Source organism: Lactuca virosa, chromosome 4, assembly GCF_052849685.1.
Source record: "Lactuca virosa cultivar CGN04683 chromosome 4, Lactuca_virosa_CGN04683_v6, whole genome shotgun sequence".
NCBI lineage: Eukaryota > Viridiplantae > Streptophyta > Magnoliopsida > Asterales > Asteraceae > Lactuca > Lactuca virosa.
Window position 1 is genome coordinate 52104415 of NC_136429.1, and position 144179 is coordinate 52248593.

General features: G+C 36.7%; 9 protein-coding genes, 2 long non-coding RNA genes and 1 pseudogene across 16 annotated transcripts; 3 read left to right on the plus strand and 9 right to left on the minus strand.

Annotated features, from left to right (window-relative positions):
• Positions 1-23945: 23945 nt before the first annotated feature.
• On the minus strand, positions 23946-24693 carry LOC145104443 (uncharacterized). The gene is made up of 2 exons (XM_079041691.1): positions 24526-24693; positions 23946-24254 (listed from the first exon to the last, which is right to left on the minus strand). The coding sequence occupies exons 1-2, from the start codon at positions 24691-24693 to the stop codon at positions 23946-23948; spliced, it is 477 nt and encodes a 158-aa protein (XP_078897817.1).
• A 2048-nt stretch (positions 24694-26741) lies between these two features.
• On the minus strand, positions 26742-28659 carry LOC145104444 (uncharacterized). Its single transcript, XM_079041692.1, has 6 exons — positions 28654-28659; positions 27596-27685; positions 27369-27534; positions 27155-27268; positions 26934-27069; positions 26742-26895 (listed from the first exon to the last, which is right to left on the minus strand). The coding sequence occupies exons 1-6, from the start codon at positions 28657-28659 to the stop codon at positions 26796-26798; spliced, it is 612 nt and encodes a 203-aa protein (XP_078897818.1). The 3' UTR covers positions 26742-26795.
• A 3210-nt stretch (positions 28660-31869) lies between these two features.
• Positions 31870-33257, minus strand: LOC145168595 (uncharacterized). The gene is made up of 5 exons (XR_013741952.1): positions 32990-33257; positions 32833-32885; positions 32660-32725; positions 32244-32367; positions 31870-31943 (listed from the first exon to the last, which is right to left on the minus strand). It is a non-coding gene; the product is annotated as an uncharacterized LOC145168595 (long non-coding RNA).
• Positions 33258-34269: 1012 nt separating this feature from the next.
• Positions 34270-38526, plus strand: LOC145104119 (protein MEI2-like 5). 4 transcript variants are annotated; one of them, XM_079041400.1, is made up of 10 exons: positions 34278-34448; positions 34655-34694; positions 35234-35781; positions 35863-36021; positions 36097-36213; positions 36343-36494; positions 36572-37640; positions 37713-37781; positions 37855-38031; positions 38134-38526. In XM_079041400.1, the coding sequence occupies exons 3-10, from the start codon at positions 35242-35244 to the stop codon at positions 38167-38169; spliced, it is 2319 nt and encodes a 772-aa protein (XP_078897526.1). In that variant the 5' UTR covers positions 34278-34448; positions 34655-34694; positions 35234-35241; the 3' UTR covers positions 38170-38526. The 4 variants fall into 4 exon arrangements, 3 of the variants coding, with proteins under 3 accessions (XP_078897526.1, XP_078897527.1, XP_078897528.1); XR_013707004.1 differs by lacking the exon at positions 38134-38526 and having other exon boundaries at positions 34270-34448; positions 36572-37602; positions 37855-37934; XM_079041401.1 differs by lacking the exon at positions 34278-34448 and having other exon boundaries at positions 34459-34694.
• A 79-nt stretch (positions 38527-38605) lies between these two features.
• Positions 38606-41244, minus strand: LOC145104120 (uncharacterized). The gene is made up of 5 exons (XM_079041403.1): positions 41166-41244; positions 40187-40522; positions 39580-40084; positions 39133-39470; positions 38606-39056 (listed from the first exon to the last, which is right to left on the minus strand). The coding sequence occupies exons 2-5, from the start codon at positions 40460-40462 to the stop codon at positions 38892-38894; spliced, it is 1284 nt and encodes a 427-aa protein (XP_078897529.1). The 5' UTR covers positions 40463-40522; positions 41166-41244; the 3' UTR covers positions 38606-38891.
• A 12140-nt stretch (positions 41245-53384) lies between these two features.
• Positions 53385-55140, minus strand: LOC145109848 (uncharacterized). The gene is made up of 6 exons (XM_079046980.1): positions 55058-55140; positions 54760-54837; positions 54127-54680; positions 53952-54034; positions 53766-53856; positions 53385-53580 (listed from the first exon to the last, which is right to left on the minus strand). The coding sequence occupies exons 3-6, from the start codon at positions 54250-54252 to the stop codon at positions 53500-53502; spliced, it is 381 nt and encodes a 126-aa protein (XP_078903106.1). The 5' UTR covers positions 54253-54680; positions 54760-54837; positions 55058-55140; the 3' UTR covers positions 53385-53499.
• Positions 55141-61611: 6471 nt separating this feature from the next.
• On the plus strand, positions 61612-69065 carry LOC145109744 (uncharacterized). The gene is made up of 4 exons (XR_013709186.1): positions 61612-63494; positions 63808-63886; positions 68473-68645; positions 68749-69065. It is a non-coding gene; the product is annotated as an uncharacterized LOC145109744 (long non-coding RNA).
• Positions 69066-91703: 22638 nt separating this feature from the next.
• On the minus strand, positions 91704-94078 carry LOC145104445 (uncharacterized). Its single transcript, XM_079041693.1, has 3 exons — positions 93397-94078; positions 92747-93254; positions 91704-92016 (listed from the first exon to the last, which is right to left on the minus strand). Exons 1-3 carry the CDS (start codon positions 94076-94078, stop codon positions 91704-91706), a joined length of 1503 nt encoding a protein of 500 aa, XP_078897819.1.
• Positions 94079-109898: 15820 nt separating this feature from the next.
• On the plus strand, positions 109899-111560 carry LOC145104447 (uncharacterized). The gene is made up of 5 exons (XM_079041694.1): positions 109899-110363; positions 110433-110682; positions 110767-110991; positions 111099-111313; positions 111384-111560. The coding sequence occupies exons 1-5, from the start codon at positions 109899-109901 to the stop codon at positions 111558-111560; spliced, it is 1332 nt and encodes a 443-aa protein (XP_078897820.1).
• Positions 111561-113031: 1471 nt separating this feature from the next.
• Positions 113032-118448, minus strand: LOC145104126 (uncharacterized). The gene is made up of 13 exons (XM_079041407.1): positions 118059-118448; positions 117404-117565; positions 117099-117308; positions 116901-117014; positions 116709-116810; positions 116414-116599; positions 116256-116345; positions 116041-116175; positions 115820-115942; positions 115647-115732; positions 114566-115178; positions 114398-114475; positions 113032-114319 (listed from the first exon to the last, which is right to left on the minus strand). Exons 1-13 carry the CDS (start codon positions 118320-118322, stop codon positions 113294-113296), a joined length of 3189 nt encoding a protein of 1062 aa, XP_078897533.1. The 5' UTR covers positions 118323-118448; the 3' UTR covers positions 113032-113293.
• A 14078-nt stretch (positions 118449-132526) lies between these two features.
• On the minus strand, positions 132527-132982 carry LOC145104448 (kirola pseudogene; annotated as a pseudogene).
• A 104-nt stretch (positions 132983-133086) lies between these two features.
• LOC145104127 (Peptidase S41 family protein) lies at positions 133087-135641 on the minus strand. Of its 3 annotated transcripts, none has more exons than XM_079041408.1 (10): positions 135213-135641; positions 135006-135125; positions 134601-134843; positions 134361-134529; positions 134192-134268; positions 133986-134114; positions 133876-133914; positions 133728-133790; positions 133499-133628; positions 133087-133426 (listed from the first exon to the last, which is right to left on the minus strand). In XM_079041408.1, the coding sequence occupies exons 1-10, from the start codon at positions 135597-135599 to the stop codon at positions 133365-133367; spliced, it is 1419 nt and encodes a 472-aa protein (XP_078897534.1). In that variant the 5' UTR covers positions 135600-135641; the 3' UTR covers positions 133087-133364. The 3 variants fall into 3 exon arrangements, with proteins under 3 accessions (XP_078897534.1, XP_078897535.1, XP_078897536.1); XM_079041409.1 differs by having other exon boundaries at positions 133087-133443; XM_079041410.1 differs by having other exon boundaries at positions 134601-134886; positions 135213-135604.
• Between the last annotated feature and the right edge of the window lie 8538 nt (positions 135642-144179).

A 144179-nucleotide genomic window follows, 5' to 3' on the forward strand; every position in this document is an offset into this window, starting at 1 on the left:
GCACATCGATTGAGTGATAAACCTTGAGGGTACCAAGTGATTTGCAGGGTTACTTCACACCTCGTTTTGTGATCCTCGGTATCCCAGTCATAAAACTTGGAGGGCACACTCGAGATTGAAACATGCCTTTGAAAAGTTCATTGAATCTCAAAAGAATCTAGGAATTTCTAAGAACCAATTAAAAACCTAATATTTATATTTCGTTTTTCATGGTGGAAATTGGTGAATCGTCATTCACCTACCTTTCAAATATGTTATAGCTTGGATTACGGCTTACCTCTTCTAAGTTATAATATATTGTGATTGGATCCTAGCCTTAATATTACATTTGGGTGTTTTATTAAGGACTCTCTTAATATCTAAACTAATATTGTTCTCTTCTTTCAGATGTCTTCAAACAATGCTGCTTCTGGCTCTAATCCTAATGGCTCCTTTACCCTTATGAACTTGTGTGGGAGAGTCACTTTTGATGGATCCAACTTCAATGAATGGATCAGAAACATCAGGATGATTACCCGCTACGAGGACAAAGAATATGTCCTTGACAAGGAGCTTAAGGAGATTGATGAGACCACTGCAACTCCCCAGGAGATCGCTGACTTCCGGGCACATGAAAGGGATGCTACAAAAGTGGCATGCATCATGTTGGCCACCATGACAGCGGAACTCCAAAAGTCCTATGAGGACTTCTACCCTTTTGAAATGCACCAAGATCTGATGGAAAGATACCATCAAAGTGCACGACAAGAGAGGTATGAAATCATATGCTCTATCATAACAACCATGATGAAGGACGGGGAATCCGTCACGAGCCACATGCAGAAAATGCAAAGGTATGTGGATCGGTTGCTGAAGCTTAATGTGAACTTCCCTGAGAAGCTTGCAATAGATATCATTTTGCACTCCTTACCATCGTGCTATGATCAATTCCGCATGACATATCACATGAATAAGGAAGAGGTCGCACTCAGCAAACTTCAGGGACTCCTCAAGACCGCAGAAACAGGTCTTAAGGGTAAGTCGGTTGTTAACACTCCTACTCCAAACTCCGCCCCGGTTTTGGCAATCGGGAAAGGTCGAGGGAAGAAGAGGAAGAGCTCTTCGAAGGGTACCAAGGCTAGGAACCTTGATGGCTCTTCTTCAAGTGGAACCAAGAAAGGTTTCGTCACTCCTTCTTCTGACCCAAAAGAGGCTGAATGCTTCTATTGCCATGAAAAGTCACATTGGAAGCGGAACTGCCCAAAGTACCAGCAAGATGTGAAGGATGGGAAAGTTAAACCCAACCATGCAGGTATTTACACTATCTTATCTAATAACTCACCCCATTCTAACTCTTGGGTCCTTGATACTGTTGGGTTTTGAGCATTCTAACACTTCCTAAATGTACATGCAACCCTATTAAACCTTGGATCTATGTTTGTCTAAGATACATGCAAAATATTATTTTCCAAGGTTTATAACCTATCTAGCATGGCATGGGGTACTTTTAAACATAAAAGAACTAGATGAGTTACATACCTTTTGTTGATTGTTGATTCCTTGGAGTTTGAGAGCCAAGCACCAATAATGTGAATGCCTCAAATGGAAATCACAAATCACCACAAACTTGGAAAATGTATGAGAGAGTATACTAACTCTTGATTTTGGCCACCACACTTACACACACACTTTAGTGTCTTTTTCATGCAACATAAGCTTATTTATATAGTGTACATGGTTAGGGTGAAACCCTAATAACCCATGTCTTTTCCTCTTCCAAGGATCCATGGGTTAAAAGCTCCATGGATCATCCATGGACTTCCATATAAGCTTAGCCCATTAACAAATGAGCATTAGCCCACACCATATAAATACAATAGCCCATGACTTAATTAGTCTTCCTTTTAATCACTAAATCAATTCATAATTAATTCAAGATTAAAACTAATTAAATAACATGACTTTATATTAATATATTATAACTTATAATATATTAATAAATCGTAAGTATACAATTCTCATAAAATTATCCATAAACAGGTTGGGTGAAGTGCAACCCAAATGGACCATGCCGGGTCGGGTCAAGTATATACCAAATAAGTTATGGACTTAGACACCTTATCCAACAGTCTCCCACTTGGATAAGTCTAATAACTGTATTTGCGTATGTTACTTCAGGAACCAACCAGCAATCGTAGCTCTCGAAAACTCTGTTGAACTATGAAGCGCCATTTTAGATAAGTGATCATATAATCCTCTGTTCTCATGATATCAGCCGGACAAATACATGGAACAACGTCGTACTTATTGCCCAGCTGTTTGTTTCTCGATTTTCGATTTGTTTGACAAAGAACTAAATTGAACACATCAATTAGGTTCTGACCGGGCCCGGTACATAGGTCAAAACAAAATCATCGAGGGGCCCAGATATCGCTTCTAATCCTCCAAGGACTAGAAGGAACAGATAAACTTCGACTCATATACTTGTTTCTACTACTCTTTGAATTATACACAAAGGCACGTTTTATAACATCAAGTTACTGATGCGTTTACGTGCAATCAATGCACAACCAACTCATAGGTAACAACTCATATCTCTAGGTTTGAAGACTTATATGATATTACCGTCTCACGATCACTCGAGATAAATTCCATGAAGTGATACAAGTGAGCGTGGGTTGAATCCAATACTCATAACTTATGAGCACTCATAAGTGTTGTAGCCATGTCCAACATCTTAGACCTCTACAACCAACTCATGACAGTCTTGATTCATATATACTTCCAACATATGACCGACTGTGGATGGTTTGAATAACTTAATCATTCGGAAAGAATAACCTAGTTATTATGGAAGTCAAAACATGCAAAGTGAAACACAATAATAATCGAATCTAATATGGTCTCAGAACCCTTTTGAATATAAATAAAACCACCTTTTATTTATCACCATATTGATTACACATTATTCATTGTATAATGTTTCAAATAATCAACTTAATACTTGAACAAAAAACAACAGTCGTCCCATGCTCCTAGCACGTACACTTTGTTTTTCTAAACAATAGTTATGCCATACTCCAAGTATGCACACTATGTTTGTCTATGATCTTTACTTTGTGAAATAGATCAATTGAACATGATTCCAATGATGCTCATTTCACAATCCCAAATCCTTATTGTAAATGTATGAATTCCTAATTCCTACCATTTACCAAAAAACTGTTAGATTTTAAACTTATATGCACTGATCCTCTCGTAATGATTATGCACAACGTCACCAAAACCTTGTCATCAGTCATTACAGAGGATTCCAAAGGAGATCAACTCTATGGAAACGAACTCTCATATTCAAAGTACATTGCTTTGAACATTCTTCTTGCATAAAAGTTTCTAACTTTCTCATAGATTCTTAATATCCAACTCCCAATATGGAAAATTTCCATTTTCCCATTTTGATTATCATATCTGAACAAGAGCTACCTCTTTTCAGAATATATCCATATGGTCCTTCCAAAATTTAACACTATACTTCCAACTGTCCCTGAGCAACCAATCTTTGGAGAACCTTAGATTGTCCTCGACAATTGCTTAATCACTTTAGTCATATCCAATTCTAGACTTTTCCCTTCTTAATGCCCTAAGCATTTGGAAAATTTAGAAAGGATAAATATTATAGCACATGTGACCGATCCTATATCCGAAGCATATGGGACACGATTCATGATGTCTCACATAAAGACCTGATACTAGATCAGTCTTTTGCTACAATATTTTTTATTTGCCATGTTATCAAAAATCGACTATGAAGAGGGATGTCGTGATCATAATCGAATTTTGAGAACGCAATATATATAGAATTTCCTTATGTTGAACCATTCCAACATAAAATTCATATATATATCCTTGACTAAAGATGATTAAAACTCAATCTAAGCTTTTAGAATTGAAATGAAGTATAATTTCCTCTCCCTTAATTATAGCAAAACAACTTTTTCAACCCCTACAACTTTACGAATTGAAACTTTTGTTTTAACATTGCTAACTTGCAACACTAAACATAATAATCATGCTCCCACTAACATGATGATTATCAGCATAACACTTATGCTCCCACTAGCTCTGACATATTTCCAGAAATCAGCTGGACTTCTGAAATTTAGATTCGTACACCCTTTCTTAGATAGCTCACATGTGTGTCTAAATAATTTCCAGAACTATGAAAAGGGATGCCGTAATCATAGTCTTAATTGTTTAGACCTTTGCCATTTCTCACAAGTCCATGTTAGTGTGCCGGTTAACCACACACGCTCCACTAACGACTTTGAGAATGCAAACATCACAATTGCTATCTACTTAAAATCTTCTTAGTGAAAGCATTTCCTCACCATCATTTTCATGAATCGGAGAGAAACCTTATGACACTTAGATTTTATGGTGTATGAGTTCCTATCCATGTGAATTTGTCAAAACCATAATCACAAGACAAGGTTAGTAACAAATTCAGCCTTACATGGATTGAACTTGTTCAATCTTAATTTCTTGTCATCTGGTAGCACAAGGCCCACCAATGCTTCCAAGCTGTTATGCACACAGCTTAGAACTAACAGAACTCATATGCATAGTCAACTTAATAGGAACAGACACAGAAACAAGAATTATGTCAACTTAATAGGTTTCAAACCTTAAGTCGTGTGCTAGTGATAAAACTCAGGTTTTACTCTTGATTAAATCTTGAAATCCTTTCAGGATCTTTAAGACTCCCACTGTCGTCTTGACATATAAGTTTCCCTAATCAAGAACCATTCCTTGACAAAAACAAATATTCAAGGGATAGTGCAGATTCTTATCAAGATAAACACTTCACACAATTGGTCTTAGTTGGTCTTTGTCTTATCCAAGACATCACAACTTACCAATTTCAAATGTACAGGAGTAGAAAACATTTTACACTACATTTGATAAGTGTTTTAAACCTTACTTTATGTCACTCAATGTTACAATCTTGGATTATGACTCTAAGAGTTGTTTTGGAACGAAGTATGATCCATCTTCTTGATTTTAACCATTCCAACAATTCATGACCCCTCATCTTAGTCATAACAATGCACTAAGATGTCCTTAAAGTATGAATTTGTGATATGGTTTCATAATCATTAAGATGATCATAAAAATATGTATGATCCATCTTTTTGATTTTAACCATTCCAACAATTCATGACCCCTCATCTTAGTCATAACAATGCACTAAGATGTCCTTAGAGTATGAATTTGTGATATGGTTTCATAATCATTAAGATGATCATAAAAACATGATACTAAAGTACTCTCCCATCTTTTCAGATTTGAGAAACTTTTATCTTTCTGCCAAATTTGATTCTTCTCATCCGTTCTGCCATTCATTGAAACTTTTCCAATGTTACAGAATTATACTTAACCTTATAAGTATAACCATATTTACTAACCTTTAGTAAATCATGACGAATTGATCTTTGTGGTGGACCTTGACCAGCATACACCCAGTGTACCTAATTCCTTAGTCCTTCAATTGACTCACATATGGATGTGATCAATGAATTACTCTCAATTTTACAAAGATGAAAAATTCTCATTCATCATACAATACAACTTGTATGATTCCAAGTTTCTGTCTAACTGAAGCTTGGGTGATGAGAACCTTTCCTCATTTGGTAAATTCAGACACTACCACATATGAGATAATCAAACTCATATTTCCAATATTGCTAGAACCATACAAACATCAATTTTCCATAAATGCCATTGTAAGGGGATATAATATAAAATAAACTAAACAAAACTTTTATTTCTTTATTAAAATGTGGAAAAATATTCCTTACAATGCATCTTCAAATGAAAACTATGATATTACATATTTCCTAGCAATCTATCATAACTTTTAAGTAGTAGCTCAAAAATCCGATCCTCGAACCATGCGATAGAAATCCATCTTCGTGATCAGATTCAACACACTCTTCTTTTAACCTTCCTTTTGCTCGATCCTGCTAAACATCAAGATGCAACCTAGTCACATCATGTAATAAGAATCAACAATTAGGAATTTTAACAAAGTTAGATAGTGGACTTACCTGAAGCCGAGTCAAACATTTTGTCTCTACTTGCTTTCAAACATTTCAGGTATTCAGGGCAGCTTCGCTTCTAATGTCCCTTCTCATGACAATAAAAACATATAGACTCATTAGGAATGGTACACGAGACAATCACAGACTTAGCCTTTCCCTTTACCTTTTGGTCAACCGGGTTGACCAAGGCCGATCCCCTTCCATTGGGACGAGAAAGCTTTTCTGGACTTCCAATGTTACCATTGTCCATGTCCATGGAAGTTTGAGAATTAGACCTTCCATCAATATTTGCTTGACCATTGTGCCAAATCATTGCTGATTCAGCAGCAACAAGCAAATAAGAAAGATCTATTAGGGTTATGTCAGGATCTGTCATATGGTAGTCTTTAATAAACTCACCATACGACTCAGGAAGTGACTGAAGAACCCAGTCAACAGCGAACTTCCTTGAAATAACAGCACCCAACATTCTCAACCTGTCAATGTGTGACTTCATTCCTAAGACATGAGTGCACACAGGTCTTCCATCTTTATGTTTCATTTCTAGTAGAGCTTGAGTGACTTTGAACCTTTCTAGTCTTCGGGCTTGTGGGTCAGGGAGAATAAATGGAGGAGGTGGAGGGAGTGAAGCATGATATTGAGGGACATCATCTTCAGGAGGAAAGCTTGTTTCAAGCGATTTGGGAAGATCATAGTTGTCTGAACCAGACATCTACAATGGGAGAAAATCAAGTTAGTTGATTCAAGTCCTTAATATAACACCCAATATGAAATATTAAGGCTAGGACCCAACACAATATTTTATAACTTGGAAGAGGGATGCCGTAATCCAAGCTATAAAATATTTGAAGGTAGGCGAATGACGATTCACCAATTTCCACCATGAAAAACGAAATAATTTATTAGGTTTTAATTGGATTTGAAACTCCTAGATCTTTTGAGATTCATTGAACTTTTCAATGGCATGTTTCAATCTCGATTGTGCCCTTCAGGTTTTGTGACTGGGATGCCGAGGATCACAAAACAAGGTGTGAATAACCATGCAAACTCACTTGGTACCCTTAATATTATCACCTAATCGATGTGCCGGTTAACCACACACGCTCCACCGATCTATGATAAACATTAAGTCACCCTTCGTGATCCTTACTAGTCCAAGTTAGTGTGCCGGTTAACCACACACGCTCCACCAACGACTTGGTAAGGTACAAAGTGTGAATTTCATGGGTTAGCACCATATTCACATTTTCCTAAAGTAACTAAGATTGGGAATTTATAAAAGGTTTAGTTACTTTATAATATTCATTATACTTTTAATGAGAATTTATAAGTCCTTGTCCTACCCGTTCGGCTAACGACCCTCCACCGATCAAGGAAGCGGTGGGTGAGAATGGACACCCATTAAGTTGCCATTTTATAGGCAACAACCTTATACCCCCCTTATAGACCGACTTCGTGAATGAGGCCTACTAACGGTAAAACGACTTGATCTTATACATATATATAATAATTAACCATTAATGTTATAAATAGTATAAGGGTTGAATTTTAACTTTTAAAACTCTAAGGGTTTGGAATTAAAGTTTATTAAAGTGTGTGAAACTTTACAAATTCCAAAACTTGAGGGCAAGTTTTGTAACTATCCAAAACTTTTCATTTCATAACTTATGAATTAAAGGTTCATAAAAATGAAGACTCTTCATTTTATGTAACTTATGTGTTTTAAGTGTGTGTTTAAAAGAAGTGACCTTTGGATATCCATAACTTGAGGACAAATTATGGACTCCATTAAAACACATAAATGATCAAGAATTAATCCTAAACAATTCAGCAAATAATTCCTATCATCTTCTAAATTCATAAGAACATGAACATGATCATCAAAGTTTCAAGAATTACATGAACACATACAAAGCATGAAATTTTGATATAAGCTATTGTAAATGGATTAGAACAACCATTACACCAACTAAAACAAGTTTTAAAACACCAAAACAGTTTAGGGTAATGTTTCTAGTCCATTTCCAGCAGCAAAAGTCGAAAAACTGCATTCTGAGGCTCCTACTCGCCGAGTGCACGAACCTACTCGGCGAGTAGGATGAGTTTACACATGAACTCGGCGAGTCCCCCCATGGACTCGGCGAGTTCATCAGTCAGACAGCAAAAAATCGACTTTTTATCACTATTTTGTATCAAGTATCAAACAAACAAGCCTAGGCTCTGATACCACTGTTGGGTTTTGAGCATTCTAACACTTCCTAAGTGTACATGCAACCCTATTAAACCTTGGATCTATGTTTGTCTAAGATACATGCAAAATATTATTTTCCAAGGTTTATAACCTATCTAGCATGGCATGGGGTACTTTTAAACATAAAAGAACTAGATGAGTTACATACCTTTTGTTGATTGTTGATTTCTTGGAGTTTGAGAGCCAAGCACCAATAATGTGAATGCCTCAAATGGAAATCACAAATCACCACAAACTTGGAAAATGTATGAGAGAGTATACTAACTCTTGATTTTGACCACCACACTTACACACACACTTTAGTGTCTTTTTCATGCAACATAAGCTTGTTTATATAGTGTACATGGTTAGGGTGAAACCCTAATAACCCATGTCTTTTCCTCTTCCAAGGATCCATGGGTTAAAAGCTCCATGGATCATCCATGGACTTCCATATAAGCTTAGCCCATTAACAAATGAGCATTAGCCCACACCATATAAATACAATAGCCCATGACTTAATTAGTCTTCCTTTTAATCACTAAATCAATTCATAATTAATTCAAGATTAAAACTAATTAAATAACATGACTTTATATTAATATATTATAACTTATAATATATTAATAAATCGTAAGTATACAATTCTCATAAAATTATCCATAAACAGTTTGGGTGAAGTGCAACCCAAATGGACCATGCCGGGTCGGGTCAAGTATATACCAAATAAGTTATGGACTTAGACACCTTATCCAACAGATACCGGTTGTGGTATTCATATCTGTTCTGATTTGCAGGGACTAAGAAGAAGTGAGAATGTGGAGCATGGAAGAATAAACTTAATCATGGGGAATAGGAAAGCTTTACCTGTCACCAAGATTGGAGTTTATACTTTATCGCTAAGTAGTGGGTTTAGTTTAGATTTGAATAAATGTTGTTATTCGCCAGAAATGGCAAGAAATATTATTTCCTTTCATGCATTGTATAAACAAGGTTTAACCTTTTCATTTGATAATGAAGTTGGTTCGATTAATGCTTTCTTTAATAATGTTATTTATTTTAAAGCATTACCTTGTGATGGTGTGTATGAAACTGTATCTGTGGTTGATAACTTAGTAAATAATGTATTGTGTATTGATTCTGTTAATGATAATAACTTGGATAAAGCATCATTATGGCATTGTCGTCTTGGACATATAAGCAAGAAACGCATAGGCCAACTCCAAAAGGATGGAGTATTAGAGTCATTTGACCTAAAGTCAGATGATAGTTGCGAATCATGCTTACTTGGAAAAATGACAAAGTCACCCTTCACAGGTTCTTGTGAGAGGGGTGAAGGTTTGTTGGATCTTATACACACGGATGTGTGTGGGCCCTTCAAACATGCCACAAGGGATGCTAATCGTTATTATTTGACTTTTACTGATGATTACAGTAGATATGGATATGTCTACTTAATCAAGCATAAGTCAGAGACTTTTGAGAGGTTTAAAGAGTTTAAACAGGAAGTCGAGAATCAATTGGGCTGGAACATTAAGATGCTTCGATCCGATCGAGGTGGTGAGTATCTTAGTTCAGAGTTCCTCGACTATCTTAGGGAATGTGGGATTGTCTCACAATTGACACCTCCCAGGACACCGCAGTTGAATGGTGTAGCTGAGAGGCGTAATCGAACCTTGTTGGATATGGTTCGTTTCATGATGAGTCGAGCTTCACTACCAATCTCATTTTGGGGGTATGCCTTAGAGACTGCCGCCCATATCCTTAATCTAGTTCCCACAAAGAAAGTTGCCAAAACTCCTCATGAGATGTGGACTGGTAAAGTACCCAAACTAGACCACATTAAGATTTGGGGTTGCGAGGCTTTCGTGAGACGCGAGACTCATGATAAGCTCGAACCTCGAAGTGAGAGGTGTATTTTCATCGGCCACCCACAGAAATCCTTTGGTTACTTCTTCTACAGACCTAGTGAGAATGTGGTCTTTGTAGCTAGGAGGGCTTTCTTTCGAGAGAGAGAGTTCATAAGCCAAGGAGACAGTGGGAGGCAAGTTGACCTTGAAGAAATTCAAGAGTCAAGTGGTGAAGGAACTTCAAACCCTAGCACTTAACTTGAGGAGGAAACTCCTGTTGAGCCAATTGACAAGTCTGTACCTCTGAGGCGTTCCACAAGGGTTAGGAATGCACCTGAGCATTACTATGGATTCCATATTACTGCGGAAGGTGATACACTTATCAGTGATGAGACACTGATAGGTCTGGATGAACCTAACAGTTACGCGGAAGCCATGGCAGGCCCTGAGTCAGCCAAGTGGAAAGAGGCAATGGACAGCGAGATACAGTCCATGTATGACAATCAAGTTTGGAACTTGGTTGAGAATGTACCAGGTCGTAAGACTATAGGGTGCAAATGGATCTTCAAGAAGAAGACCGACATGGATGGTAATGTACACACTTATAAGGCACGACTGGTTGCAAAGGGTTTCTCACAAACTCCGGGAGTTGATTATGATGAGACCTTTTCTCCAGTGGCCAAGATTAAGTCTATTAGGGTTCTGTTAGCCATAGCCGCATTTCATGACTATGAAATACGGCAAATGGATGTCAAAACCGCTTTCCTTAATGGAAAGTTGGCTGAGGATGTTTACATGAGTCAGCCAGAGGGTTTTGTCAACACAGAGTACCCTAATAGAGTGTGTAAGCTTGAGAAATCCATTTATGGGTTAAAGCAAGCACCTCGTAGATGGAATCTTTGCTTTGATGAGAAAATCAAGGAATTTGGCTTTTCTAGGAGTGAAGATGAATCTTGTGTATATGTCAAGGCTAGTGGGAGTATAGTTAGCTTTTTGGTATTGTATGTGGATGACATACTACTCATAGGAAATGACATCCCAACTCTGCAGGAAGTTAAGTCCTGGCTTGGGAAGTGTTTCTCTATGAAGGACCTAGGAGAAGCTGCCTATATTCTAGGGATAAGGATCTTGAGAGACCGGAGTAAAAGACTAATTGGACTTAGTCAGAGTACCTACTTGGATAAGGTGCTGAAGAGATTCGGCATGCAGGACTCCAAGAAAGGAGAGTTACCCATCCAGAGTAAGGCCAGATTGAGTAAGACACAAAGCCCTAGTACTGAGGCTGAGATAGCAGAAATGAGTCGAATACCTTATGCTTCGGCTGTAGGATCGATCATATATGCTATGACGTGTACTCGACCTGATGTAGCCTTTGCTTTGAGCATGGTTAGCAGGTATCAGGGGAACCCTGGCAAGGCACATTGGACTGCGGTAAAGAATATCCTCAAGTACCTACAGAGGACTAAGGACTGGGTCCTTACCTTCGGTGGGAGTGAAGACTTGAGAGTTGTAGGGTATAGTGATGCTAGCTTTCAGACTGATAGGGATAATTTCCGCTCTCAGTCAGGCTGGGTCTTTACCTTAAATGGAGGAGCAATTTCTTGGAAGAGTTCCAAGCAAGAGACAGTGGCTGATTCAACTTGCGAATCAGAGTATATAGCAGCTAGCGAGGCAGCAAAGGAGGCGATATGGCTGAAGAACTTCATTGGAGACCTTGGAGTTGTACCAGCTATTAAAGAGCCAATGGAAATTTTCTGTGATAGTGAAAGTGCAGTTGCCTTAGCCAAGGAACCAAGGGATCACGGGAGATCCAGACACATCGATAGAAAATACCATTTCATCAGACATCGAATAGAAGAAGGACTCCTCGTGGCAAAGAGGGTATCATCGGATGAGAATCCAGCAGATCCCCTCACGAAGGGACTGACTCGGGTTAAGCATCTCCAGCATGCTCGGAGCATAGGGCTGAAGGATGATATTAGATTTAGTAGTTAGATAACCATGAAATTTGTAAAGTGTAATTGACATTAGATTATGAATAAAAGGTGTTTTATTTATGAGTAAAGTGTTGCTATCTCTTGTCGATCGTTTACTATATTTCTTTTGCATGTTTTGACTTCCAGAATAATTATGTTTGGTATATCATATTATTCGAACCTCCACAGTCGGTCATATGTCGGAAGTAGGTATGAATCAAGACTGTCATGATTGGTTGCAGAGGTCTAAGTTGTTGGACATGGCTACAACACTCATGAGTGCTCATAAGTTCTGAGCATTGGACTCAACCCACGCTCACTGGAATCACTTCATGGAATTTATCTCGAGTGATCGTGAGACGGTAATATCATATAAGTCTTCAAACCTAGAGATATGATTTGTTACTTATGAGTTGGTTATGCATTGATTGTACGTTAACACATTGGTAACTCGATGTTATAAAATGTGCTTTTGTGTATAATTCAATGAGTGGTAGAACAAACATATGAGTCGAAGTTTATCTGTTCCTTCTTGGATTAGAAGCTGATATCTGGGCCCCTCGATGATTTTGTTTTGACCTATGTACCGGGCCCGGTCAGAACTAAGTTGATGTGTTCAATTGAGTTCTATGTCAAACAAATCGGAAATCGGGAAACAAACTGCTGGACACAAAGTAAGACATTGTTCCATGTATTTGTCCGGCTGATATCTAGAACAGAGGATTATATGATCACTTATCTTAAATGGCGTATCATCATATTCTCAGTTCCGAGAGACCTTGAAAGAGCTACGATTGCCGATCGGTTCCTGAAGTATTGCAGTTATAGTTATTAAACTTATCCAAGTGGGAGACTGTTGGATAAGGTGTATAAGTCCATAACTATTTCTGGTATGTACTTGACCCTACCCGGCATGGTCCATTTGGGTTGCATGGCACAATGCAATTGGATAAACTAAAATGAGAGAAATAACACTTATGGTTTATTAATATATTATAAGTTCTAATATATTAATAATATTATTTAATTAGTTTGATCAAGAATTAATTTAGAATTAATTAAGTGATCAAAAGATAACTAATTAAATATATGGGTAGATTATGTAAATCTTCCATATCTTATATAGTGGGCTAAGAGGCTCCATGGATTATCAAGTTGGGTTCCACCCATAGGATGCTCCATGGAGGCTCCATGGGAGTTACAAACCCATGGGTCATGGAAATGAAGAGTCATGCCACATTAGGGTTTACATGGTGTAACCCTAGATGTGACACACTATATAAGCAACATGTTCTCCACCAAAATTGGCGACACTAAGAAACAAGAGGGCTAGAGCCGATTTTGCAAGTGTAAGATTCTCTCAAAGTTTACTCCTTTGCATTTGGTGTTGTGTGAAGCATTTGAGGCATCACACTTGGGGTGCTAGGCTCACAAGGTTTCAAGGATCATAAGCAACAACAAGGTAAGTTATTCTATCTTTCATGCAAGTTAAAATTTGTTCCCCATGTATGCTAGATAGGAATATAACCTTGGAATTCAACTTTGCATGATAATTAGACAAACATAGATCCAAGGTTATTAGGGTTGCATGTACACTTAGGAAGTGTTAGAATGCTCAAAACCCATCAATTTTGGGGGTAGCTCACTAAGCCCTCGGGCTTACAGTTTTCAGTTTATTGTTTCAGGTACTTCAGGAGATCGTGGCAAGGCGAAGGCGTGACCGTACCGCTCCTCATCCTTATGTTATGATTTTGGGACACTCTGATGGATATTGATTTGAAAACATTTTGTAAACAATACTATTTGACTTTTATTTATGGTTGAAAAAGTTTGAATTTGGCGTAAAATTTATGGACGTTACAAGAACGCCGAAATCCGAGTTATAATGAAGAAGTTATGGCATGTCGAAGTTTTACGGCAAAACCGACACGACACCGGGAGACGTAAATAGTGAATTTACGATAGATGACTTTTTGGCCTTAGTGATCTAAACAAAATTTGTAGTATACGTTAAATCGAGAGCGTGCATAAAAAGAACGCCCAAATCTAACTTCGTATGAGGAAGTTATGAATTTTCTAAGATTTGGCATAGCAGTGCACGGCCCGAAACTCGAATTTTAGATCGAGCGGTTTTTGGCCTACGCGACCTAAATTAGACTTGAAGATCTCATTAATAGGAACTCAACGATAAAAATACAGACGAAAACGAAGTCCGTATGAAGGAGTTACGAATTTTTCGCGGTCATTTAACAGTATAATCTCCTCCTACTGTTAAATTTAAGATCGGTCGACAATTAGCCGACGGAGTCAAAATGAAAGTTGTAGATCTTATTTTTACCTACGCGTGGATGTAAAAAACATCAAAAACGGAGCTCGTATGCGAAAGTTACGGATTTTAGAAGTCGGAAGTGTGTTGTGCGAAAATGGGTGACGTGACACAATCTTGGCCATTGCTTTCTCCCCAAGTCTTGCCACCATATGGTGACATGTGGCACCAAGTTCAGCCATATTTCACCCTATAAATAGAACCTCTCTCACCCTCATTTTCTTCACACCTTTGCCATTCTTTCTTCTCTCTACGCTCTCTCTAAACCTCCCAAAACTCCCCTAGCGCTAGAAGAAAGCCCCGGAGCGCTCGACGGCTCCGAGAAGAAGAGCTTTCGCCTCGGAAGTTCTGCCCCTGCAGAGCCCGGCTTCTAGCCAAACCCCCTCTTAGGTAAGATACGCCTACGCTATTTTAAATATAGTTTTTATTTAAATGTTATTAGGACCTTATAATAAATATTTGGGCTATTATTATGAGTTATATAAGTGTAGTTATAATATCTTTTTAACCATTCGCGGTACGGGGAATCTGGTTTGGAGGGCCGCTTGGGTTGTTGGATTTCAGAAGCGTTTTATGCCAAAATGATCATGCCCTCCGGTGTTCCATGTATGGCCCCTGTCTGTACATAGTGGGTGAAGAGTATTGTTTAACGCTTATATAATAGTAATAATAGCTAGACTATTAATTAGTCTCGTCGAACCTTATACTAAACACTAGTGGTAATGATACTAGGTTTTTTCAAGGGAAAATTGTTTTAAGGGTAACGAAGCGCTGTCCGAGTACCGAGTCACCTCCTTATCAGGTGAGTGCATAGTTACTTTCATCTTACACATAGATATGAAGTATTTTATATAAATTATGTGCTATGTGTGCATATAACTTGTATACTTGCTATCTATCTGGATGAACGATTTTATACATGTTTTAAATGATTTAAACTGTATACATATTTTATATCTACAAATATGTTGGGTATAACATGGGTAGATGAAGGATGAGAGATAAAAGATGATATGAGTGACCATTGGCAGCTATGGACTTAGTGCCTATTGAATAAACGTTGGTAGCTATGGACTTAGTACCTGATGGATAAACGTTGGTAGCTATGGACTTAGTACCTGATAGATAAACGTTGGTAGCTATGGACTTAGTACCTATTATATAAACACTGGTAGCTATGGATTTAGTACCCGATGAATGGACTTTAGCAGCTATGGATTTAGTGCTTTACAAATGAGCATTGGCAGCTATGGACTTAGTGTCTGTCTTATAAACCCTGGAAGCAAGGGACTTTGGAATGAACGAATGCAGGATAGATGACTCTTAGGGTAGACCCTTAAGAGTGATGAAGATAATGGGGATGGGTAATTGGGTTGATTGTTTGTTGTTTAAACATAATAATTATATTATTGTGGGTTGAAAACCCTACGTACTCACCAGCTTTCCCAACCTGACCCACTCAAGCTTATTTGTATCACAGGTGTCGATACGAAGCTACTTTACACTGAGAGATTTAAAAGAGATGTAGATCACTAGTGTAAATAAATGTAAGTTCTGTTTATGCTTATGTTTCTGTATTGACGATGACATCCCAATGTGTTGAAAATGAATAAAAATACATTTATTTTGAAATGCTTTGATAACCTATTTATTATGTTTTCTGGGAACAAATTCCGCAACATTTTTATTAAAAGAGGTACTCTGATTTTATAAAGCATAAACAAAATTGGTCTTTTCTGGCCTTGAAAATGGGTATGTCACAATGATTCTCCCACAAAGATTCATGAGAGAGAAGGAGCCGGTAGGGTTTGAGCCAGAAGCAGCATTGTTGGAAGACATCTGAAAAGAAAGAAGGACAAGTTTAGATTAGATATAAAGATAGTCCTTAATAAGACACCCAAATGTAATATTAATGCTAGGACCCAACACAATATTTTATAACTTAGAAGAGGGATGCCATAATCCAAGCTATAAAATATTTAAATGTAGGTGAATGACGATTCACCAATTTCCACCATGAAAAACGAAATAAATTATTAGGTTTTTAATTGTTTTTAAACTCCTAGATTCTTTTGAGATTCATTGAACTTTTCAATGGCATGTTTCAATCTCGAATGTGTCCTTCAGGTTTTGTGACTGGGATGCTGAGGATCATAAAACAAGGTGTGAATTAACCATGCAAATTACTTGGTACTCTTAATGTTTATCACCTAATCGATGTGCCGGTTAACCACACGCGCTCCACCGATCTATGATAAACCTTAAGCCACCCTCTGCCTACCTTGTTTAGTCCAGGTTAGTGTGCCGGTTAACCACACACGCTCCACTAACGACTTAAGCAAAGTGCAAAGTGTAATTTCATGGGTTAGCACCATATTCACATTTTTCCTAAAGTAACTAAGATTAGGAATTTATAAAATACATTTAGTTACTTTATAACCATCATACTTTTAATGAGGATTTAAATTCATTGTCCTACCCGTTCGGCTAACGACCCTCCACCAGTCAAGGAAGCGGTGGGTGAGAGTGGACACCCATTAAGCTGTCATTTTATAGGCAACAACCTTATACCCCCCTTGTAGACCGACTTCGTGAATGAGGCCTACTAACGGTAAAACGACTTGTTCTTATACACACACACACACACACATATATATATATATATATATATATATATATATATATATATATATATATATATATATATATATATATATATATATATATATATTATTAACTTATAATATTATAAAGTATAAGGGTTGAATTTTAACTTTTAAAATTCTAGGGGTTGGAACTAAAGTTTTCTAAAGTGACTTTACATGTTCCAAAACTTGAGGGCAAGTTTTGTAACTATTCAAAACTTTTCAACTTTCATAACTTATGAGTTAATGATTTATTAAAATGAAGACTCTTCATTTTATGTAACTTATGTGTTTAATTAATGGACTTTAAAAGAATGACTTTTGGTAATCCATAACTTGAGGACAAATTATGGATTCCATTAAAACACATCAAGATCAAGAATTAAACTAACAAACTATTTGCAAATAATTCCTATGATCTTCTAAACTCATAAGTGTATGAACATTCATATCAACAATTTGAAGAATCATAAATTGTGACATCCCCTAATTTCTCGGTCAGAAAAGACCGATTTAATTTATGCTTTTTAAAATAAAATCAGAGAATCTTTTTTAAAGATGTTGCGGAATTGGTCCCCAAAACAACATATGATAAAAGTTTATCAAAACCTTTCTTTAAGAAATATATAATTTCCTTTTTATATTAAAACCTCGGGATGTCATGTTCTGATACAGATCAAAAGCATAAACAAGACATTATAAGCCTTACAACAGTTATTTATAACTACTGTCCTATAATCCATAAATCACTCATCATCATCATCTGACTATGCTCGGGGTCCACTACCTGTAATTATAAAAAGCTGAGTGGGTCAGGCTTGGAAGCCTGGTGAGCATATAGGGTTTTCAACCCACAATAAATAAATTTATTGTACTTAAACATCAAACAATCAACCAAATTACCCCAACCCCATTATCTTATTTATTTCTTAAGGGTTTACCCTAAGATTCAACTATCACTCCTTCCTAAGGATTCATCCTAAGGAATAGGCACAAGGTCACACCATCACCAGGGTTTATACAACAGGCACTAAGTCCATAGCTGCCAAGGTTTATTCAACATATGCTAAGTTCATAACTCTCATTTATCGACAGTATTATTTACAGGTATTCCCCCCTGCAATACATGTCAATGGGTTTTTAGAGTACATCAAATGAACATATAGTTCATTACACCTACAGGTTGCGGGCCTGCTAGTGTTCCACAGACTGTCTAGAATAGTCCATGGTTGTCATCCCTACTCTGCTGAATGACGGGGGCCAACATTTTGGGTAAGTGATTCTCTCAAATTTCACCACTCACCCTCAACTTATGATCTCCTTTCACCACTTACCCTCAACTTATGATCAATATTACTGATCATCTCCTTTATCCAACTCACCTTTCATCACACACCCATTATTTCATCTACCCATGTTTTACCCAACATTTTTGTAGATAAAAATACATATACAGTTTAAATTATTTAAAAACATGTATAAATCACACCTTCAGCATCCAACTCAAATAATCAAACAATAAATATTCACGCAGCACGTATTTTATGTAAAATACTTCATATCTATGTGTAAGGTGAAAGTAACTACACACTCACTTGATTTAATGAAAATCGGGCAGCAATTCGTTTCCTAAAACGATCGTTTCTAATAAAACCGGGAGTTTTATTAAGAAACCGGGCTCTACGAAGGGTCAGGCTTCAAAACCGAAAAGATAAATTTTCCGGGCTTCACGGGCACTCCGTGGTGTATTCCGGGGTTTAGAATCGATACCGGGGCTTCGGGGAAGGTTAAGGTGAAGAAAAGATGAAGAAAGGGGCTAAAAATGGCAAAAAATCCAAATCTAACCGGGAAGGCTCGCAGGTCCCCTTCTATATATAGGGTCCGAAGTCTTGATCCAACGGCTGAGAAGTGGCCACGCTCCGCGGATCCGACGGCTCGCAGAGGAGGCTCGCACGAGGGCTGCACGTGGGTCGCACCTGCGAAGGCTCGCTGGTAGTCTCCTATTGGACCGAGGTCTACTGGTCCGAAGCCTAGGCACCGTGGTAGTCAGCGAGGGTTCGGTCTCGTGCTAAGAGGGTACGTGTCGCATGGCTACTGGACCGCTTCGGATAAGGCCATGTGCTCGGATGACTCAGCAGCTTCGCCACGTGGCTTCGCATGAGTCACTGATTTCGGACACGTGTCACATTCTAAGCGAGGGTGACGTGGCAATTGTGACTATGCGAATTTTCTCGGTTTTTGTGCAAAAACTTCTAAAATCCATAACTTTCGCATACGAGCTCCGTTTTTGACGTTCTTTATATGCACGCGTAGCTAAAATTACGCTCTACAACTTTCGTTTAGACTTCGTCGGCTAATTTTGACTTTAAATTTTATATTATTATTTTTAACAGACCGGGAGTGGAAATCCGTTAAAAATTCATAACTTCTTCATCCGACGTCCGTTTTCGTCAGACTTTTTACCGTTGTGCTCCTAATGATGAGACCTTCGATTCTCGTTTAGGTCATGTCGGCAAAAAATCACTCGATCTAAAATTCGAGTTTTTAGCTGTCTACCGCTAAGCTAAAACTTCGAAAAATCATAACTTCCTCATACGAAGTCAGATTTGGGCGTTCTTTTTATCGAACTTCTCGGTTTAACGAACACTACGAGTTTCGTTTAGATCACTAAGGCCAAAAAGTAGTTTATCGAAAACTCACTTTTTACAACATTCGGCCCCGTGCCGGTTTATCGTGAAACTTCGACAGGTCATAACTTCTTCGTTATAACTCGGATTTCGGCATTCTTTATATATCCGTAATCCTTGTCACGCCCACTACAAGTTTCTTAATAGATATCGGCTTTATCTAAAATTTAATTTTTGACGCTCATTTTTATTCTTAATTATTTAAACCCTAATAATTAAGCATAAAACACATAATTCACATAAAATTCACATAATTCCTTTTCATTTCTTCTAAATGAGTTTCAAAGGTTAACCTAGACCATTATGTCAATATTAATGCCTAGCCTAGAGACACGGGCGTTACATAAATGACACATACAAAACTTGAAATTTTGATAATAGCCATTGTAAATGGATTAGCATAACCATTACACCATCTAAAACAAGTTTTATAAGACCAAAACAGTTTAGGGTAATGTTTCTAGTCCATTTCCAGCATCAAAACTCGAAAATCTGCATTCAGGGCCTCCTACTCGTCGAGTGCAAGAACCTACTCGACGAGTAGGATGAAATAACACATGGACTCGGCGAGTTCACTCAGCAGAATGCAAAAATCTTGAGTTTTTTCAACAATTTGCATCAAGTATCAAGAAAACAAGCCTAGGCTCTGATACCACTGAAGGGTTTTGAGCATTCTAACACTCCTAGGTGTACATGCAACCCTAGAAACCTTGGATCTATGTTTTACTAAGATACATGCAGATTTGATTTTCCAAGGTTCTTAACCTAACTAGCATGGCATGGGGAACTTTGAAACATAAAGCTAGTAGGAGAACATACATTTCTTGTTGCTTGGATTCCTTGAGAACCTTGTGAGCCTAGCACCTCAAGTGTGATGCCTCAAATGTTTCACACAACACCACAACACTTGGAATAACTTTGAGAGAAGTCCACACTTACTCAAAATCGGCTAGCCCTCTTGTTCTACACATAGTCCCGATTTTGGTAGCCCATGGGGTCCTTTTATAGTTGTGTCACAAGTAGGGTTACACCATGTGAACCCTAATTGACATGACTTTTCATATTCCATGATCCATGGGTTTATAACCTCCATGGACTATCCATGGAGCACCTTATGGGTTTTAGCCCAACTTAATAAACCATGGATCATTAGCCCACTATATAAGAATGGATGATTTACACAATCAACCCCATATATTTAATTAGTCTCCTTTTGGATCACCAAATTAATTCTAAATTAATTCTTGATCAATACTAATTAAATAATATTATTAATATATTAGAACTTATAATATATTAATAAACCATAAGTGTCCTTTCTCTCATTTAGTCTATCCAAGTGTTGCCCTGCCATGCAACCCAAATGGACCATGTCAATCGGGTCAAGTACATTCCAGAAATAGTTATGAACTTAGACACCTAATCCAACAATATGCTCATGCCAGGCAAGCAATTTAAAATTCTCAATCAAAAGCTGAATTCGTTATTACAGATTCGGTCAAATACAGGGGGTCAACATTTAGTTTCTGGGATTGATGTGGATGTTATGCTTAAGTCACAAGAGAATCATTTAAAGATGGCTATGGAACAGATTGAGCAGATATATGAAGAGCGTTTAAAGCTTCATGTTGAAAATTTCCAATATGAGGTGACTAAGCTTCAAGAGGTTGCTAAAGAACGTCATGATCTTTTTGTTGATCAAGTTAAGAAGGTGGAAGAGTATGTCATTCTCAAAGTGGAGGAAGTCAAATCTAAGATGTCGAAGGAGGTGGCCAAGATCGAAAAGAACTATTTTGGTCTTCATGCCAAGGTGGATGGTATTGCTAATGAAATAAAGAAGCTTGTGGAATAGCATACTTTGTTTTCAACCAAGTTCGATGCTAAGTCGATGCTAAGTCAGATCAAGATTCTAAAGTCATCGAAAAGCTGGAAAAATTTTTGGGGAGCTTAAAAGATCCTGTGTCGAAGATTGATCTTTCTCATTAATCATCTGTTTCTCAAGCGTCCATTTCGAAGATGATTTCGTCTCTTGAAACGAATGTCAAAGCATAACTTGCTCCTCTTCTCAAGTTAGTACTTCTAATGCCAATGAATCCCCCACTTGTGAAGTAAGTGGTGCAAGGGGGAGAAAAGGGGGGTTGGATCTTCGAAGGATTGTGATCAAGGTAAAGTTGTAGGGAAGGTGATGTCAACTCAACTTCCAACATCACTTCCTGTTTCTCTAACAACAACTTCTACTACAACAACTTCGAGGCTAATAACGAAAGGCATAGTTATTGAAGAAGGTGTTGGGGGTTCAAGTTTTAGTTTGAAACCACCACCTGCAAAAGATGATATAGGTGATAGAGGAAAGGGTATTGAGAAAGTGATTTCCGAAGAAGATAAAAAGAAAAATGTGGAGAAGGAAATAGAGAGGCAAAGACAGATAAGCAACATTCTGAGACAAAGACAACAAGATCCACCTGGTGTAAACAAGGGCAATCCAAGTAAGCATTGGTGTTACGAGACAATCGAACAAGTAGTTTCATCTGAGAAGATGCATGATTTTGGAAATTTCCTAAGAAAAGTTATGAGATCGAAAATACTGATTTTAATCAGTTGGATTTTCCGATTAATCATATGATGTTCGTCTCTGCTCAATATCAGATGATTGATAAGTTTGAAGATAAAAATGAGTATAAGAGGTTGAAGATAAGGTTCCATGCTGTTTTGGGAAAGAAGGAAGAAGAAGTTTGGTCTTCTGTCAAAATTGTCAAAGTATTGAACATTTTGAGAGAAAGTTTGTTCGAAGGATTGTTGCAAAATTTTCGCTTCTACATAGCCATAGTGAACAATGTTGCGTGTGACTTCTCGATTGCAGACTTCCCTCTTATGAACCTAAATGATCTCATCAATGTGGCAAAGATATTAAGCACTGTCGATGTGTCAAAGCTTCAATTTAACAACAAAGATGATTTCTTCATTGGTTTTGCTCATCTCAAAGTTTTCATAGATAACTACTTTTATTTCTTGGTTGTGAAGGATATCGAGCTTGCTATGGTTGTGAATAGAACTTCGAAGGTGCCTCAGTCAATGTTGAAAATGCAAGGTAGTATCAAGGACTATGAGGATGGGGAGATTATTCACAAACCTTTGGGTGTTGCCTTTGTTGGAAAGAACAAGAATAATAAGATAACAAAATTTTTGTTCCAAGTTTGTGATGTGGAGAGGTATATGAATTCTCAGTATATGATTCTTCTGGTTCGTCTTAAGAATTGCAAGAGGAATACAACAGAAGATAAAGTTGAAATCTGAAAGACGATCATCTGGTATATGGTGGTTCGCAAAGTACTTCACTAGGCTGTGAAGATGACGATGACATAGATTCGACACTTCTCACAAAGGGGGAGATTGTAAGGGTCGAAGTATGTAGTGAGGTGTCGAAGTACATGTAGGCCTGGTTAGTGTAGATGTCGAAGTCTTTACTTCGAATGTATGTATTACATACGACATCTTTAGAGGCCGAAGCTTAAATATTTAGTCCTTATGTATTTTTTGTAATGCGTTTGTATGACCCTATAAATAGGGTAAGTGTAGGAGTCGAGAGTACTTTTTGAGAGCTTGAGCACTTGTACTCTTTGTGTTCTTGTACGCTTTCAAACATAATCAAAGCGCCAAATAGATTCTATTTACATCTTTGTTCTCAATTCATTATGTTATTGATTTTGTTCAATATACTCGATTCAAACGCACTACAATCTACGCAAGTATAATCCAACATCTGATAATAAATGTCCTTGACTTTTGCTAATGGTCATAGCGAAACAAACAACTATGGGGAATTGCCTCCGCTGAAAACGGAATGTGATTTTTTTATCATACGGGGTTAACTTCATGCGAGCTATATAAGTAGTCTCATTGAAAAATCTGCCATACATGATTCAGGCTTCAATGACGTGTCTTCCAAGCCTTACGATCTGTAATCTAGTACCATTACATAGTCATTTGGTTTAGTCGATATTACAAAGTAACATGACCGAAACACCTTTTGTTAGTATAAGTTTATGGTTGGGAATTCCAGAAGCCTTAAAACCACTCAACACATCTGGAGAATATACTGATTCCTCAAAAGAATCTTGTGCCTCAGTCTCACATACAAAATTTGAACTCAGTTACGTTTTACCTTCATCTTTCATCAATTCTAACATGTAGTCATTGATAGCATCGACTTCTTCATTTGTAGGGACCAAAATAGCTTTATCTTGAAAATACGATGGATCATCAAGATGGTTCTGAAATGATGAATAAATGGTGGATACAATTGAATGAATATGGTCACCCGTAGAGGGAACGATAACATCATCTAGAAATTCAACTTCAACTTCACAATCATTAGGGTCACCAATAGTACATTCACCAATTTTAAGAATCCATTCAACAAATGATTTTGTCTCTTCGAAATCATTGTTTGGACAACCGACCTGAAACCTCATGTTAACATTCAAATGTAAAACTGTAGAAATTTATCTTATGCCTATGACCAACCAACGTGTAATCTCCTTCGTTCCTAGCCATACCAAATTTAGTGATTTTCCTGACAGCTCCTTCATTGAACAAGGCTTGAAATACATTGATGAGATTTTTTTTTGATTGTTGCTTGTATTTTAGTGCCCTGTAGGTCATAACCCATGTTGGATTATTGAACATAATATATTAAAATATTAGTTTATTTTAATTTAGTAAAATTATTACCTGTTGGTCCATTAAAATCATTTCCAAGCTGCTCAACATGTTTGAGTTGTTTTTGTAAGTCTGCTTCCAAAGCATGACTACCTGAACACGAATATTCCATGTTTCCTTCGACGCATCGATGTCAGCAAGACTATCAAAGACGATTTCATCGCCACTATTATTTGCCATTTCACCTTCTGCAATAACAGAATATAATTGTATATATGATTCACAAGTACACTGCTATAAGGGCATAATGTTAAAATCAATTTGAAGAACAATTGAAAGTAGGATGTTATCTTGTCAAATGCCATCAGGGTTTGAAATGGTCCCTTTAAAATATTATATAACCATTACAAAAATGCTCCATGTAAACTGAATTGTTTAAAAATGGTAATCTGAAATTTTTAAAAAATTGTCATGTAAACTGAAATTTTTTAAAAATGGTCCTTAGTTCTGTTAATAGCTTTGTAATCATAATAATTACATAAATGATCCCTGTAAAATAGAAATAGAAATGCACAAATTCAAAACATTACAAATTAAAGTCAAAGTATATTGCTATTAACTAAATACGTTAAAAACAAAATAGAAACTACAATCCACTTTGTATCCACTGAACACAGTTATAAAAACTTTAAAAAAAATGAAACATATAAGATCACAATGGTCAAATAAATTTGAAGGACAATCAAAAGTAGTTTTTACAATTAATAGAAATTAAGAACATCATATTAAAGAAGGAACCTGGATGACGAATGTGATGATGCAAAGGGTGATGTTGTTCGAAAGTGATGCTGCAAATGGTCTGAATAAAACATAATTGACGAACAGCAGCACATGATTTATACAACACTTTCAACAATGATTATGGAAATGATATCAAATTTCGAATTATTTGATTCTTTAAATTTCAGCGACGATATCTCTTAATCTTGTAGATACGTTTCATATAATAGATATGAATTATTAAAAAAGAATATAAGAAAGGTAAAGGAAGAAACGAAATTTACTTTAAAAAATTATTATGAGGTTTAAATGAGTTGAATACATTCCTTTTATAAATGACGTTAACATTAAATCAGTTAGACAAGCTTTCAAATTTAATGAATATTAATTTAATTTAATTTAATTTAATTATATATTAACAGAAAAATGAAAAAAATGATGATTTGCCAAGTATAATAAAATTAAATATGAAAAAAAATACAGTTTACCCTTTTCTGGATTAAATTCGTTTATAAAATCCATCAATTTCATATTGAATAAAAGATCGATAAAAAAAGTAGGATGCTAACTGTGTATATATGAAAGTAGGATGCTAACATGGTCCCTTTGAAATATATAATTCAAGAAATGATCCATGTTTTTACAAACAGCACGTGAAATAAACATAGAGGCAATAAACTTCTTTTGACTCCCAAAAACCATTTCAATATGCATTAATAGAAATATAAAATCATTCACATGACATGAGGGTTATATTATTCTAAGAGATGATTGTCGAAATGGTTTTGAGTGTACATTATAGAAAGAAATCAAATATGATTATGATATGAGTTATAAAATACAAAAAGATGTTATACACAAGACATTACCTTTAAATAATCATGTCAAGCATAAACATTTTTTAGTTATAATTTAACATAATGATACAAATGTAACAAAACATGCTTAATAATATAACAAAAGTAAAATACAAAACCAGAATATAAGGTTTTTTTTTTTTGTCAAATTTGTAATTTTTCTTGAAAACAAAATACTGAAAAGGTAAAATACAATATATCACGATAAACTTCAGTTGTAATACCTGCCTTGCTAATTTTGTAGAGATTCTTGATCCAACAAAATGGTTATAAGTTGAGTTTTTTAGACCACCATCTCCCTCTTCCTTGTTCTTCTTGACAACAACTCATTTTACTAGTAAAACTTTCCCAATATAAAAATCTTGGTAATACCTTTTTAGCTAACTCTTGTGATATAAATACAAATTAAAAAAAACAAAGTATGTTGGAATCACTTTTAGATTATGACCTATCTGTTCTAAAATTAAAATATATATATATATATATATATATATATATATATATATATATATATATATATATATATATTTAAGTATGTATTCCGAAACAAAGATTTTCCCCACAAAAAAATAAAAAAGTATTTTGAAAGGAAGCTATGATTTTCTTGTATAAAATTAAAACCTTTTATAGTCTTAAAGTCGCACCACCTTAAAAAATACAAATTAAATAAAATAAAAGTTATAAAATTTTATAATATTACAACCATTAACACACAGTCGAAGCACAACCTTTAAGAGATTCTATAAAAATATCTTCATTTAGTGACCTCCCTACAAAAATCAAACAAAAAAAAATCAAGGGCAACCTCTATGAAAGTATATTGCAATTTCTTGGATTTTAAACGAAACGTTTGTACGAAAGATTACATGTACTATGTGAAGTTCATCAAAGTTTACAACATTCAAAACACCTTTGCATTGATAAACATCCATGTCATATTTCTTTTCCCAAAGAATCTCCTCAAGCCATAAACGCACCTACATAATACAAAATCTATAAAAATAATAATAATAAACAATAAACTATAAACAATTACATATTTTGAGGTTATAAAGTGATACATATATCAAGATTAAGCTGATGTGAATCACAAATACACATAGTCCTCACGCCACTATGATGAAGATCTTTTGTAGTTAGTGATTTATTTTCTTCTAGTAATTGTTTCAGATGTGCAACTTGTTGTGATGTAATAGATTTTGGGAGTAAAAATGTCAAATTGGTATGATATTATTGAGAATAAAAATGTTTATTTAATAAAAAGGAAGGATAAATTACTAACCAAAGCATCATACACTTTGCAATCTAATACTATGGACATATCTACTTGACAACTCACAGAATAAATTATATTAGCAAGTGAACTAATGCTATGAATCTCTTTTTCCAGTTCTTGTAGTGCATTTGGAGAAACCAGATCAACCTTGTTAAGAATTACAACATCCTACAAGAAATGATAATTGAAAACTGAGCATATGAAATTATAAAATAATAATATCACATACTGCAAATGCTATTTGTAAGAAGGCTTCAGGAAATGTTGAAGAATCTTGATGCTTTTTGAGCTGAAAACAGAGATTTTTGGCATCTACAACCTATCCATGAATAAAGTTTAGTAATTTAAAGATTTTAGTTTCATCATTCGATATAATGTAAAACCCCTTTCTTAGCCTATCTCACAAAAAAAAAATCAAAGAAACTAAGGTAAAAAATGATATAGCCAATGCATCAAGCACAACAAATACAATCTAGTTCAAGCAACACAACATGATTTAGGGCTAAAGATCGAAACCCAAATAAAAAAATAAATCAAACCTGGCTTTAAAAGCTTCAATTTAGGGCATCGTTCATTTTTATATACATTAAAAGAATCGATAGAGATAATTACTACCAGATAAATCCAATGAAGACCACCATTGGTAGTTGCTGATTAGTTGTTGATCAGGAAAGATGCTCCTGTTCATAATTTCTTACGTTTTGAATGGAAATCCATAGATCGGTACTGTTGATTTCGAGGGATGGTGATGATCGCAATTGTTTTTATATGAGGAAGCGTTCGATTATAGGCATATCAGCAGAACGTGAGGTGGAGGCGTCGCTAGAAGGGGCGTAATGAAATCCATTTAACTGCTGAAATCTTGGGATCATATATAATCCGAGTTTGGAAACTATGGACAGGTTACAGAGGCGCGTATGTATTGTTCAAAAGAAAGAACGTTTGAAATTTCACGATGTCAACATTTTGACCTAATTTGATCTAAGGGTGGAAAAGTTATAAGTGAAACACAATCAATAGTCTTGATTGTTGAATGTGATGTCATAAGGTTTCTCTTAGATCGAATGATGATGATTTTTTTCATCATACTTATCTTTTTCAAACAACATTGTTTTTACAAAGATATCACTATGATTTACATACTAATTTCATATTATGTAATTTTAAGTTTCTATTTTTTTAACAATCATTTTTATAACTATAAAAATTCATTATCTTACATTATATAAAAAACATATTGCTTTTTGTATTTCTAAATTTTATTTTTTATAGTTTACTTTCATAAACCATCATCGTTATGTGTCAATACTGGAATATATTCAAATTAATTTTGTAGTTAAAAGGTGTTAGAGTTCGACATTGGAACTCAAATGAAGTGGTTTTTATTGGAACACTCCAGAGGTTCATATTATAGAGTTGATTTTTAGGAAAAACTTACACATAAAAACACATAAATATTCATCTAGAGGAGTGATTTTATTAAAGAAAGGAAAAACTGAAGAAGGATACTGGTGACCAATTAAATGTAAATGAACATGTACTATTTGAATTGGAAATGACATCTTATCATCATGAAGACGAATAAACATATTTCAGATCGAATAACGAAATGGAGAGAGATTGGTTTACCCAATTTCTTTGGTGCTACCGCTTATCTACTTTAATGCTTATGTCATGCAGTTCTTACTATTGGGGCTCAAAGAAGGGATCTCTTTAACCCCTCTCAATATAGTGAGAATCCAGTACCTTAATCGAAGAATAATGGAGCTAAAATTAGTGAAAGAAGGAAGTTAGTTAATCAATCAGAGAAGAAGATGCAAATAGCCATAGGAGAAGCGTGCGTTTGAAACCTAAAGAGTGAAATGTTTTTCCATTTCTTCGTTCTTTTTTTTTTTTTTTTTAAATTCTCCGCCTAAGACAACTTTTCATTTCCCATCGTTTCTCTATAATTAATAGAGAATTAAAAACATGGTAAAGAATCTGTTTTGTTTCCCAATTCTTCATTCTGTGCATTAATCGAACAAAAGACATTCCATTTCTCTCTACCAAACATGCCATAAGGGTTTGAAGCTAGATGCAACTTTTATTTGTTGTTCACTTAGTTACAAGACTTCTTCAATGGGTAAGTTCATAATAACATCATTTAGGAGATTTATTAATGTCGAGACCTAGTTGAGGATGATATATGCTACTAGATGGATGATGTTAAATATTTCGCCAACCAACTTAGAAGCATCTTGTCTGATCTAATCGTATTAAGACGCTCCCGCCTTCCGACGGAGAGGCCAATCCATCTTTACCCACCCACTCAAGCTATCCATCGGCAAAGCATTGATCATCGATGTTATTTAAGAGATTATGGGTAACAATGAGAGGCTGAAATTACGTACTTCGAGTGAAGCCAGGAAAAAACTTGGTCAACACGTTTTTAAAACCTATAAATACCCCCTAGGTTATTATCACAAATAGATCTAAGTTTTTTTTAGGCAGAGCAACGACTTTTGGAGTAAGGAAACATTGGAGAACACTACCAATAATAGCCTTTTAATTTGTAAAAACAATTGTCAGTTACATCTTTGAATTCATGTTTTTAGCTATGAACAGCTAAAAACCCTTCTTTTTCGGTTTCTAGCTCGACTTTTTGACTAAATGTACCTTAAAATATAAATGTACATACTAAGAAACATATAAATTTGAGTCGAAATGTACCTTAAAATATAAATATTGTTGCATTCAATTTTGCACCAAAGCAATAAAAGCCTTGTAGTATACAAAAGCTTTCTATTTTGTATTTATTACATTGACTAAATGGTCGAACTTGTTGATTTAAACATTGTATTTTCTGTTCTATAATAATAACTAGAAAGGTTTCCCCCGCGTTGCGGGGGTTGGAAGGTAGCTTTTAGTTTTTCTGGAGTTTTTCCATTGCAAGTGTTTTTCCCCTTTCATAATTATATTGGAAACAATTCAACGCAAACTGATAAATTAAGAAACGGCATGTGCTATTTGTGTACATATCGATTAGGCTGTCATGTTCAGGCGACATATCGATGTGCATTTTTTCTTCACCAAGAGTGCACTTCATAATGAGAATTACTATCGTCGAATCCACTTGTGACGGGGATTTCGGCTAATTTGATGCACCTAATGGACAATAAACAAAACAGGTTGTGAAAACAAAAAAATACAAAAAAACTTAATGCACAGATATACAAAAATATATTGCTATTTTGGAGTCAACATTTTAAAACCAACATGTTTGTCCCTATGCTCTGTCAATGACAAAATCTATTCTTTGGAGCTGAAAAAGAAACCAACAGGAGTTTCATTATCGAAGGAAGTAAAACTATAAAATATTTTAAATTTTAATATAGAAAAAATAAGTGTATTCATAATTTGTTCAAACCTTTTGGCCCATTAGGAGAAGGTTTTAAGATATTTTGCAGTGTAAGAATCTTTCGTTCAGCCAGAAACTCAAAGACCTGCCATGGATAATATGGTGATTTAACAATTTGTGTATGATATTAACTTTCTCACACTTTCTAATACTTACCTTGAGAAGCTTTTCTAATGTTGGAATCTTAATGAACTCTTATCTGTAATGTCTCTCATTAGGTTGTGTAACATTTGTAAACCTGTAAATTCAATAAATAAAAACAAAACAAAATAATAAGGATTTTAATGATTAATAAGGATCACATAACCATCTGTATTTTAAAAAAAACATTTTGTTTCGTATGTCTACACAACCAAGGCATGTTGATGGCTGATGCAAATTCCAAAAACAGGAACGTTTCCAATAATGCCCTTCACCATCTTAACGAATCTAGTACGTACGTCTATTTTATATTCTTATGTGATTTAAAACAAATAGGGTGATTTGGTTTCAGAAAAAACAGTACAAAAATCAAGAGTTATATGAAGCAATCTAACCATTTGGAGGTGAAACGACTGCCCCGAAGCAACCCATCTAACATTGTTGCAGATTGGAGAGACAAAATGCTTGATGGAATTGGCACTGTAGCATGTAAAAAGGGTTTATTAAAAAAAGTAAAAAAAAAATAGTTAAAAGAGAAGTAGCCACATACCCATTTTCGCCATGCATACTCCATGGATTTGTTTAATTTCTTTAATAATGCAATTTCCACGGCCCTTGAAGCCTGTCTTCATCAAGAAATCATTCAAATTTCTTTCTTACATTTTTCAATTTTCTTGCTCATCCACCTAACCAATTCAAGGGCAACATGGGTTATCAAGTTTACCATATTTTTAGATTATGAAAATTTGTCAAAACTCACTGAATATCAAATAAATTCCTTTTTTCTACATTTAAACTTAGGACCAAATACTATTAATTGTACCATTTTATCCTTATGATAAAAATGGATTTATGCATCAAACAAACTCTGCAATCAAAATAACCAATAAATTCTCAATTCAAAACTTCAAAAAACTATGCAAAACAATCAACAAAAACAAACAACATCAACCTTGAAATCATACCCTGCATCGATCTTTTAACCTCTGATTAACCCCTTGAAGTGAACGGCCAGTCAACCAAGAAATTGTACACACATCTGCATTAGGATGTACAGAGTTGCATTTAAACAAACAACATCCACCTTTAAACAGAACATTAATTTACATATGGAAAGTATTATGTTTAACCTTAGAAACAAATAAATTTAGCCATAGACTTGTGCTTTAAGGCAACCCTAACAGAATAATCATTAAAAGTTACAAAAAAAACTCAAAAAAGCAAGTGACAAATTTCTTATGATATTCATGTTGGAAACACAATAATTATCCACAGATGCAATTAGCCAAATTTAAAAAAACCTACCAAAATACCAAATTCATTTGAAAAGTTGAGTTACCTTCTGTATGAGGATCAACAATGAATTTTCTCATGCAGTCAATAAAGTTGGTCCCATTAAAATGATCCCCACCAATGGCTACACATGTGGAATGTCCTAGCCCAACAACAGTAGTTTGGTAAACCTATAACAAAATGAACAAAAAAATCATTCAAAAAGTTGCATAGAATCAGAATGTTTTCCAAATTCATAATAAATGAATTAAACTCAACCCAATCCAATAAAGTGATATGAAATCCGTTTGTGAAATGATAAAGTACATCTAAAAGGAAGAGAAGAAAAATAGGAAAAGTGAGTCAGGCATTTCATCAAATAGCTGGTGGCCACAACTTTATCCCCAATTGTAAACATCTTAGTTTTATGTGCATATCCCTACCATTCACGAATCTGAAACCATAAGTTTGCTCAATCTCTACCTCATATCCTTCATACCTTTCCTCTTCTTCTGTCGCTGATTCTTCTGCTCCATTGTCCGACGATGCCTACATACACACAAAAGAAAAAAATCTCCAAAATTCATAAGCTACGAATTGCTGTATAGAAAACACAACAAAGTACAAAGCCAGAAAAAAAATTAGGAGATACTTACAATCGATTCTATATGAAAACATATATTTGTAATCAACAACCAATCGATTGGTCCTACTCAAGTCCAAAACCAAAACCGGAAAGGAAATTAGGGGCGAGATAGTTAGAATCAAATAGAAGTGTAACCTTCTTCAAATCCGAAATTAGGAGTGAGATACCTGGAAGTCATAAATCGATGTTGAAACCCTTTCATTCTGAAATAAGACATCGATCCATAAGAGCCCTCTCGACATACCAGGAAAACGCACCGCAAAACTCACAAACCCAGCTACAGTCACCACAGTCGAGGTACTGGGGAAGGACAGAGAGGCCATCAAGACGTCGACACTTCCGGCGGCCACCAATAGGGACAGCAACCGACGACGAAGCGGCGTCGTCAGCAGTCCGCTTCGCCGGAACAGCCATGACATAATAAAACGACGACACAGCGGGAAGAAAGCAAGCAAAATTACGACAGTAGAGGAAAGAAAAGAAGAATAACAGAGGAATATTACCTAAGAGAGAAATAGGGAGTGAAGCGGAGAAACGGAACCGGATGACGAACAAAAGGGAAAGACAAAGAAAAAGAAAGAAGGATCTGCAATTAAAAAGCAAAACAACAGGAAGAAGACACGTGGAATAGAGTAATATTTGACACGAAATAGGAACCCGATTATAAAAACACTATATATACTTATCTTTACCGATGGAAAGGAACATAAAGAAGATAACGAATGCAGTAAAGAATCACAAAGCAAAGTGGCAAATAAATGAAAATATAGGGACCCAGATGGTAACCACAGGGACCAAAATAGAGAAACACGGTTGAACGTTTAATATAATAATAATAATAATAATAATAATAATACATAATCTTGTGTTTAAAGAAAAAAAACATAGTTGTATTATTTTGAAACAAATAAACATAAACATCAGTTTAATAAAAAAAATTAGAGAACTAATCTTGTGTTTAAAGATTAATCATTTAATAATATATTGTAATGATTAAGATGTCACTCATAATAAAATCCTATCGATTAAAAAGTTTGACATCCCTCCTCCCCAAAATGCTACGCTTTCCCTTTTTAAATTGGATAGAAATATCTGGAACATTTTTTTTTAATCAAAGTTAATTTTAACTATATATCTTTTGTAAACTATGGATTTAATTCGTTAGCTAGATAATAAAATATAAAATATCATAGGAATGTGATGCAACTTGAAATTAGAATAACCACTTTTATAATTTTTTATATTAGTCGATGAGTTTATATTTTTAACTTTTTTGACCGTTAAAAATAATTAAATTTAAAAGAAGAGATGAATAATCAATGAAAAAACCCTGGTTTAAAAGATAACTACTACAAAATTACCAAACTACTCATTATTTATTTTTGGGGTCCCTTATTTTTGGTAAACGATAAGTACATACACATTCGATTGGAAGGCCAAAAGAGTAATTTAACACCTTTAAGTGTTCTTCGTTTACTAGCAGACTGTGCTTACGGACATGAAATCAGATTTAAATGCAGTTCAACACTCAACAGTCCACACCTCTTCTCGCTCAAATCATTCTGAAATTTGTTCACTTTCTTCTCCAATCACAATTTTCTCTCTCTGCAGATATCTATAGATTGTGTACGTGTGTTTCTGTTTACACTTTTTAGTTTTTAGAGAGAGAAAACATCACACACACACGCACAAAGCGCAGACGTCTCCAGTCTCAACTCTATTTCTCTTTCTAAACTAAAAAAACATTCTCTCCGATCATGGCAGAGATGTTTTCGTTGAAGTTTTTGCAGATTAATATGGGTTTTTGATTTGTTTTTTTTTTTCTTCTTCAGTGGAGACATCTTTTGAAGTTTGAAGTTTGACTTCTTCAGGGTATCGTTTTCTCTCTCTCTCTCTCTCTCTCTCTCTCTCTCTCTCTCACACACACACACACACACACACACAGAACCAAGGGTATGTGTGTAAAGCTGTAAGGCCATTTTACTTTTCTAAATTTATTTCTGGTTTGAAACATTTATTGTGGATGTGATTATTCTAAAATGGGTTTCATGAACTTGTTACTTTTTGGAGTTTATAGAGCAGAGGTTGGGGGTTCAGTTAGAATATGGTATTTTATCGTCAAATGTTACTTTATTTTGTCGGTGTAATTGATTGATTGCTTTGCATGTTGTGATCGATGTTCAAATTTACTAATTTGGGGCTTGTTGGCTTGGATTACAAAATCAGTAACGATTGTAATGATTATCAGCAATTATTGCTTTTCATTCGGAATCCATAAGAACAGTTCCCCTTTACCTTTTGTAATTTCCTCCATGGAATCCCCCTTTCCATAGCAAAAGCTGCTAAATGCAATGATTATGCACGTATCTGAGGGTTTATATGTTTTTGATGATTATAGACTTTTCCTGTAGGTCTGTAAATGATAAAATCGATGGATTTCTCAAAAGCGGTAGGAAGCAGAGCAACTGGAATGTTATCTGGATCGGATACTTATCACGCTTCAAATGATGCCCCTTTTTTCTCAAGTTCATTACCAGTTCTACCTCATGACAAGTGTGTGAAAGGAAATGGTTTGCTTGAAGATATGGAAGATGATGGAATTGGAAGCTTGTTACCTGATGAAGATGAGCTTTTATCTGGCATGATGGATGGTCTTGATCTAAATCTAAATCCATTTCCTAACCATGAGTCGGATGAGATTGATCTTTTCGGAAGCGGAGGGGGAATGGAATTGGAAATGGATCCGGAATCGGAATCAGATAATCAGAATTTCAGCATGTCAAAGGTAAGTCTGGGTGATGGGATTGTTAGTAGCAATGGCATGAGTCAATACATGAATGGAGTTGGAAGTGGAACAGTTGCTGGAGAACATCCATATGGAGAGCATCCTTCAAGAACTTTATTTGTGCGTAATATCAACAGTAACGTTGAGGATTTAGAGCTACAAATGTTGTTTGAGGTATAGTTAATATTTACCAAAAACAACTAAATTTGTAGAAAAAGTTAAAAGTCTAACATATTATTTATATGTAATTTGTAGCAATATGGTGATATTAGAACACTGTACACTGCATGTAAACACAGGGGGTTTGTGATGATATCTTATTATGATATTCGTGCTGCAAGGACTGCTATGCGTGCATTACAGAATAAGCCTCTAAGAAGAAGGAAATTGGACATTCATTACTCGATTCCAAAGGTTTGATTTATAATTTTTGTTAATTTCCTAAGTTAATTTAAATTGATTATTAAATATGGATGATGATCTGATTAGGACAACCCATCGGATAAAGATGTAAACCAAGGAACATTGGTTGTTTTTAATTTGGACCCGTCTGTTTCATGTGAAGATCTTCTTCAAATCTTTGGGGCATATGGTGAGGTGAAAGAGGTAATGGTTTTCCTTATTAAGTGTAGTGTTTGATATGATGCAAAGAGGTAAGTGTAGTGTTACCTTATTTATTCCATTATTACCTCTTCTGTTATGATTCACTAACACTTCCATTCCATGCAATAACAGATACGGGAGACACCGCATAAAAGGCACCATAAATTCATAGAATATTATGATGTTAGAGCAGCAGAAGCTGCACTCAGATCTCTTAACAGGAGTGACATAGCTGGGAAACGCATAAAGCTTGAACCTAGTCGCCCAGGTGGCGCCCGCCGAAAGTAATTAACTTCCATTTCCAATTTTACCCTTGTTTCTAAAAACATTTTATAATTCTTATATGAATGAACATCATCAGCTTAATGTTGCAACTAAATCAAGAATTTGAGCAAGATGACGCACGAAGTTTCAGACTCCAAGTAGGCACCTCGATTGCCAGCTCACCGCCAGGTGTGTGGCCACAATTTGGCAGTCCAATAGAACGACACGGTACTGTACAAAATCTTAGCCACAGTTTACCTGGATTGGCTTCAATCTTGCATCCACAAGCACAGCCAACAAGAATAGCATTACCACCAATTGGTAAAGATCATTATGGAAGAAGTAATGGTAATAATACTCAGTTTGACCAGATGTTCTCAACAAACAATGGATCTGTTTTTCAACAGTCTCGTTCGCTGCAAGGGACAGGGACAGGGACAGGGACAGGGACAGGGACGATATCGTCATTTGGTGCTTCGAGCTCGACTACTTCAGGAATCGAAACCTTATCTGGTGCACAGTTTCTGTGGGGAAGTCCTACCCTTACCCCCACCACCAGTCAACCACCACCTCAACCTTTTGCTAAAGGGTTGACCACTCATGGGTTTAGCGTCCCAGGGCAAAATGGTCATTTCCACCATGTCGGATCGGCTCCATCTCCATCCGGGATGATTCCATTTGGTGGTGGCCGTCACCATCATGATTTCATGAGTCCTTCAACTTATGGTGGCCAAATGGATCGTGGTTTCTTGAATTCTCATGGATCTGTGAACAACATTATGGAAAACAGTTCATCACCTAGTTTCAGCAACATGTCAATGTCATCTCCAAGGGTATTCCTTGGAAATGGGCTGAATTACTCTGGAATAGGATCCATGAATAATAATAATAAAATAGAAAGCATGGCCATGGCCATGAACATGAACATGAACATGAACATGAACGGAGGAGGGCGGAATCGAAATGGAAACCAGCTGCAGATGCAGATGGACAACAAGAAACAGTTTCAACTTGATCTTGATAAGATCAAGAGTGGAGAAGATACGCGGACGACTTTAATGATAAAAAATATCCCTAACAAGTATACTTCAAAGATGTTGCTAGCTTCCATTGATGAAATTCATAGTGGTACTTACGATTTTCTCTACCTGCCAATCGATTTCAAGGTATAAATTTTCTACCATTTTTTTTTAAAATTTAAATTTAATCTTGCTGGCCGTTTTTTGTTTGATGCACAGAACAAATGTAATGTTGGGTATGCGTTTATCAACATGCTTTCACCGATGCATATAATCCCGTTCTACCAGGTCTTTTCTTTTCTGAAGACAATTTAGTTGAGTTGCGTAAATATTAAAAAATTATTTTGTTGGTTGTGTTAAGGCGTTCGACGGGAAAAAGTGGGAGAAGTTCAATAGTGAAAAAGTAGCATCATTGGCATATGCTCGAATCCAAGGGAAGGCGGCACTTGTCACCCATTTTCAGAATTCCAGTTTGATGAATGAAGATAAGCGATGCAGGCCTATTCTTTTCCATTCTGAGGACGTTGATGTTGATCAGGTAACAACAGTAACACATAACAATGAATACCTTTTTCCTTAAATGTTTTTGAGTATAAATATGATTATTAGGGTTTTTGTGTGTGTTATATGCAAATTACAGGATCCACTGGACCCGACACCATTTTCAAGTAAGTAGTGCAAAAAAGGATGTTGAATCGTACATATATGTTTATTATATATACAACAAGTAGGAAATCCCACCAAAAGCAAAACCAAAAAACTAGGTGTGTTGCTATTTTGTGAAGAAAAGAATGAAAGAAAATGAATGTTTTGGTAGTAGATATTATAAAGAGGTGAATGGCCTTGAAAATGTATAGGTGGAGATAATCTCCTGTTTTTCACCTCTACACTTCATTTTGGGTTTCTTTTGTTAACAAATTTGAAGTCATATTTTGGGGGGCAATTGTATAGTGGAAAAAGGAAAACTTTATAACTTTGTATCTCTTGTGTTTGATATTAATGACAGAAAATCAGTGTGTTGTGTTGTTTGTGATGATTGATGCTCCCTCCAGCTTCGTATCTCTTGCATTTTTAATTCCTTCCCATCATCTATCAAACAACATTTACAATCATACACAACTTGTTTATGATTACATTATATTATAATCACAATAAGAACAAAAAAAAATGGAACACCATTGTCATTTGGATAATACATATCGCTAAATGCTTGGCAACAACTACATAGTACATGCATCTATATCTAAAAACAAAGAAAAAACTTATTCTGAGTTTCTAAACTATTTAATTAACTGTACAGTGCAAAAAACAATCTATATTAAAACACTAACTACACTACACTAGTGATGTATTATTGTAAAGATAATTTATGGATAATTTGGAGGTGTAATTGAGAAATTAATAAGGCACATTGTTACCAAATCTGTTAGCAATAATTGGACGCACATCTTCAACGTGAAGCAGAGACTCAAGAAACGGTAGTAATGAAATTAGGGCACAATCTGATGGATCATCAAACCAACTCTTGATTGGAATCCCATTATTCACTTGCAATCTGAAAACCTGAAACTCAAACAAACCTTTTATTAGACAAAATTTTCATCCCTTATCAATCTGATTATAAGCATTCTATTTGTACCTGTGGAGAATTGTCAATTATGACAATTTTGGCAAGATCAACACCTAAAACTGTTAAATCCTTTGTATAACCTCCATCTGTAAAGATACATGAATCTCTATAAGCTCTACGAGAGATCATCTTCCCATCTGGATCCAGTATATCAACAAGCTGTTTTGCATAAATGCTTTGACTGGCTGTGAATATCACAATATCAAACATTTCCGACACTTTTTCCAAAAATGCCCTTAGGTAAGGTCTCTCTTTCACATACACAGTATGCTCCTTCAAACTAGAAACTACTTGAAAACTGAAGTCTGCATCCTTACACTGTTCCAGTGAAGAGTGGACAAGTGTTTCTGTTTGTACACCAATTAATTCAAACAAATTAAAACATTTCACATGAAACTTTAAAATTATCAATAAAAAATCTAAACTAAAAAAAGAAAGAAAAAACATTTTTCTTACCATCTAAATCAAGAACTAGGGTGACAGATTTCGTTTCCCTTGATGCTTCCTGGGGAATTTCTGTAAAATCAAGAAAATTCCTGATGAACATTTGTGGATTCAAGCACTCTAATGGATCCCATTCTGGAAAAGAATTCACATCATATTCATATTCCTTTAATTGATGGATCGCCACATATATGCTTGATTCTTCTGAACCAATGACAGGTTTTGGATGTGTGTTACCACTACTATCTTCATGTTGACTGTTTGACTCGATGCTATCTTCAAGAAAAGGAAGAAGCATATACTCATCAAAACAAAATTTGTTCAATTCATCACGTTCATAATCAAGTAAGCGTGTAGCCTCTGAAATGGTGGTATATGCAGAATTTCTTTCATTGCGTGAGCTAGACACAATCATATCAGAAATGAAAAAATCTGAAACATTGATATTTGGTTCAATGTCAATGTCAATGGACTCCAGTATAGGTGAAAAGATTGTTTCTATGGTTGACGTGTGATCCTGCAATTGAAAATACCATAAATGTAAGCAATTCTGATTCTAGGGTTATGAACAGAAAATGGTTAAAAAGACTTGAAAAATATCATGGTTTGAATGTTTTACCATGCTATAAACTATGCCAGCATTACTTGAAGGTGATATATGCTTCTGAAATTGAAGAATTTCTTCATCTACTATTTCACAACAGTTGGTTTCATCACTTCTTATTTCCTGATTGTTAGATGTAAAAGTATCAAGTTCTGCTTCTTCATTCTGAAAATTCCGGGCATGAGAGAAAGAGTTCTTGGATATCTTGCTTGATTTTTGACAGACATGGAGACCACGGTTTTCTTTTAGAGAGTCTCCTGATGATTTCGTCTTCATCTTTAGTGATGGCATTTGATTTGTATCTTTGATATATATCACGATCTTGACTCAAGAACATCAATCACTAAATGTCTGCAAAAGAACGTTTTTAGATAGGAATAAAGCAGGAATAAGAATAGTTGAATCTTAAATCAACAATCAATCCTACTATCAGCTCAAAGCAACTCAACCAGCTAAGAAACAAAAGAAAATGGCGAAAAATCTGAATTAAGAGAAAAGGCATATATTTGGATATGTAGATCTAATTTTTTTCTGATATCTGTATCATGTATGTGAGTCGTTCCTTACTTCGTAATCACGATCCAGTGCCTTTAAACATAAAAATTCAACCACAATTAACAAAATCCGAATTCTAATTTCAACAAAACATGATTCCAAATCAAAGTCAACACACGGAATTCACTAGATACACACAACTGATTAGAAAGAAGATGATCATAGATAAAATATGATTTTTGAAGAAATAGCAATTCACAAAAGTAAGCAAAACCTAGAAGAATTCTACACTTTAATGGAGACCACGCTGGTTTATGAGGCTGAATCAACAGCAATGAACTCCAAATTCATATATGCATATACATATATGCCTTGATTTAGATACATAACAAGAATTACTTACAGAATTTTAATACTGCTCGAGTGATTTGAACTAATGAAGATGAAGATCATACAAGTTATCAATTTCAACAGTAAAATCAATCCTCGGTTATCTTACCTGTGTAGCAAAATCAAATCCATGTCCTCTCTCTCTCCCCACTGTTTGACGCGCTTCTCTCTCTCTCTCTCTCTCTCTCTCTCTCTCTCCACTCCATATATAAGAAGCGGGTTTAAAAATTCATTTAAGCCCCACTAGTTTTTGAAGAATGCAATATAGTCCTTACGAAATCAGTATTGTTATAAAACAAGAGAAATACAAAACCAAAGTGCATTTCCAATGCCACGTGTAATAAAAAATAATTCATCTTTATGTAATGAATTAAGTAGTATTTTTCTTAACTATCAGTTTGGAAAATATGTATATTTTATAGGTTGTACAAAATAATAATGTAGCATTAACCTAGCTAATGTGAAAATTATAAATGGTTGTGATAGATAATTAGATTATTTGGCCAATACCTTATATAAACCAAACCTGTTTTAAGTAGGCAAGTGTAACTTACGAAGACTATTTCGACCTAACTGGTCCTTGTTCATTTTGGATTCAATGTTTTTTATTTTGTTTAATACCTTTGATTTGAGAAAGCAAAACAAAGTTGGTGTTAAAGCGTCAATATATTTATCAATGTTGTAACTTTATAAAACAAAACAAATCAAACAATATTAGCAATATTACAAACGTGTGAGTGTAGGTGATTTTTTTATAGTTGAGCGAGAGTAGAGGGGATGGTTTGGAAAAATATAAGCAAAGCAAAGGTCCAGCACAAGGCAGGCTGATTGGGAATGTTTATCGTAGATATGGTGATCGACAATAGATTATGATTTAAGTAACGGCTGAGATTGGACTTCTCTTTTTCTTGTTTCAACCAATATAATGTTTACACGTGGCCATGCGAAAATTAGCACCTTCACCATCGTCTCTCTCTCTCTCTCTCTCTCTCTCTCTCTCTCTCTCTCTCTCTCTCTCTCTCTCTCTCTCTCTCAAAACAAAAGCAACAAAATAAAAAAAACATATTTTACTCTCATTATTATCTACTATAATAAATAAAAAGTTTTTTTTTTTCACTTATCATACCCTCATTTAATTTGTCAAATGTCATTGTGGTTATTTTGAATTAATTTTTATTCCACATTTTATTTTATGGTTTTTCTATTTTATTAATTCCATGTAGTATTTAAATACAATAATAAATACATATTAATTTTCTTAATGAATTTTCCTTTTAACTTCAAAATCAATAAATTAAAGGTTCATTAATTTTCTTTATTTATTTATCTATTGTTTAAACTTAGAAAAAAAAACATTTTAATTTTTATAATTCAATGTTTTTCTCATTTTTCTTATAAATTCAAACTTCTCCAAATGTTTAGAATTTAATATTTAATTTTTTTACTTTTAAATAAACTAATGTAATACATGAGTCTCATATATATATATATATATATATATATATATATATATATATATATATATATATATATATATATACTATAATAAATGAAAGTTTTTTTTGCCACTTGTCATACTCTCATTCAATTTGTCAAATGTCATTTTGTGGTTATTTTGAATTAATTTTTATTCCACATGACATTTTATGGTTTTTCTATTTTATTAATTCCACGTAGTATTTAAATACAATAATAAATGCATATTAATTTTCGTAATGAATTTTCCTTTTAACTTCAAAATTAATAAATTAAAGCTTTGTTAATTTTCTTTATTTATTTATCCATTGTTTAAATTTAGAGAAAAAAAACACTTTAATTTTTATAATTTAATATTTTTCTCATTTTTCTTATAAATTCAAGCTTCTCCAAATGTTTAGAATTTAATATTTAATTTTTTTCTTTTAAATAAACTCATGTAATACATGGGTCTCATACCTAGTGTGTGTGTGTGTGTATATATATATATATATATATATATATATATATATATATATATATATATATATATATATATATATATGGAGGGTATATTGGTAAAATCACTTTTAGCTGAAAACGAATGTGGAAAAGAATGCGGAGAAGAATATATATATATATATATATATATATATATATATATATATATATATATATATATATATATATATATATATATATATAAAAGAATCATTCTTCTCCACATTCTTTTCCACATTCGTTTTCAGCCAAAAGTGATTTTACCAATATACCTTCCATGCATTTAATGTGTATAAATCATTCCTTAATCAAATACTTTTTAAACAACAATTTTTAAAAATAATGGAAAGTATATATGGTCAGATGTAATTAACAAGAGCATTCTTTCCATATATACAATCAGTTAACTACGTATCCTTATCATACTTAAATTGTTATATCAATCAATGAGAATCTGTACAAAAAAGGAACCAAAAAATTATACAATTCGTATAAACATATCTAATATCATACCATTCATATTCATATTAAATTCAAACATCAAAAATTCCAGACGGCATAACATCTCCAATATCATAATTGATATCATATGCAAATATATTTTCAACCTATTCCCGTCTATTCCTTCTTAAATCCGTTCGTTAACATTAGGAGTTTAAATTTAGATTAGAAACAATGCTAATATCCAACAAATTAGCAAAAATTTATTGTAATTATTTGAATTTGAACAATATTAGGCAATAAATCAACATATGCAATCTTATCATAAAGTTTGAAACGACAACCCAATTCCTTCCTTTATTATATACCTCACTTATTCCTTAATTTTAACATTCTTCTCCATTCACTTTCTTGCATCTGTAAGGTGTAAGGTAGCAGTCGTTCACTTTCTGCCATCGGCTTGAAGATTCTTTTTTTTTTTGTAACATTTGAAGATTTATGTCATCAGGTAATTTCTAAACACCCATCTAAGAATGAAATCAGTAAAAAGAAAGGCTTAGTTCATTCCATTCCATTGGGATAATGAAACAAGTTCTTTTTCTTTCCATTGTGCTAATGAACATTCCCATTCCTTTCTGAATTCCATCATACAAAACACTTTCTAGAGAAAAATGCAGAAAATATCACTTCACTTTAGGGGATGTTTTGTTGTACTTATTAATTACAAAAAAAATTCAGAAATATGTACAATGCTATTTTGGTGTGTTCCATCTTGGGACAATTGAAGGAAAAAACCCTCAAAGAATGAAATCAGTAAAGGGAACAAATTTGTTCATTCCATTCCATTATCCTAAAGAAGCAAGTCGTTTTTCATTCCTATGGCATGAACCATTCCGTTACAAACTATCCAAAAAAAATGAAAAAATAGCATTGTAGTTTTTATGATGTTTATATTTAATAACAATGTATATTATAACAATGTACTTTTTTCTACTTTTAAAATACATTTCTATAATCTTATGTGTGTGCTTCCACAGTAACAGTCCCTGTATGACTGAGATTATAAAACTCGCCCATGTGATACAAGAAATAACAATGTACATTTACTGATTTGTGTATAATAACATCCTACTTCTATACTTCGCACGTTAAAATACTTTAAACAAAACAGGTAATAATCTATATCTTTGTCTTTTCTTCTGTGACTATAAAATTAAATTGGTCATAAGATCTAGAAGAGGAAGAAAAGGAAGAGGATGACGCTTGCTGGTTATTGTTAGTTTGTCACTGACCGACTAATTGAGACGAAAGGATGCCTGTTCTATTATCGTCGTATCATTCCATCCAAATGGTGTCACTAGAAGGTTTTCGGAGGGATGTATGATGTTTGACCTAAATTACGGCCAGGGAGACGGATAAGGGGATTGATGTTGCTGGCGGTGGTTGATGGTTGTCGCGAATTACTTACTTTCTTGTGGTCTTCGTGTAACGACGTAAATTTTTCAAACCAAATTTTTTCATTTCGAACATAAAAATCACATGTCATATTTTTCCCAAAAACCTCAAGTATCAACATTAATACAATTTATTTATCAAAAATTGTTATCACATAAACCAAGATCCTCAAAAATATATTTCCAAAGCGAGTGTGTATACAATCAAGTCGAGGCCTTCCCGCGATCATCGGAAGTACCTGAAACACATAACACATAACACAGTAAGCACGAAGCTTAGTGAGTTCCCCAAAATACCACATACAACATATTAGCCACTCGAGGCTATAACTCTGTAAGACCCTCCGGTCAATGTGTCTCAGTGGGAACCTCCAGTCCCACAACTCTGATGGACCCTCCGGTCCTAACTCTGTGGACCCGTCGGTCCTAACTCTGAATACACATAACATAAATCACACAGACATAATGCAGTAATATCACAGTACTCAAATAAACACACAAGACCCTCTAGTAACACATATATACCACTCTAGGCAAAGTATAGTGAGAAGACTCACCTCGTAAGCTAGCTAGTAAAATCGCATGCTCGGAATCCTTGATCTAGCCTCCGCCTATCACAAGGATAATATCTCTAATTAATACTCTCCTTATACTCGACTACACCATTCATTGGTCTCTCTTACACTCTTAGCCCTATAAATGGGTAAAAGACCATTTTACCCTTCCTTAACCTCCATTACTCATTTGACCAACCCTAAAGTCAACAGAAGTCAATTCCATTCAATAGCCCAAATTGACTAGACTCGCCGAGTGCACTCGTGTGACTCGTCGAGTCCCATTGTTCTCATTAATCTCATGAAGGTCCAGCTCGTCAAGTTAACCCCTAACTCGCCGAGCCATCGCATGATAAAGCTCATCGGGACAAACCCTAATCGACTCGTCGAGTCGGCTCATCGACTCGGCGAGTCCATTCAGACTCAATTGTTATTCAGATGATTCCAAGGCAGAAAACTCTCTCACACTCTAGATCTAAGCTCTCTAGGCTCGAATATCACGTAAAGCCTTGAGCTTTACGTTCATGCATGGCACAAAAGGGCTAAAAGTGCCAAGAACAAGTTTGAGAAGAAGTTCTCATACAAAAGGGCTAACATGGCTGAATAAAGCAGGGGAATTTCGACTCTAGGGACCTCACAAGGTCCAGATCTGATGTCCAACTCTAAAAAGGTGCTCAAAACCTTCAAGGTCCCCCATAAGAAGATGGAAATGAAACCCTAACTCTAGGACCATGAGATCTATCCATACAAAAGAGAAAGGTCCGAACTTTATACCTCAAACAAAAGCTCCTGGACGTATAAGCAGCAGATCTAACAACCTCATTTGAGGCCACACCTCACTGATAAGAAACCCTAATCGCCCTCTTGAGCTTTTGAGAAATTTATGAGCTTACAGTGCCTACTCGGCGAGTCTACTCTCGGACTCGTCTAGTAGATCATTAAACTCACGTGGCCAAACCCGCTTCTACTTGGCGAGTTATAGCACCAACTCGTTGAGTAGATCAATAAACCTAAAAAATAAAAATAAAAATAATATATCCGGGAATCCGGATGTTGCAATTCATCGATTATCATCAGAGAAAAAAAATAGGAGGATATATTCTAGGGTTATTTAAACAATTATAAAAAACCTAATTCAGTTGTGTATTATAAAGGGGGAAAACCTTATAAAAACCTAACATATTTCCATCAAAATCTTAAAAAAACTATTATATTATTTTTTTTATGTTAAAACCCTTATATTTTTTAAAATGTATAATTTAAGACAATGAGTTCGGTAAATCTTAGATAGCCGAAAATGCTAGATAATGGATTCTCAACATTTTGATTATTACAATTTATTAGATTAAAAAATTTCAAAAAAATATGAAGGTTTAAATGCACTAAAAAAAATAATATAATGGTTTTTTAATCCTTTTATGAAAATAGATTAGCTTTTTCCGAGATCAGAAAACCTTAAAAAAGAACTTCATAAAATATAAGGGTATTTATTGCATTAAAAAATAATATAGTGGTTTTCTTAAGCATTTGATGAAAATACGTTGGGTTTTTATAAAGTTTTTCCTTACAAATGCATGCTTAATCTTTTGAGTAATAAAACTTATATTTGTATTACATTCTAATATTATAACTTTAATAAATAATAATTGAGGTGTAAAATAATTTGAGAAACGAGTCTTTTATTTTTCTTTTTTTAGTAATAAACCTTCACACTTTTATTAAATTCTATTATTATAACTTTATTAAATAATAATTGAAATATAAAATAATATAAAATAATTTGACGATTACTAGTAGAAAAATTAAAATTTAGATGTATGTTTCTATAACAACTTAATGGCAAAACGTATATCTTTATAAATTAATAATTTTTTTCGCAAATATTAGATTTATTTTAAAAGTTTTTCTGGAAAAAAAAATCATCTTCAAATTTCAAAGAAGACAATTTATATTGTCTGTATGTTTTGCAATGACAATTAATAAGAATTAAGGACAGTCGTTATCGAAAGTTGGTATGTATTTTAAAGATCATGTTTTCACATGGTCAATTGTATATTGTCTTATATTGAGTTCAAAGTAGAGAATGATTAAAATTGTTAATTTTAGATAATGATGGTAACTTCCAAACAAAACTTACAATGTTGTGTATAAGGAAGTTTTTAGAAATTTATAAACAATTTATAGTTTTCAATTTGTAATTTTTTATGTTGTGTTTATTTATTTTTATTACATTTTAACTATATTTAATTTTCGTATATCATTGTAATTTTTATTATTGATTGTGCTTTAGTTTACACTTTATTCAAATTAATATTATGTTTTATAAATCATAATTATATTAGACATCTTCACGTAAATATCGTATATCGGATATTCAAGTGTGAGTGGTGAACCAAGATCTGAAGTTGCAACTTCAGATCTAGGCTCATCTTGGCTCTTACAATCATAAAGTCTCAGCCTTTAGCATGCTAGTGTGATCTCTTGCCTAAGAACCACTTCTTTTGCTTGATTTAAGTCATTAGCACCTTGCATATACGTAAAGTTTGCAAATTTACGTAAGAAGTATGACCTAGGAGCTTAGATCTACAATATGGAGCATTTTCATGACTTAAAAAGCATATGTATGGTTGAAGGATTGAAGGGACTCGGCGAGTCACAAGGTCGACTCAGTGAGTCGCAAGATCGACTCGGCGAGTCATATGAAGATAGTCATGTACTCGACGAGTTGGATGAACAACTCGGCTAGTCCGATGAAGATTGCCTTGGGCTCGGCGAGTCAGTCGAATGACTCGACGAGTCGGCTAGGGTTTTTCCCAAACATTTGGACACGCATGAACTCGGCGAGTTATAGGGGAACTCGACGAGTCAACCAAGGATTTCACGACTTCTCGAGTTCAGGAAGGACTCGACGAGTCGGTGAACTACACTCGACGAGTCGGGTCAACATGGACTGTTGACTTTGACTTTGACCTAGGGTTGACCAGTTGACCTCTGGGGGTATTTTGGTAATTTGGAAATTTATGGAAAAGGTTTTTATGGTAACTCACTAAGCCTTCGAGCTTACATTTATCGATTATTGTTTCAGGTACTTCTGATGATCGCGGGAAGGCAAATGCGTGATCGTAACGCTCCTCACATTTTATGATTTGATTCTGGGATACTCTGACAATATACTATTTTGAAAACAAGTTTGTAATAATCATGTGTTTTGAAATGTTTTAAAAAGTTTTAAATTAACTCGAATTTTATGGATGTTACAAAAAACTCATTAAATAAGCATATCAATAATTCGGTTATTAACCTATAAAATCTAATCTAATCTCGTTAAATCAACAAAATATTTGATAGTCAAAATTAAAGTCAATATTATTCATAATTTATCTCTTAGTATATCCCACGTAAAATGAATCAATTTGAGATAATGGTTTGAATTTTAAAACTCATTAAATAAGCAAGTCAATTAATTTGAAATTTTGAATCAATATAACTGATATCTTTCTTTTTTTCCAGATGAATAGCCGAAAATCTCCAAGATGATATCTTAGGTTCCTAATTTTTTTGGAAGATAATAATTTCCTTATGCAAAAACACCTTATATATATGATTACATTGAAGTTGTTATTCTTATGAGTTTGGATTGAGTCCTACGATTTACAGTGTTCTTCTTCAGCGTTCTTCTTCTCCAATTTTTTTCCAGGTTCTTTCTTTACTCTGTTCTCCTTCTTCTTCTCCAATTTCTTGCATTTACTCCATTCTTTTTAAATGTTATTACTGTATTCCTGTTGAGAGATCATGAAAAAAATTAATCAATCTATTTTAAGCATATTAGATTCATTCATTTAGTTACAGAAACAAAATTATATCCTTTATATCGATTTTTTTAGTGTGTTGACCTATGTTTGTTTATGAGTCTGTGTATAATCAACGTTATATCCTCTGTTTGCAACATTCCTGAAACTTGTGTAATCGATGTTATTAATATGTGAGGGTTATCAAATGTAATCATGAATCAAATACAATGGTATATATAAATGAATGGAACTGGTATGTTTCTATTCACCACATAAAAAAAATACTCCTCTACATTGAATACTATTTGCATGATGAATGAGGGCAGAACAACATCTATGTATACGTTCTCTTTACCTGAAATACCTCTACCACTGCCACTGTTGCCCCCTTTTACTGCTATAATTTTCTTCTTTAATATTTTATTTATAATTGTGAATATGATTGTATCAGGCCAATAAGGTTATTTTGGATGTTAAAGTCTGCTATCTATATGAACATAAAAAATAATTTATATTGCTATATATTGCTATCCATTTTTAATATATATATATATATATATATATATATATATATATATATATATATATATATATATATATATATATATTACAACAAGTACTTTGATAAAACAAAGATAACGTGGATTATTTATGTTAAAAATTATTGTATTAAAAAACCAAATTCTCTAATATAAATATTAAATAGCTTTATTTAATAAATTTGGTTCAAAAACTCTAAAAATGAATCTAACTAACATTTTTTTATTAAATTTCCACCTAAGACAATGTCACCTATTAATGTGATATGTATTTAATTTTTGTTCCTCGCGTTTAACGTGGTCATAATCTAGTTCTAATACTAGATTGGTTCTTTTGTCTTATAGTATAAATAACGTGCACATCTAGATCGCATATGTTATTACCAAACATAAAAGTAAACTTAACAGATTAAAAAACAACAGAAAAAAACCCATATTTTCCACATGATCCAAGCTTTGCATTGTTTCAGAAGCATTAGATTTTGGAGTTTTTTTTACCAAAAGATTGTAATTTGAGAAAGTATTTACCAACTAATGGCATTTTAAATTTTATTTACCAGATAATTATAGTTTTGTTAAAATTTAAAAAGAAAACCAAATTTGATTCACCTCACACGTTCTTCTTCCTCAGGTGAATTCAATGTTCAACTCTGGAATCTAAGTTAGTCATCTTTGTTCTCTAAAGTTAGTCTGAATGATATTTTTTTCTACGTTTTAAATATTCAATAGAGCTTTGTGATCTACTAAACATAATAATTATATATTTGGTCTCTATATTGCATAATTGCATATATATGGTCCATGTATTACATAATTACAGAAATACTCCCTTGTGTTGTTTTATTTATATTTATGAGAAAAGTACTAACCCTCTTTTTTATTGTTTCAAATGTATTAGGCACATAAAGATGTGAATGGATTTTTGCAACCATATTATGTGAAAGAACGTAGAAGTGGAGTAGGCTATGTACTTTCTATTATTGTACTTGATAGTTTTTATGTTGAGAATACATTTAATGTTTTTTATTTTTAACATGGGATGTATAAAACTACAATACGCTATTAGTTTTGTTTTAGTTCTAGGAACTAATGTTACAAATATTTGTATAAACGTTAATGTTACTTTGCAACATTTTTTTGTAGTTAAAAATTAGTTTCTACTTGTTATAAAGTGTCGTATTAAGCATTGGCAAATGTTGTGTTCATACATCGAAGTGTTGCACATGCTTTGAAAAAGTGTTGTCGTAGGCTATTAGAAACAAAGGAAATGTTGCACTTTGTTTAAAAAAAATGTTGCTCTTGATTTAAAAGGTGTTGCACTTATTAAAAAAATGCAACACTTTAAAAAAGATGTTGAATATCCTAAAAAAGTTGTTGCATTAGGCCTAAGGCGACATTATCTAAGGCGGCACATGATAAAGTGTTGTGTTAGGCATAATGCCCACTTTTAAGGCCTATTGTAGCACTTTATGGGTGTTGCATTAGGCTCTTGTAGTGATTGTAACATTAAAAAGGTAATATTTTGCATTCAATAATCAACTAAGTATACTATGTTAAAAGTTGAAATGTTTGAATTACAGTTAGGATAATAAACGAGTAAAATGTAATAGAAAAGTCAATTTAATGTGGCTAGACATGAAAATATGAAAAAATGACATTTTTTAGAAGATATTAAAATTTGTAATTCGATTAATGCAAGATGAAGAATGATAATTTCTAATAAGTGTTTCAAAAATATGTAATGTTTTTTTTTTCTTAGTACACTTTAAAATACAATGTTTTATTTTATGATGGTCTATTTTATTTTTGTCAACTCTTTAAATTTATGGGCTATAAACTTTTATTTCCTATGTTTTTTTTTATAATTTTATGTATTACTTTTCAATCATTCATATAAGTAGATCAAATTCATTAATTATTTCTTATATTTTGATGGATTGATATTCGGATAAACAAAATGAGAAATACATACATTAATATTAATTTACTTCTAAAACGATGTTAATGATCTTATGTTTATAATTATGAGTCTCACTCACTATATAATTCTTACAATTATCAAAGTATTACGAAAGTGTGTTTAATATATTTTTTAATATTTTCATTTTATTGTTTATAGATATAATATTCCATTTTTAAACACGTAACTTACGTGTTTGACCGGTTGAACCGGAAACCGGTCACCATACCGGTTCAACTAAAAAACCGGTTTTTAAAACATTGCACGTATGGCAACTTCCCTTCCCCTATCAGTTTCTAGGTCTTTCCCTTGCCATGAGTATCTTGGAGGTCGATGGATCCCTACAGCAGCTCCACATGAGCAATCAGGTGATCTTGTACGATTCACAATTCATCTCAAACTTTCTTCAATTTAGTAAAACATGATGAAAAAACTTATGATCCTTGTGATAGAGAATATGATTGTTGTTAAACTTGATAAATGGGGGCATCGATTGCCATACATTTGATTTGATCATCCCATATCTCATTTGCAATTCATAGCAAAAGAGCACTATCAACAATGTCCCTGCTTAATGAATTCAAAATCCAACTGATAACCATGAAATCGACTCTGCTTAATGAATTCAAAACCCAACATGTTTAAGTAAATGATTTGGAATTGGCATAGGCTTTCTACGGGAAATTTCAACCATAAACCAACACAATTGATTAAACGAGTTAACCGAGTAAGCTCATTTAATTAAACAGGTAAAAGCAACAACCCACCCTGTTAATTATCGGATTGGGTCGTTAAATGTTTAGCCTTGTGTATAGCTAAACATTATCTAATTTAGTTTTCTTCTATTAATACTTGGGGAGTTTAAATGTATTTTTAGAAGTTGGGATATTGTGCTGTTACTACTAGTTTATTTTCAAAGAATATAATTATTTTCAAAGGGGGTATGCATTGCATGGGTGTTTTGGATTTAGATATAGAACGGCCTCTGGTGTGGTCCACCCTTATATGAGTTTATGCTTCTTTTTCTAGCGTGAAAAGGTGAAATTCGTTAAGGTTGTTTTATGCGTGGTTCATACATAATATCAATAGTTTTTATACAGGGGGTTAACTCTTCTGTTTTCTTACTTGTAGGGTCCAAGATGTCGAGGGTGGATAGTTGGAAAATCATCATCAAGAGGTTTAAGAAAAAATTGTGTGGCGAGTTAGTAAGGTAGATTTGGAAATGATGAGCTCTCAGCCTTGATGTAGTGTAGTGTTCATATTGCTGAGGATATAGATATGGATCTTGATCCTAATGGCACATCCACGGTTGGTTGTAGTCGGTATCATATTGATGATATTCAAATAAACATGGATGATAATGGCAGTCGTTGGAATAAAAATCAACATTTTTTTTTTTTTGATATGGAGAGTTTTGATGAACAGAATCCCAACAAGAGAGAACTCGGTTGCTAGAAGCATTGTCCAAGTCTTTGAAAATATTTTTAGTCGTAAAAGAGGGGAAAGGAATTATATTCTTATTTGCCCTTTAAGTAGTACCTGGGGACAACATAAGAGATTTTCGAACAAGGATTTGAATGCTCTAGATTCAGACAAATGCAAGAAATAGCAACACACTCTGAAATATTGAACAACATTTAAAAAGAGAACACAACAGTTTCAAACAAACTAGTATCGAAAAACCACAAGGAGTTGAAACAATTCTAGACTTCACAAAGATAGAACAAGAATAACATGAACTTGCCATTTTAAAATTTCACTTCATGCCCATTTTTTCTTCTCCACATTTCCGCAGTTTCGATCACCCTTTTTACCCTTTCTGGATCCAGCTGAAAACCAAAAAAAAAGAAAAATACATAGTTTTAATTTCTCCAATTATTTCCATGTCAAGATTAAAAAAAAATACAAATTGCAAATTCATGGTGTTATTTAGGAATAATTATGATCCAAATCATTTCACCATAATTAAAAAAAAAAAAAAAAAAATTTAAATGCAATGTGTCAAGATATATACCATAGGGTTGTCTCCATTTTGGACAAAAGCCTCAGCTACATGGCAAATAATGAAATTTCTCATGGCGTACTCAAGAGTGTATCCGCTCAGCCTGTCAAAAAACAAAATAGCATAACAAGTAATTAGTAATCACATAATCTATAAATGACACATCAAAATCCATGCAAACCAAGTATTATGACTCACTTGCATAATGTACGTATTCTTGGAAAGGGTAACACGGCATCATCTTGATCAACATTCAAGGGGTGCGGATTTGTTTGTGTACCCTGAGATTTATTATGTAGAAAACATGAGAGGCATGAAGCCCCAACCAAAAACATAATATATATATATATACACACACATACACACGCATCACCTGAGAAGTCTCTAGTTTGAGTCCCTCCATCTCCAGCTCTAAAGGGTCTACTTTGAGTCTCTCAAGCATTAGCTTTTCATGACAGTAAAAGGTCCAATAATCCATAATACGATTACCACATTTCATATACACATCATGATACTTCAGCTCTGTCCCATAATCAAGCTCTATTAAAAAAAGGTAAATCAGCCATTTTGAGAAACAAAAACCAAAAATGAGTATTTATCTATTTCAATAAAATAACCAAAAAAAACAGATAACACGGTGACAACTTCTAACTCTCGCTTATCTTCTCCTGAAAGTAGGCCAAAGAAGTTGACAACTATAGAAGACTTATATGCAAATACACAACCATTGAATTTTGATTTTCATGGCAAGAGTAAGCAGCACATCAGGATTAAATATCATTTTATTCTGAGAATTGGTCACTAAATTAAAAGGGAAGTTGAAGTTGGATTCTGGAACAACTTGCGGATACATATACTAAAGTATCAGCCATTATTTTAGATCCAGATCCATGTTTCCTCCAGTAAGCAACAAGGTAGCTTGTCACCCTGAAAAAACAAAACAAAATCACATATAATATAACAAGTAATTGATATGCTTATAGTGACTAAAATTTAAATCACTCACAACACAATCTCCTCTCTGGTAAGTTCATTGGTGTCCATTACATCCCAGAAATCGCTGGCGTCCATCATATCCATGAAACTGCACCAAAAAGAAAGAACAATAACAATCTACTCACTATGTAACAATTTCACATATAGAAACACATTATTAAGCTCGGTTTTTGGTCGATTGCAGGGTACGGGAGCCTGTTCTATTTATTTCAATAACCCAAACGCTAGTTCATCCCATAATCCCACCCGGAAAACCATCCCTAAAACGAAACAAGAATTTATACGCAGCAAGGTTAATCGACTCTTACCGGAAACGAAGATTGCACGAGATCACGATCTTAGTTCACCCGAATTGCCGGTTATGTGCTCCTTTAATCGACTCTTACCTGCTTGCCGAATACACGATAATGAAAAGTTGCCATCTATTTAAACCAAAAGTTTAATGACGAATACATTTTTTACCATAATTAAAAAACAAATTTCCTAATTTATCCGATCCTTTATTTTTAGAATTATCCGATTAAATATCCACATCCCCCCCTCAAAACCCGATCCGGGTGTAGCTTAATTACCCCAAGTTTCCCGTTTACTTTGTTTTATTTCGACAAAATCACACAAATCTTTGTGGTTTGCTTTATTTTGTTGTGAAATCTGCAAAAAAGTAATAGATAGGTTCGATGGTGTTTGTTTAACTCAGCGTACGTATTGTCTTGAATTGCTTCATGAATTCAGTAAACTGGGATGCAAACCAGTTAAAACTCCACTTGATATGAATTGTGTTATTAGTGAAGTTGGAATAGATGAAAATGATGATTTGTTAGATAATATTACTGAATATCATAAACTTATTGGTAAACTGATTTATTTAACTATAACTAGACCTGATATCTCGTTTACTGTCCAAGCTCGTAGTCAATTTATGGATTCACCAAGAAAGTCTCATTTGAATGTTGCATTTCGTGTTCTTAGATATTTGAAACAAATACCCAGGAAAAGGTATCAATATTGTTAAAAGTGAGAATTTATCTTTGAAACAAAACTATATGGGTTGCGGCTCGTTTTCTTTATTCTTGGTTGACACACAGATCTTACAATGGGTATGGTTACAGGTTTGGTTCGGGTTTACATCAGACTTGAACCGGAAATAAACCTGATCTATAGATCGTGGATTGAAGGCTTATTTGTTCAGATCTTACTTTTCCTTCTGAAGATTTTTCTCTCATTCTCTCTGGTCTCCTTCATTTGCTTTGGGGTTTCATCTGTAATCTTTATTCAGTTGTTCCTAGAGTTTGTATAGGAGTTTTAATCTTGTGTTTTCGTTTCTTGTATGAGCATGAGTGTTTGTGCAGGTGAGGTTTTAGTTATAAGTACTTGAAAACCAACTACATTTTCAAGTGTTAATCATAAGTCCCCTAACCGCAATCTTTATATAGTAAAACGACGTATTTTCATGAGGTTTAGTACCTAAGCTTGGGCGGGGCTGTAATGTATATTCACTTTTCCCTATATATATATATATATATATATATATATATATATATATATATATATATATATATATATATATATATATATATATATATATATATATATATATATACACTTAAAAGACAACAAACTTATGAATAGTGTCTGGTATTGAGCCACCTCAATACCAGGTGCTTTTGGAGCCGGTGTGTTTTTTCACCATCTGCTTCTTGGCTTTGTCTATGTGTTCTTCTCCGGATTGTTCCTTTTCACTGTCTACTCCTTTCTTTTGTCACCGGTTCCATCAGGAGGTCTCAAACATTCATCGACCCTTTGCAACACAACTCCAACTTCCTAAAACCTCCAACGACTTATAAATGTTCTCGGTTTGGGTTTAAAGCTGCACCAACTTCGTCCTCACCGCCTTTGAATGTCTTCTCCACCAACCAAAAGGTGCATATTTTTCTCTCTTGAGCATTATACTTTAAATGAGGTTACAATGCTTCACAGGTGACACTAATAGACTCTTAAGTACTTAACTTCTAAAATAACTCTTAACATGAGTTATTCTAATATAGCAATGTATAACTCAAAGTATGCAATGCAACTAATTAAGTGCCCAAAACCCCAAGTCATCTCACGCCCTATCGGGTTGAACCGATCCATTCAAACGAGCACCCATAATAATAACCCATTATGCTTTACCAACTTATATAATACATAAGGTATAAGTTGATCTATAAAATGCAAGATAATCAAGCATATCTTAGCCTAAGGCGACATTACTTAAGGCAGCACATGATAAAGTTGTGCGTTAGGCATAATGCAACACTTTTAAGGCCTATTGTAGCACTTTATGGGTGTTGCATTAGGCTCGTTTGTTGTAGTGATTGTAACATTAAAAAGGTAATATTTTGCATTCAATAATCAACTAAGCATACTATGTTGAAAGTTGAAATGTTTGAATCACAATTAGAATAATAAACGAATAAAATGTACTAGAAAAGTCAATTTAATGTGGCTAGACATGAAAATATGAAAAAATGACATTTTTTAGAAGATATAAAAATTTGTAATTCAAAATTGGTAGGTTAGATTAATGCAATATGAAGAATGATAATTTCTAATAAGTGTTTCAAGAATATGTGTTTTTTTTTTCTTACTACACTTTAAAATACAATGCTTTATTTTATGATGGTCTATTTTATTATTGTTGACTCTTTAAATTTATGGGCTATAAACTTTTATTCCCTATTTTTTTTCTAATTTTATGTATTACTTTTCAATCATTCATATAAGTCGATCAAATTCATTAATTATTTCTTATATTTTGATGGTTGATATTCGGATAAACAAAATGAGCAAATGCATGCATAAATATTAATTTACTTCTACAACAATGTTAATGATCTAATGTTTATAATTCAAAGATTGTCTCTTAATTAGATGCATAGTAGTTGTTATGTTTCGTGAGTATGAGTCTCACTCATTATATAATTATTATTATTACTAACATCGGGTCACAAATAACCGCTCTTTCATTTTCATCTATTGGATCTCTTCAACTTTTAATCATAGCCACATAAACTCCTATTTACAGTTATTTGATCGATGCTCACAGAAGTCAATCTTCTTCTCCGCGTCATGTTTCAGTTATGGCCTTAAGTTACACGTTCGCTTCCATTTTCTGGGGAAGGAGTATAAGAAGTCCTTTCCACCCCTTATCCTTTTTCTTTCCCTTCATCTTATCCAACTCTTAATTTGATTTGATTCATTATTGCAGGTTTCGAAGTAATTTGAAAAAAATTAATTCCTTCAGTTGGTTCAAAGATGGAGCATAAATACACCAATTGCTTCAATAGTTTCAATTGCTTGTAACGTTTCATCACCCATGGAGCACAAATCGGCCGAAAATCTACAACTACACATCCAAAGAACCCTAAATGTTGCCTCTCTCAAACTGTGGAACTCAAGAATTATATGTGTGGAGGATGTGAACGAAAATGGCGCCCTCTTCTTCTACCCCAAATCCTACAACATCAAATCTCAAGTAAAGTTTTGTTTATTTATTTGATTCTACGTTATGTATTTTCTATGTTAAGCCTGAGAATCATATTGTCAACGTGGGAAATTGAGAAATTTGGAAATTGTGTCCTAATGTGTCGAACCATAATTATGTAAATAAATCAAAGTTATTTGTGTGGTGTAGGTTAATTGCTTGATATTAATTTACTTCTACAACAATGTTAATGATCTAATGTTTATAATTCAAAGATTGTCTCTTAATTAGATGCATATTAGTTGTTATGTTTCGTGAGTATGAGTCTCACTCATTATATAATTATTATTATTACTAACATCAGGTCACAAATAACCGCTCTTTCATTTTCATCCCTTGGATCTCTTCAACTTTTAATCATAGCCATATAAACTCCTATTTACAGTTTCTTTTACAGTTATTTGGTCGATGCTCACAGAAGTCAGTCTTCTTCTCCGCGTCATGTTTCAATTATGGCCTTAAGTTACACGTTCGCTTCCATTTTCTGGGGAAGGAGTATAAGAAGCCCTTTCCACCCCTTATCCTTTTCTTTCCCTTCATCTTATCCAACTCTTAATTTGATTTGATTCATTATTGCAGGTTTCGAAGTAATTTGAAAAAATTTAATTCCTTCGGTTGGTTCAAAGATGGAGCATAAATACACCAATTGCTTCAATAGTTTCAATTGCTTGTAACATTTCATCACCCATAGAGCACAAATCGGCTGAAAATCTACAACTACACATCCAAAGAACCCTAAATGTTTCCTCTCTCAAACTCTGGAACTCAAGAATTATATGTGTGGAGGATGTGAACGAAAATGGCGTCCTCTTCTTCTACCCCCAAATCCTACAACATCAAATCTCAAGCAAAGTTTTGTTTATTTATTTGATTCTACGTTATGTATTTTCTATGTTAAGCCTGAGAATCATATTGTCAACGTGGGAAATTGAGAAATTTGGAAATTGTGTCCTAATGTGTCGAACCATAATTATGTAAATAAATTAAAGTTATTTATGTGGTTTAGGTTAATTGCTTGATTCTTCTTTCAGGTAGCGAATATCGTGGTTATGTGAGACAATTTAAGAACTCGTTTTGTGACAAATTGATTGGTACTACTCAATTTACGAGTACTGATGTACCAAACATAAAAAAAGCTATGATCACTTTGTTGGTAAATTTACTTCTCCATATGGTTATAACATATATGAAAACTGAGAATTTTAGATGTTAGGGTGCAAAGTCACGCTTGGATGTGGCTTACCCTTATTGATGTGTAAATGAGTTGTCTTTCCTATAAATGGGAAGTGAGTGACACTCATATTTAGAATGATCATTTTGGAGTGTTAGACTAGAGAGAGAGAAATTTGTACAAACTCATTTGTATATCCTTTCTAGATCTAATGTGAGCTTACACAAATTTATTTACTCCTTGTGTTCTTGAGTTTACATGATGATTCACTAGATCTTTTCTAATTCCGCACATGTCATCATAATCAACACCACTATAATTGGTATCAGAGTGGGTATTCTTGATTGGATCAAGAATTGATCCTTGATGGCTTTCTAGATTTGGTGATTCTTCATTTTGAGTTTTGATCTTCGTGATATCGAGAGTTTGGATTCTAGAAATCGAATTCATCTTTGATTCTATTCATAATTCGATTTTCTTCACTAAAATTCAAGTGATTTTTACTTTCTCTCTCTAGAAAACCCATTCAAAATCACTTTCTCTCTCTAGAAATATTCAAGTTTTGTGATCATGGTGGATTTGTCGTATGATTCTTGGATTGTGATCGTTGAAGATATCAAATACAAAGTCAATGAAGATCAATTTTATGGATTGGTGTTAAGCAAATTGATTTCATGGGGTAATATGGTTTCTTATGGAGATTTGAAGGATGATAATGGAAGCTTGATTTTTCAACCACTTTGTAAGATTGTATGGTTGAATAAAATTGTCTTGTCCATATTAGTCTGTAGTAGAAATCAAAAGGAAGGAGAAGAAAGAGATTTGTTCAATAAGAAATACATTTCTCTAATTGAAAACCCAAATGATCTTCGTGCTCTTAACTTTTTTGAAGTTCAAGATAATGGAGTTCAATGTGATGTTCCTGATGTTCTTGATGTTCTTGAAGTTCAAGAAAAAGGAGTTCGAGTTGATTCTCATGATGAAAAAGTTTTTTGCTCAATTGGAGTTCAAACCGATGATATTTTATGTTCTTGTGATTCGTTTGAAGGAATGATTCCTTATCGGAAGCCAGTGATCCAAGAAATTCACATGTATCAAAATCCAAAGATTTGATTCAAATTCACAATGTTGAAGTTTTGGAAAGTGGGTTTGTTCATGAAATCAAATCTTCAAGATGCAAAAAGATGAGAAAGAAAAAGAAGAAGAAGATTAAACGGAAAAACAAGCGGGTTTATTCACAAAAATCATCGAATGTTGTTGTGAATCCGAAATCCATGAAGCAAATTTGGGTTCCAAAGCAACAATCTCCAAGTGTTGCATTGAATTTGAAGTCAAAACCCAAAAGTGTTGATGGTTCTTATGAAGATGTTCTTGGATCGATGAAGAACACGAAGAACGAGTTGTACAACACGCATAATGGGTGGTACAATGTTCAGATTGAAGATTTTCTTGTTCCGAAAAAAGAACCAAGATCTTCTAAATTTGATCGTTCGTTGCAAATGGATCTCGATTCATCAAAAAAGTATCACAAATTCTCAAATGGATTCCAAAACATCCATGATTTCGAATCATATTTTACGTTTTTCATTTTTGATCGTTTTGCTTCATTTGATCAAATCTGTTTCAACCCCATTGATTGATTCAATTATTTTTGTTTAGATCAATTCAAAATCAAAATCGTATTCTCAATTTTTTTTAATTCATTGTTCATCATGAACCCTATCAATTTCAACAAATTCATTTTGTTTAAACCATTTACTGTTCATCAGATTTGTAAGCCCATTTTATCAAATCCAATACACTTCTCGATTTCATTATTGAGCCCAAGATTGGTTTATATCCGTTTAACTCTAATTCAGTGCTGTTCGCCTTCTGTTGTACGCATATGGTTTATGTTTCTTTCATCTGTTCCTCGTTTGTTCATCGATTGTTCTGTGAAATCCAATTTCATTCCATCGTTTCTAACAATCATTTGTTGTTGATTGTTAATCGGAGTTTAGAAATCGATTTTATATGATTATTATATGATGAAATCGATTTCATATGATTATTATATGATGAAATCGATTTTATTCAAGTGAAAACTAAGAACTCGACAGTTGAAGAATCGATTGAAATCGAAGTTTGATTCAACATGTTTTGGTGTCGATTATCGATTAGAAAGAAGAACTGGATTGAAAACTTTGATTTTGATGTTACGAAGTTGATTGAACTGAAGGTCAAAATTCAAAAGTCAAAGTTTGTGTTCTTGGATTGGTTTGAATTGTAGTCGTTGTTCTTTCGATTTTGATTGGAGTCAAATGATGTTTACTGAGAATCGAATGTGAAAGATTTAACTGGTGTTAATCTTGATTTCGATTTTGAAAGTTCCTCACTTGGAGTCGATACTCATTACAGATGGATGTCGATGGGCATGAACAGAAGCGCAGATTGTTACCAAGTTTTGATTTTAATTTCGAAGGACTAGGTGACTAATTGATTTGGGATCGAATGTTCTTGGTGTTAGATTTCGCTATTGAGGTTGTCCATGGTTTGTTGTGGCTACTGATGTGGTATTGGTTTGATATCGATGGCTGGTAATTTGTAAAAGTGAAATGTTGGTTTTTGATTTCGAATGTTGATGGTTGATATCGTTTTCAAAGGGAGATGAACTGGTAATCGAATGTGTTTGGGAAGTCGATTGAGAGTGAAGCCTTGTAAGTGATAACGAATTGAATGTCGCTATGAGATTTTGGAGTCGATTTCGAAGGATTGGTGATCTGAAATCGAGAAGCAATGGTTGGGAAGGCTCGATTTTTGAAAAGCGAAAGCTTAGAGTTGATAGTTGAAGCTTGAGTTGATTTTGATTTCGATCAGTGGTTGTTGATATTAGTTTATTGATTTCTGTTGACTGGGAAGGTTTGTTGATAAAAAGCTAATGAGAGAATGGCTGTCGATTTTGGATACTGAAGTAATTTCGAAGGCTATGTTGAAATCAAATGGTTGATTTTGGAATGAAGAACGAAGGATTATAAGTTGATTTCGAAAGCTTGGAGTCTATGTTCGTTAATTTGGAATCGATGGTCAACTGTTGGATTTTGGGGTCCCTGTAACAAAAAGCGAACGCTTGGAGTCTGGGTTTGATTTTTGTTCGTGATGTTGTGTTGCTGTTGAATGAAAAGCAAAAGTTTTTTTTTATCGATGATTTGGATGTCGATTCAGCGACTACATGGTTCAGACGAGATTCAGCGGCTTCGCATGCCTTCGACTTTGAATGATTAAGAAGGCACTTTGTTAACAAGCTATGTGATTTCGTTACCAGATTCACGAACTGGGTCAATTGAAGAAGATGATACAGAAATTTCGAAAACAGTCCTTAAAGTTTCGAAAGTTTGACATATTTTACTCACTATCATTTGGAGAAATGTTCGAAGGTTTGAAAGAAAAGAGGAAGAAGTTTCGAAAGTAGTCCCTGATGTTTCGAAATTTTGGCAGTTTATAACTACCTTCGACAGTTGTGGTAATTTTTGAAAGTTTGAAGAAAAGTGGAAGAATTTTCGAAAGTAGCACATGAAGTTTCGAAAGTTTGGCAGTTTATACCAAATTTCGAAAATGGTGTTCCGAAAATGAAGATTTTTCATTTCAGGTCCCTGCAGTTGGTGCGAACTTACACTTTATGCCCAGTTTCGCAAATGGGGAAGTGTTTCGCATCTTTAGCTGTTTTTGGAGCAATGGGTCCCTGCAAAATTCTGTTATTGACAGTTTTTACCCGGATTTTATAAAATCTTGCAACACTCACCCAAAAGTCGAAAATTTTCACAAATTGGAAATTTTTCAAGGCTTTTTCATGATTGTTTTTCCGTGTAAGTTTTTCGGGAGTTTAATTTTTGGTATACATCAAGGGGGAGTATTGTAAAGCTCATTCCTCGGGCGCTTCTCACCCTTAATGGATTTTATAATCATTTTTTGATTATAAAAATGGGGAGAATGATGAGTATTCGAAGCGGATTTTCGGGTATTCATTGCGGATTTTGAAGATCGATGTTAATTGTAACATCCGGATTCCCAGGTATGTCATTTTAAGTATTTATTTTTGAGGATCATTGACCTACTTGACGAGTTGGCGCTATAACTCGCCGAGTAGAGTCGGGCTGACCACGTGTGTTTAATGATCTACTCGACAATTCGGGTAGTAGACTCGCCGAGTAGGCGCTGTGAGCTGAAACCCTAAATCCCCGGGTTTGGGGCCTATATAAGGATAAGTATAGCCTCATTTGCGGCTCTCCATCTGTGTCCTTTCTTTGAGAGAAACCCTAATCGCCCCCTTGAGCTTTTGAGAGAGTTTTGAGCCATTGTTTGAGATCTTTGGTGCATTTTGGTAGAGGGAAGGAGGATTCCAAGCAAGGATTGTGTAGGAGTTGCTAGATCTGCTGCTTTGGCGTCCAGGAGCTTCTGTTTAAGGTATAAAGCGCGTACCTTTCTCTCTTGTATGGATAGATCTTATGGTTTTTGTAACACCCAAAAATTTCAAACCAATTTAAACTTTTAAAACATGTCAAGTTCATCAAAACATTACAACTTTGTTTTCAAAATATTATTTATCAGAGTATTCCCAGAAACATAAACATAATATGAGGAGCGGTACGATCATGCCTTCGCCTTGTCGCGATCCCCTGATGTACCTTAAACAATAAAATGAAACTGTAATCCCAAAAGCTTAGTGAGTTACCCCTAAAATACCGATACACATACAGTCCACATAACCATGTCAGCAATAACATATCATAACAAACTGAACAGAACAACACATAACGGGTCCACAGCCCTACAGACTGTAATACCCACGAGCCCACAGTACGAGTCTCCCTTAGCCCGTAACTGGAATGCTCCCGAGCCCACAGTACGAGTCTCCCTTAGCCCGTAACTGGAATGCTCCTAGGGTTTGTTGGCTACCGCACGAAGCAGTACAACCTCAACCCATCCCATATAACAAACACATAACATAACCACTGAGCATGCAATAATCACATAACATCATAGGTAGTCCTACAGATCCACCTAACTGGCATAACCACTAGCATGCAACACTAACTCGTACTCAACCTCTAACACTGCTAGGATAATATATCCAATGGGTCGGCCTTGGTGCCTTAGACCCCTTAGTATAGTGAGAATAACTCACCTTGCAACTGTCATCTGAAATTAGAAAGCTCAACTCCCGGATCACCAACACGAACTCTACCATCTATAGTTACCATAAAACCCTTTTTCATAAATCTCCAAATTACCAGGATACCCCCAGAAGTCAACTGGTCAACCCTTGGTCCAAGTCAAAGTCCACAGTCAAATTCAACAGTCCATGTTGACTCGACTCGTCGAGTGCAGTTCACCGACTCGTCGAGTCCTTCCTGAACTCGAGAAGTCGTGAAATCCTTGATTGTCTCGTCGAGTTCCCCTTTAACTCGCCGAGTTCATACGTGTCCAAGAATTGGGAGAAACCATAGTCGACTCGCCGAGTCTTCGAACGACTTGCCGAGTTCAAGGCAATTTTCAACGGACTCGCCGAGTTGTTCATCCAACTCGTCGAGTTCATGGTCATCTTCAACGGGCTCGCCGAGTTGTTCATCCAACTCGCCGAGTCCTTGCAGACCTTCATCCATGCAGACACTTTTTAAGCCATGGCAAGGTTCCAGATTACAGATCCAAGCTTCTAAGGCATGTTTATCACGTAAAGTTGCAAACTTTACGCACATGCAAGGCTCTAAAGGCCCTAAATGACTAATCTAAGCTTCCAATGGAGCTTTGCACCTTGGGAGAGTCTCATTCTTGCACAAGCTGGAAACTTTATGGACTAAGAAGCCCAAGGGAGCTCAGTTCTGAAGTTACAACTTCAGATCTTAGCTTGCACACAAAAATAACTTCCAATCATACCATGAAAACCCTAGAATTTGTCCAAAGAGGGGATCTAGAATGAAATGAGGTCAGGGTAACGATTATACCTTCTAGAAGATGCCCAATAAGGTAGATTTCAGATCCCACAAGCTCCTTGCTTCTGAATACTTGCTCTCCAAGCTCCCTTCTCCACAAAATCTTCTTCCAAGCTCAAAATACACAAATGGAACACACACACTCGATTAGGGTTTGAGAGGGACAAGAAACAGTAAATGGGAGGTTGGCGGAGGCCAATGATCCTTTAAATAGGGTGCAAAACCCCGAGATTTAGGGTTTCATCTGCCAGCTCCTACTCGTCGAGTCCCTTCTTGGACTCGGCGAGTAGGTCATTAAAATACGTGGACCAACCTGCTGCTACTCGACGAGTAGGGCAATCAACTCGTCGAGTAGCCCTTGAAATCAAGAAACTCACACATTAAATCAATACCTGAGAATCGGGGCGTTACAATTCTCCCCCAATTGAACTAGACTTCGTCCTCGAAGTCTGCTGCAGCGAATAACTCTGGGTAATGCTCCCGCATTTCAGCCTCCGTCTCCCACGTCCACTCGGACCCCCTCCGATGCTCCCATTGTACTTTCACCAAAGGAGATAAGGTATCTCCTTATTCCTCAGAATCTTCATCTTCTTCTCCAGTATGGCCACAGGCCTCTCTACGTAATTCAGGCGTTCATCAACCTGAATATCATCCAGCGGCACCACCTCCTCTTGATCCATAATGCACTTTTGCAGCTGCGAAACGTGGAAAGTGTTGTGTATCCGACTAAGCTCCTTCGGCAGCTCTAGCCTGTAAGCTACCTTGCCAACCCTGACAATGATCCTGAACTGCCCAATATATATCGGGGACCCAATTTTCCCCTCTTCCTGAAGCGGATCACGCCTTTCCAGGGCGAGACCTTCAGGAGTACCATGTCACCGACCTGAAACTCTAACTCGGAGCGGCGCCGGTCGGCGTAACTCTTCTGCCAACTATGAGCGGTCTGCAGCCGCTGCCTAATCTGCTGAATCTTCTCGGTAGTCTGCAAGACCACCTCCGTCCTACCCATCACCCTGTGGCCAACCTCGCCCCAACAAACCGGGGTGCGACATCTCCGCCCATACAACAGCTCGAATGGCGGGGCGCCAAGGCTAGAATGATAGTTGTTGTTGTAGGCGAACTCCGCAAGCGGTAGGTGAGAATCCCAACTCCCACCGAAATCAATGACACATGCCCTCAACATGTCCTCGAGAGTCTGAATAGTCCGCTCGCTCTGGCCGTCTGTCTGCGGGTGGAATGCTGTGTTGAAGTGCAACCGCGTGCCCAACTCCTCGTGAAACTTTTTCCAGAAGCGGGAGGTAAACCTGACATCCCGATCAGAGACAATGGAAACGGGAACCCCATGGCGCGACACGATCTCGCGAACGTACACTTCGGCCAATTTCTCGTCCGATGAGCTCTCCCGTATAGCCAAGAAATGGGCACTCTTGGTCAATCGATCCACGATGACCCATATAACATCAAACCCCTTCGCCGTCCTCGGTAACTTGGTAATAAAATCCATCGTGATATGTTCCCATTTCCACATGGGAATCTCTAGAGGCTGCAGCTTTCCATGCGGCCTCTAATGCTCGGCCTTGACCATCCTACAGGTCAAGCACCTCTCGACGTACCAAGCGATCTCTCGCTTCATGCACGGCCACCAATAGCTCAAACTCAAATCCCGGTACATCTTGGTGGCCCCCGGGTGAATAGAGAAATGAGACTTATGAGCCTCCTCCATAACCGTCCGCCTATCCCCACCAGACATCGGAACCCAAACCCGACCGCATCGGGTCAATAGTCCCCGACTATCCTGCACGAACCGGGTATTCTCACCCTTGATCCTCTCCAGCTTCCAATTCTCCGGTCGCATGCCCTCTACCTGGGCATCTCTGATCAAACTCACAAGCGGAGAATCCACTGCTATCCTCATACATACCGCGGGGGTGGAAGACCCAGCTGACTTGCGGCTCAAAGCATCCGCAACCACATTCGCTTTACCAGGGTGGTAAAGGATCTCGCAATCGTAGTCCTTGACTACATCCAGCCACCTGCGTTGCCTCATGTTCAGGTTCGGCTGATCCATAATATGTCTCAAGCTCTTGTGATCCGTGTAAATGGTACAGCGGACCCCATAGAGGTAATGTCTCCATATCTTGAGGGCGAACATCACCGCCCCCAGCTCCAAGTCATGCGTAGGATATCTCGTCTCATGCGGCTTCAGCTGCCGCGATGCGTAGGCTATCACTCCTTCTCTCTGCATGAGGACCGCCCCTAAACCTGTGATGGATGCATCACAGATCACCACAAAATCCTCAACTCCCTCCAGGAGTGTCAAGACTGGTGCCTCACACAAACGCTGACGGAGGGTCTCAAACGCCCTCTGCTGCTCGGGACCCCACCGAAAATCCACCCCCTTCCTCATCAGACGAGTGAGGGGTACTGCAATCTAATGAGATAACATCTAATATAGTGCAATTTTCTTGGAGCTGTTACATAAAAGAAGCCATTAATGCTGGAGTTTTTTTTGTTGCTTGAATGATGATATTAAGGTTTGGAGAAGCAGGTTAACTAAAGGGCAATTTGGTAATCTTTATTGGGTAAGTAATGGAATGGTTCATTCCTTGGAAGGAAAAAGATTTATTTTATCTAATCCTAAGGAAATGACATGGAAATGGAACATTTCCTTCCTTCATTATTCTGTTCCACCCAATCAAATAAAGGATTTAATTGTGGATGAAAATTTAATAATTACTCAAGTTTTAATATTGAATTTCTTTTCATTTCTTGCCAACTAAACAAGTTATAGATTAAAATCCTTGAGATTCCAATTCTGACAAATTCTAGATTTCATTCCATCTCATGTCTAGCTGCCTCGGATTCGTTCGGATTCCATGTTTGATGAATGGATTTCACAATTCTTACAGATTAGTGGAAATAATTCAATTCCACTCTTTTCACAGAAAAAGACAAAAATACCCTCTCTTTATGTATGTATATTTATTGAAATACGTAAACATAATGAAATTAATTATTAGTGAAAACTTTGTATTTATTCAATTTTTATTTTTGTTTCAGTTCCATTTCCAACCAACCAGAAATGTGAAAATCCAATCCCCCGTAGATTCGAATTCTGTCAGATTCTATTCCTTTCAGAACTGGGGAGAAACCTCACTCATGCATCAGTTAAGTTAAGTTCCATTGCTGATAGGAGGAAGCTTGATGATTTGACTATTGGTTCTGTTCTTATAGTTAAGTGTGTATTAAATTATGTAACTTTAAAAATGCCAACATTAATAATTTAAGATTATTATTTCCATATTTTCCCTTGAACTAATTGTTTTATTGCTGCAGTTCACAACAAAAGCAACGCTGGACCACAGGAACAATTTTCTTAGGATCCCAGGAGCAAAGCTACTATTTTATGGTGAAGAATTGGAAAATCATTATATTCCTTCAATATATGGTTCTATAAAACCAACACCTATTTTTCTTTTTTGTTTTCTTGAACTTGAAAGTATGATGCCTAAATGGTATGTTGTTAGGTTTGGACCTGTTGTAGATCCAAAAGGTGTGGGAATAGGAACTCCTTAGTGTTAAATTTGTTTTGACTTTGTTGGTTTCAGTGTTAAAATTGTTTAGCCGTTTATGCTAAAACTTAGATTTGTATATTATAGGAAAATGCTTTACTTTTATTACCATTATCAACAATATTCTTTAAAAAGCAAAATACATGTATTTTTTTTATAATTATAACAATTTCCTAACCGACTCTAAAGTACTTAAACAATAGATTCCACTTTTTTTGTTTTTAACTTAATTTCATTTAATTATGTGTTAATCGATTGATATTCTTTTTGTTTTATTGTCTTTTAATGCTAATGCCAATTTGCAATCGTAGGCGTTAAACTATAAGCAACACTCAGGGAATGGATCATTTTATACTTCTTTAATGATTTTGGACCATTTTACCCCTCCTCCCATATCATTTTTTATTTTGGACCATTTTACCCCTCCTCCCCCATTTATATTGATATTGAAATGTTTTCGTGTTGTTGTTTTTGTATGTTGTCTGATCCACACTTTAGTTTGAGACTTTTTCGTAAATTAGGGTAAAATTTTAGGACTTTTCTGGAGATTTCCCTAAATGAAATTATAATTTATAGAAAATATAATTAGTACATGGTAATATTGTTTTATTTTATCAATCATGATATTATGTTCAGTTAGTGGCTACTGGCAGTTATTTTTCTATAACTACAATCATGCACTTCTCCACGTTTTTCTCACACATGTTTTCCATTTTCTTCCTCATGATGTTCATTGTTTTTTCTATCCTATATATAACTTTCAAAATTCGTTCATATGAAACCGTTTTTTTTACATCTCTATTACATCGTTTTGTTAGTTCCTACAATCAATAATGGAGGATATTGCAGACAATGAAATCAATCATCAAAAGCTACACCATCCAAAGGTATCGATTTCAATTGTGTTTAAGTCAATAGCAACATTAGATGAATTTTGAATATTCTTTTGCTTTTTTTGTGCCATGCTCTTTGGTGCGATTTGTATAGCTTTGATTTTAACATTCATTTGTATTATGCAATAGACTCAATTTTGCGTACCTTATCCTTCAAGTCATTATTATATTGCAAACTATTGTATGTAATATTTGGTAACTCTATATACCCTTTATGTATAAATTGGCTTGACTTGTATGGTAATACATAGAGGAGATTTATCAATTCTTATAATTTGGTAAAAAGTTTCATTCTTTTTTTATCTTTTTACTCTATTATGTTACTATCTTATATGTAATTTTTTTCTTTTCAAATCTTGTTTTGTTCGTTGTCATAAATTTAGTGATGTTACATTGCTACATTTTAGTCTAAAGATGTTCTTGATAATATATATATATATATATATATATATATATATATATATATATATGTTGGATTAAGTGTCTAAGCCCATAACTATAATTGGTATTAACTTGAATTGATAGTGACACAGTCTTTTTGGGTTGCCCTCAATGCTGTCAATTGGACATGATTATATTGGAGAGAATGTTGATTTATTATTTGATTAATAAATTGGAATAAATGATTTGTTAATATATTATGAGAATAATGTATTAATTATAAATCATAAAATTTAATTAATAATTGATCAGAAATTAGTCAGAATTAATTTTAGAATTAATTGGATTAATTAAATAGTGCAGGGACTGTTTCGTAATTTACTGATAGTTTAGGAAAAGCTCTAGAACCTCCTTAAGAGAGATTATACGAAATCTTCTAGCTAAGGCCTAAAAATTTCGTCCAAAGGCTCTTGGATGGAGGCATGTGGGCTGCTTGGTCACCAAGCAAAGGGATTAGGGTTTCCACCCTTAAACTCTAGCTTTGGCTCAAAGCTACCTTAGCTATATAAAGGGCCTTAAACCCTCACAATTTCATGACCTACTCCTTGAGAAGAGTTCTGGCCGAAAATCACCTCCTCCCTCTTCATAATCCTAAGTTGATTGCCTTGGGTGTGAACCATTAGAGGCGCGACACTTGTGGCGCTTGCTACCAAAGGTTTGGAAGAAGAAATTAAGGTTGTTTACTACAACAATCTTCAAGGTTGGTATTTCTTATTCTTATGATTTTGTTAGTTCATAAGAAAAGTTTTGTAGTCTAAGGTTCATAGTATGTTGCTTTACTTGAAAGACATAGATCAAACTAGGTTGCATGTGCCCTAATTAATTGAAATTGTTTTTGATTATTTTCTACTTATGGCATTGATCTTGTAACCCCAAAAACACATCAGTGGTATCAGATCCTAGGGTGTTATTTCATGTATTTGCACAATGGTGAATCATCAAAGAAACTTGTTTATGATTTATCGCAGCTCACGTCGTGAACTTGCATGCTCACGTCGTGAACACCATCCAGATCCGAAAATCTGGTGCTAATCTGCCTTAACAGCTTTTATATGATAAATACTTGCCTTATTTCATCCCCAAATCTGATTTTGGTGTATCTTGTATGATAAATTAAAAGCCTAGATGTTACGAGATTAGTATGTGACTTGATTTATTATTTTGTGATTAATATGATTGACTTTTTAACTGCTTAAATAATTAATTTGAAAATTAATGGAACTTAATAATAAAAGTCAAATAATATTTGGTTTATCTTAAATTTAAATTACATTAATTTTAAAATTTATTATAAACCCTAGTATTTTGAAAAGTTTAAAATACATCCTTGTGGATCTTATTATTAATTTAATTAATGTGATTAATTAAAAGATAATTAATAAATCCATAAATAGTTTGATCAGGGAGGCTCAGTTCGAGGGAGTTCGGAAAAAGAACTGGAAGAAAGAGAGGATCAGAGGTGAGATGGACAGACTTGTCTCGGATAGTCGTGGGTTGTTGACCTGGTGTAGTCGGTTATGGGTTCCGATGTCTTGTAGGGTAAGACAGATTGTGTTAGAGGAGGCTCATAAGTCTCACTTTTCTATTCATCTAGGGGTCACCAAGATGTATCGGGATTTGAGATTGAGTTATTGGTGGTCGTGTATGAAGAGAGAGATAGCATGGTATGTTGAGAGATGCATGACCTACAGAAAGGTCAAGGTTAAGCATCAGAGGCAGCATGGAAAGTTGCAGCCTCTGGAGGTTCCCATGTGGAAATGGGAGCAGATTTCGATGGATTTTATCACCAAGTTGCCAAAGACGGAAAATGTTTTTGATGCTATCTGGTTCATCGTGGATCGATTGACCAAGAGTGCTCACTTTTTAGCGATTTGGGAGAGTTCTTCGGCTGAAAAGTTGGCGGATGTGTATGTTCGCGAGATCGTTGCTCGCCATGGGGTCCCAGTCTCAATTGTTTCAGACCGTGATGTTCGGTTCACCTCCCGTTTCTGGCAGAAGTTCCACGAGGAACTGGGCACGAGATTTCATTTTAGCACTGCTTATCATCCGCAGACCGACAACTCCTTGAGGATATGTTTTGGGCCTGTGTTATGGATTTTGGTGGGAGTTGGGATTCCTACCTACCTCTTTCGGAGTTCTCCTACAACAACAGTTATCACTCCAGCATTGGTGCTCCGCCTTTCGAGCTCTTGTATGGGCGGAGATGTCGTACTCCGATTTGTTAGGGCGGGTTGGTCACAGGATTATGGGGCGGACTGAAGTGGTCCTTCAGACCATGGAGCTCATTCAGTAGATCAAGCAGAGGTTGTGGACCGCTCAGAGTCGGCAGAAGAGCTATGTCGACCGACGCCGATCCGAGTTGGAGTTTCAGGTCGCCGATATGGTATTACTGAAGGTCTCACCTTGGAAAGGTGTGATACACTTCAGGAACAGGGGGAAATTGTGTCCCCAGTATATTGGACCGTTTCGGGTGATTGTCAGGGTTTGGAAGGTTGCTTACAGGTTGGATCTACCTGATGAGCTCAGTCAGATTCACAACACTTTCCATGTTTCGCAGCTGTGAAAGTGCGTATTGGATGGGGATACAATGGTTTCCTTGGATGATATTCAGGTCGATGAGCGCATGAACTATGTTGAGAGGCCAGTGGCTATTGTGGAAAGAAAGATGAAGGTATTGTGCAACAAGGAAATACCTTTGGTCAGGGTGCAGTGGCGGCATCGGAGGGGCTCCGAGTGGACCTGGGAGCCAGAGGCTGAGATGTGGGAGCCTTATCCTGAGTTATTCATCGTAGCAGACTTCGAGGACGAAGTCTATATCAAGTAGGGGAGAATTGTAACATCCCAGTGTTCAGGTACTTCTAAATTCAACCATATAATCTTTTTATATCGCGTTTTGGTCCCTAAATGGAAGGAAGTGTCCATTGGAAGCCCTAGTGGCAAAATTGTAATTTTGGAGAAATGGGAGTACGCCATCTGTATGTGCGTACGCTTAGCGTACTAGGGTGCACCCTAGTACGCTAGGCGTACATCAACGTACACAGAGCGTACTCGCCAAGTGTGGAAACCCTAAATTTTAGGGTTAAGCCCCTATATAATCATCCTTATAGCCTCATTTCACTCACCTTTTCAGCCTCCACTCTCCATGAGACGTTTTTGCAAACCCTAGCCCTTGAGTGTGTGTTTTGAGCTTAAGTGTGTGTTCTTGGTGTGTTAAAGGAAGAAAGAGGATTCATTGAGGAGCCTTAGTGTGGAAGCAAGCTTGTAGATCTGAGATCTTTGCCTATTTGGGAAGCTCCAGAAGGTATAAAGCTTTGATCTTGACTTATATTTCCTTAAGATCTAGCCATGTGAAGTTTTATGGGTTTTTAGTCCCTTTTCTTGGACTTAATGAGTAAAAGCTACTCTAAGACCAAAGGAGTTGTCCTTTCAGAAGATTTGAGGTGCAATAAGTTGTAAAAATGCTACCTTGACTCATTTAGTGCTTGCGTGCAAGATATAGAGGTCTTAAGTGGTTAAGACAAACTAGGGTTTTGGTTTTGGGACTTATTAAGGCATGCATGACCATAAAGTTGGAAACTTTATGGTTAGGAGCACCTTTTTAGACTTGGATCTGGATTTGGACGTTTGGACTTGTTAAATTAAGCACTTAATGGAGGTTGTGCATGGCCACTGCGTACACTGGGCGTACCATGGCGTACATTGGGCGTAGGTGGTCAACTGCCCATTTTTGGTCAAGGGCAGAGTACGCGGGGTGTAGAGGCTGAGTACGTTGGACGTACTCAGCTGGGTTGACTTTTCTTTGACCGTTGACTTTCCATTGACTTTTGACCTAGTTTGACCCTAGGAGTATTTTGGGTATTTGTTATGAAGCCTAAGGTCGGGTCTTTCCCTGTGTATAGGTGATTTGTAGAGTGGACTCGCCGAGCGATATTCTTTTCTGCTATCTTTTCGGATTTGCGAGGTGAGTTTTCCTCACTGTACTTTTGGGTTGAAGGCACGAAGTTCGGCCCCTTTTGGATTGTTATCCTAGTTTATCGCATGCTTGTATGTCGTAATGATTTGTTATATCTGTATCCGGTATATAGGATGATGTTATGCTTAGTGATCTGTTAGATCCGTACGACTGTCTGTATATGCTAGCTAGGGTTTGATATGGTATATGTTAATATGTGCTGGTATGTTGGGTTGAGGCGGTCCTGCTATGTGCTCAAGGCCAAAAGACCCAGGGCGTCCTGGATAGACTGTAGGCCAGTGGGGCGTACCAGTCAGGCCTAAGGCCTGGAGAACATTCCAGATAGGCTAAAGGCCCGATGAGGCGTACCAGTCGTGTTGAAGGTTTTGTAAGCGTACCAGATAGATTGTAGACTGGTGGGGGGTTCCAGTCAGACTGAAGGCTCTGTATGCATGTTTTTTACTATTATTATTATGATTATATGTTGTGTTGGTACTTTGGGGAAAACTCATTAACCGTTGGCTTATAGTTTTGGGTTATGTTTCAGGTACTTCAAAGGATCGCGGGAAGGCGAAGGTGTGACCGTACACATCCTCATGTCTTGGACTTATGATTTTGAGAGACTCTGATATTGATAATGTTTTGAAACCTATATTATAAACAATTTATGATTTTGGGATGTTTTTTAAAAGTTTAAAATTTTCATGATTTTTATGGATGTTACACTTAATTTGTTTAAAATATGTTTTGTAGCAGCGAAGACATGCTCGATATCAAAAGGAAGCTATTGCGGAACTGGAAGCGGGAAAATGGATAAAAATCAAAGAAGTCTTAAAACTGGAAGCGGGAAAATGGATAAAAATCAAAGAAGTCTTAAAACTGGAAGACCACATCGTAGTTGCCTCAACACGACGTGGTGATGAGGGAAATCCCGATGGAATAGTCACATGTCGATTACGTATTTTTAATGAAGACCACGTCGTGGTGGCGGTCAGCCACGACGTGGTGGGCCAGATTCGGAAAATTATAAATATTGCGATTATTCTCTCAAACCTAACGAATGTTTGGAGTTTTAGTCGACTTTTGGAGATCATAGAAGTGTTGGAACACATAGGAAGCTCAGATTTCGATTCAGGTTTAGATTTTGAAGAGATTTTAGGCAAATTTATGGTGGTTGTCGAGGCCAACAAAATATATACCCTAAATTTTACACACTAAAATAGTGTATAGTGGTAAAGGGATCGTATCCACGGAGATTGGTTCAATTTAAATCTCTATGTAAATCACTTGTTCAAGTACTTGTAAAACAAAAGTAAAAGTAAAATGGGGGGGGGGGGTAGTTCTTTATGATTGTTTGACAAAATTAAAACTAGCTAGAATGTAAATATGACAAGTAAACAAGTAAAAGATTTGATTAAATTCAATGAAGTGAAATTGGTTGATTTTGGGTACACCACATGGATGACATGGTTGACTTATCATTAGACTAAATGGAACAATACTTGTGAATTAATTTAACTTGGCTATAGCAATCCATAAGCACAAATTACCTCAACCCTTCATTGTTATTAAAATGGCTAGAGGAGCTCTTAACACATTTCCTTAATTAAAGTCACAAAATCAATGAAGCATATAATTTTGTGAAAATCAATTAGCTTTAAGTTCTAAGAGTTACCAAGTCCAAAAGATAATCAAATGCTTACATTATCATTATGGAGGAAACATTTTCATGGTCTAAATGAAATGAAAACAAACATATAAACCATTTGTTGCTTACTAATTTGAGGGTCCATTACTTAACCAAGAAATTAGTCAACAAAAATAAGCCTTCATTCATCTAAGCTCATGATCAAAGATAAATAAACACAACAAGATGTTTAACTAGAAAACATTTCCACAAATTTCAACACAAGATAATAATAGTCTTCAAAACAACCAATCATCCATGGGATTAAACCCTAATCAACCAAATGAAAGTTTAGCCAAGCATGGCCAAAGTAAAAGAAATGCAATATAGTTTAGTGGTACCAAACATTGTTCTAGCTGCAAGATGGAAAGAAATTACACTAATCTTCAAAAATCTTCAAATCTTCCAAAGCCTTCTTGAGAGAAAATGGTGTGTGTTCTTCAAGTCATAATCCCCAACAATACCTCCAATCATCAGCAAAAAGGAGTTGGTTTCCGGATTCAAAAAGGGTGTCAAAAGCCACCTACCAACCTTCAACAAATAGGGTCAACAAGTCAAAACCTGGGATCATTTCACCACATTTCACGCGGACCGCGTATGGGTCCATGCAGACCGCGTGGGTCACGCTGAATGTGGGACTTGGGCCATTTAAAAATGCAATCTATCCCAATCTTCTCATTCACACTTCAGCCCACATGCATAACTCTTTAGAGCCCATTTGTGTCATTCCAAAGTCTCTAATGATTGATCCAATGCTCCTTCAATCCTCCTCAACTCAAGTCCTCGTCCAATATAAAATCCAACGCGCATCTCGCTTGTACTGACACCGAGCCCAATCGCCACACTTCAAGTTCACGAACAAATTGCAAGCCCCTAATAGTACCGCACTCCTTCCATACCTCCAATGACAAATAGTCTTCGATAAATCCTGCAAATAAGCTCAAAAGACTGGAAAGCACCCGGTAAAGGAGAAAAATAACAAAAAGAGAAAATATGCATGAAGATTAACTAAAATGAGATGGAATGTGCTAAAATAAACTATAAAAAGAAGTAAATAAAATGAAACTATCAAATCACCCCAAGCTTAAACCTTACTTGTCCTCAAGTAAGACAAGACTAAAATGAACTTGGGATGAACTATCCTAGAAAGAAAAAAGAATGAACATCTTAGGTGGAAATTCACAACACGCCCTTAAAATAAAAACATATAATCCATTTTTAGGGGTAAGAATCACTTTGAGGGACGAGCCTTTGTTACCTTTCTAGCAAGGGATACATGTTGATCAAGATGCAAACGAGCATGCATACTTCACTAGTATGGTTTATGTGACATTGTTTCGTGGTCCGATCTAGCCCACTAGCCATGAGAAAGTGTCCCTCGGTTAGAATGTTCCTCACTCCTCACAACTTCAACCCCACGTCAAGAAATAAAACCTAGAAAAAAGATAACTCGGGCCAAAAATGGCAAGGAGCGAGCTATGTACAAAAGTTGGCAAACTACAATCATCTAGAAGAGTAAGTGTTTCCACCAAAATATGATCCATGTGGAGCGAAGAGTCGAGCACGCGATGAATGAAGGGCGTCATCGTAATTGCCAACAAAAATGATATCTAACTAGAAAAACATCAAACTAGAAACTAATTACATGAGCTAGAATCCGAAAAACTAAACATTTACAAAAGCAAGCAAATGGATACAATTCTGTGGCCCGGCCTTCTTTTTTTTTTTTTTTAGACTCACTTTCTTGGTTTACCATAGGAGTTTTACAAGTAAAGCCTGAAAATAAAAATACAAAACTATATACAACTATAAGCAGAGTCTAAGTCTAACCCAAACAAGAGGTCAAATGAGCAAAACTATACTAAGGCTAATTCGAGATCAAGTGGGAAAAAATATGTCTAAATCATAAAGTAGTGAGATATGATGTGAATTGTAGCAGTTAGACACTAAGGATCTCAAAATAGCATAATCTAGTTTTTATTCCTTTATTTGGGGTTTGATTGTGGCTTGCAAGGAAAAATTCAGGTGAGGGACTGGTCGGCACAGGGCTAAGTTGTCCCCCTACTTATGCCACACTTAACATGGGTCGATTCATATGCACAACTACTTGCACTCTCTCCCCACGTATATATAAGAGAAGAAGCAACAACTGAAAGTCCCTAAGAGCGATTCTTATTTGTTATGTGAGTTTCCAAAAGAATTGTAATTAAGGTGCGTCGTGTCTTTCAAGTAAAGATGTTCGGAGATGAGAATAAAGAGGTAACAAAAATGCATGAATGTTTATGTCCTAAGTTAAATGTCATGCAGAAATAAAAAGTGAAAAAGAAGAAAATAAAATCTTTTTGGAGTTTTATATAAAAAAAATGAATGCAATTTATACTAAAATGCTATGCAACCTAATTAAAATGCATGATAAATTAAAAAGAAAAGGTAATACCCCACCCCAAGCTTAGAAATAATCATTGTCCTCAATGCTTGGGGCGAGGCGAAAGTACCTAAACCGGGGGATCGGGAGGAGGATATAGGTATTGGGGGTAGGGGTAAGGGTAAGGTGGAGGGGGATAAGGGTGGGTGGGTGGAGGGTATGGATAGGGAGGTGGAAGTGGGATGTTCTCGAAATGGTTTTGGGATTGGTGCCACCCCCACATATGGTGCATCTGTTGGGATATGATTTGGTTGGAGATGCAAAGAGTCTCGAACCGTTCGGCAAAATTGGGGGGAAACGGGTAATATTCGGGAGGTGCTTGGGGCTGAGTTTGCTGTGGACCATGGGTGGGCTCATCGTCGGGCTCGTCATCCACATGCATCGCGTCATCATCTTGATCCTGGAGCACCTCCTCATTGATTGACTGAGTGATGGTCCTCGCGAGTCTCCACTGAGTGCGATCGTGGAAGGTGAAGTTGATGACTCGAGGGTCGGGAAGAATGAGATATCCGACCCCTTGAGGACAATACCATGTGAAGTTGTTCCTGTTCCTGCGACGGATGTGGTGCATGTTTACGAGAGCGCGCTCATCCAAAAGATTTTTATTGTCGACAGGCTGGTATTCGTCTGGGAGTTCGATGTCAAGACCGCGAGCCAAAAGGGTGACAAATCCCCCAATGCAAATATCACCGGATGTTTTGGCTCTCATGAGTGCGCATTTATGGAAAAAGAACGAAGCAAAGTCCATGATTGGTGGGTTTTCACGTCGTGTCATGCACCAAAGGAAGAAAAGTTCGTATTTTGTGACTTGGCCGGCTTCTTTTCGGGCAAAAATAGTGCACACCAAGATGCGATGGGCAATACGGAGGCACGGGTGAATGATGGAGGTTGCCTTATCCCGACCGGCACATGAAAAAATACCCCCGGTGATCTCCGTCCAAAACGTCTTGTGGTTGAACTCGGCAGGCAAAACGTCGAAAATCGTGGATGTGCTCGAAGAAGGTAAGCCCAAGATGTCGTTTATTGTAGCAAAATCAATAAACCTTCGGTCCCCCAGAAGTTGGAATGCGGCTTTTTTTCTTTCGTTATCGAACCCGCAATCGCCCAGAAACTCTCTAGTAGGGAGCTCGTAAGTGTGCGCCATGAGATTGAGAAGGTTTTCCCACCCAATGTTACGGAACAATTGGGTGACCCCCTCAAGAACCCCTAATGAGATAAGCGTGGGTTTGCACACGAACTTGGTGGATGCAGCCTTTCTAGGCAAGCTCTTCGTGTAATTTTCGGCCGCCTTGACATCCCTAAATCTTCGAATATCGAGAGCATCATTTTAATTTCTATCCGGGGCTATGCCTCGGGCAGTAGTCGGGCGCTTCCTAGATGTGGACATGGCCTACCTGCACGAAAAATAACCACTACACGAACCACAATCTCAACAAACGATAATTCAATCTAAATCACCAACCGACTCCCTATGGACTTCTAAAGCAGTTCAACAATCAAAGCAAGAAATAATTCCTAACTCATTTGATGCAATAGCATATGAATTGTTGTTCAGAGACATGCATATTGTTCAATTAAAATAAAGGAAAGAAAGTACCCGTTTTTGTTGAAAGTTCAAAATTTGCGCGCGAAAAATCAGGATTTGAAAATCTTGCAACTCTCCACCCCAAGCTTTAAGCTTTGTTCAAAATCTCGTGAGGAGAACTTTACCGCGGAAACCCGAGGAATCCGGCAATGGCTTGAAATTCCGGCGAAATTTTCCGGCGAGTTTTGAGAAATATTTTTGGTGGGGTTTGTAGCCTTGTCCAAGGGGAGCACAATGGTGGTGTCGGAATCGCGAGAGGTGGCCGGAGTTGGCTGGAAAACGGCCGGAAAGTGGCGGTTGAGTGGTGGTGGTGCCCGGAGTTACAGCAATGGATCGGACCAGTTTTTTAGTGGGGTTTGTAGAGCTCGGAATTTGGTGAAGAATGGCGGTGGTCTCGCGGAATTCCGACCGGCAGTTTGACGGGAAACTGAGTTTTAGTGGTGGAGAAGGATGTGCTCTAATGGAGGTTAAGGGGAGAAGAATGGAGAAGAAGAAGGGGGAAGGAAGAAGGTCTGGCTGGAGTTGTAGGGGTTAAAATCGTAGTCAAACTTGGTCAAAAGCGGGTCAACGTTGGTCAACAACACACGCGGACGCGGACACGAGTACACGAGGTCCGCGTGAATAAACTTGAAACTATTCTGATCTGCATCATTTAAACGCGGACGAACTGAAGATGGTACGCGTTCCGTTTTAAAAACCCACGTGGACGGTGTTGCGAGTACATGCGGACCGCGTGATTAAGCCTGAATTCCTTCTGTCTTCCGAAAATGGACGCGGACAGTTTTGGCCACCACACGCGGACCATTTGTTTATTAACGTGGACAGGACCTGGAGTACACGTGGACCGCGTGAGTTATGTTGCCATTTTTCTTAATTTTTGCTCTTTGACCAATACGAACACCGGGCCTTCAAATCCAACATTCTTTTACCGCAAGAAGGAAGAAGAAGAGATGCTAAATGCAAAAATGGTCTATCTATGACATTTATTCGGAAATAGAAATGATGAAAACTTTAAGTTTTCCAAAAATTCCCCTCTTTAACGTCTTTGGCGAGACGTGCTTCTCTTTTGATTTCAGTACACCGGGGCATCCAATTGGATGACATCTAGGACATTTGCGTTAAAACCTTCATAAAAAGGCTTCAAACGGTGCCCATTGACTTTAAAGATTCGCCCCGTTTCTTCACTTCGGATCTCGACTTTTAACACAACAAACGGACCTATCCATCTTGACCTCAACTTTCCAGGAAATGATTTCAATCGCGAATGATAAAGCAAAACCATATGTCCCGGCTCGAAATTGTAAGTCCCTAATTTGCCTGTGTATCAATCAGATTCGTTTGATGGTGCGGAATCCCAATCAAACGGATGATGTCAGATCATAATAAGAAGAGAAGGAGAAGAAGAAGATGATGAATCTTGTATGTATTGATATGAATGAAGATCCGGATACAAGATTCACACACACTAACACACACTCTCTTTTCTCTCTCTCTAGAACACCTTCAAAAATACACACTTAAGCTCCTCTAGTGTTCATCCCTCTATTCCTCACACCCCTCACCCCTATATATACTCGACTGGGCCGCAAACTGGGTTTACGGCCGTAAACGGAGTTTACGGTCGTAAACACCCATTGGGCCGTAAACAGGGTTTACGGTCGTAAACCTGTTTACGGCCGTAAACAGGGTTTACGGCCGTAAACCTGTTTACGGCCGTAAACACTACCTGGCCGTAAACCTGACCGTAAACACATATAATATTACAGAAAATTACAATCAACTAGAAAAGCAAAGTATAAACCATATTTTTGACCCAACAATCTCCCCCTTGGTTTATAGCTTTCTTTTCTATTCTTAAATCACCCAACAAGCTCCCCTTTAGAAGTAGCTGGGTTTTCTTGTCAATCTTCATCAAGAGCTTGGCTTCAGCTTTAATCTTCAAATTCTTCACAACTTCAAGATGAACTTGATGAATCTTCAATGAATGACTTCATCTTGAGCAGTTGGGCATTTCTTCAAGATTTGGCTTTGAACGCACGTTGGGTGAGGAGGCTTGACGTACTGATTCTAGAAAAATAGCGCTTTCAGCTTGAGAATCTTCAGAGAGAACATCAGAGAGAACAAATCTTTTGGATCACTTCAGCAGGTTTAAGATAGCAACAGACTGATTGAGGAGGCTTCAAGGCAATCCGTCACATAATCTTCAATTGCAGCTTCACCTTGCTTCTGGGGTTGAAAGAATGAATGTCGAAAGAATAATCTTCATTTCTTGCTCCTTCGAATGAGAATTCTTCGATGCTCACGGATGAAACTTTGATTCAGAAATTTTCAACACAAACTCCATGAGTTTCATCTTCACCTGAATTCACTATTCAAGACAAAACAAAACTAAAAGAAAATTTTAGCACACAATGTTTTTGGATTTTTCATATTTTCTGAAAAAGAAATAAAACAGAAATAACACTATTTTTGGCTTTTTAAATTTTTTTTTTGATTTTTGTTTGGTTTTCAAAATTTTTAATTCTCCCCTAATATTTAAATTAGAAGAAACTTTGAACAAATTTAACAAAAATAAAATGATATCTAACTTTAAGAATGATTTGGGATCAAAGTTTTTAGACAGCCTTTATCCACTTTTCGGTACCTTTTATCTTCACGTATTTGTCTGGTCGATCGCCGGTATTGTGGTCCACTTAAACACGAAAAATTGTGACAATTTTAGGACATACTATTTGTTATAAGACAAGGTGAACCTAAGTTCCTAGATATTAAATCTGATCCTAAGTTCCTAGATACTATATCTTAAGGACCATTCAGCTGACGACGACCAGGGATATTGTTGTCCACCTAAATTGAGCAGCGAGATCTATAGACAATCTTTGAGTGTTCAATTTTAATTGTACTGGAACATGTTTCCCGCTTCCTGATATGCCCCAGTAATCAAGAACTTCCAGAGTACTCCTTACATCGGGTGAACAGACAATCATTAAGAGAGAGAATGGATTCAGATTATTATTAATTATAGTTCTTAGAGGGATTGAGAAGTAGAATGGTGCATATACTGTGTACCAGGTCGGATTATGAGTCACGCAAAGGAGACAGTATATGGCTAACAGATAGGAAGAGTTTCACAGAAATAATATGCAGAGAAATAGATTTGCATATGTTGCTGTCCAGGTCGGATCTCTTCCAATCACGCAAAGGATGCAACATATGACTGACAGATAGGAAGAGAAAGAAAACGATTTTCTACAGACCTAACTCATTGGAATTTACCAGTCGCCCCATCAATACCGGAATTAAGGACATAATCCGCACATCGAGGAAAAGTTAATCCATAGTTCCGGATACGAGTTCTTTAATATGACCAGTAGATTCCCATATATATCTCCCTGCTCAACCTATCCGAGCGTCGTACTGTCAGGCTAAACGGATCTAACTAGGTCAAGATTTGTCAAGTCTAAGAATTTCTTAAGTTCAACTATGCCTAGTCAAGTCCCCTTAGAATCTTTCGTGCCTACCAGCACATCAAACCCAGAGCATAGACCCTTCAACTTTGGGTACGTTACGCAGACTCAGATTGCCTGTTATCACTTGATAATATCACTTCCCATAACATCTCACTCAAACTCATTTCATTAACCAACATATTTTTGGATTTTTTGGATTTTCTAATGTTTTTGGATTTTGTTTAAAACTTTCTAATTTTTGTTTTGTTTTTATTTCTCCCCCTAAATTTGTGCATAGGAGAGAAACGAAAGTAAATGCGCAAATTTAAACTATCCTAAAACAAAAATTAGTCTTTAAAGCGAATCAGCTTAAGAAAAACTCAGGAGTATAGAGAGGAAAACTCAAACCGTAAGTCACCGATTGAATTTGCATCCAGAAGGTCTGAGAACAGCACGCATAATCTCAGAACATATCCGAAAATTCTTCATGTCATTAAGCACTAACCCCATGTGTGATCCCTTCTTTTCTTCCTTTCCCGCAAAGGACACATACTCCCAGACAATGTTCTGAGTGTTGTACAGTTGAGAGATGTCTCCTATCATGTGCCAGGAACAGCCATTACCAACAAACCGAAGTCTGATGATATGCCTCCATAGCTACTCCGACACAGAGCGGGATCAGTTGGTCTTTGGAACCCAGTCCATTTTGAAACTGGGTCGACCTTTGTCATCCTTGCACGGTACTCTCTCCCATGACATATCCTGTTTATCACAAACAGAAGATGAAGAAATATTAGAGTCATTAGTTGATTTGGGAGAGTGAGCCTTTGGAACCTATTTGTAGTTGGGTTTAACCCATTTCTTTTTCGATCTGATGGGTGGCTCAGTACTTGCTTTTGATCTTGATGTCGGCCGTTGAGATGACTTTGATTTTGACTTCACGGGAGCATCTCTTGGATTTGGCTTCTTGGCCGACATTTCCTTCTTGCCCTTGGGAGTTGGATTCTTGGCCTTTTGCGCGTTCCAGTCATCATGGTCTGAACGTGACCTTGAGGGGTTTCTTTTGGAGTATCTCCCTCTTGGCGCGTTCTGCCAGCCTTGTGCGTAGTAAGGAACGTATGCGCGATTTGGACAGTTTCTGGTAATGTGTCCAGGTGTTCCACAGTGAAAACATGTCTTTTTCTTCACTGTGAAGTTGTTTCTTCCTGCCCCTGGTGGCGTATCCATGCCTTGTCTCTTGCTTTTCCCACACGCACAACTACAGCAGGCACTCTGTTTCACTGGAATTGGTGGCCTGTATTTCTGAACAACAGGTTGATCAGAAGCAACTGAGTTCGAAGCAACAGATTCAGGGCTCAAGGAGATGTTGGTTTGTTCAATGGTGTTCTCCTTGTTCTCATCCTCTACTACTTTACCTGCACATGTAACAGAAACATCAGGAGCATCAGGATTATCAACATTAATAATGCCTCCTGATACAAAACCAGCTGGTTTGCCATATTGAAGATGTGCCTCCCTGTCAATTTCTTCCTGTGTCGAAGGGATGGATGTGTAGTTATGATTGAAAGGTGGAGGAACACTATCATACCCTAGACCCTTGTTTTGATTATCTTTGAATTTTAATTGGGTTTCAAATAAGGAGTCGACTGTCTTACTTGACGCAGTATAATTTTTGAAACTAACATCAGTTTTTCCACACTTAATTTTCAAGGCGTCAAGTTCTTCGGTTACAGCATCAAGTTGTCTCTTAATATAGTCATAATTTTCACACTTGTTGCTGAATTCTTCCTGAAGCTTCCTAAAGTCCTTTATTTTTGTTTCTAACTGGGCCTTTAGGGGTTTCTGTCCTTTCCTGAGTTGATAACCTTCATATCTCAGGTCCTCAACTTCTCTTTTTAATAAATCATTATGTTCACGAAGAAGTTTAATCGTGGCTTCACATGATTGAGAACATGAAACTTCACATGATTGAGAACAAGAAACTTCATTGACCGGAAGGTTTGTGGAACTCATTATTTTTCGACAATTCAAAGCGTCAAGTTCTTCAATTACAGCAGCAAGACTAAGACGATTGAGATCTTTTGTCTTCTTGATGTCAGCCACGTTCATATCCCATGATTTCGGAAGTGCATTCAATAGCTTTTTGTTTATCTCAGATTTGGTCAAGAAGATCCCAGCTATATTCATCTCAGTAGTGAGTGTGGTAAAACGCTGCAACTGAGCTTCCAGGGTTTCTCCAGGGATATAATCGAACATGTTGAAATTTTGTCTTAACATCTCCTGACAACTCTCTTTCATGTCTTCAATTCCCTCGTAAACTTCAAAAACTATTAAAAGCACAACTAGAACTTAAAAGTCAAACTTAAATTTAAAAAAAAAAAACCCTTTGACTATAAACTTCAAAAGTCAACCTTAAAAGTCAAATTTAAAAGTCAAACTCAAAAGTCAAACTTGAAAAGTCAAACTTAAAAGTCAAACCGAAAATCTAAATTTGAAAATTTAAAAGTCAAACAAGAAGGTCAAAGTTTAAAGTCAAAGGTCAAACTTTAAAGTCAAAGTCAAAACTTTAAGTAAAAAGTCAAAAATAAAAGTCAAAATTTAAAAACTAAAATTTTTGGTTGAAAATGGAATTTAAAATGAAAAGAAATTGAATTTTGGGATGAATTTGTCAAATTGCGAAACTTGGATGCGAGAATGAGATGTTAAGTTAAAATTTCGAGAGATTGAAACAAATGATCTGTTGGTCGAGTTGGCTAAACGCGCTGTGGCAATGACCTAGAGGTCCCGGGTTCGATCCCCGGCACCCCAAACTTCGCGTCCCTTTTTATTGAAGCGCGCCTGAATCCCACTGATGCTGCCGAGCCGAGCCGATCCGTCCTCCAAGCCGCGATCCACCAAGCCGTATTCCGAGCCGAGCCGCAGACGATTCGAGCCGTAAACCGCCGAGCCGAGTACTCCGAGCCGCAAGCCGCCGACCGTAAACTCCGGCGACCGTAAACACGTTTACGGCCGTAAACTCCGGACCGTAAACTTCGGAAAACCCTAGCCGCAGCCGCCGCCGACCGTAAACACTTCGGAAATCGCTGTTCTTGACGAAAAACAGCGTTTTTGCCCCTTTTTGCTCCAAAACTCGATCAAAAACTCGTTTTTAAGAAAAACGCGAAGAAGAAACCCCCCTTATTTTGCCAAGATCTATCCAAAAACGCAGGAATTTTTCAAAAATAAGATCAAATAAGCTCCAGATCTGACAAAAATTGATTGATACAACCAAGCTCTGATACCAATTGTAAGTCCCTAATTTGCCTGTGTATCAATCAGATCCGTTTGATGGTGCGGAATCCCAATCAAACGGATGATGTCAGATCACAATAAGAAGAGAAGGAGAAGAAGAAGATGATGAATCTTGTATGTATTGATATGAATGAAGATCCGGATACAAGATTCACACACACTAACACACACTCTCTTTTCTCTCTCTCTAGAACACCTTCAAAAATACACACTTAAGCTCCTCTAGTGTTCATCCCTCTATTCCTCACACCCCTCACCCCTATATATACTCGACTGGGCCGCAAACTGGGTTTACGGCCGTAAACGGAGTTTACGGTCGTAAACACCCATTGGGCCGTAAACAGGGTTTACGGTCGTAAACCTGTTTACGGCCGTAAACACTACCTGGCCGTAAACCTGACCGTAAACACATATAATATTACAGAAAATTACAATCAACTAGAAAAGCAAAGTATAAACCATATTTTTGACCCAACAGAAATGCTTGCGGGTAATGGACTTGTCATGGAAAAGCTTTGTTCTCTCCTTGTAAATTATTGAGTTTTCATAGGAGTCATTTCTCAACTCCTCCAACTCTTGAAGTTGAAGCTTCCTTTGCCTACCCGCCTCATCAATATTGTAATTACATTGCTTGACCGCCCAAAATGCACGGTGCTCTAATTCGACGGGTAGATGACATGGCTTTCCAAAAACCAACCTAAAGGGCGACATTCCTATCGAGGTCTTGTAAGCGGTCCGATAGGCCCATAAGGCACCATCAAGCCTTAAAATCCAATCTTTCCTTGAGGGATTTACCGTCTTCTCAAGAATACTCTTCACCTCGCGATTCGAAACTTCCGCTTGACCGTTTGTTTGAGGGTGGTAGGTGGTAGAGACACAATGGGTCACATTGTACTTTCTCAACAAAGCCTCCATCATCTTGTTGCAAAAATGTGTCCCTCTATCACTGATCAAGGCCCTAGGCACACCAAATCTCACAAAAACATTAGACTTCAAAAACTCGATAACCGTTTTGGCATCATCCGATCGTGTAGATTTGGCTTCAACCCACTTAGAAACATAGTCAACCGCGAGCAAGATGTAAACGTTGCCAAACGAAACGGGAAATGGGCCCATGAGATCAATCCCCCATACGTCAAAAACTTCATAAACGAGGATTGGATTTTGTGGCATTTGATTTTTATGTGAAATATTTCCCGTCCTTTGGCACCATTCACAACTTTTGCAAAACAAGTAACAATCGCGTGACATGGTTGGCCAAAATAGTCCACACTCAAGGACCTTTCTCAAGGTCCGGCTAGGTCCGAAGTGTCCCCCACAAGCAAGTTCATGAAAAAATTGTAAAATGGATTGATGCTCTTGTTGGGGCACACATTGCCTAAAAATTTGATCGGGACAATGTTTCCACAAATAAGGTTCATCCCACACATAGTATTTTGCATCACTTTTTAGTTTATCTTTTTGAGCACGTGAAAATGTGTCGGGATACCTCTTTGTGACCAAAAAGTTAACGATATCGGCATACCAAGGAGTAGATTGAGTAAGGGAAAAGAGATGCTCATCCGAAAACTCGTCCCTCAACGGGAAAGGAGTTTCATTTGAAGTGATCCGGCTTAGGTGGTCGGCAACAAGGTTCTCGCATCCACTCTTGTCCCGAATCTCCAAGTCAAATGCTTGTAACAATAAAATCCATCGGATGAGTCTAGGCTTTGCATCTTTCTTCGCCATCAAGTACTTAAGAGCTGCGTGATCCGAATACACAATGACCTTGTGTGACATCCCCAAATTCACGGCCAGAAAAGACCGGTTTAATTTATGCTTTTGAAATAATTTCAGAGTAATCATTTGATTAAAAGTGTTGCGGAATTTGTTCCCAGAAAAACATGATAAATATGTTATCAAATCATTTCCGAAGAAATGTATTTTTATTCACTTAACCCATTGGGATGTCCTTGTCAATACAAAAACATAAGCATAAACAAAACTTACATACATTTACACTAGTGATCTACTTCTCTTTTAATCTCTCAGTGTAAAGCAACTTCGTATCGATACCTGTGATACAAATAAACTGAGTGGGTCAGGCTTGGGAGCCTGGTGAGCATATAGGGTTTTCAACCCACAATAAATAATTTATTATGCTTAAACATCAACAATCAACCCAATTACCCAATCCCCATTGTCTTATTTATTTCTTAAGGATTTACCCTAAGAATCAACTATCACTCATTCCTAAGGATTCATCCTAAGGAGTAGGCACGAAGTCCATCGCTGCCCAAGGTTTATATTACAAGCACTAACAACGTCGATCCCCACATACTGATCCTATACAGTGATCTTACTAGATCTAGCCTAAAGGATCGATATGAACAACTATCACTCATTCCTAAGGATTCATCCTAAGGAGTAGGCACGAAGTCCATCGCTGCCCAAGGTTTATACTACAAGCACTAACAACGTCGATCCCCACATACTGATCCTATACAGTGATCTTACTAGATCTAGCCTAAAGGATCGATATGAACAACCAACTAACGAAACTGCTTCGGAAATCCCCTAGCAGCAACAAGGATCGATAAATATATCGAATGAATGGAATAAGTTTAACCACGAACCTTTGTTCGTAAAAGAAAGAACCACAAGACAATTAAGTCAGGGGTAGTTATCAATGCCTAGGTTGTGGTCTGAATATCGTGAGGTATGTAGCCCCAGACGCACCCTATCCAGCATCGAACTTTGCCTAGGCTGTGGTCTGAATATCGTGAGGTATATAACCCCCAGACGCACCCTATCCGGCAATGGAAACGCTGACTAATGCCTAGGCTATGGTCTGAACCCCCAGACTCACCCCTATCCAGCATTGGAAATGGAAACACTGACTAATGCCTAGGCTGTGGTCTGAACCCCCAGACTCACCCCTATCCAGCATTGGAAATGAAAACACTGACTAATGCCTAGGCTGTGGTCTGAACCCCCAGACTCACCCCTATCCGGCATCGGAAATGAAAACACTGACTAATGCCTAGGCTGTGGTCTGAACCCCCAGACTCACCCCTATCCGGCATTGGAAATGAAAATACTGACTCATGAAGCTCGTCCGATCACTTCACAAAAGAAACGAAGACTCCAAAGCTCTTCAAAATAAAAGCATAGGGAAAATACTAATAAAGTACTCCTGTACGCTCCCGTACCCCGACACGTAATAGTGTCAAAAAGAAGAACTAACGGATGGACACATAGTTCATAAACACCTAATGAACATATAGTTCGAGAACACCTTATGAACATATAGTTCAAACATATCTACCGATTATAAGTCTGCTAACGTTCCACTGGACTATCTAAAATAGATTGTGGCCGTTGTCTATACTCTGCTAGATGAATAGATCATCTTAAACATCGGTACCTCTCATCACTTTTATTTCATCACACATCATCTAATTCATCTACCCATGTTTTACCCAACATATTTGTAGATAAAAATACATATACAGTTTAAAACTTGTATAAAACATCTATTCAACAGTCACATTAATTAAACAATTAATATAATTACACATAGCACGTATTTTAAGGAAAATACTTCATATATATGTGTAAGGTGAAAGTGACTATACACTCACTTGATTTAACGATAACCGGGCAGCACTTTGTTGCCTAAAACGATCGTTTCTAATAAAACCGGGAGTTTTATTGAGAAACCGGGCTCTGCAAAAGGTCGGGCTTCAAAACCGAAAAGATAAATTTTTCTGGGCTTCTCGGGCACTCCGGGACGTGTTCCGGGGGTTGGAAATGATATCGGGGCTTCGGGGGAAGTCAAAATGCTAAAAATATGAGTTTAGGGGTGAAAAAGGGCAATTTCCTAAAATTACCCAGGAAGGCTCGCAACCTTCTATTTATAGGCGAGGTTCGGTGGTCGGTCGAGAAGGCGAGTCAGCAGCGAGGACACGCGGCTCAGTCTTCGCGAGGGCAGGTGGCTCTGACAGATGGCGCGCATGCGAGGTGCCAGCGCTTCGGACGAGCCTCGTCACCGGGTGACTAAGCTGCTTCGGACACGGGGGTGCACACGCGTCGGATGTGCGAGGGCCGAGACTTCGGTCAAATCCGGAAGCGACACGCCTCGCCAGCTGGTCGAATGACTCATCAACTTCGGACACGTGGCACGCTACGAGCGAAGGTGACGTGGCCGAAGCCACCTATGCGAAATTTCTCGATTTTTGTGCAAAAACTTATAAAATCCATAACTTTCGCATACGAGCTCCGTTTTTGACGTTCTCTACATGCACGCGTAAGTAAAATTACGCTCTACAACTTTCGTTTAGACTTCGTCAGCTAATTTTGACTTTAATTTTTATATTATTATTTTCAACAGACCGGGACAGGAAATCCGTTAAAAATTCATAACTTCTTCATCCGACGTCAGTTTTCGTCAGGCTTTTTACCGTTGTGCTACTATTTACGAGACCTTCGATTTTCGTTTAGGTCGTGTCGGCTAAAAATCACTCGATCTAAAATTCAAGTTTTTAGCTGTCTACTGCTAAGCTGAAACTTAGAAAAATCATAACTTCCTCATACGAAGTCAGATTTTGGCGTTCTTTTTATTGAACTTCTCGGTTTAACGAATACTACGACTTTCATTTAAATCACTAAGGTTAAAAAGTAGTTTATCAAAAACTCACTTTTTATGACATTCGGCCCCGTGCCGGTTTTGTCACGAAACTTCGATAGGTCATAACTTCTTCGTTATAACTCGGATTTTGGCACTCTTTATATATCCGTAATCCTTGTCACGACCACTACAACTTTCTTAATAAATATCGGCTTTATCTAATATTTATTTTTGACGCTCATTTTTATTCTTAATTAATTAAACCCTAATAATTAAGTATAAAACACATAATTTTCACATAATTCCTTTTCATTTCTTCTAATTGAGTTACAAAGGTTAACCTAGACTATTATGTCAATATTAATGTCTATCCTAGAAACACGGGCATTACACCTTGGTACCAAGTAGGTATTGTCTAAATTTCTCCAAGGCGAACACTATGGCCAATAGCTCCTTCTCCGTAGTAGAGTAGTTGCTTTGAGCATTGTCTGGTGTTCTCGATGCATAGTAGATCACATGGGAGGCTCGTCCATTCTTTTGACCCAAAACGTCGCCTATTGCATAGTTGCTTGCATGACACATGATCTCAACGGGGAGATCCCAATTTGGTGCTTGCATGAATGATGGGGGCGGATGTAAGCAACTCTTTGAGCTTGTCGAAAGCTTCTTTGCACGCCTCATTGAACTAGAAATCAACATCCTTTTGCAAGAGTTGGCACATTGGTCTTGTTATCTTCGAAAAATCTTTGATGAATCTCCGGTAGAAACCTGCATGGCCCAAAAAAGAACGAACTTCCCGAACACAAGTCGGGTAAGGTAAGCTTTGAATAACATCTATCTTGGCCTTATCTACCTCAATTCCTTTCTTTGACACAATATGACCCAAAATGAGACCTTGACTCACCATAAAATGACATTTTTCAAAATTTAAAACCAAATTTGTTTCAATACATCTTTTCAAAATTTTGGTGAGATTGGTCAAACACTCTTGAAAGGAATTTCCATATACCATAAAATCATCCATAAAAACCTCAATGGTGTTTTCAACATATTCGGAAAAGATACTAACCATGCAACGTTGGAAAGTGGCCGGGGCGTTACATAATCCGAATGGCATTCTCCGGTATGCAAAAGTGCCAAATGGACATGTAAATGTTGTCTTTTCTTGGTCTTCCGGTGCCACCGGGATTTGGTGAAAACCGGAGTACCCGTCTAGACAACAATAATGTGATTTCCCGGCCAACCTTTCTAACATTTGGTCAATGAAAGGTAATGGGAAGTGATCTTTTCTTGTGCTTGTATTGAGTTTGCGGTAGTCAATACATACTCTCCACCCGTTTTGCACACGGGTGGGTACCATCATACATTTGTTGTTCTCGACCACCGTGATCCTCGTCTTCTTTGGAACGACTTGGACCGGGCTCACCCACTTGCTATCCGAGATTGGATAGATCATTACCGCATCTAAGAGCTTCAAAATCTCTTTCTTGACCACTTCCATCATTAGCGGATTCAACCTTCTTTGCGCGTCTCTACTTGGCTTGCATTCATCCTCCATTAAGATCTTGTGCATACAAGTGGAGGGACTCAACCCTTTTATATCCGCAATCGTCCATCCCATGGCTTCTTTATGCTCCTTCAACACCTTGAGGAGTTGCTCTTCTTCATATTCGGTTAAGTGAGTTGAAATGATGACCGGAAGAGTCTCGTTGTTTCCTAAGTACGCATACTTCAAATGTTGAGGAAGGACCTTCAATTCTAATTCTGGTGGTTGAACAAGGGAGGGTGGCAATCTTGTGTGAGTTTGAGGTAATTCAATTTGCTTCACACTAAATTGAGTGGTCTTCTTGATCTCCAAATTGTTAACCAATCTTTCAACTTCGGGGTCTAGTGAGTAGAGCTTCAACTTCTTGGCTAATTCCACAATCAAACCCTTTGCTCAAAACCATCTCCAACACATCACCATTAGACAACTCGAACAACTCTTGGGTTAATGGTTCAAAAACATCAACAAAACACAAGGACGAAACATCACTAGGATATCTCATAGCATCATAAATGTTAAAACTTATTGTTTCACCATCAAACTCCATTTTTAAGCTTCTCGCATACACATTGATCTTTGTTCTAGCCGTCTTCAAAAATGGTCTCCCAAGTAAAATTATACCCGACTTTGAGGACACTTGTTCATCTAGATCAATCACATAGATATCCGCCGGGAAGACCAATTGGTTTACTTGCACTAGGACATCTTCCAAAACACCTCTAGGAAAGACACTTGATTTATCCGCAAGAGAGATTATGACACTGGTTTCACTTAAAGGTCCAACATTCAATGATTCATACACCGAATAGGTCATGACATTAATAGAAGCACCAAGGTCAAGCATGGCACTACTAAAAGTGACATCTCCTATCTTGCAAGGAATGGTAAACATTCCCGGATCTTTGCACTTGGGTGGAAGCTTCCTTTGTAAAACCGTGGATACGTTTTCATTCATCGATATTTTCTCATTTCCCTTAAACTTCCTCTTGTTGGTACAAAGTTCTTTCAAAAACTTTGCATATCTCAGGATTTGCTTGATTGCATCAAGTAGAGGGATGTTTACTTCCACCTTTCGGAAGGTGTCCAAAATCTCTTTCTCCTCCATTTTCTTCTTCGAAGTTGCAAGTCGGGAGGGGAATGGCGGTTGAGTGGCTATTGGAGTCACTAGAGGGGTTGTCTTCTTTGGGGATCCGGCTTGTGCATCATTCTTGACCATAGGTTCTTCAATGGGAATGACTTATGTTTCTTCCTCTTCATCCCTTGGCTTCTTCTTTGAACTACTTTCCCCAGCTTGTTTGCCACTTCTCAAAGTCACCACATTGACATTTGGGTTCTTTTCGGTTTGGGAAGGGAGTTTACCACGGGACTCCAAGTTGCTTATGGATGTGACTATATCTCTCATTTGTGCTTCAAGGTTGGAGATACTAGTCCTTGTCTCTTTTTGGAATTGTTGGGTACTAGTGGCTAGGGATTTGACAATGTCTTCGAGAGACATTCTGGAGCTACTTGGTTGGGATTGAGGGGGTTGTTGATGATGATGTGGAGGATGTGGTTTGGGTTGATAATGTGGTTGTGGATGTTGGCAGTGAGGTTGTGGTGGTGGATAGGATGGTCTAACCAATGCATTTTGAGGCAATGGTCTTGGGTTGTAGCTCATGTTGGGATTTGGCTTCCAACTCGAATTATATGCATTTTGATAACCGGATGGCTTGTTGTGGTAGTTTTGGAATTCTCATGTGGCATTTACATGTTCCGCATCTTCTTGAAGAATGGGGGACATATCTGTAGGATGTCCCATTGTTGCACATATTCCACAAACCATCACTTGTGGAGTTTGTCCCATGGCTAGCTTTTGGAAAACGGAGGTTAGATCTTTGATTTGAGACTCGAGGTTCGATGATCCCACTTCATTGACTTTGTGTTGTGTGTCTCTTTTCATATCTTGGCGCGGGCCAAAATGTTGAGAATTCGCGGCTATGGTGTTGAAAAGTTGTCTTGTTTGTTGTGGAGTTTTACTAAAGACATCACCACCACTTGAGGCATCAACTAGTCTTCACTCCATTGGCAACAATCCCTCATAGAAGTGTTGAATGAGGAGTTGTTCCGGAATTTGGTGTTGTGGGCAACTATAACACAAAGTGTTGAATCTCTCCCAATAATCATGAAAAGTCTCATTTTGACCTTAGCGAATTCCACAAATCTCATTTCTAAGACTTGAGACTCTTGAAGCAGGATAGAAATTAATCAAGAAAAGCTCTTGCCATGTCGGTCCATGAGTTGATCGACCCCGGGGGAAGATAGAATAACCAATCCTTTGCTCTATCGACCAATGAAAAGGGGAATGCCCTTAGCTTGATTTGGTCATCAGTTGACCATTGTGGCTTCTTGCTGGTGCAAATAATGTGGAACATCTTCAAATGCTATCTTCATTCCCCAATCCATGAAAAGTTGGGAGGTGATGGACTAAACTTGACTTCAATTCCGAACCTCCTTCTAAAACCGGGTAATTGATACCGGTTGGAGTTTGTGTAACATCGGTTTCCATCATTTGCCTCAAAGTCCTTTCAGGAGCTTCTCCTCCGTCCGCCATTGCAATTGGTTCAATAATGGGTGGGTTTTGTTGTAGAGGTGGTGTTTCAGGAATTTCTTGGCGAGGGTCGGGACTAGAATCGGGTTCCGTATCAGTCGATGAAGCGGGTTCAACCTCCGGATCCCCGTGAGGATTAGAAGTTTGACCACGTTCAATTCGCTTTTCCTTCGCCAAACGCCTTGCTTCTTTTTCAATTTCTGGGTTGTAAATCAAGTCACCTGTACGCTGAGATCTGGGCATAGAGAAACAAATTGATTAAAAATAAACCAATCCTCGGCAACGGCGCCAAAATTTGGTGGTTGTCGAGGCCAACAAAATATATACCCCAAATTTTACACACTAAAATAGTGTATAGTGGTAAAGGGATCATATCCACGGAGATTGGTTCAATTTAAATCTCTATGTAAATCACTTGTTCAAGTACTTGTAAAACAAAAGTAAAAGTAAAATGGGGGGGGGGGGTTTAGTTCTTTTTGATTGTTTGACAAAATTAAAACTAGCTAGAATGTAAATATGACAAGTAAACAAGTAAAAGATTTGATTAAATTCAATGAAGTGAAATTGGTTGATTTTGGGTACACCACATGGATGACATGGTTGACTTATCATTAGACTAAATGGAACAATACTGGTGAATTAATTTAACTTGGCTATAGCAATCCATAAGCACAAATTACCTCAACCCTTCATTGTTATTAAAATGGCTAGAGGAGCTCTTAACACATTTCCTTAATTAAAGTCACAAAATCAATGAAGCATATAATTTTGTGAAAATCAATTAGCTTTAAGTTCTAAGAGTTACCAAGTCCGAAAGATAATCAAATGCTTACATTATCATTATGGAGGAAACATTTTCATGGTCTAAATGAAATGAAAACAAACATATAAACCATTTGTTGCTTACTAATTTGAGGGTCCATTACTTAACCAAGAAATTAGTCAACAAAAATAAGCCTTCATTCATCTAAGCTCATGATCAAAGATAAATAAACACAACAAGATGTTTAACTAGAAAACATTTCCATAAATTTCAACACAAGATAATAATAGTCTTCAAAACAACCAATCATACATGGGATTAAACCCTAATCAACCAAATGAAAGTTTAGCCAAGCGTGGCCAAAGTAAAAGAAATGCAATATAGTTTAGTGGTACCAAACATTGTTCTAGCTGCAAGATGGAAAGAAATTACACTAATCTTCAAAAATCTTCAAATCTTCCAAAGCCTTCTTGAGAGAAAATGGTGTGTGTTCTTCAAGTCATAATCCCCAACAATACCTCCAATCATCAGCAAAAAGGAGTTGGTTTCCGGATTTAAAAAGGGTGTCAAAAGCCACCCACCAACCTTCCACAAATAGGGTCAACAAGTCAAAACCTGGGATCATTTCACCACAATTCACGCGGACCGCGTATGGGTCCATGCGGACCGTGTGGGTCACGCTGAATGTGGGACTTGGGCCATTTAAAAATGCAATCTAGCCCAATCTTCTCATTCACACTTCATCCCACATGCATAACTCTTTAGAACCCATTTGTGTCATTCCAAAGTCTCTAATGATTGATCCAATGCTCCTTCAATCCTCCTCAACTCGAGTCCTCGTCAAATATAAAATCCAACGCGCATCCCACTTGTACTGACACCGAGCCCAATCGCCACACTTCAAGTTCACGAAAAAATTGCAAGCCCCTAATAGTCCCGCACTCCTTCCATATTTCCAATGACAAATAGTCTTCGATAAATCCTGCAAATAAGCTCAAAAGACGGGAAAGCAACCGGTAAAAGAGAAAAATAACAAAAAGAGAAAATATGCATGAAGATTAATTAAAATGAGATGGAATGTGTTAAAATAAACTATAAAAAGAAGTAAATAAAATGAAACTATCAATTTACTTCTTAAAACTTTTTTACTTTGGTATTCACTATGATTTACATTGTGAACTTCATTTTTAAGAATTTGTTTCCAGAAATCATGGGCTAAAAAACTAACTTATGTTTAGAGTAGATGATCATTATGACTATGTGTTGATTTATTGGATTTTGGATTGTTGCTAGTTGCTTATTTGTTATGATAGCTTGTTAAAGATCCTTTTGTGTTAATGATAACTATATCTTTTGTTTATTGCTGAGTTTTTCTGAATTGGATGACTATTCTTATTTAGTAAACTTGAATCTTATAAATTTGTGACCATCAAAGTTCTAAGACTAGTGTTTTGACCATAAACATAGGGTTAAATAGAAGAATAGGTAAGTTAATGTGGAAGCTAATATGTGATGACCATTCATGTATTGAATTGATGTTATTACCCATTAATGTCGGTCATAGTTCAAGTCTAGCATAACTCGAATTAAATATTAGTAATCTTATTTGTTTATTCACCTGATCAATGTATGAATGAATTAGCTTTACTAAAGGATTACTCTTTTAACCATAAATTTTAGTCAACTTAAGAATCGGTAAGCAACAATCAACATAATCCATTGCACTTATCCAAGAAATCAACCATAGGAGTATTGTGAATCGAATCTAAACAGGAGTTTATTTAATATCTTTGTCATAATTCTTAATTTGAATTGATTGTTAGTTTAATTGCTCTTAGTAATAATAGTTTTAAGTTTGTAGACTTGCAAAACTAGAAAAAAAAAACCCCTTTTTAATTAATTGTTTGAATTAGTTAACATTTAGTAGTATTTAGCTGATATTTTCGTTCCATGTGTTTGATACCTTACTTACTTGTCATGTTATTCGATTAGGTACATTGCCTATCGCGTATTAGTTAGTCTAGATTAGTTGGTTTATTACTTTGTACATAAAATATATATCACTTCCAAACATGATTGTTACCTGACAATGAAAAAAAATGTTTGAATCATGAACTTGCAAAAGCTTTCTCGAATCATGTCGTTGTTGTAAAGAAAGATTGATTCGTCATGAGTAGCATTCGGTTGATCCAGATTTGCTTGACCTTTTAAAACCGGACAAGTTTTATTTGCATTAGTTCGCAAAGTACTATTATCGTCTTTGCACATAGTTAAGTCACACATTTTGCATTGAGCTTTTTCTTTGTTGTTGGACATTTAACACAAATCAAAATGCTCTCATGCTTCCTTATTTCGATTGGTTGATAAGACTTTCACAACAACTAAGTCCGATTTTCGACTGCCAACGGTAGAATTTATTGAACTCGTTTTTGAAGAGTTTTAGGGTGTGCTCGGCAAAACTAGCTGGTAGCAACAGGTAGCGTGTAGCAAGTAGTTGGTAACCGGTAACTGATAACGAGTAGCGTTTTGTTAAACGCTACATGAGATAGCTTTTAGATTTTGAATGTTTTGTTTAAACTAAACGCTAAAAATCTGTTGTTCAAAACGGAGTGTTTTGTCAAACGCTATGTGTCAAACACGCCCATAACAAACCAGATAGAAGTGTTTTTGTGTGTGTTGAAAACTAACATGCAATATCTATTTGTGTTAAAAGGGTCGTTAAAGTCACAAAAGAGAGAAAAAAAAAAGTCCAACTAGCTGTTTTTTGCATTATTCCAACAATTGGAGAAAAAAAATCAAAATTTGCAGTTTTCTAACGGGTAGAAAACAAAACTTGTTTAGGATCTGAGGTAAATATGTTTTTGCATCCTACATGTTGAATTAGTTTGAATTTTGTCTTTTGGATTATCCGATACATTTTTGTCTAGAACCAGCCAGAGCGGAGCTATATGGAGCGGTGGGGGTACTATTGCATCTCATATATATATATATATATATATATATATATATATATATATATATATATATATATATATATATATATATATAGGGTTGACATCGGTTGAGAACTCAAAGTTTCCCGAGAACCCGAGAACTAAAAGTGGAGTGTTGGATCAAAAATAATTTGTTAAGGACATGATCGTCATCTTACCAATCTCATTTAATGTTTAATTTTTTTGTGTTATTTAATATGTTAATATAAATGTCTAAAAATTAACAAAATAACTCAAAATTTCGTATTTATTTTAAAAAAAAAATAATTTTCGATTTTTTTAAAAAATTGAGATCTTTTAATTTTTTTCAAAAAATATGAATTTTTAAAAAAAATGAAAAAAAATATTTTTAAAAAAACTGCATCTTTTTTTTAAAAAAAAACTACATTTTTTTTTCAAAAAAAACTGCATTTTTGCATTTTGTTTTTTCAAAAAAACTGCATTTTTTTTTTCAGAAAAAACTGCATTTTTTTAACAAAAAAATCAACGTTTTAGGTGCATATATGTATATTTTTTCAAATGCATATATGCATATTTCTTATAGTATAATATTCGTAAGTAAATTATAAAAAATCTCATTTTTATTAATCAATCTATAAACATAATACAAGTATTTTATTCGATACAAAATAAAATATAAAAAAATACAAAGATTCACAATGTTATCATTTTTTCATATCAAGATTTCCATATTTTCTTCAATTTATCACTTTTCACATCTTCAATATTTTCCAAAAATTCTTCAAAATCTAAAGGAAAATAAAAAAAAATTGATTAATGCAAGAACACGCACATGTATATATCATGTAAGATTCACATGTGATTGTATAATGTGATATTCACATGTGATTGTATCTTTTAAGATTTAAATGTGAAATTCATAAGAAAATTTTAAAAAATAATTAACGAAGAACACTTACACAAGATGGATAATGTGCAAACATTACTCTCTGAGGATTTATTCCAACTACAGCAACATATAAATCCAACTTCCCAATTGCAATTCCAATGCCCTGAACTCCTAGATCACCAAGACCCATTATTATGCTTCCATCTGTAACAACAATCATATCAACCTACAAAATTTGCAAAAAGGTTTTGAAATTTGAACACAAGCACTAATGTATCTATATCGAATAATTTAAAAAAAAAAAGAATCATATCATATATTTAAAAGTAGAGTACCTGTTCAGCAGGCCAATTATAAACCATTGACATCATTTCTCTATGGCATTTAAATGTGAAATTTTTACTACTTTGTTGTTCATCAAGATGATGCACACCTACCTTCCTTCAATGGATCCCACCTATAAACCAAAATTAAACATTATTTCAGTTTACAGATATATTTGATTTATTAAAATAAAAGAAATAATATGATAAAAGACATACTAAGAAACCTTGTTGATCAAAACTGGAAAACAACTTGCATAGATAAGCCAAAGTATTTATAATATTTTATTTGTCCACAATTCTTTTTCTGGATTTGCTACACTATATTACATGGATATAGTGAATCAATCAAGCCATTCAACAAATAAACATGAATGTCTCTTGTAATTAAACTTCCCCACACCTACATTGACATGAGAAGATTCTGCGTTAAGTAAATTGTGGTGAAAATTGACACAATAATGGTTAAAAAAACTGCAATAACAAGTGAGAGCATAAAAGAACCATAAATTCTACCATTAATAAGAGCCAAGAAACTGGCATGTAGAGGTAAAATATAAACAATGTAGAAATTCTAAAGTTTGTAAGCAAGAACAGGTATTTGGAAGCACATCTGAAAACTTAGGCAATAAAAGTTTAACTAACTTAAGAAGTTTACCTCATACAATTCATGAAAAAGAGCCAGAAGAACGCAAACCAAACAATAAAAATATCAACAAACTGTTGTTTCCTGTTATTCCCAGTGTTCCTCCTCATGCTACAGTCAACAATATAAAATCTTAGCACTCTCAAAATCTTGATGTTTCCAATAATGTTGTTCCTAGTATTGTCAAAGTGGAGCATCCAACATGGGACATTTCCAAAAATCACGTGAATTGTAATGATTTGGTATTCCGTATGACTGTTAACATAGGCTTTTCATTGGACTATTCTCTACCCTCGGGTTTTAATCCTTCATAAACACACGTCCTTTGGAAGAAGAAAATGTTGTTTTAGGGAGTAATGTGAATCATGCTATTATTACTCCAATACAATCAACCGAGAATGAGAATCTTAATTTATCACTTGTCACTGTGGCCTCTCTAGAAAATGAAGTTCATCAAAGTGGAACTAGTTTTGAAGAAGATGATAAAACTAAGGTCAAAAGATTAATTAGTTAATTCTTTAAGATTGGCGATTTGGTGAGAGATATTGTCGATTCTAGGGTTTTCGCTATGGTTTTTTGTGTAATCACCGTCTGTTGAACAGCGTTTTCGACCCATTCAACGGCAAAATCACCGGCAAATGCTTTGACTTTCTCCAATACGCCGAAATCAGCCACGGATGAAGACGAATCGGGTGATATGTTCGATTTGTTTTCCGATGATTCCTCCATATTTCGTCGGAGATCCGAGTAACAATATACAATGATAATCAGGAGTTGCAATGACAAAAAGCTAAAGGATCTGTTGAATCGCAAACGAGATAATTCGAGGAGGGATTAGACTTACCAGTTGACGATAACAGAAACAAAATAGCGATAATGACGAAAGCATTGCGAGAAGACGTTGGAGAATTTTTCCGAAGCTTCTTCTTCAATTCTTCAGGGATTAGACGATTGAGACGACATGAAGGGAATATAATCGATCTGTCGATCCAAATCACATTGTCGGTCTGTTGTTTCTTTGATTCATCATCGACGAGCTGGACATTAGGGAGTGTTCATGGCTGGAGGTGGGATGAAGGTAGGAGAGAGGCGAGATGATGAGATAGAGAGAGAAAGGGGGAAGGGGAAGGGCTTGACATTAGGTTATCTCTAAAATGCCCCGAATTCATGTGAAATAAGATGCTCCAGCCTCTTTTTTCCCCTAGTTATTTACAAAAATGCCATAAATCATCCTAACCTTCAATTATTTTGATCTAACGGCCTTCGTTTGGTTCTCAGGTTCTCGAGAAACTTTGAGTTCTCAAATGATCATTCCTCTCTCTCTCTCTCTCTCTCTCTCTATATATATATATATATATATATATATATATATATATATATATATATACATGTTTAACATTATTGTATCCGAAACTTAAGGGATTATACCATGTTTTTAATGTTAGTGATAGGATAACTACATAAAATATATCTTGACAATATTTGTACCGCGTATCAAAATTTATGGTTGCGCCACTCAGAACCGGATACAAACGAATTTGGGTCAGATCGGAACCATACCAGGATCCAATTTTCGTGTGCATCTCCAACCATGTTTCATTCTAGAACAAATTACGCGAATGGTCCTTTAGGTTTTGGATTTTTCCCTAATGTAGTCCCTACGGTACTTTTTTCCTCAAATAGTACCTACGGACCATAAGTTGCACGCGTTTGGTCCCTGGGTTGGATGTCCGTCCATTCCAACGTTAAGCTGCTCCATTTGACTTGCACATGAGGGTATTTATGTCATTTTAGCCTAAAGGACCTTTTCTGAACATATAAATTAATAGCTATATCCATTAAGGTGGAGGGGTTTAGTTTCAGACATTGACTTTACACTCTATCTCTTTCCCCAAGAAAACCTTTTAATCATCCCATCTTCTTCAATCGTGAGTTCTTATCGTCGTCCGACAAAACAGTTCAACTGATTGAAGGGTGTATAGAGGAAAATGCTGCTCACATTGTGGTCTTTACGTCCACGCTACACCCAACCACCTGACCTACGTAAAGAATATGGTAAGCACAGACCTTGTAATGCTAGGTTTTGACGAAATGTAATTTTACTTTCCTCCATCATTAACATTTTATTGTTCTTAAATGTTCACATCAGGTTCTACTTCAAGCTTTTGCACATTCAAGATAAATCATGGGGGTTCATTCACAAATACGGTATCTGGAAGGTCATACATAGATGGGCTTGTGGATCACTTTGATTTTGTGGGCATGGATGTGTTTTCAGTCCACGAGTTAGATGATATGATGGCAGTTTTAGGGTAAAATGATGGAGGTATAATGTTTTACCATTTCATGATCCCAGAGACAGACTTGGATAGTGGATTGTTACCCCTTGGCACTGATCAGGAAGTCATTCAGCTGTCAAGGTATGTGCTTAATCATAAGGAAATTAATTTGTACATCGAGCATGGAAATACTAGAGTAGTCCCTTACTTTAAGTCCCCATTGAAGGTTCGTATTGAGGAAGTTGAAGGGAATCATTCTCCTGAAATGAATAGGGTTAGAATGAAAAAGAAATCAGTTGGGTCATGTAGTAAAAAGTTGGATTTGAATGAGTCCACTGATTTGTCAAAGTTAATTGTACCCTATGAACCTGTGATCAACAAAAAACACTTAGTTGATCGAGAGAGTGATCCCTTTAGGGGGGTACAGTTTGAGGATAACCATGGTAAAAAAGATGTTGACACAGGGGATGATCACCAACCAAAATGGGATGTTGATCCAGTGGATGATTATGTGGTAATGGGGGATGTGGACGCAGAATATGGTGGGGAAAAAAATCTACATGATGTTGAGTTTTTTGAGGATGAATATAGTGGAAGTAAGGAAAGTGTTAGTGAGGGTCCTTGGAGTGAGGGTAGTAGGAGTGAGGGTAATATGACAGATGATGAGAGTGAGGACGAAGACTTCTTTGTGGATTTAGAAAATATTGTAGATGATGTGGATGTTGATATGAAAGAATTTCATATACATGTTGATGAAGATGTTGAGTGGGTTAAAAAACCACCAAAGAAGCAAGTGGTAGTGGTGTTGACTTGACTGAAGGTGAAGATTTGGAGGTCGTAGACCCATAATCGTTTGAGTCACCTATTGTAGATGAAGAAAACAACAGAGAGAGGATGTTCAGAGACATAAGAAAGAAAAAAAGTTGTTCTGAGGGTGTAGTTCATCCAAAGGCTTTCACATTTGTATCCCAGAAACAAAATCATAAAAAGTGAGGAGCAGTACGATCACGCCTTTGCCTTGCCACGATCTCCTAATGTACCTGAAACAATAAACTGAAACTGTAAGCCCAAAAGCTTAGTGAGTTACCCCCAAAATACCCATACACACATAACCATACACATACAGCAATGAACAGCATAATATGGGTCCAGTCAACCATCAGGTTGGAATACCCCTGGCCCTCAACCATCGGGTTGGAATGCCAACATAATACGAGCCCACTCATCCTCGGGATGGAATGCTCTCGGACCACAACCATCAGGTTGGAATGCCCATACACCCACGCATATAACAACAACTAATATGGGTCCAATCATCCCTCGGGATGGAATACCCCAGTCCCTCAACCATCGGGTTAGAATGCCAACCTACTATGAGTCCAATCATCCTATCGGGATGGAATACTCCTAGCCCACAACCATCGGGTTGGAATTCCCTACCTACTATGAGTCCAATCATCCTACCGGGATGGAATACTCCTGGCCCACAACCATCAGGTTGGAATGCCCACATACTAACAAATATGTGCACCTATCAGATAATCACATAGCAGTCTATAGAAACAACATACTAGGGTCTTATCATCCTCGGGATGGGATACCCTCCACTACTGCTCAATCATGTGCACCTATAACAGGTAATCCTCTACCAGCATACACACAGTCAGACCACTATAGGTCACTAAGCGTAACCACATCCGATCTAACCGGATACCGACCTAACCGATCATACAAGCATATAACCATCCTATCTATCAGGATGTCGAGCTAACATATCGTAATAGTAACTATCTCAAATAACAAATCAAAGGGTCGGCCTTGGTGCCTTAGACCCTTGAGTATAGTAAGGATAACTCACCTTGAAATGCTGAACTGAAGAGATAAGATCAAATCCTCTGCTCACTGCCACGAACTCCACCACCTAACACTTGACGAAACCATATCTATAAGTGCCCAATTTACCAGAATACCCTTGGAAGTCAAACTGATCAACTCTTTGTCAAAGTCAAAGTCATGGTCAAAGTCAACCTTCCTGGTTGACCCTACTCGCCGAGTCAACCTAGTGACTCGCCGAGTTCATGAACTCAGAAACCCCACAATTCGCGACTCGACTCGCCGAGTCACCCCATGACTCGTCGAGCCCTTCAATCTGAGTCCTAGTCTGTCCAACACACTGAGTCCACTCGACTCACTGATCCACATTATAACCAGATGGGTTAGGTTTTGCGACCCGACTCGTCGAGTCCAAGAACAGACTCGTCGAGTTCACTTAAGTCATCCTCATACAGACGATTTCAGTCCATCCCACTGCTTCCAACTCATAGATCTGGACTCCTAAGGCTAGTTTTACACGTAAAGTTTCCAACTTTACGTGCATGCAAGGTGATTTTGGCTCAATACAAGCTAGAGAGAAGGTTCAAGACAAGAAGGCTCACAAACAAGCTAAAGGGCTGATACTTTATGCCTCCATGGACCAAGATAAGTCTAGATCTGAAGTTGCAACCCCAGATCTAGTCCCAAAACCCGAAATGGATCCCAAACATGCTAAATAGCCCCAAATCATCATCCAATAATAGACCTAGAAGGGAAAAGCTCAAAATAACGACTTGTTACCTCAGAAATGTGCCCAAGATGAAATTGATTCTGGATCTACACGAACTCCTTGATGCTAGCCTCTTGATCTACAAGTTTCCTTCACTATAATCCTCTTCCAAAGCTTCCAATCACTTAACAATGGAGGTTTACACGATTTAGGGTTTACTGACTCTCAAGGGGTAACAAAGAGGCTGGGGTGAGGACATAAGGTCCTTTAAATAGGGTGCAAATCCTAAAATTAGGGTTTTCTCTTCCCAGCACCGACTCGTCGAGTCCCGCCGCCGACTCGGCGAGTTGGTCACTTCACATGTGGCCAAAACCCGCTCCGACTCGACGAGTTAAGATACCTACTCGTCGAGTCTACTCCTTTATTTACACCTAGCACCCCGAACTTATATTCCTGAATTTGGGATGTTACAACTCTCCCCCACTTAAATTAGGCTTCGTCCTCGAAGCCTGCTGCAGCACACAATTTCGGATAACACTCCTACATTGCAGCCTCCGGTCTCCCAAACCATCCCAAATCTCTTCAGGAGCTACTACTGCGTCCCTTCTAAGGACAACTCCTTCCTGTCATGAACACACTTTCCTGACTTGCGAAAGTTAGATACTACTATAATTCACTGGGCTCTCTCACAGGACTAATCTATCTTTCCCTTTCCAAAACTGGCGATAACCCGAGTAACTTGCAATATTGGAAACTCATCATGTCCCCTTCCTGAATCTAGTCCCTTTCCGCGCTGACAGGATGATGCATCCTTCAGCTTTCGGGTAACTCCCAGGAACAACCAGCTATATCACATACACGCTCAAACCTGGCCCAATCAGCCTCGGGCTGGAATACCAGGTACGCCTACGACGGGTCCAGTCATCCCTAGGATGGTATACCCTCGTATCCTCACGCCTGTTTGGCCCAATCAACCCTCGGGTTGGAATACCAAACACATCAGGTTCAATCAATCATAGGATCCGGTCATCCCCATGATGGAATACCCTAGATTGGAATACCACCACGTTCATAACCCATGTCTACAACCATACTCGGAATCCAAGGATTTATCCTTGCATCTCCTTCACACTTCTCTGTTTCGACACAACCGAGCACAGCTCGCCCAAATCTCGACAATATGTCCAATCCGAACACGCTCCTACAACAGACCTAATCACACAATCTCTATGCCCACAACCTATGATTGGAACACCCTCACATGGTCCTCAGCATAGGTCTGGATTGCCTCTGAGCCCACATCATGAGTCTGGTATGCCCTCCCCGGCCCTCCGCTCATGACTGGAATGCTCCCGACGACCGATCGACACTACCTTCGTCACTTCAGTTGCCAAACACTCCGACCCTGCAGGTATCCCCTTTCCTCCGCCACTCGAAGGGCCTAATCGACGCTCCATTCATCAATAAACAATATACGATACAAAAACTACAACCACACACGAATCACGACAACACAAACCATCAACAACATACCTATCACTACCGGCCAACCAGCACGGCACTCGTATCTAACCCATATCACCCCCTTTCGGGTTAGAATACCAACATGTCTAATCACTTCAACTACTGTGTTGAAATTCTGAGGGTTTGTTGGCCTACCGCCTCAACCCTACCGCTCCCTTCGAGTCTCCGTGCCTACGACTTACAGTCGGCCCGCACTGGGTATCTTGGCCCACTGCATAAAGCAGGACCGCCTCAACCCTATCCAAATGCCATAAACGATCAAGAAAAGATCTAACCCGGTTCACAGAACCTGAATGACAGGATATTCAAATCCCAAACCTTCCCAAAACTGACTAATACCCATTCGGATTCACCCTCAGTCCCCAACTGGAGTATTACCCGATCCAAGAAGATGAAGCCTCGGCGACACTCCGAACTGATGGAATCACCAAGATCCTTTGAACTCCGTCCGTCCTCTAATAACAACTTCCAATCAGCCAAAATACACTGGAGTCCTCAATATACCGGACCGCCTTATTGCACCCCTCTAGTAGCCGTCATCCAAACTGCATCAGGAAGCACCTTCCAGAGCAAACACCGCATCCGAGAATTTCCAATTATCCCCCAATTAGAGCACTAACTATTGTCTACCGGCGGCGAAGCTGGTACGCCACTCAACTATCCCTATCTGAGGCAACGAACTTCAAAGAATCTGAGTTCCTACTGATGATTTATGAATCCCTGAATCACGACTGCTCGTCCTGGTCTGGCGATTTCTCTGTCCTATCCCTTTCTCTTGAATGCACCAATGGATCCTACCCATCTAAGATCTCTTAACAATACATTCCCCCTAGCATCTCCTACGCCCTAATAACTCACGCAGAAAGAAACGGAAACTCATAATATAAATATGAACAAAAGATAGGAAGAAAGACATACCGGTCATCACCTCTGGCGCTGTCCCGGTCTCGTCGGTCATAAGCTGATAGGCACGCCCTTAAGCCCTCGGAGGCTCTGCTCTACCCTGACCCCCGTCAGTAAGCCTCAAGGTGGCTGGTGTTGGGGCCTGCACTAGCCTAGCAGCCAAAAGAGGACACTGGGCCTTCATATGGCCCACCTGCTCGCAATGATAACAAAGTCGGACTCCGGCGGCTGGAGTCTGCTGTCTGCAGTCCCTGGCTATGTAACCCTCCTTACCACACTTTTGGCACCCAGAGGAAGACCGACAACCTCCATCATGCACCTTGCCGCACTTCCCACAAGTGCGACTCCTCTGACTTCCCTGTCGATAATCAGTGACCCTCAACCGTTTCGGCGCAGGCTGTGACTGCACCGGGTCCTGTCTCTGCTCCCTCAGATGGAGCTCAATCTCTAACTCACGCCGCCTGGCGGCCTCCTGCAACTCCAACAAAGTATCACATCTCTAGGTGGACACAAACTATCTGATGTCCCTCTTAAGCATGCTCAGATACCGGGTCATCTGAGCCTGCTCCGAAGCAAACTCAGGGCAGAACATCGCCCTCTCCGTAAACATCCTGGTGATCTCCGTCACCGACTCTAAATCCTGTCTAAGCTCCGAAAACTCATGATCCAATCTCTCCCGCTCTACCCGTGGAACATAATGAGTACTGAACATATCCCGAAACTGATCCCAAGTCACCGCAGCTCGCTGCGCGTCAGAGTATGATCTCGTAGTCAACCTCCACCAATCCTTCGCCCCGAGCCTCAAAAGGTTCAGAGCACACCTCACCCTCTGCTCGGCAGGGCACGAACACGTGAAGAAACATCCCTCCACATCCGACAACCATCTCATTGCAACGATCGTATCCTGAACCCCGTCGAAGGTTGGGGCTTCGTATTATCGAAGTCCCGGTACCGGAAGCCCCGTCCGGCTCCTCCCCCTGCCGCTGCTATAGCCGCTCTAGCTGTCGCGGCAGCCGTCTCGGTAAGAGCTGCATAACAATCATCGAAGTACTCCATCATAGCGGACTTAATAGTCCCGCACAACTCCGGAATCTGACCCCGGAAAATCTCGACCACCTCCTCGCCGATGATCTCCCTGACCCGATCCTCTGTCAACATTGGCCCCTCCTGGCCGATAATCTCAGGTGCCACTGGGGCCCCCTGATCACCCTGTCCTGATCCTGATCCTGATCCGGATCCCGTCCCGACACGTCTCGTAACCACCATACTGAAAATATAAGAGGATTTACATTTTGAAAAAAATGACAAAACAAGGATTAGGGCTAAGTGTAGAGGAGTGGTCCCAGATATGAGTGGTGGGCCATGGACAAAGTCAAGGACTGGATTCAAGGACAAAACAGTAAATATGAAAGAGGGTAAATGTTTTGGGTTGTACTAGTGTCTAGACCTAAAGAGACAGATGACTAGGTGGTGAACACCCTAGTTACTGAACATCGGTGTGTGCAATCAAGAACCATTAAAGCTTGCAACTACAAATTCATTGCAACAAACATTGTGAAACAAATTGAGAGTAATCCAACCATTCCAGTAAATGCACTTCAAGAAGATCTCATCCAAAAATTCGAGATGAACATGTCAAGAATGAAGGTACATCGGGCAAAGGAATTGGCTCAGAAGCATGTTTTTGGGGATTTTCAGAAACAATATGCAATTTTGAGGGACTATGGACTAGAGTTGATGGAAAGAAACCCAGGTACTAATGTGAAGATCGATTGTTACACTGAGCCAAATTTAAATTTTGATTCAAGGACATTTAGGAGAATTTACATTTGTTTAGGAGCATTAAAGGAAGGATTTAAGGCTAATCTAAGGGATTTCATAGGGTTGGATGGTACTTTCATGAAAGGTCCCTATCCTGGTCAAATTTTGACTGCCGTAGGGGTAGATTCCAATAAAGGGATATATCCTCATGCATATGCTCTTATTGAGAATGAAACCACAAATTCATGGACATGGTTTTTGGAACAACTTGCTGATGATCTGGAACTTTATGCTATTTCAAACTTCACTTTCATCTCAAATAGGCAGAAGGTACATATACTTCAACTTAATTTGATATTGTTGTTATTTAGTCAAGTAAGTATTGAAATATTTAAATAGGGCATCATTCCTGCAATTGTCAAACTTTTCCTTCAAGCTGAGCATAGGTTCTGTCTGATGCATATTTATGAAAATATGAAAAGACAGTGGAAGGATAAAGAGCTCAAAGATTTGGTGTGGGCATGTGCAACTGCTACTACTGTAAGGCATTTTGAGAAAGCATTAGAAGAGCTAAAGAAATTCAAAGCTGAAGCTCATGATTGGCTGATACAGATTCCTCCAACTCATTGGGTGGGATCTCATTTCTCAGGTTAGTACTTCATCTTTCCTTTATGTTAACATTTACTTGTCATTGTTAGGATTTGTTCTCATTTTGTATTATATGACTAAACAGGGAGGGCACATACTAACATCTTGTTGAATAACCTGTGTGAGGTTCTGAATGGAAAAATACAAGGTGGTAGGGACAAACCTATCATTTATTGTTTGGAGTATATTAGAGAGTATTTGATGAAGAGAATTTGCAATGTCCAAAGAGAGATTGATAGATGTCATGGTCCTCTCACACCAACTGCCACTAGTCTTCTTGATCAAATGAAAGACAAGCACAAAAGCACAGGTGTATTTTCAATGGGGTTAAAACTCAAGTCACTACTCATTGGGGTGATCAGTTTATTGTGAATTTGGATGAAAAAACATACACATGTAGACATTGGGAAATTACAGGCATGTTATGCTCACATGCAATAAGTGCAATATGGGACAAGATTAAACATGGAGCAAAGAATGTTCCTGAGTTGGAGCATTGGGTCCACCCATGCTACTGGCTAGTTACATGGGCAGAAGTGTACAAACACAAAATTGAACCTATAAATGGTAGATTGATGTGGCCCAAATCACAATGCCCAACCAAGTTGCTTCCACCCAAACATGTTGTTCAGGTATGTCTTCATATATCAATATAACTGCAGTTTTTTAAGAACAACAATTTAATCTTATGTACATTTGTAGGTGGGTAGGCCCAGGAAGAAAAGGAAGAGGGCATATGATGAACCTGCTACACAGGGGCATAAACTGTCCAATAGGTGGACCACTGTCACATGTGGAAAGTGCAACAACAAAGGGCATAATTCAAGAACTTGTAAAGGTCAAGGTGGCCCTAATGACAAAAGAACTGAAGAAACATGATGATAGAAGTGAGGATGGGGGTGTTGTTGAGAACCATTAGGTCTTTTGATGTAATTTGCACTTTACTTTTATGGTTATGTTAACACCTATGTTTATGTACCAAACAATACTTACTTTAGGCTCCTTATTTTGTATGGTCATGCATGTTGACCTTGAATCATTGTACACATAGGTAAACTATGAAACAATGTCAACTGCTGTTGTGATATACAATAGCATTTTTGTTATATTTTTGTTCTTGTCAACTAGTATTTGTGATATTCAAAGTGTATGGTCATGCATGTTGAATTGGTGTTCTTGTCAAATAATATTTGATTGCACAAAGTCATGACACAATAACCTTGTTCTGAAATTAAACCATTTGATTACACAAAGACTATAACATTCAGACAACATTAATCAGAACATAATTTCCTGCAGTCAAACTCAAAAAAGACACAAACACTACATAAACCATGCTACAATTTCTTGTCTTCGGACTCAAAATAAGACCACCAGTACATTAACCCTATGACTACGACACTACTTCTTGCATTCAGACACCACATTCAGAGGCAACTTCAACCATGCTTCAAGTAACGAATTGCAAAAAGACCCCAACTGAAGAGAATGATTAACTTATACATCCTAGCTTGCAGTGTAGCTTGTTGAAGAGATTCTTGGAGCTTGTTCATAGACCTGATTAACCCAGGTATCACTTCCACCAATCTAGGGCACATGGGCTCATCAAACCACCCAATCCAACCACACCTTCTCTCATTACGAAGACAATACCAAAATCGCCTTCCAGGGTTGCGATCTGACCGGAAGTGACGATGGCTAGATCACGATTTCCACAAGCACATATCGGCATTTTCCACAGCTTTCTTTCTCTAACAGTAGTAGTGATCGATTGAATTAGGAGGAAGAACAAGAATAAGTAATATAGGCGTTAATTGATATGTTCAGAAAATGTCATTTAGGCTAAAATGACATAAATACTCTCATGTGCAAGTCACATGGGGGCAACTTAACGTTAGAATGGACGGACATCCAACTCGGAGACCAAACGCATGCAGCTTATGATCCGTAGGTACTATTTGAGGGGAAAAAAGTACCGTAGGGACTACATTAGGGAAAAATCCAAAACCTAAAGGACCATTCGCGTAATTTGTTCTTCATTCTATAAACTGTAAGGCATACCGCCTAACATATCCACAATGTGATGATTTTGGACACAGAAACTAGATATAGTACTAGTAAGTCCTAAACCCAAGCCGAACTTGAAAAGTGAAAACTAGCATTTCAACCTTCAGATAAAGTTGGGGTCGGAGAGTTTAACCTAATCCTAATAATTTAAGGTAAACTCATTTTTTATCAATTTTAATTTTATTACATACCAATATATTCATCCAATCACACGTGAAGCAAATCATACATATCATTATGAAACAACTAGTATCAAATAACGAAAAGCAAAGGGAGAGAAAGAGAGCATCAAAGACTTTGTTAGTAATAATTAACATGCCAGTAACCAAAATATTTCACATATCCTACAATACAACCCAAACCAACACACAAACAAGCAAACAAACAAAAAAAAATCCAATTACAAAGCAAGTTTACTGTCTACAAAATTATATCACATCAGTAAAACGACATGATACAATCTGTGTAGTAAAAGTGGCAAATCACACCCTATCTCCTCCTAACTTCTTCTCTACACTCGCTATACCTAAAAAAACCAACTTACCTTACCGATTCAGAATGCATTTTTCATAAAGAGCCACCAGGTCTTTCTTATTAGGATTCTTCAACTGTAGCAGTTCAGCACCAAAGTTATGTTTGGTAAGCTCTTGTTTCAGTTTCAAAATCGTAAACTTTGTATGATCTTCATCGCCTTTAAAGACAGACCCACCATCTTCTGTAGAAGCAAATTTCAGTGGGCTAGTCGTACTCCTTGACCTCTTATTTACTCTTTTACCCCCAAGACCATGACCATCACCATTACCATCATCAACATCCATTTCTTGAACAGAATCCAACGTGTCTTCAACCCTCACACGTTTCCCATGTGAAGCGGTTTTTAACCTGCCATCTAACGCGGATTCGTTAAGGCGGACAGTAGTCATTTGCTGTTGGAGCAAATCGAGTTTCCCTTGAGTTGCTTGAAGCTGAACCGAAAGCGCTTCCGCCCGGTTATTCGCTTCTGCCCGAGCTGCCCGTTCCGTTTCCAGAAGCGCTTCCAGAACTTGTACAGTACTAGCTCGTTGTTCGTTGTTTGATTCCAGAAGCTTCTCGATCTCTTTCTCCCTTTCCCCGACTCTCGCTTCCAACATTGCCACTTTGGACACCGCGTCCAGCTCAGCAGACCGGAATCTTTCCAGCTCATCCGCTAAATCTTTCGTTTGTCTCTCGAGATTTTCAATACGTCTTTCGGATCTTGCGATTTCGGTCAGTCGTTCGCCAGCTAGTTTTTGGATTTCGTTTTTTTCTTTTTGGGCAGTTACGGCTTCTGCCCGGGCAGTGTCGGCTAGCTGAGTTGCCCGTTTCGTTTCCTTTTCCGCGTTTTTACATCTTTCTTGGACTTCTTCAAACCGCTCAAACTCTGACCGGTATTTTTGTTCTAGATGAATCTTTTCTTGTTCTAGAATTTTTGCTTCTCGTTCGTATGATTGAGCTCTCCCGTTTGCTCCTTCCAACCTCTCTCCCAACTCCTTCATTTGGCTTTTCAACGAAGATATTTCCAAATCATAGTTCTTTATCTTCGACTCTGCTGTCTACAAAAACAGCAATGTACTTTGTAAAAAGCAAGCCAACACATTAAGTCAAAAAAGTATATAAACCATTTATCTTACCTTCAGTTGCAAGCTTAAAGTAGTGACACACTGCTCAGCATGTTCAAGCTTTGATGCCCTATCTTTCAATTCAGCTTCCTATAGAAATATTCAAAGCAAAGTTGATTGGTATTATAAGATAAATAAAGGTATTATATTGAATAAAGAATTGTGAAAATGTTTTTTTACCTTATCGGCCATAGTACCGGAGAATTCTGCTCTGAGAACATCTTCGCGTTGTTGAGTTTGTTTGTTTGACCGGTCTTGAACAGCAGCAGCCTTTTCAAGAGCGGTTTTAGCTTCCCTGACAGCAATGTCATATTTACGTTTCCACTCCTCGGCCTCTTCTTGGGCAGACATGGTTTGTTCTCGGGCAGCAGCTAATCGTACTTCAGCTGCATTGCTTCTTGATTTCAGATTTGCAACTTCTGAGGCGGCTTGATTTTCTGTGGATTTTTGTTTTGATAACGAAGCTTCGTATTTTCGTTTCCATTCCATGGATTCATGTTTTGTGGATTCGATTGTTTTTGAAAGAGTGGAGCATCTTTCGTCTAATGAGCTTGAGTTTTTTTGGAGATTTGTTATTCGGCTCATGTAATCTTGTGTCAGTTTATTTTTGTCATTGATGGCGTCCTCATAGCGCTTTAAGTAATCGGATTTGTACTTTTCACTTGCTTCTAATTGTTTAGTGAGAAGTTCCATTTTGTCTTCGATTGAACGGCATTTTAAGTTGAGGGAGCTTTTTTCAGAGGTGATTTGATCAATTTGTTTCTTTACTAAATCAAGAATTGGGCCTTCCAGACTAGAACAAAAACAAAAATAAAAATAAAATGTTACTACTTAGAATATATATATATATATATATATATATATATATATATATATATATATATATATATATATATATATATATACTCTAATAAATGAAGATCCATTTTGCCACATGTCAATCTCTCATAAGTTTTGACACTTGTCATTTTGTGGTATTTTTGAAATAAATAATATCCACATGTCAATTTCTAAGTTTTTTTAATTTTTAAAATTTAAAAGTCACATAATACATATAGTTATATTAGTAAGTATTAAATGTAATAAATGTGATCATAAATTGCAATAAATATGTTTTTTCCTTTCTTATTTTAAAATTTAAATTTAAAAAATACTTAATATTTACATTTTGATATTTAATTTTTTTATTTAACCCATGTAATACATGGGTCTCACACCTAGTATATATATAAATATAGATAACAAACTGGATTTGACAAACCTTTGGCGTAAGAATGAAGTTAGTTTCTGCCATTTTTCTGGACCATGACAGGTTGATTCATATTTTGATAAAAGCCGATCAAGAACCTATATGACAAACAACAGCCATTTCAATTTTCAACAACATTAATCACTATTTAGAAATTAACTGATATTATAATAACACTTCAATACCTTCACAACATCGTCTAACTTTGTGGAAGGAGACTGACAGGTTTTTCTTAGTTCTTTTTCCATGTTCTGTATGGCAGTTGTGCATTGCAAGTAAGCCTCTCTAAAGGCATTCCTTTTATGATCCTGCAAGAGTTTAATAGCCATAAAAAACAAGAACAAATGATTAAACAAGAAATTTAACTGTTAAATTTTAAAAAGGAGGCAAAGCACAAGAAAATTACCTCAAAAGCCTTTTTCAAAAACGTATGAAAACGTTTTTCGTACTTTTGTCTAGCAGAACCAGATCCCACTGCAATGGCATTAAAGTTGGCCATTGCCTTTTGAACAGCCTCTTCATGTGCTTCTCTCATTGCAGCCTACAGTGATTTGAGGGAAGATTTTATAAACACTTGCCCACTGGTTTATATAAAAAATAAAAGAAAATAATGAATCATACTTCCTCAGGTGGCTTTGTACGATCGAAGATTGACACATAAAGATCAGTAGCTGACTCATATGCCCTTTCACACTCTGCTTCTTCAACACTCTGTAAATTGTAAATAGTTTAGGAAAACACAATAAAGAATAAAAAAATATTTTTTATAGAAAACTAACCTGCCATGAGGAGGTTATTGTAGGCACTGCACCATTATTAAGAGCATCTAGAAAAGACTGAGTGATACGTGCAAAAATAGGTCCAGTCATAACTGTGGACCCCATTTGCTTGGGCCTAGTCCTCTCAAAAACAAACCTTGTTAAAGCATCAAGTCCTGCTTTGAACTCTGGCCTCATGTCACCCAACTACATATCACAAAACAAAATCGAATTAATAGATAAAACAAATGACTACCTATTAACACGTTTTATTGTATTAATAATAATATTTAAGTTCATCAAAACAATCACTTACCGGAATCTGGTCAAGTCGTTGTAGCTCATTCTCATTGTTCACAGGTCTAACAAGAGTGAAGCATTCTCTATCAGGGAAAAGAGCTCGAATGGATTCACGAATCTAGCAATTATAAATTGTTAATTAGTAAAATGTTATGCACAAAATGGGTGATAGTGAGTTTGAGTTTTAATGTGTAACTAAGTAACTAACCTCATTCTTGGCAGCAATATCTCTAACAGCACCATTAACAGGCCTCAAAGCAAGCTCTAGGTAATCACGAGGAGTTATTTTCCTATTATCCTCAGCTAAGTCCAAATAAAAGTCCTGTAATTTGAAAACTTTGTAGTAAGAAAAAAGGATAACAAGAGCATTTGCTGTAATTGTTAACAAGCAAGATTATGTTGTTACCCTTAAAAGCCAGACAAAGATTGGGGAGAATTGTCCAAGCTCAGAAGCTGTAGTCTTTCCTCCAGAGGCTCTTACACGAATATGTTTAGTCATTTCTGTTACAAGAGAGAGGCGATCAAGTGCAGCCTCATCAATACCTCCCATTTGGTTGTATATGAACATGCTTGATAAGAGGACAGCTAGAGAGAAGATCTGTGTGCTGTATGTCCCCTGTATAATGGAGCAGGAAGGAAAAGGAATTCACATAAGATTATGGGGAAATCAGTTAAAAAAGATTAACTGAATTTAGAAGAAGTGAAGGCAACCGTTTGATCGTAGGCATCAATTCCTTCGCTATCTAAGAGTAACAGGCTGTATTCAGTTCCATCAAGAGCGGTTCTTTTTATAGGAGTACTCCATAGCCAAAGGCCTTTTGTACATGGGCGATGAGTTGATGCCACTTGAAATCCACTACTCCTACCAAGAAGCTACAAAAAATGTTAAACAGACTGTTAGAACAAAGATAATCAATCACCTAGTCCACTCATCAACAATATGAAATAGTAAAAAACACCAAACTGCAGAAAAACTAGAAATCAAAGCAATTACACATCGCTAACTTGCAAGTGTCATTAGTTATTGCCAAGTGTCATTAGTTATTGCATATTTTTATGAAGTAGATATAATGAATTTTACAACATGTGTGCTACCCTAAACTGGTAGCAGTCCAGCCGATATATGTAACTGATAGTCATTCCACGATGCTAATTCTACCTAAAACCCTAGGGCCTAGATTCGGAATTACTAATTCAATTGTGCACAAAGCCGCAGATAAATCATGCTACATTTTAAGAACTTCCCCTAACATCCTAAAATTGAGCAATCTATAAGCATTGTACTTAAGTTAAACAATCTCTCCACCTAAAAATAGAAACAAATTTCAGAAACCCTAAGTCTTTCCTGCCAAAACCCCAAAATTACCTGATTCAATATAAAACTCTTTCCCTGTCGAGCACGACCGCAGACCGAAACAACGCCAACGGGTTCTTTGACGAGCTGAAGAACAGAGACAGCTTCCGGATCCATCTGGAACTTCCCTTTCTCGTCACAGTAGACAAGGCGGATAGCTCTCGCTTGGCCGGAGGGTACGGCGCTGGATGAAGGAAAATTAGGAGTTGAAGGAGATGCGGTCGCCGGAGATTTCGGCGACGAGTCATCGGAAGAGCCTCTGCCGAAAAATCTCATCGCCGGTGGGTAGATCGTATGGTGTAAAGTAAGTCCTGTGAGTTGTGCTTACGAGATTGCTTTTTGGGAACGATAAAAGTGTGGGGGAATTTTGAAACGGATGGCGGTCGGAGGGAAAAGAAAGGTTTATGGGCCGCACGCTACCTTCGTCGTCTATATTTTTGGGTCAAATCTACTTATTATTGGTCAAATATTCTATCATTTTGCTAAATCGTGTAATACAGCGGATAATATTGTATCCATCCTTGTTAAATAACAAAATATTAAGAAATTGAGAAATTTAACTAAATTATATTTTAGTTTATAGTTAACAAAATAATCATTTATTTTTAAAGTAACCACTATGTGGCCATTCCGGACCTCACGAAAACGGGTCAAGCCCAATTCTATATATGGGCCCTACATACAAAAATCTTAAATAAGCATTCCGAATTTTGAATTTCGAAGGTTGTTCTATCCGTATTTCGAACAAAGTTTTTACCATATATTCATCAAATCAGATGAGTTCTACTCTATAAGTTTACTTTTATTTTTATAGTAATGTATTAAAATGTTATTGGAATTTTGTGTTTGCAAATGAAAAACGAAGATGTTGAGTTAGAAAAAAAAATCATCAAAAACACCTGTAAAATTAACAAAGAAATCATAAAGGGTATTAAAGCTTAAACTGAAAACAAATAGAACTCCGAAAAATAGGAGCGGAGCAAGTTTAGACAAACTTGTTATTATAGACTAGATGCAAATTAATAATGTTTTTTACGGATACGTTTTAGCAAGTTGGTTTTAATTTTGGATACGGTTATGCAAGTTGGTTTTTAATATCCTTCTGAAATCATTTTTGCTTACTTTGAATCTTGTATAAACTTAAACAAGTGTATACTCCACACATTATTTACTCGTTTAATGTTCATCAAGATTGATTTTGGTCAGCAAGTCAATCCATTATACTTAAATACAATTTGTGATACAATTCACCAACATACCTCCCTCATTTAAGTGTAATCTTGATTAACTTAAAACAAAACATAACAACAACAAATTGATGAATAAATGAAATTTCATGACAATTGAATTTCACATTACTATATTATTCATTCCAAATATTCGAATATTGGGGTGTTAGTAAGGATTGGACCCTTTCTATTCAATTGAATACATGAAGATAATACACACAACAATTTACATTCTCATAATTTCTAACTTGACACAATATTTTACTAGCTTGTGTCCCATCCTTTAATAAACATATCAAAGTCAAGTCCTAACTTCTTAAAACACCTAAACTTGATGCTTATATAGGTAGTTTTTTTTGTTCTTGCACCTGCAAACGCAAATTTTCAAAGAACTATTATGAAATAAAATTTCAACCTCCTTAACTTAGAACACATACCTTGGGATGGTAATAATAATGTGTTCCAATCTTTAAATATCAAGCTTTCCACATTGAATTCAACATCTAATATTACATTAGATGGGAATTGGGTATCTCAATAAAAAATATTTTAGGTGGACTTTAAATCCATCCCTACAGCCGCCTTGTGCACACGATCTCTTGCTAACCCTTTGGTTACATGATTGGCTAAATTTAACTGAGTTCTAATGTCACACCCCCGAACCAGGACGGCGGAAACGTCCGGGGGCGGATGACGTCATTGTACAGTATCATAACAATTGAATATGAATGAAACATAGCATTCCAAGGGACTTGCATTGAAAATACACACTTACATAGTTTACATTTTGTACTTGTTCATCAGTTACACAAAAGTGACAAGAAGTAAAATTTCATGAAGTCACACCACTTGATCTCATAGCAGAGCTTATTACCTGTTACTGGTTCCCTGAGAATACAAGTCGTTTTGAAAAGCGTCAACTAAAAAGTTGGTGAGTTCATAAGCATTTTTGTATAAAAATGGTTTTACACTTGTTTAGAATAGTTCTCGTAGTACTTTCAGAAAATCCGATATTTTCTATGAAAATGATTTGTAAGTCTCGTTCCAAAATTGTGAATATATGCATGCGTGTTCTTTGTTATCTTTTGTTTGTAAAAGTAAAGCGAACGTTCCCAGAAAATCCAATATTTTATGATGTAAGAAAAGTTGCAGTCTTAAACCCTAAGATCGGAAGTGTAAGAGACTGAATACTTGGAAAATGATTTGCAGTTTCATAGTTTAATAAAACCGTTGAAGTGTAAGCTTCTCGTAAACCAAAATCGTATTGTTATTCCCTATGTGAGTCAACCATGCTTGATACGACTAAAATGTTTGTCATTACGTTCTTCAGGCGTCGGTTTCGGTAAGATATTTGTCACCCTAGACTGGCCCCGTCTAGCTGTAGCGAACAGCTCAGGTGTGGGGGTGTCAACCTCGTATAGATCTATACACAATTACCTCGCTCTCCCTCTAAGAGACTCTGGTTATAACTACATGACTTACGGTGTACGCTAGGTAGGTACGGCGAAGGAAAGTCTCACAAGAGCCTTAAAAGATTTACGTGAACTATGACTCCTTTTTGCTTGCAAAATAAGATAATTATGTCTTTAAATAGTTATGTGTACCTTTGAAAAGTGTGGTTTGTGACCTCCAAACTATAGCGATTATAGTTTATTATGTTTGTTTGTCAAGACAATTTATATAATCATATATATAAATACATATAAGTTAACATGTCTAGATGTTTTAAAAGAATATATCATATAACTTACATCTAACACAAGTATAAGAACTTTTAGTATGATAAAGACAATTTATAGTTTTTGACTTTTCTGTCAATGTTTTTAGAAAAATTATAGAAAAATCATCGTAAGTCGAGATTTGGATCCGTAAACTCTGAGAGTTTAGAAAATGAGGCTACTTTGTTCATAATTTTTATTATCATTTTTAGTGGTCTCAAACCAGTGTGAAAATGTTCATCTTCACAGACTGGTCCGAAATCATTTCTGAAATGATAGGTAGTTTTGTAAAAATCGCCAAAAATTGTAGAAAAATCGTATGAACACGTGCGAGTAGTCTTTAGAAAGGTATAAACCTGAACTATTTTCATATTGAACAGTTTTGAAAAATATTAAGTTTAAGATGGTCAAAACAGTCCATGAATAGACCATAACTTTTCTGTTGAAAGCTGATGTTTAAGTTTAGTTTATGTTTTGGTGTTGTAACTTGTATTCCACCCTAAAACTTGAAGAGAACATGAAAATGTAGGGGTATGAACTCACCTTGATTTCGTGTGCTAGGAAGAAGAAGAAAAAAGTTGTTGTAGTTTGAAGGAGTTCTCGAAAATGGATGGTGTTCTAAGAATCATACACACGAAAAATGGGTGTGTAAATGGAATGATTGTAACATTAACATGTATGTGAGCACTAGAGTTTTACAAGAACTTACCAATTTATGTGAGTTGTTTGAAGAGAAAACCCCTTTGAAGATGATGCACCCACACGAAATGAGAGAGAGATGAGAGAATATTGTGAGTGAAGGTGGAAGTAAAGTGTTTGTGTGTGTGCGTGTGTTTGGCCGTGAGTAAAGGAGAGAGGGGCGGGAGAAGATGGTTGACTTTGGTGATGATGGATGTGATATGTGATTGGAGGTATGTTGGTCCAATGCCTTGTTACATGTTGAACAAAAATGAGGTGGCACCCATTTTTTTCCATTCCTTTTTCCCTTTTTTTTGTTTTGCCTAATACCAACCGAAAATCATAGGGTTTTTCGGTTCCATTATGGCTCTTCAAAAGGGGGTTTTCAATTTTAGGGTGTGTGTATGGGTTTTTGGGTTTATTTGATCCAATAGAAGGGTTTTCGGCCCAATGGAAGGCCCAAAAGAAGTTTTCGGCTCAATAAGGCCCTATGAGAGGTTTTCGGCCCAATAAGGCCCAAGGAGAGGTTTTCGGCCCAATAAGGTGTTGGGCCGAGAATTCTTGGACCAAGGCCCAAAATTGATTGGTCTTAGTTGTTGGATCGAGTTTTTGGGCTTGCATGAGGCTATTTCGACTTGAATCACAATGTATGCATGTATGAATTCAAATAACATTGTAGTTTGAATAAGATGCAACAAGGTTACATAGAGGAATTTGTTGTGAACAAGCTTCACATCTTAAACCCTAAATTGCTAGTTGTGACATCTAACAAACTCCATAGATACCACACCAGTCAAGATGAGCTCACGAATCATGCTATGTCTAACACCTAAATGTCTATACTTCCCATTGTACACTTGACTATAAGCCTTAGCCAATGTTGCAACACTATCACATCTGATAGAAATGTTAGATGTCGATTTGGTCCATAAAGGAATTTCATAAATCAAATTCCTTAACCACTCAATTTCTTTACCAGTAATAGATAAAGCTGCAAACTCAAACTCCATGTTGAGTTAGTAATACAAGTTTGTTTCTTGGATGCCCAAGAAATGGAACCTCCACCAAGAAGAAACACCCAACCACTGGTAGAGGAGTGATCGTCCAAGTTGTTAATCCAGCTGACATCTGAATAACCTTCCAAAAAAGAAGGATATCCACTATAAGTTAAACCATAATTAATGGTCCCTTTCAAATATTTGAATATTCTACTCACAGCTTTCCAATGATGTGAACTAGGATTACTAGTATATATACAAAGCCTTCCCACAACGTATATTATATCAGACCTAGTGCTAATCATGACATACATCATACAACCAATAGCCCTTGAGTATTTAAGTTGAGACACTGGAGATTCTTTTATTTGGTAGAAGCTTAAGACTATGATCTATAGGACTGCTAACAGGAGAACAATTCTCAAAGTTAAACTTTTTCAATATATTTTCAATGTAATGCGATTGAGAAATTGAAATCTCATTGTTTCCTTGTTTAACTCTTATACCAAGAATTACCTCTTCCTCCCCCAGGTCTTTCGTTTCAAAACTAGATGATAAGAATTTTTTAGTTTTATCAACTTCTTCTAAATCGGTACCAAAAATCAACATGTCATCCACATATAGACAAATCATAACTCCTTTACCAGAAGTATCGAATTTGCTATACACAAAATTGTCAGCTTGGTTTAATGTAAAACCGTTAGACAAGAAAACATCATCAAACTTTTGATGTCATTGTTTTGGTGCTTGTTTCAAACCATATAATGATTTCTTAAACTTACACACTTTGTGTTCATTTCTAGGCATCACAAACCCTTAAGGTTGTTTCATGTAAATTTCCTCATCCAAGTCACCATTCAAGAATGCAGTTTTCACATCTATTTGGTGAATCATAGTATTATGTATAGTTGCAAGAGCTAATAATAATCTAATAGTGGAAATTCTAGCAACTGGAGCATAAGTTTCAAAGAAATCAATGCCTTCTTTTTTCCTAAAGCCTTGGATAACCAATCTGTCTTTATACTTATCAATTGTGTCATCCCCCTTCATTTTCCTTTTTGTGACATCCCCATTTTCACGGCCAGAAAAGACCGATTTGTTTATGCTTTATTTTGAAAATCATAGTAACATTTTAAAGAAAAGTGTTGCGGAATTTGTTCCCAGAAAAACATGATAAATACGTTATCAAAGCATTTCCAAAGAAATGTATTTTATTCATTTTAAAACATTGGGATGTCATCGTTAATACAGAAACATAATCATAAACAGAACATACATTCATTATCACTAGTGATTTATATCTCCTTAATCTCTCAGTGTAATGTAACTTCATATCGACACCTGTGATACAAATGAATTGAGTGGGTCAGGTTGGGAAACATGGTGAGTACATAGGGTTTTCAACCCACAATAATATAATTATTTTGTTTAATCATCAAACAGTTAACCCAATTATCCGTTCCCATTATCTTATTTACTATTAAGGATCTACCATAAGAATCCGCTATTCCTCGTTCATTCATTCCTAAGGAGTACCCTAAGGAATATGCACGAAGTCCATCGTCGCCAGGGTTTATACAACAGGCACCAAGTCCATAGTCGTCAAGGTTTATACAACAGGCACTAAGTCCATAGTCGTTAGGGTTTATACAATAGGCACTAAGTCCATAGTCGTCAGGGTTTATGCAAGTGGCACTAAGTCCATAGTCGCCAGGGTTTATACAATAGGCACTAAGTCCATAGTTGTCAGGGTTTACCTCATTTATTGACAGTACTATTTTAGGGGGTCCACCCGCAATACATGTCAATGGGTTTTTAGAGTACACCGGGTGAACACATCGTTCACAACACCTACAGGTTGCGAGCCTGCTAGTGTTCCACTGGACCGTCTAGAATAGTCCGTGGTTGTCATCTATACTCTGCTAGATGACGGGGCCATCGCTTGGTTCATCACTTGGCCCATCGCTTCTCACTATCTTTTACCACTCATATATCATCTCATTTTTCATCGCTCATCATTCATCTCATTTTTCATCGCTCATCATTCATCTCATCTTTACTCTACCCATATTTTACCCATCATAATTACAGGTATAAAATACATATACAGTTTAAAACAATTAAAACATGTATATTTTTGTTCATCCAGCATAAATATTAAGTACATAGATAATATGCACACATAACACGTAATTTATATTAAATACTTCATATATATGTGTAAGATGAAAGTAACTATGCACTCACTTGTTAAAGTGATGATTCCAAACTCGGGAAACGCTTCGCTTCTAACGATTCTATTTTCCTTCGACGAAACAGCGGGTTTTGGTAAAAACCGGGTTCCGCTGGAGCAGAGCTTCTGAGCCGAAAAGCTCTTTTTCTCGGAGCCTTTGGGCGCTCCGGGTCTTTCCTCTAGCAACTTGAGGTTACTAGGGATTTGGAGGGGTTTTGGGAGTCTAGAGAGAAGTTAGAGAGAGAACGAAAGGCTTATGGTGTGAAGAAAATATGAAGGATTCACCCTTTATTTATAGGGGTTTTATCGTAGAGTAGGCCCTAAGTTTCGTCTGTATCTTCCGCGTACAAGATCCGTTTTCTACATTCTTTATATCCACGCGTTGGTATTTACGAGTATTACAACTTTCATTTAGAGTCTGTCGGCTGATTCACATTCTATCTCCGATTTACAAAATTGTATCGAATTTATCGCGCTCGAAGAGTAGGGACTAAGTTTCGTCCATATCTTTAACATACGAGCTCTATTATCGACGTTCTTTATATCCACACGTTGGTATTTATGAGTACTATAACTTTCATTTAGATCTCGTCGACTAATTCTCATTTGATCTCAGATTTAGAAAACCGTATCGAATTCGCCGCGCTCGAAGAGTAGGGACTAAGTTCCGTCCATATCTTTCGCATACGAGCTCCGTTTTCGACGGTCTTTTTATTGTTGAACTCCTATTAATGATATATTCATTTCTCGTTTAGATTGTTTTGGCTAAAAATCGACCGATCTAAAATTCGAATTTCGGGCTGCACACTGCTATGCCAAATCTTAGAAAATTCATAACTTCCTCATATGAAGTCTGATTTGGACGTTCTTTTTATGCACGCTCTCGGTTTAACGTATACTACAACTTTCATTTATAACTCTAAGGCTAAAAATTAGTTTATCAAAAATTCACTTTTTACGTTACGCGGTGTCGTGCCGGTTTAGCCGTAAAACTTCGACATGTCATAACTTCTTCGTTATAACTCGGATTTCGGCGTTCTTTATATGTACGGAACCCTTGTGACATATACTATAACATGGTTGAGATTATTTATTATAAATAAATAATCTTCCATCAAAAAGTCATTTTTGATTCTCATTGTCTCTAAATTGACTAGCCCGAATCTGCAGGCGTTACACTTTTGAGGATCCATTTATATCCTAATGCCTTGCAACCACGAGGTAAGTCAGACAATTCCCAAGTATTGTTATGCATGATAGAATCAATCTCATCCTGCATTGTTTTTTTTTCAAAAATGAACATCCCTAGGTTATGATTTTGGGCCACCCATACCTTAGAGAGTATAGGCCGAAATTATGATCTTCTTCCCTCTTTCTCCTTAATATCCGTCTTGATTGTGTTGGGTGTGAACCATCACATGCACGACATTTGTGGTGCTTGTTGCCAAAAGCTTTGAAGAAGGAATTCAAGATTGTTTGCTACGACAATCATCAAGGTAGTTTTTCATCCTTATGAATTAGGTTTCATATACAAAAGTTTTGTAGGATGATAGTTTATAGTATGTTGCCTTTACGTGAAATACATAGATCCTTCATAGGTTGCATGTGCCATAATCATTTAATTGTTAAATGTTTTTCCGCTTAGTGCATAAAAAAATTTTAATCTACGTTTTCCATCAGAAGCAAGATCTTAAACCCTAAGTCAAAGTAAGCTCTTTCAAGGCTAAATCTTGTATATGAGATCAAGAACACCCAAACTAGGACCTTTTCATATTTAACAGAAGTTCATGACCACAAGAGTGTCATAATAAGCTCTAGAGTTCCTCAAACTCCAAGAGCATCCATGAATGGGACCAAAAGCAACCAAAAAGGAGCATAAACATGGATCTCAAAGAACAAGGTCAAGGTGCAAAGTTTATACCTCAAATGAATCAAGATGGAGTTTCTTCCTCCACAAGTTTCACAAGATCAATGAGATAAGCTCTAAACCAATCCACCAAGCTTACAACCATGGAAGAGAGGTTAGGGTTTCGAAAAAGGAGAATAGAGGCTGAAGATGGTGCCCTAAATCTGGAGTTAATGCCTTTAAATACGATAAAAACCCTAAGATCTTGGACTTGGGCTGCAACAGCCGCCACGTCGTGACCTCCCTCTTGTCACATCGTGGTGTCCATCCAGACACGCTTTTCATTTAAGTGTCATGCCACATTGTGGTCATCAACACACCACGTCGTGGAATAAGGTTTTCCCCAAAAACCTTATCTTTGACATCATTAAGTTTCAGTTGATTCATTATGGAAAACGGATGTTACATAGTGGAGATTCTTGTTTCGGACCAAAAACTCCGGAATAAATACCTAGACTACGGAATGCACTATTCTAGAGATAGTGGTCATTTTACAAAAAAAAGTTGGTTATTATGATTAAAATAGTCGTTTATATGAGTTAGATTACTCAATTTTCCTAAAATATTTTGTTTGCTCGACTTAAAATTAAATATGATATTTGTTATTTTTAACTTTTAAAATATTATATTTATCCAAATTCATTTTTAAACATTTTTTTATATATTATAATCAATTATTTAATTATCTAACCACTATAATTTTAAAATGGTAGTAAATTGATTATATTATCCCTAGATATTAAAACCCTTTTAACAAAAATTGAATTGACAACATTGCTCCTCACCTTTTTGGAGCGAAATCATATCACGTTTTTTTTGTACATTCTCACAGTGTGCACACATGTTGGATCATCAAGCATTCAAATACCCTAATCACATATACACTCTTCAAAACGCAAGGGTCGAACATCGCTATCCAATTGTCAACATTGAATCAACACTAGTGTATATATCGAGTCTCTCCTCTTGAATTATTAATTTTGTAAGTGTGGAAATAAAATTCTTCCTCTTCAAAATTGAAAGTGAAACTGAACCTGAATTTGAATGAAACAAGTGTAGGTTAAGAAAATGGTGGAATGAGACATGTTCGTGAGTGGAAGTGCGACATTAAATGCTTCGTTGGCTAAACGAAAGGTAAATATGATACTTTAATTTTAAGTTGGGCAAATATGATATTTTGTTGTTTGACAATGGTATATACGAAATTATCCGTTTACTTAATGATTGAACTTTAACATCTTGTAGGTCGTTATCACCGACTAACAATGTGGTTGGCTTAATTGCAGAAAGTCTTAAAGAAATATCAAAGGACTTGATTCAATGTATTAAATTTGACATGAAGATCAACGGGCTAAGTGATAAGATCCCTTCATGGATTTTAAATATGAATTCACCAAGCCAACTTGAGAAGTTCAAAGCTTTGACCAAGATAAGAAGTGATCCCATTAATGTATAATTTTTTGGGGGAATTGAAGAATGTGATAGAGAGGCTTGGGTCAAATACATTTTGGAAGGGTAATATTATCAAGTGGGATGTTTATTGGATGTTGATTGATATTTTGGATTTGTAATTTTTGGTATCTTCGATTGGGATGTATCGAAATATTTTAAGTTGCGTTTTTTTTATTTATTTGGTAACGTTATTGGGATATGTGTTGAGGAATGTGATAGATTGTTACGTTTTTTGGTAACGTTATTGGGTTGTGTATTGAAATGATCTTAAGTTTTGATGTTTTTTGCATGATTTTCACGTTATATTGACATGAATACTCAATCAATAAAGTGAAAATTTTCGATTTGTTGATAGAATGATTGTTATTGATAAGGTGGTTGTTGAAATGGGTATTGTTGAACCGGTGGTTGTGGAATTGGGTTTTATCGCAAGGGATTTTATTGAAAACTTGAAATGGTGGTTGCGTAAAACCTTGCAGTAAACTTGTGAAAGCATAATTTTGGGAAATAATAAAAAGTTGATTGTATTGCCCGTACCCTATAGGCGTTGTGTTTAGACGAAAAGGGTTTTTAGTATGTTTGTTTGTGTTTTGGTCGGATGGTATGTGTGTTTGGGATATGAGGAAGAAAGTTGGGATATGAAAAAGTAATATATTTAAATTGCCAGTGGTCGCCCTCACAAACGTCCCCATTTCTATCTATAAACTTTATTTTCCTTTTCTTTCAAAATGCCTTCTTTTGGTTCAAAGTGTTATGAGTTTTATGATGCTCACTTCTCCACGTAGAAAAGCAAACTAACCTTACATTTAGGAACTCTATATTTTTGCATGGTTACTATCATGAGAAACGGACCCCATATCCAACTAGTATCACTATAACAACTATTACCTTTCAATATGGTGAAGAAATACTTTTTGTTCTTCGAGATTGTTCATATCCTAAACTTGTTCATCGGTGGATAGAGAAGGATAAACGATTATTTGTTAGTATGTATGTGCTTAGAGTTTAGGTTATGCTATTTATATATCCCTATTTATATGAGGTTTAACCCTCATTATTAATTATGCAATCAGTTATCTACATGTTATCACAACCAGTGGCGGAGCTTGAACAATTAACTAGGGGGGGCCGAAAGTATTATAAATTGAAATTAACGTTCTTAAAAAAAACAAATTGTTTTCAACAAATAAACACCAAAAACACCTAGAAAAAGAATTACAACTCAGCCAATAACTCAAAATGAAGGAACAATTGATTCAATCAAAATCAAAATGAAGGAACAATTGATTATATCTATCATAAAATATCTATAAAAATCATTTCTTTTGTAAAAATAGTCTAAGGTTTTCATCTTTCCCATGATTATATCTATAAAAATCAAAATGAATGAACAATTGATTCAATCAAAATCAAAATTAGAACAATAACCAATAACTCATTTAACAATTAACTGTGAAAACTGAAAAGTGAAACCAAATCAAATTGACAGCCAAATCAATTTTATAAAAATAGTCTAAGGTTTTCATCCATCTTTGTTTTCAGTTTTGTTTGAAGCATAACAAAATCAATACTTCCAGTTTGGTGTCCACTGTCCAGTTTAAGGTTTGAAGCATAACAAAAAATAGTCTAAGGTTTTCAGTTTATAAAAATAATCAATTTTATAAAAATATTCCATACTTCCAGTTTGGTGTCTAGTGTCCAGTGTCCTACTATCCTAATTCCTACAGCTTACAATAAATAGACTAGAAGGTTAAACAAATCATAATTGAATACTGATAAGTGATAAATCAAATTGACAAATTGATAGGAGAAACTCTAACCCCTAATTTGGAGTTTGGACCGAGAGAAAAGAGGAGTCAGGAGAAACTCGCAAACAACAGCAACAGTGCAGCAGAACATTCAATCAGAACAAAGAACAAGTGAACCGGAAAAGAAAGAACAAGATTCGGGATTCCATACCTGATTTTTGGTGAATGACGCTTAGCGATGGGCGATGGCGAGAGTGAGAGTGTGAGACCAAGCGACTGAAGCGAGTGACTCAACAGGCCAACAACGACAGCAGGCAGCATCGATTCAGCGAACGGAATTGGGGAAGAACCGATTTTGATTTCTGGAGTCTGGACTATTTCTTGGAGAATTCGGACTATGTTTGCTGCTTGGAGTCTGATTCGGGAGGGGCCAAAGCCCAAGTTTGAAGATAACAGGCCTGTAATTAAATTTTTTGAAATATAATTCCTATTTCTAGCCCAAAAATCAGGGGGGGGCCACTACCCCTCCTGGCCCCATAGATACTTCGTCCCTGATCACAACTCTAGGTTAAAACCATACCTATGACCAGGGCCGGCCTACCTTTAAGTTTACTAAGCAAGGGCTTAGGGCCCTAGGTTCTAAGGGCCCCATTTAACCCAATTCAGCAGATCTCGATTCGCCGCTTCTCCATTCGCGCACGCCACAAAAATCACCAGCCAAGTGAGCAACTGTTCTTCTTCCTTCTCATTCTCTGATTCTCGATCTTGATTCTTGGCAGAAACCAGAAACCAGTATCGATTGAATATTGATCGTTCCTTGTTTAGTCTATTCTCGATTATTCTTCTTCCTCTGATTCTCCGTTGTTGATTGTTCAAAAATCAAAAGTCAAAACTAAAAACTTGAAGGTTTAACCCAACGCTCTCTTTTCATTATATTCGTCCACCGGGTATGAGCTACATAACCTTCTTCGTGTTTTCAGTTTCTATAGATGATTTTATTCCGCAAAATTTTCATTTTTATCATTTAAATGAGTCACAATGTGTTCCTACAAATGGGTCATTCCCAAAAGTCGATCTGATTGGGAAGGTATTGTTCTTGATTATGACTAAATCACTTGTCCCTCGTAAGTGTAAGTGTGCCTGGAAAAATCATTGGAAATTTGATGTTTTGCCTCTTGAATTTACTAGTGTAGAACAGTAAGGGACGTATGTAGTATGGTTTATTGAACCATTTTATTACCAAAAATGACTGATAAAGTAATGTGATTCAGTTACAATATATATTCTTTGGATGATTTTGTATATTTTGATAATTCTTTATTATCATCTTTTCATTTTTAGCTGTGAGTTGGTCTGAATTCCACTTGGGACACCATTTTAGGTTTGTTTTCATAAAGATTTGATAGCCGCTCAAGTACAAGAAATGAAAAATCTTCATCATCTAAAGGATTAACATGTTTGAACATTTTCTATGAACTTTTACATTCCCTCCAAAAACATTCTATCTGAATTGTGGGTGATACTTCGTTTCTAATAGCTGCAATAGATGACACATCCATTGATTAATGCATTAAAAGTCAAAAACTAAAAAGTTCAAGGATGTGAAGACTCAAGAAGACAAGAACTCACTTTCTCAAGGAAGTCAAAGGCAAAGCAAGTATTTCCATTAGTCCATAATCATGTATGAGATAAAATACGAATTAGGGCCCCAAATTTTTGGTTCGCTTAGAGCCCCCAAATTGGTTGAGCCGCCCCTGCTGATGACCACAACCCGTAGCCAGCGCCCTCCATCTTCGACGACCTTCTCTAGTAATCGTCGAAAGTGTCCTCCCTATCCATTTTTTCTCATCTCAATTCTAGATCTTCTCCTCCTAAAAAAAACCTCGCTCATATAAACAATCGTCATAGTCTCTGTTGTTGCCTTCTTTGCCTTCTCTGACGTTTGTCGGCGTCGACTTTGTTAGAGCATCAGCTCTTCCCCGCCATCGTTGCATCTAGTTCTAACCACTAAAGTCGTCGCCATTGTCGTTGCCTCAAGATCTAGTCGTCGTCGTCGTTATCGCCGATGCGTCCAATTCTTGATCTCCGTCGACCTCCCTCTTCTACCTTTTATCTTCATCTATATTTTATGTTTTATGTTTTTTTGTTTTTCGAATTCAATCGATCAAACTGTGTGTGTGTGGGGGGTGGGGTTGGGGGATGTTAGCGTTTAGGTTATGCTATTTCTATATCCCTATTATATGAGGTTTGACCCTCACTATTAATCAAACAATACATTATCTTACACTATCAGCTTTGGATACTCGTGTTATATCCATAATAACATAAACAAAGTACATTAATAGTACAAATATTATTCTTAGTTGAGTAAATTACAAATGAAACAAACAATTCCACATGGACGTCAAGCAATCATATAGCATCTTCATATGTTTTTTAATAATATATAGTGAAAAAAAAAACATAGATGGCCAAATGACGTTTATTCTTCGAAATTATATAGATAAGCATTTAAGATTTAGTTTGATTTGGCGAGGTGATGGTTCTCAATATCTTTGGTGATACGAAGGCATAAATCCATCAAACTATTAGGATCATCAACACTCTCATTAAGCTTCTCATAGTGGAAAGTCCACGTCACAAGGTTCTCTTCTCCCTTGGTGTCCACATGAATTGTAACTAAGAAGCTTTTGTAAGCCTCCAATATCTCACCCCCTATCACCTTATAACGCACTAACTTTTTCTCTTTGTCAATTTCTTCGATTACCTGTTTAGCCACTTTTTCCTTCCCGTCTGCCAAATACATTATAATTTATAAATACTTACAGTTTGGAATATGAAAAATATGATATATTTTTCCAAACTGGTGTAAAGAATTAAGCTTACCATGTGTAAAATTCCAGACAGAAATGGATCCAACAATACCCCATTCACCATCATGCAGATCAACACCTTTTATGAAATCGGGTGTCATTTCAGATATATGGTATGGTCTGTTTCCAAATAGGTCATGGAAAACATCTCCATGTGTAAAATAGCCATGTTTGAGTTTCTTTCCAAATATAGGAAATAAGAGAATGATGAAAAAGGTTCGAGCACCTTCTAACTTTATATAGAGCATAAAAGTTTAGTCACTACACTTTCATCCAAATTCTTTCAAACTTCCATAAATTGCATAATTTCCACATTCTCATCCTATAAAAGGTGTTTCTTGAGGATACGGTGTAATTAACTTTTTCACAAATATATATACACCATACGAATATATATACACATATATTTCTAAATTTATATGTGGCATTTGGCCAAATGGTATACGTGATGTGGAGCCTCGCAACTACTTTTAGGTGATGAGTTTAAGTCTCTTTAGATTGTTGCTTTTGGCACTTGGATAAACGTTCAACTACTTCATTCCATGCTGCAATAACAAAACAGCTTAAATGAAAGAAAGTTGCAGTAGTAAATGTTAAAAAGGTAGATAGATAGATACCTGGTAACTTTTTATAATCAGGATCAATTCCATTTCCATTTATGTCCAAATGATTTGGTGTGACATATTTCCCAACAGTCACCACTACCCCCGATCCATCATGAAGTTCAAATACAGACTGAATCAAACCCTACAATAATAATCAAGAAAGTTATCCAGATTAATTAATGAATAAAAAGAACCCACAATAACATTTCATTTTTTTAATTGATAAGAATGTTATACAGACCTTTCCATAGGTCTTTTCACCAACAAGAATGGCTCTACAGTTGTCATGAAGTGCAGTAGCAACCTATTCAAACTATCACTCATTAGACTCTTATCACTACTTTAATGAAAGAAATTTGAACATATAATATGGTAATATTAGTGCTCACTATTTCACTTGCACTAGCAGTATTTTTGTTCACCAAAACCTGCAATAAAAGAACATAAATCAACAATTCCAAGTTTATAAATAATGTTTATTAAAGTAGGTAAAACTTACAATGACAGGAGTTGTAATAAGAGGCACTGTTTCAGCTACTATACTTTTTACATTCTGAGTTTCTCTTCCAGCAGTATATATTACTGTCTCCCCTTCATTTAGAAACAATTTAGCTATTTCAATACCCTCCTGAAAGAAGAAATTAACAATACAATCAGATTCAGATCATTTACAAACAAAAATTGATCAGATTTATGCAAGTTTACCTGTACTAATCCACCAAGATTATCTCTAAGATCAAGAATAAAGAATGAGGCACCCATCCCTTGAAGTCTCTTCATTGCTGTCAATATTTCCTCTTCAAGTTAGTTTCTCAAAAAAAAAAAAAAAAGTGAAAATTGAATCTATCTGTTGATTGTTGATTGTTGATTATACCTGTAACCAAATCCTTTCTAGCAAGTGCATTAAACTCTTTCAGACGCATGTATCCAACTGAAGTCTTGCCATTATCCATTTGTTCCAATCGATAAAAAACAGGGGTTTTAGCAACAAGTTGCCTCTGGACATCTACAGACTGTATTGGACCACAATTTCCATGTTTGACCTAAAAATCATAAACATTTATCACAAACAGTATATGATATAGTAGAATAATGCATGAGTTTACTTACTTACCGTGATGTTTACAGATGTGTCACTTGGACCTTGCAAGATTGATAAAGCTTCAAATGCTGATTTGCCCTTTAAGTCTACTCCATTGACAGATAATAGTTCATCTCCTTGTCTAACACCAGCTGCATGGGCAGGGCCATCTAAAATGAGCCCTAAAACCTTGAGTTTTACTTCACCGTTTTCATCTGGGATTTCCCTGAGGTTGACTCCGATTCCAGACATGTCATACCTTGCCATCTTTGAGAACTTTGAAGATTGAGGAAAGGAACAAATGCCATGGAATAAGACACTGGAAACGTTTGTAAGTGGAAACAACAATTATACAAGCCATCGGTGGATTGTTTATGCAAAATGAGTAATCTAATAGAAAGCGAAGAAGAAGGTTTGTGAGAATGAAATATCAAATACCTCTGAAGGAGATAGAAAACGTGTATAAGGGTCGCCTAAGGTAGATAACATCCTGCGGATTACATCGTGAGCTTTAGATCTTGTTTGGAGCGATGTCCCAATAATGTCTTCCTTCTTTTGCTATAAGAGAAACATAACATTAAAGAGATTTTTCAAATAAACACGAAGACACGTTGAGGAAGTGAAAGAGAGGGATAAGATACATACAAGCCAAGCTTCAGGTGACCATCGATTTCGACCAGTGTCAAGAAAGCTATCATTAACAATCTGCCAAGCCTCCTTCACAATCTCTTCATTTGTGACCAATTCAGGAGCCCTTTCGAGCCTTCTCTCCTCTTCAATTCGCTGATCTTCTTCGCGACATTCCAATTGAGAACCTGAAGAAGTAAAATCCGAAGCGATTGAAGGTGGAGGAAGTGGAGAGAGAGGCGAGAAGAAGAGGAGGTTGAAAGAGAGCGCGGCTCCAGTTAATGAACGGATGAAAGACGGGTTTTGAGGAGTGGCGAGAAGGGGTTTTTGAGGACGGCGAGCAGTGGGCGCTGGCGGTGGTGGAAAGAGGGAAGAAGACGATGAATTACAGAGGAAGACCCTCATCTTCTTCACTCTTTGCTGTGTGAGAGGGAACGAGAAGGATACGGATTCTGCTTTTGTTCGTGGGTTATTTTCATAAAAGACCCTATATTTTGATTTTTTTTCTTTTTAGACCTAAAACGTTTTTCTTTTCCGAAAAAGACCTAACTTTTAGCTTTGACTTGTTATTTTAGACCCTAACAAGTAAATTAAGTATTTTTATTTCATAAAAGACCCTATATTTTATACTTTTTTCCAATCTAGACCTAAAATGTTTTTTATTTCAAGACTAATTGTATAAAAACATGATTATATCCTTTTAGTTTAAAAATAGACATCGATTTAAACAATGTAATTATTATGCCTACATTTATTTATGATTGGAAAATTCTTTTTCCACGTATATTTATAAAAAAAAAGACCCTATATTTTGTTACTTTTTTCCATTTTAGACCTAAAATGTTTTTTTTTTCAAAATAAACTCAACTTTAAAATTGGTTATAATCTTCAAGACCAAATATATAAGGTACTTCTTGACTATACTGAAAAAGAAAGTATGCATGTATACACAAAAAAATGTTATCTGATCTATTATCTTTTGAGCGAATATAACCTAGAAGAATTACAAAATTTTATTTTTTTCTAAAAGATATAATTAAACTTTATCTTGGATATATATATATATATATATATATATATGTATATATATATATATATATATATATATATATATATTATATCATTAAACTTGATATATTGTTTATAAAAAATGTTATTATTACCGCTAATAAAAAGTTCGATGTTAATTTGATGTTTTTTGGTAACATAGACAATACATGGCTAAGATGAATCTTTTAGCATAATAACAACTTTTTTATTTGTAGAAAAAAACAACATACCATGTAATTTAATAAACTGTATACAAAATAAGATTTTGCAATTTTAAACAAAACTTGAATTTGATATATCTAAACAAAACTATTATGAATGTTTAGGATTAATATTTTTATGTATGTATTTGATATAGTTATACCATATTATTCAATAACGGGCTAATGCTACAAAATATTCTATGGCTTTGGTTTAGGAGTATGATAGTTAGTTCGTTTGTTAACTGTTCCAAAAAAATTGATTAAAAAATTCAACCAAAAAAATAATATAGAAAAGTGAGAGAGGGAAATATGTCCAAACTCACGAAATAAGTATAATAGACAAACTAAAAAAAATATTTTGTATACAGTTTTGTTAAATTACCTGGTATGTTTATTTCCTACAAATAAAAAAAATGTTATTATGCTAAAAGATTCTTCCTAGCCATGTATTATCCATGTTACAAAAAAATATCAAATTAACATCGAACTTTTTATTAGCAGTAATAATAACATTTTTTATAAATAATATATCAAGTTTAATGATATAATATATATCCAAGATATATCTTTTAGACAAAAATAAAATTTTGCAATTCTTCTAGGTTATATTCGTTCAAAAGATAATAGATCAGATAATATTTTTTAGTGTATACATGTGTACTTTCTTTTTCGGCGTAATAAAAAAGTACCTTATATATTTGGTCTTGAAGATTATAACCAATTTTAAAGTTGAGTTTATTTTGAAAAAAAAAACATTTTAGGTCTAAAACGGAAAAAACTACAAAATATAGGGTCTTTTTTTATAAATATACATGGACAAAGAATTTTACAATCATAAATAAATGTAGGCATAATAATTATATTGTTTAAATCGATGTATATTTTTAAACTAAAAGGATATAATCACGTTTTTTATACAACTAGTCTTGAAATAAAAAACATTTTAGGTCTAAACTGGAAAAAAATACAAAATGTTGGGTCTTTTATGAAATAAAAATACTTAATTTACCTATTAGGGTCTAAAGTAACAAGTAAAAGGTAAAAGTTTGGTCTTTTTCGGAAAAGAAAAAACTTTTAGGTCTAAAAAGAAAAAAAAAATCAAAATGTAGGGTCTTTTATGGAAATAACCATTTGTTCGTTAATCCGTTGATATTTAGCTTTTTCTTTTTCTTTTTTTCTTTTTTGGGTAAAGGAAATTTCAAAAAAAAAAATGCTAACATTTTACCCTACTTTATGAAGAAAAAAAAATTAATTCAAATTTGTTTACGAAAAAGCATGAATTACCGGTAAAAAAATAATGATTTGACTCGTTTTTTCCAAGTTTACCGGTTTTATTAAAGTTTCATTATTTTACCATAATTCACGAATAAGTCTCAGACTAAAATTTAGTGATGATTTGATCATTTTCTCATTGTAACATAAATATTACTGGTTTCATTGTCGACCTGGACCCCTAGTCGTTAAATAAGTTGAGGAAATGAAAATATTAGGTTATATAATGTTATGTTTACCATAAAACATGACATCCTAATTTATTGTATATTTTTTGGTATAAAATGCATCCATCGAATATAAACTAGCAACAACTTCGTTATTTTTTTAATTTATAAGAAATTTCAAATTGTCTATCAAATGTTATGTAACCCAATATATTCATCTCATCGACTCATTTCCCACCATTATTCCTAGAAACATATATTTTATAGCTCTTGCACGGGTGTCCTGTGCTGAGTAGACGCCCGTGGGCGCAAGGCTTTCCCGGGGCGGCCGCGGCTAGGAAGGTCTCAGTTGTGCGACCCGCCTGGTGATATATTTGGAGTGCCTATTCGTGTCTCTTGGCTTACGCCAGGGGGCACATTATCACATTTTGATGTATTAAAGTTTAGATCTTCGAAACTTATGACATTATTATGGATAAAGTTGGAAGTTGTATCCATCCAAACATCATGTTGATCTAGATCTGAAGGTTGAAGACTTTGACATAATGGCTTAAGGTAAGAAAGATGCATATGTGGTCCCTTTGAGACTTAAAGTCTAGATCTTGCTGGGTTATACCTTCCTAATGGATAAACATAAAATTTTTATCTATTAAGACCTTGGAAAATGATCATATATGAGCTCTGGAGCTATTGAAATCAAAATAAAATGGATCAAGCTCGTTTGAGTTGTTTAGACCAGTCCCCATGATGTGGCCTTAGGCTGCCATGGTGTGGCGACTGGGGAATCAACGACTGTTTTGACATTTTGTGCCCACGACATGGCCAATGAAAGCTACAACATGGAGGGCTGTTGTTGGCAATTTTGACCTTAACTTTGATTGTTGACATTTTGACTGTTTGTCAAACTTGGGTAGAATTGAGTATTTTACCAAGGGGTGGTCTCGGTTTGGTTTTAGGAAGCTTGGGTTGGCTATTCTGGTGCTGAGGTAGCTGTTGGGTTTCTGTTAAGCAGTGCATGTGAGTCTCTTCACTATACTCGTGGGTCGAAGGCACCAATGGCGGCCCATTGGATTATATATGTAGGAAGCTATCAGTCTTTGTGACTCTGGCTGATATGACTGTATGCTTATGTATGTGGGTGAAATAGACCTAAGAGTCAAATAGACCCGTTTATTATGTACTTGTTGTCTTTGTGACTATTGTTGATGTGCATGTATGTTATATGTATGCGAGGTGAAATAGACATGGGGGTGAAATAGACCCGTTCGGTTGAAAAACACATATTGAGTTGAAAAAAAATCGGGGGTGAAATAGACCCAATGGTGAAATAGACACGTACGGTTGGAAAATATCTATTGAGTTGAAATAGACTCGGGGGTGAAATAGACCCGTACAACTACAAGCTGATATATATATGTATGGTATGAAGTATTGTGGAAAACTTACCAAGCTTTGTGCTTACGATTTATGTTTCAAATGTTTCAGGTACTTCTGGTTTCAAAAGGAAGGGTCCGACTTGATCGCACTACACCCCCTGGAGATTTATTCTGCACTAAATATTTACGAATTACTCTGATGTTTTGATAATAGTTTGACTCTGATCGCCTTTTGGAACAATGAATGAATGATTTTGACTTATTTAAAGTGAATTTTTTACTCGGTATTTTTGGGACGTTACATATCAAATTTCAAAAACGTTATACTAACAACTTAAAAACATTATTTTTTCTTAAATTTTGGAAGTACAAAATCATTTATATATATATATATATATATATATATATATATATATATATATATATAATATTAACGGTAGGAATGGCAACGGGGCGGGTTCGGGGCGGGGCATTGTTTCCCAAACATGCCCCGATAACTTTCGGGTATCTTATCGGGTTTACAACAATTCATAACGAAATCTATATTCCATTTTAGGGTACCCCGACGTCTTATAAAAAATACATGTTCTAGCATCTCTTTTAAATTAAAAATATGATGCATCACTTTAATAAAATAAACCGGACGATATATTAAAAATTATTTGATTTAAGTTTAGTGTAATACGTCAAAAAAAAATGATCATTCACACCAGATTGTTAATAACTAAAAGATTGTTCACAATAAGTATTTTATCTTGAACGCGTGCAATTAACATCAAAATGTTTCTAACACACCACACACACACACACACACACACACACACACATATATATATATATATATATATATATATAATCGGGGCGGGACGGGTCGGGGCGAGGATAACTCACTCCCTGTCCCGAACCCGATAATGACCCGTTACCCGACCCTAAATGATCGGGTTTCGGGTTTTCCCATCGGGTTCCAGCTTTTTTGTCATCCCTAATTAACGGGGCCCCCGTGAGGGTTTCGGACGAGACTGCCTACCCCCTTCCCCGCTCCTAAAATTAAAACGGGGGTTAAACTTGTCCTTGCCCCTGCCCTTGTCTCCAGTTTTTGTAACAAATATCCATCATATGAGATCGGGTCCCACAAGACCTTTTGATATCCATTCCACTAAAATTTAATTCCATTTCTAAAAGCGATTACATTAAAATTGATACATTATGTTATGTTCTATTCCATTAAAAAGACAATACATCACATTCATTTCAAAATGCATTCCATTCGATTACATAAGAAGACAACAAATACACCACAATACTTAATTAATAATCTTAAAACACACACACACATACAAGCAAAACAACTTTTTTCGGTTTCTTCATTTTTTGTTCAAACTCTGAATTCATATTCGTCAAGTTTCGACTTGCACATTGCAATATTTTTTCTTCATGTTTTTTTTTTCTTTTGATATTTTTTAACTTCTTAAATGTATGAATAATGAGAAATTTGTACCAATGAATGTCAAGTACATTGTTTATCCATTAAAAAACACATTTGGCCATCTTTGTGACAAAGAATTTAGACACCTTACAAACCTCCTTCTCGGTTCAACATCAGCCAAGATGTTATTTTCCTTGGGGGGAAAGCCACAGTAACATAAAATATAAGGCTTGTAATGATCTTGAACATCATAATTAAGGTTGGAAATATAAGAAGTTGATGTCATTCTTGCTTGAAATGATTATATTTTTGTTTTGCAAAAACTCTGAAATAACTTGTTCTTTAGACACCTTTGTAGCAATCGTCATGCAGTAGAACTCCATGAACTAATTGATTTTGTGGTGATAAGTAAACAGTTCCACAAGCAACAATGTTTTTAATCAGGTGCATAAACGTGTCACGATCTTCATGTGGACATGTCGCGTTCTCGCCTGCACTTTCGTCTCAGCTTTGGACGACCATATCTTCTTCATATAAACTCGTTTTTTAATGATCTTTATATGTTAGGTCTATATTCGAGTCGACTACAACTTTCGTTTGCGTCATTTATATAAAAGTGGATTTTATAAAAGAATATTGTTAAAATGTGATTTTTAATAAAAGTATACCATGACTTATTGGATGCATACGATAATCATGATATCATATTTTTTTTAAACTAGAATTATAAAAACATCAAAGACGCCTTAAAACGCAAGTCTATGTCGTCCACTTTGAAAACGTTCACACATCACTTGTATAGGCTTGTGGGAAAAATATCAAAGATGCAAGAGTTGTCTACACAGCTGCAAGAGCTGCTAGACAAGGGTTTTATCAGCCCGAGTAGTTCACCATGGGGAGCCCCGATCCTGTTTGTGAAGAAGAAGGACGGTTCACAACGTATGTGCATTGATTACTGGGAGCTGAATAAGGTAACGGTGAAGAACCGCTACCCACTCCCGAGGATAGATGATTTGTTCGATCAGCTTCAGGGAGCATCTTGGTTTTCCAAGATTGATCTATGGTCCGGATATCACCAGATGCGGGTCAGAGATGATGATGTGCAGAAGACCGCTTTTAGGACCCGCTGTGGTCATTATGAGTTTGTGGTGATGTCGTTTGGACTTACCAATGCTCCAGTCGCGTTCATGGATCTCATGAACCGCGTGTGCAGACCGATGTTGGATCGGTTTGTGATAGTATTCATTGATGATATCTTGGTTTATTCCAAGACTGAGGAGCAGCATGAGGAACACCTAAGGGAGGTGCTTGAGACCTTGAGGAAGGAGAGACTCTTCCCAAAGTTCTCCAAGTGCGAGTTCTGGTTGCGCGAGGTGCAGTTTTTGGGGCACCTTGTCAACCAGAAGGGTATATTAGTAGATCCTGCCAAGATTGAGGCCGTAATGCAGTGGGAGGTCCCGAGGTCTCCATCCGAGATTCGGAGCTTCCTGGGATTGGCAGGGTACTATAGGAGATTCATCCAGGATTTCTCCAAGATAGCAGTACCATTGACCCGACTGACCAAGAAGTCGGTAGTGTTTCGCTGGGGTCCTGAGCAGCAGACAGCCTTTGAGACGCTCAGGCAGCGACTGTGCGAGGCGCCGATTCTTACCCTGCCACAGGGAGTAGATGACTTTGTAGTCTACTGTGACGCTTCGATTACAGGTATGGGAGCAGTGTTGATGCAGCGGGGGCATGTGATAGCTTATGCCTCAAGACAGTTGAAGCCTCACGAGGCTAACTACCCGACGCATGATTTGGAGTTGGGGGCTGTAGTGTTCGCCCTCAAGATTTGGCGGCATTACCTATATGGGGTCCGGTATACTATTTACACGGACCACAAGAGTTTGAGGTACCTCATGGACCAGCCTAATCTGAACATGAGGCAGCGTCGGTGGTTAGACGTGGTAAAGGATTACGATTGTGAGATCCTCTACCACCCGGGCAAGGCCAACGTAGTGGCCGACGCCCTGAGCCGCAAGGCGGTAGCGGCTCCGATTCGAGATATCTGCTTGAGGATGACAGTAGTTACTCCACCGTTGGAGAAGATTAGGGAGGTACAGGTTAAGGGCCTGAAGGAGGAGCGCCAGAAGTGCGAAATGATAGTTTGCCGAGTGGCTTCGTTTAATTACGACAGTCGAGGATTGTTGACCCTGCATGGGAGGGTCTGGGTACCGTACTGGGGAGGAGTACGGTAGGTGTTGATCGATAAGGCCCACAAGTCTCGGTTCTCCATCCATCCAGGGGCGACGAAGATGTACAGGGATCTGCGCCCGGACTATTGGTGGCCCTGCATGAAGCGAGACGTCGCCTGGTACGTTGAGAGGTGTCTGACCTGCAGGAAGGTCAAGGCGGAGCACCAGAGGCCGCACGGCAAGATGCAGCCGTTAGATATTCCCGTGTGGAAATTGGAGGATATCACTATGGATTTTATTACAAAGCTTCCCAGGACCGCACATGGGGTGGATTCGATATGGGTCATTGTGGATCGATTGACCAAGAGCGCTCATTTTATACCGATCCAAGAGAGCATCTCGGCCGAGAAGTTGGCCGAGATTTATGTGCGAGAGGTAGTGACACGTCATGGAGTGCCTGTCTCGGTGGTGTCAGACCGAGATGTCCGGTTTACTTCCAGATTTTGGAAGCGGTTTCACGACGAGATGGGTACTCGTCTCCATTTCAGCACCGCTTTCCACCCTCATACGGATGGACAGAGCGAGAGGACGATTCAGACTCTCGAGGACATGCTTCGTTCATGTGTGCTAGACTTCGGTGACAATTGGGATACGTATCTTACGTTAGCGGAATTTTCGTATAACAACAGCTACCACTCCAGTATAGACCAGCCTCCCATTCGAGATGCTCTACGGGAGGAAGTGTAGGACCCTGATCTGTTGGGGTGAGGGCGGTCAGCGAGTCATGGGGAGTACAGAGGTGGTGCTCAAGACCACAGAGCGAATTCATCAAGTCCGGAGCAGGATCCAGACTGCTCAGAGTCGGCAGAAGAGTTACGCCGACAAGCGGCGTTCGGACTTGGAGTTTCAGGTGGGCGATATGGTCCTCCTGAAAGTGTCACCCTGGAAGGGTGTTATCAGATTTTGGAAGCGGGGCAAACTGGGCCCCATGTTCATTGGTCCGTTTAGGGTTTTGGCCCGGGTAAGAAGGGTTGCTTATCGGTTAGATCTTCCAGCAGAGCTCAGCCAGATCCACAGCACGTTCCATGTTTCTCAGTTGCGGAAGTGTTTAGTGGATGATTCAGCAGTGGTACCCCTTGAGGACATTCAGGTTGATGATAACCTGAACTATATTGAGAGACCAGTGGCGATTTTGGATCGCCAGGTGAAGGAGCTGAGAAACAAAAGGGTAAGGTTAGTTAAGGTGTAGTGGCAGCACCGCAAGGGCTCGGAGTGGACGTGGGAGCCCGAGGAGGAGATGAGAGAGCACTACCCAAA

Excerpts from the sequence above, each read along its gene's own strand:
- LOC145104443 (XM_079041691.1), bottom strand. The coding sequence starts at position 24,693 with ATGGCAAATAATAGTGGCGATGAAATCGTCTTTGATAGTCTTGCTGAC. Across the intron at positions 24,255-24,525 it reads TGATTTTAATGGACCAACAG|GTCGGTTGTCCAAACAATGA; the intron begins GTAATAATTTTA and ends ATGAGGTTTCAG.
- LOC145104444 (XM_079041692.1), bottom strand. Across the intron at positions 27,535-27,595 it reads TCTTACAAATAGCATTTGCA|GATGTTGTAATTCTTAACAA; the intron begins GTATGTGATATT and ends CATTTCTTGTAG. Across the intron at positions 27,269-27,368 it reads AGTGTATGATGCTTTGGTTA|TTGCACATCTGAAACAATTA; the intron begins GTAATTTATCCT and ends CATCACAACAAG.
- LOC145104119 (XM_079041400.1), top strand. The coding sequence starts at position 35,242 with ATGATAAAATCGATGGATTTCTCAAAAGCGGTAGGAAGCAGAGCAACT. Across the intron at positions 35,782-35,862 it reads AGCTACAAATGTTGTTTGAG|CAATATGGTGATATTAGAAC; the intron begins GTATAGTTAATA and ends TGTAATTTGTAG. Across the intron at positions 37,641-37,712 it reads ACCTGCCAATCGATTTCAAG|AACAAATGTAATGTTGGGTA; the intron begins GTATAAATTTTC and ends TTTGATGCACAG.
- LOC145104120 (XM_079041403.1), bottom strand. The coding sequence starts at position 40,462 with ATGCCATCACTAAAGATGAAGACGAAATCATCAGGAGACTCTCTAAAA. Across the intron at positions 40,085-40,186 it reads CTGGCATAGTTTATAGCATG|GATCACACGTCAACCATAGA; the intron begins GTAAAACATTCA and ends TTTCAATTGCAG. Across the intron at positions 39,471-39,579 it reads CCTAGTTCTTGATTTAGATG|AAACACTTGTCCACTCTTCA; the intron begins GTAAGAAAAATG and ends GTGTACAAACAG.
- LOC145109848 (XM_079046980.1), bottom strand. The coding sequence starts at position 54,252 with ATGAAATGTGGTAATCGTATTATGGATTATTGGACCTTTTACTGTCAT. Across the intron at positions 54,035-54,126 it reads TCAAACTAGAGACTTCTCAG|GGTACACAAACAAATCCGCA; the intron begins GTGATGCGTGTG and ends AATAAATCTCAG. Across the intron at positions 53,857-53,951 it reads AGAATACGTACATTATGCAA|GCTGAGCGGATACACTCTTG; the intron begins GTGAGTCATAAT and ends GTTTTTTGACAG.
- LOC145104445 (XM_079041693.1), bottom strand. The coding sequence starts at position 94,078 with ATGGTCAAGAATGATGCACAAGCCGGATCCCCAAAGAAGACAACCCCT. Across the intron at positions 93,255-93,396 it reads CTTAAAAATGGAGTTTGATG|CAAAGGGTTTGATTGTGGAA; the intron begins GTGAAACAATAA and ends GATGGTTTTGAG. Across the intron at positions 92,017-92,746 it reads TATCCAATCTCGGATAGCAA|GATGTTGATTTCTAGTTCAA; the intron begins GTGGGTGAGCCC and ends CTCTTGCAAAAG.
- LOC145104447 (XM_079041694.1), top strand. The coding sequence starts at position 109,899 with ATGAACATGTCAAGAATGAAGGTACATCGGGCAAAGGAATTGGCTCAG. Across the intron at positions 110,683-110,766 it reads GGTGGGATCTCATTTCTCAG|GGAGGGCACATACTAACATC; the intron begins GTTAGTACTTCA and ends ATGACTAAACAG. Across the intron at positions 111,314-111,383 it reads CACCCAAACATGTTGTTCAG|GTGGGTAGGCCCAGGAAGAA; the intron begins GTATGTCTTCAT and ends GTACATTTGTAG.
- LOC145104126 (XM_079041407.1), bottom strand. The coding sequence starts at position 118,322 with ATGAGATTTTTCGGCAGAGGCTCTTCCGATGACTCGTCGCCGAAATCT. Across the intron at positions 117,566-118,058 it reads AGAGTTTTATATTGAATCAG|CTTCTTGGTAGGAGTAGTGG; the intron begins GTAATTTTGGGG and ends CATTTTTTGTAG. Across the intron at positions 114,476-114,565 it reads CCGGTACTATGGCCGATAAG|GAAGCTGAATTGAAAGATAG; the intron begins GTAAAAAAACAT and ends ATATTTCTATAG.
- LOC145104127 (XM_079041408.1), bottom strand. The coding sequence starts at position 135,599 with ATGAGGGTCTTCCTCTGTAATTCATCGTCTTCTTCCCTCTTTCCACCA. Across the intron at positions 133,629-133,727 it reads GTGAAAAGACCTATGGAAAG|GGTTTGATTCAGTCTGTATT; the intron begins GTCTGTATAACA and ends TTATTATTGTAG. Across the intron at positions 133,427-133,498 it reads TGATTATAAAAAGTTACCAG|CATGGAATGAAGTAGTTGAA; the intron begins GTATCTATCTAT and ends TTGTTATTGCAG.